Below are 144,179 nucleotides of genomic sequence, written 5' to 3'. Positions count from 1 at the left end.
ATCATAAACTGTTAGTTTTGAACAGTAAAGTTAAGATGAGGATTTTGAGTTTAAGTTTGTTTGCAATGCTGTGATAGCTGTATGATCACCCCTGTATGTACTCCCTGCCAGTAGTATTGCAACAACCACCAACAGATTCCAACAATGATTACAAATGAGAATGGTAAATATTGTCTTTAAACAATGTCAAATACTGGTGGCATATACATATTTGTTAACAAATAATTCTTGTAAAGCAAGATATTTTCACAGTTTGAAATTTTTGTGAACTGGAGCCAACAGCCTTTTTCGTGGCAAAAAGTTTTCAGGAATTGCCACTGGCTTTCAATGCACATAGTGTAGACAAAAACTTTCACATGCCTTTTAATTTCGTGAATCATGGCTCTTGCAAAATTCATGAAATTAAAATGCATGTGAACATTTCTGCTTTTACAGTATATTTTTTTATGTATGTGCTGAATAAGAAGTGAATGATATATCAATTTCGAAATAGTATGTCCAGCTCAAAATATTTCTCAAATTAGTTATCCACATAGTGTATTCTTAAAGCCATAAAATGTTGAAGTCATGTGGATATAAATTTTGTGTACCTGTACCTTGATTTTTATCTCCCTCCATGTCAAAGTAATGATGTACTGTATTTTTTTTTAGCTGCCTGTGATCCGCCATGCTACAACGGAGGCATCTGTGTGAACGGTGTCTGTGAGTGTGCCACGGATACTGGAGGCCAGTTTTGTCAACAGACAGGCAGTAAGACATACTCACAGAAAATATTTTGCTAATGTACACTATAGTAATGACAGGTAGTGTAACTGCATGCATTGCAGATTGATGCTTTCAAAAAGAAATAAAAAAGTTGAAACATATCATTCTTTACAGTGTATGGATTTATGTTAGAGTATTTGTTAGTATTTTTCTTCTGTTGTTACTGAAGAATAGCTTTTAGAAAATTTGCATTACCAGGGCTAAAAAAAATAGCTGCACTGAACTGAAGTGATGCTGGTATTCTTTTCATGAGCATAAGTGGAATACGTGTATTGTTGTTTTTTTAGCATAATGTTGTTGAAAATGAAATCAATAAATGATCTTAATTGAACAAACTTGATGAATTCTTTATTTCTCTACATCCTAGACTTGGAAGAGTTCACAATCCACATCTACCCCAGCCCCAACAATGATCACATGGTAGGGAAGACGGTCGGCTTTCTCTGTGAGACCAACTACACCCTGACCTCTGAGAGCCCCCAGTGGTACGACGCAGATGGCATTGCCATCCGTAGCAGGGAGGAAGGTTAGTGGTTCAAATCCTTGTGTGGTTCAACACCAGTTATGTTTCTCTCCTGAAAAGAAGTTGAAATCATTCAAGTTTAAATCACAATGAAAATATTTTCAGTAAAGCCTTGATGGTGTTGTAATGATGTGTTTGCTAAAATGTTGTGATATTCCAAAATTGAAATACTCTATAAAAAGTAATGAGTAGTACATTTTCACCTTCTTCACGACCACATTTTATTGAGTAAGTATCATTCATTCTATTTTACTAGGTTACATTGTAGGCTCTGTGGAGAAAACGTACCTCATGAGTTATTTTTAGAGGGGATCACACACTTTGTAGCAACAGGGTAATTCACCTGTCTTTCTTATTTCATAAAGCTACTATTACAGATGTCCCAAACAAAGAATCTAAATGTTTTCCATTATGATGTATGTTCATGTTATTGCATTCTTCACATGCCAACTTCTGGCACAGTTTTGGTATACTTTTGGAGCACATCCGGACGTAGTCCACTTTTGGCTTGGTACAGTTCAATACTATAAACCGTAGGAGCATTCAAGTGCTCCTCTGGGGCGGGTACGATACAATTCGGTACGCTTCAGGAGCACCCGAATGCACCCATAGACAGTAACAGTTGTACTGTATACGCTATAATTTTCGCGTACATAAATTTTCGCGAATTGCCGATGTCACACATTTTCGCGAGTGGTTAAATTCGCGATTGGGAGACCAGAGAAAATATGAAGTGGCAAAGAAAGTGTGAATTTTCAACTTACTAGCATATAAGAATGATACTAGTTATACACTGCATGAAAAAGACTTGCCAAACTCTGCGAACTAGTAAGTTAGAATTCAACATTTTTGAAGTGGTTAAGTCCATCGCGCTAAATTTCTGACGAGTGGTCCCCTTGCGATAATGGATTGGCTCTCCACAGTATTCGTAAGTAGACGTGGACGTGCGTAAACAAGCTTAGCCAGTATGGTCTGTTCCGTAAGCCGTGACATGGTATTCTAGTACTGAAATGTTCGTATCATCAAGGCAAGGGATTCATTTTGGAAGGTAATATTTTCGCGTGTTGTTAATTTCGCGAATAGCTCCTGACTCGCGAAATTCACGAAAATAAAACCCCCGCGAAATATATAGCGTATACAGTATTTTGGCATATCGGTATCTGCGCTGCAGTAGGTGATATGTGATTCATTTTGATGCATCATCTCCTTTTGTTTCAGCACCAGGAAGTCGGGTCTACTACTTGCCCACTTCCCAGAATGCATCATACCTGGTGGTCAATGAGCTCAATGAGAATGACAGAGGGCGCTATGTATGTGCTGCTGGACTCAGCTTGCGTGTGGCTATGATGCTCGTGGTGTACGGTAAGCAGACACAAGTCAAAATATTGAACGAAGAGGAAACCATGTGATCATTGAGAAAAAAATATTTCTTTGTTTCCAGCGTCTTGCTATATATCATGTATTGATGCAGTCTGATAATTGTTACTGTTTATGTAACTGTCACTTTTTTGTTTGATTGATTAGCTGAGGTTTTTGCAGTCTTGTCTGACGGATGAATGATAATCTCCAACATTGTATGAGTTTGTTCTCTGTAATCAATCTCGTGCTTGTACTCTAGTTTGGCTTTTCAGGGATTGCAAGATTATATGTAATTGAGATTCCAATTTTACATGTGTAAAGGTAATATGCAAGAAATAAATGTTGTGGGAATAGAATTGAACTTCACCTTTCTGGCCATATTTTTCCCCATTCAGTTCATCCTTATGAAAATTTTGGGAGAGTCTGCATATAGTAAGAAAACAGGATCTACCATGTGATTGCTTGTATAGTTACAGTGCATGATTGCCTTCATGTAGGGATGCTCATAAACACCTGCCCAGTCTCAGTGCTGCAAACTTTTAAGAAGAAACAGTGACTCATGATTTACTTAATTTTGCTTTTTATCTCGTAGTGCCTCAGTGTATGGAACCCTGTCTTAATGGAGGAACCTGTTTCAATGACATGTGCATGTGCCGTATGGGATTTGAGGGGCCGCGGTGTGAAATTGAGCGTAAGTCATCACCGTCCGTCTACATTGGATTGGTGCATGGGTTTTTCATTACTGTGATGATGCCAGATATGTTTCAAAGAAATTATCAATGATGATGTGTTTTCTCAGAATTTAGGTCATCATAAGTGGCTATTTTGCATGTTTTTTTTTTTCATTCTGTAAAATACTTTTAGATGGACTCGAGAGAGATACACTTGTAGATCAAGTTACAGGGGCGGATCCAGGAATTCTGTAAAGGGGGGGGGGGGGCGTGACTAATATTTCTGGTGGCACTTCCAGGTTTCATTTCATTGTTTTTCTTTTTATTTCTTTTGTTTTTTTACGAAAAATAAAGGGGGGGGGGGCGTGCGCCGGTTGCGCCCCCCTCTGGATCCGCCACTGAGTTACCATAGTATGCTCACTTTGTCACACGATTCTTGAGTGCTACGCTTGCCTTTGAAAACGAAAGACTTTTATGTCTCACTTCTCATTTTATTCCATAATTCAGCAGTGTAGGCATAACTGCTGGCTCTATTTTTAGAGCAGATTGTGAGCATAATGTCATAGATATCACAGTTCTTAATAGATGCACTTGGAATTGAAAACAAATACTCAGGTCAAGGATGAGAACAGAAATTTAAAATTTAAGTGTTTCAGGGTTGCTACAGTATATTTGCAAGGGAGATAGTTGATATTACATTGAGAGTAATACGTACAAGGATGATAACATTTTTCAATGTTTTTCCTTTGTCACTTCTAATGTAATATGTTTCAAGATATTGTATATTTTGAGTTTTACATGTATATGTTGACTTGATATACCTTTGAAAAGCTGTATTGTAACCATGAAGTTATTTTTGTTGATTATTTTGTGCATATTGAAGTGGTAAAATGAAAGCTGAATTTATTTAACATTTATACTCTCTTTGTTTCCAACCTAATTTCATTTATTACAGTGGATCGGTGCCCAATGTGTCTGAATGGAGGACAGTGTGTAGACTACAAGTGTGTGTGTCCTGAAGGATTCGTTGGGACCATGTGTCAAATAGCAGGTTTGTCTCTAGTCTATGTTAGACAATAGGGAGCTTTAGATTTTGACGTGCGGTTGTTTGAGACGACGAGTGCGCTGGACGTTATCCTCTCCCCTGCGTCGTGTTGAAAAATAGCTTTAGATTATGCTGGGACGCAATGTATAAAAAATAAAACTGCGCCCCCATATGATCGGTGCATGGAGTAGTCCTCTACGTTGGAAACTGTGCCGATGTAAAAATAGCCCAGTACGCGTAGTGAAAAACTCAGAGGACGCAAGCTAAAAATAGATCGACTTGACGCGCGCTTCTGCGCACGCTCAGAACATGTTTTTTCCCTCTGAACATCCACGCGTCTATAATCTAAAGCACCCTAATTTTGGGATTGAGTACTGCAAATGTTTTCTTCCATAGCAGACCCTGTCTTTTCTCTTTTTTCTTCCATTGTTGTCTTCATACTGTATCAAAGATGAGGATGTAAAATCCTTTGCATTCATTTGCATTGAAACAATGTTTGGTGTAATGTTTGCAAGCCACGTGATATTTATACATGACTGTACACCTGTTTTAGGTATAAAAATAAATGTTGGTGAACTACTCTACATAACTTTATGACAACAACCATCCGTGATGACCTTTTTGAAATGGCTCACAATGATATCATCCCTTGTCAGCATACAAATTATGAAAAGGATGAAAGAGTTATTGAAAGTAAAATATATACATTGTAAGGGTTGTTAACAGAGTAAAGTATGAAACTGAAGTGATGGAATGATGTATTATTTCTCACTGCCCATTGTGTGAACAGACAAAGCACTTTGTACCAGTGATGTAAAGAGACATTGTTTGGCCAAATTGTCGACATTGAGATGCTTATATATTTTAGACAAATGGATGAAGTTTTCTGCACAGACACCTTGTGTCTCTATAACATCACCACAAGTGAATTTCTAAGGATTTGTGATATCTTTGTCAGGGATCGACATTACAATGTAGCTTTTTTCCGTCATGTGCCCATTGGACCAGTAGAAATTATCAATTTTCAAATGTTTACTTGCCTCAAAGAAAAACTTGTCTGCCCAAAATTGGAGCCAATGTATTAATTGACTTAAGGAGTGTCTGATTTTCAATTTTAACTTGCTCTTACTGATTAGCAGTTTAATATTTTCATTTGCCTGTCATATAATTTTACTTGCCATGGGCAAGCACGCAAGTGCATATGTCAAGCACTGCTTATGTTCCTAAGATCATTTAATTCTGATGTTGACATGCTACTGCCAAGCTGACCATAAAAAGTCACCTTCATCACCTTCTGTTTGCACAAAGTTGGAGAAGACTACTACATCCGATTGACCGTACCCTCAGACCAGTCCCCAACGGTTGGCAGCATGGTGACCGTCATCTGCGAAGTGGTCGGCTGGTCAAGCTTTGGTGGCATCCCGACCCCATCGTGGATCCAACCCAGTGGGGCTACTGTAGTAAACGGGCTGGATGGTCAGTAGGAATTATCTCATGACATAATTCTGTATTGTGTAATCATGGGAGAAACAATTTAACCATGGGCCTGTTGCCTCAAAAGGTGCAATCAAAATAAGTCAGGTATCAGTCAATGAGAATTGAATTTTCAGAGACTTTATATATGATTTTCTTACTTAAGTTTAATCTCATTTTTTATGCAACAGAGTCCTGTCAACATAAACGTAAATTACGTATCAGGCCTATACAAATCTATGATATAGTACAGTGGACTTCCATTATAAGGAAGTCCTCGGGACTGGCAGTTTTCTTTCATTACATCGAAATTTTGTTATAACCGAACAATCAGGGGTAAAGATACACAGAACAGATAATGTTGCGGCCTGAATTTTTACTTCGTTGTAACTGGAATTTCATTATAACGTGTTTGTAATAACGGGAGTGCTCTGTAATGAAGTAGTAAAAAGTATAGTAGTAGTGATGTAATAATGAAACTTCTGCTACTTATCACTTATTCTTATTTTTTTATCAGTATCGATGTAATAGTTGCCACTCTTATTCTAAGGTAGTATTATCAACTTAGATTTATCATTATAAAGAAGAACAGTACTATTTCAGCATAAATATTTCAGATTTTGTGTTTTGAATTCTGCAGTTATTTAGAAGAGTTCATCAGAATATACAATACGGATTTTCCTGACATTTAAATGAATATACATGTAGGAAGTCACAGGATTGCATGCTAGCTGCACTTACGCATGTACAATGTTCAAATAATGCATTTCAGAACATTCTATACAGTCTCTATACTTTTAGGAACTTATAAAACATTTTCTTGTACAAAGACTTTATAACTCTTACGTTATATACAAATATATAGCATCTCATCTTTCTTTCTGTTTTAGTTTTAATAGTCAGGGAACAGAATTCATCTCTCATTAAGTCTGTCTCTTTATACAATAAATAAAAGAATTCAAATAATGGATATTAAAATGTATTTTCAACTTATCAAGATTGTGTCAACTTTGATATGAGAACACATTATGAGTTTCAGAAAGTTGGCAAAGAACTATTTGCATTGACAGCAATGAGGCTCATGTGTGAAATGCGTGGAAATATCATGGTAAATCCTTTTCCAGTTTGCTGTATTTTGCCATGGAACTTTCACATTGTTCCATTTCATATTTCATTCTTGTATGTGTATCTTCAATAGTACCATTTCTTTAATATATTTATATATATTCTTAACCCTCTGCTTGCCACATTGTGTTACCTGCCAATATGTTTGTATGTGAGAGTTGTGCACCCTTGACTTATCGACACAGAAAGAGTTAACATGCTTTCTCTTTCCTTCTCTAGACAAGGATGCTCTGATGCGAGGCCCAACTGTAGAGGTCCTGTCGTCTACTGCAGCCAGACTGACCGTGGTCAACTTCCAGCCATTCCTGTCTGGAAACTACAACTGCACTGTGGGTGACCAGGTGGCATCCATTTTGCTCAGTAAGCTGCATTTGATTTTGTAACACTGCGCTCTAGTGGTTATACACCCTACAGACATAGTACTTCAAAGTTCATCATATTCCATGACCTTGAGCCTGCTCTAACAAAGATGTTTGTGATCATCTTTTGTCGCAAGTTTTGCAATAGCTACCTATCACAAATGACTCATTGGTTGTTCAGCCAGTTGCTGCTTTTATAGTATCTGCAGTTATTGCAGCGTACAATGATCGTAAACTTCTTTATGAAACTCACCCCAGGAATACACAGTGCAGCTCTAACAGAGATTGGTAATGTAATGCGAGCCAGGCTCTCAAAAGTCCTTCCCTTAAGGAGGGATGAAAAAATTCTTACTACATTATTTACCAACCACGGCTAAATTTTCATTCATTCCCCTTTTCCATTATCACAACAATTTTGAACAATTAGTTTCATAATATATGCATTTTTTTTTGTAATACATTGTATATTTTGTTTTCTTTGAACCTTTATCAACAACAAACATGTGTAATTGGAAATAAAATTTAATTTGAATTGAATTGAATTGGATGAGGGGATGGCTTGCACATTGCACTTGTTCCATCAGATTGGATCTTATTCTAGAGGGATACCATTAAAACCCTGTGTGTGACAGAGATATTGGACAATGTTGAGGCCTACACTGCTTTGGGGTCTACTGTGCCAACCAGCACAAGGGTTAAGAGATGCATGAATGATTAACCATTTGTGTTCCAGAAACTTTGGACAGTATGTAAAATGCTATGGGGGTTTCTATGCAAGTCCGGACTCAAAGCACACAGAGGGATAAATGAATGATATAGTATTGGTTGAGGTGAGGATTCACCTTGTAACTTTTTGCAAGATACTTTATAGAAAACACTCTATGAAATGTTAAAGACCATACAACTCTAAGAAGAAATAAATGTTTATTTGATAGAAATTGATTTTGAAGTGGCTGAGATATCCATAACAAAGTAAAACAGAATGAATCTAATTTATTAGGATTGTTTTGTTTTGGATATCTCAGCCATTTCAAAACCAATTTTTATCAAATAAACGTTCATTTCCTCTTAGAATTGTATGGTCTTTAACATTTTTTAGAGTGCTTTCTCACTATCTTACAAAAATAGTTGGAAACCTAATACCCTATCTTGACCAAAACTGTACCATCCCTTTAAAATGTTTGCCACACCTTGTTCCTCAGCCCTGGAGTGTTGGCCTGAGTGTCTGAATGGAGGAACATGCTTCAATGGAAAGTGTTTGTGCACCAATGAGTTCAGGGGAGAGAGATGTGAGGTGCCTCTCAGCAGTCTGACCCGTAAGTCTCTCAGTGATTTCAGTGATTTCATCTATGCATAAGATTTTGTTTGTTTTTTCTGTAGTTTGTAGGGCTTCAACATTTTTTTAATAGGGAATTTGACTGTAATGGTAGATGGAAAATTGTAAGTCAATTGCACAATTCAATTGTCAACAAAATTTTGAACCTTGTAGAAAACAAAGTTTTTTTCCAGTTTGTGTGTATTGCTCTTTTGTCAAAATATAGAATGAACAAATTTGTCAGAAACTTAAAAATATATGTTAACATTGTTATGTAATTCATACAAATTGTAGGCAGTACAGTACACATCTACATGGTTTAAAGTATCTTGTTCATATTTAGGCTGATGAGGATAATACTAGAAATGTAATTGGTATGTGGTCCTTCACAAATCTAGACCCATGACATAGAATGAGGTAATTTGCTGCTTTACCAGTCCACCATATAAACTCTGAGTGGTCTTTGGAATGATCTATTTGATCACCAGAGTGTCTGATACCATGCACCAGTGGAGGAAGCTGTGTGGGAGGACAGTGCTTCTGTCCCGAGGGATTCCGTGGAGAGTTCTGCGAGATGGGAGGTTAGTTGCCTGATGATATTGTCCACTTTTTTTTCAGCCTCAGTCAATATTAATGCTCAAAGTGATGTTACTACCGTTGTCAGTCAGAGCATCATGATTATCTTCATTATCTTTATCATAACTATCATCTCCAGGAGATTCAGTTTCAATGTCATTATTATCTCTGCCAAGGTAGAAGGTTATCTTTCCATTACTTTTTGTCTGTTTGTTTGTCTGTGTGAAAAATAACTCAAAAATTGTAAACTGATTTGGATGAAACTTGTAGGAGAGGTTGAGAATGACGCAAGTAACAGTTGGTAAGGTTTTGGTAGTGATCCGGGAATTTTTATGGATTTTATGATGGATTTTCTGTATTTTAGGAGGTAGGGTCAATGAGCTCGGGAATTCAAACAGCACGTATTTGAGGTTTGCATTGAGTTGATGACGTAACAAAAGGCTTCTATATTGTGAGAGTGAGCTATTTTCCAGCATGCATATGAGTAGAAATTACTGATCTCTATGGAAGAACAAGCTGGTGGAAAAAAAACTGCTTGGCAGAGGTCTGCGCTCTCAGACTGCTTTTCTAGTTTGTAATGTTATCATGTTATTCATAAACATCATCGTTAGTCTTGTCAATCTTCTCAGTGTGATTTCTATACAGTTTTATGCAGGTACATTTGTCGCTAAATAGATCTTGATTTGAACAGTAAATCGCAATACTTGTCAGTACTTTGATTTTAAACATTATCCTACTATTTTCATAATCGCATTGCATCTAATTCTACGGTCCTAATAATCCAGTTGTGGTCCTCACATGATTTTTTGTCATCATCACCATTATCGCCGTCATAATATTGTCCTTTTCTTGACATCATATTCATTGTTTAAGTCGCCTTAATATGTCCATCATAGCCAAGAGACTCAAAACATCAGTGTATGATATAATTCTCTCATCCCATGTTGTAGAGCCCGAGAGGTCGTGTCAGCTGCCCTGTGTTAATGGAGGAACCTGTGTGGATGGAATTTGCCAGTGCCCTGATGGCTATGTGGGATACTCCTGTGAAATTCCAGGTACACACTGTCACATATGATCATGTGATCATTCAGTAAATTACAGCTGAACATGTAGACATTTCATTTCTTACCCATACCGGCTTTTCGATAAATCTTCATAGACTTCTTGTGTCTTAACTGGGCTTCATTCTGTTGTAGTTTTCTGCTGTGGGTATCTCAGGTTCTCAGGTTGGCATCGGGGGGGGGGGGGGGGGGGGGGGGTGGGGGGGGGGCTATGATGTATAATGTCTAACAACTGCCTTCCATGTGACCCTGTAAGCTTTTTTCTCTTTTTTTTTAACCCAATGCTATGGGGTTTTTCTGTGTCAGTCAGCACTTGAAGCACACAAAGTATTAACCCGTTGAAAACTAGGCCCGAGTAAACTTGGATAGGTATCTATGGGAAATGCTTGTTATAGCAAAATCAGCTCGTCCTCAATGGATTAACAATGTTTGTGACTTTCTCTGTGTATTTGTGCTCCAGTGTGTTACCCAGACTGCCTGAATGAGGGGGTGTGCTACGAGGGCCGTTGTCTCTGCCAACAAGGCTTCGAAGGAGACCGATGCGAGTTTGAAAGTGAGTACCGGTGTAACAACCAATAAGATGTGAACATCAATACTGACGATATGTTTGCTGTAAGGAGTTATTTACTGTTGTATTTCTTCACAGTGTGTTTTATTCCTTTCTAATCATCACCATCATTTTCATTGTCATTTTCTTCCTATTCTTTTATTTCTCTTTTGCTCATATCTCCTTTATTGCTTCCCCTTTGGATCTTTTTTTTTATTTCTTTCTTCTCAAACTTCATTCCATTTTCACAAATGATTTTTATCATCAATTGTTGGCTTCTTCTTCCTTCTATATTGTTCTGCACGTTGTCTGTCTGCTTCTTCATTCTATTCACTGATGTTTTGTATAGCCCTCTCCTCCCTCTTCCTTTTCATTTCTTCTTTCATTTCTTATCAGCCATCCAGGTCTTAACCCTAACTTACCTGGGCAATTTAGCAAGCTTGAATTCCTGGGGGGGGGGGGGGCATTATGGCCCCCCCTTCAGATCTCGGCCGTTGATCGTGCGATCGCCGCAAAATTTTGCGTGAATATAAAGCCGGATGTAATCTACAAGTCTGTTATGTTAAATTTTCAAAAAATGTGCATGTTCTATTTTAAATTAATTAATTATGCAAATATATGCAAAAAACGTCATTTTCATCTGTAATTGGCTTATAAAAGCTTATGGAATGCTGATTTTTTTGGTGTTATTATTCCTAGTGACATTCCAAACATTTGTGCATAAAAAAAGTTCAATATCAAAATTCATTTCTTATGTTTTTTATTATTTTATCATTTTTTTATGTATTTCTTTGTTTTTTCGAACTTTTGTTTTTGTTGTTTTTTTCAGCAGAATTTGTCATACACATCTTTAGAAGCATAATTCTACTAAAATAAATTTGTTTCAGCCATTAAAACTAAAAATATGAATCTTTATATGAATTAATTGAAAAAACACAATTTGTATTGACTTTGTACACAAAATCATGTTTTTGAGCAATTTTGGGGTTGACGAAAATTTTTTGAAGGGGCGTGGCTTCGGATCGGTATGCCCGGGCGCGACAAATTTGGTCTCAAAAGTTGCGCGAGACTTGAAAGTAAAAAGTCAGCGAGCGGCGCGGTCAAAAAAATTTGCGCGGCGGAACGGTCGCGGAATTCGTCGAGGGGGGGCCATTATTATTCCTTCTTTATGTTAATGATATCATAAATACATCCTCTCTTCTCTCTTTTGTTCTATTTGCTGATGATACGAATATATTTTATTCTCATAAAGATCTTAAGATTTTAAATGACACTTTAAATATTGAAATTAGTAAAGTATCAAATTGGTTTAAGTCTAATAAACTTTCTTTGAATATAAAAAAGACTCATTTTATTCATTTCAAACTTCATTCTCATAATGAAGATACGTTGATACATATTAACATTGATGATATCCCATTAGAAAAGAAAATGAATTCAAAATTTCTAGGAGTATATATAGATGAAAGTTTGACTTGGAATGAGCATTTACATTATGTTACAACGTGTATTTCTAGAAATATAGGGATAATTTCCAAGCTGAAGTTCTTTCTTCCTCGTTCAACTTTATTTCTATTATATAATTCCTTAATTCTCCCATATATAAGTTATTGCAATGTTGTATGGGGCACTTGCGGCTCTACCAAAATAAATTCTATATTTAAATTACAAAAGAAAGTTATACGTATTTGTACAGGATCGCATTTTCTGGCTCATACTGATTCTTTATTTCATGAGCTTAAAACATTGAAGGTTTTTGATTTGAATATTATTCAAGTAGCAGTAATTATGTTCAAATATATACATCATCAACTTCCATCATCGTTTGATAACATGTTTAGGTTCAATACTTCTGTCCATTCGTACCCTACTCGTATATGTAGAAATTTCCACCTTTTGAATCCCAAATTATTAGTGACACACAAATCTATAAGACATTCGGGTCCGGATATTTGGAATAATCTCCCGGATAATATAAAGTCTTGTTCAAGTATTTATTCTTTGAAAGCTTCACTTAAACGATATTTGATACAATTATATTCTCTAAACCAATTGAGCTAACAAATATTTATAGTATAGATTGTCATCTTATTGTCAATCTCAATTTTCTTCCTACAACTGCATCTTGCACTCTCACCTGCAACTGCACTGCACTCACCTGATCACCTTCCTCCAAGAGAGTTATGTCGTTGGATAGTCATTTTATGAGGCCTCCATCCATTTCAAGCTTAATCGCTTATGATGGTGGTCTCCTGCATTCAATTATCTCTGCTGTTTACTGAAAAATACTGTATATTTTATTTTATGTTTCTGTGTATCTACATTGCTCAATGCAATCACCTATGTGAATCTATTTATGTACTGTTATCGATTTATTTCACTGCACTTGTTATTCTTTGTCTTTGTACTTTTTGAAGTTTGCATTCAAATTGCATCTGATTGAATGCAGAAATAAAAGCAAACAAACAAACAAATTTTCTTTGCAGATACTTTTGTTATCAATTCAGATAGCAGTCATATCTCTGCCAGCAAAAATCATGTGAATTTGTGTCATGTTGAACATAAGTTTGGATTCAGAATCGCTTTTGAACTTCCATTCGTTTAATGGGTTTTTTTTTTCCTATTTTCATTGCAGCATGCTACATCCCCTGTGCCAATGGTGGCACATGTGTGAACAGGATCTGTGAGTGTTTGCAAGGCTTTGGTGGACCGTCCTGTGAAACTTCATGTGAGTGGCACTTTACCTTCTTGTTAATTGATCCTAATAAACAACCTGTAGTGGAACACTGTGGTACAGTGGATAAGACCCGAGACTCATAGATAAGAGATGAAGGGTTCAAATCCTATGTAGTATATAAAGCTTGGATGAAATGTTTTACCTATTCTGCTGCTCTTGATCAAGGTGCACTACTGAGTACCTGACAATACTAGAATAATGATCATGATAAAATTGTAGAGTCCCTTTGGGGAGCATGTCTAAAACTACCTTGCTTAAACTAGACCTTTGTTATCATCCTTGCTACACATGCTCATCTGTTTACAATATTATTGATATACCAAACAGTCTGTATCACTTTCAATATTCATGTTTATCAAATTAATCTGCAGAAAGTCATTTATACTTTTCTGAATTGCATTTGCCTACTTGCCAACTCTACCGCATTTGGCGATAGACTACCGCTTTTGAATGATTTCATTAGCATTCAAGCTAGCGCTGCTCGCATAGGCATCCTGGATTCTACCGCTTTCTCAAATGAAAATGTTGGCAAGTATGCATTTGGGATAGTCTTCACAAAGTGTTTTGACACAATTACAACATTGTGCTGTAGATGCAAAAGGTGTTCTTTCCAGAAACTCCTGAAGCACTTCAAAAGTTTGCCCACACTCAAACATCAATATCAGCTGCTCGTCTCAAGCCTGTACATTTGTGACCCTGCACCTCAAAACAAACAAAAAGTCGCCAGACATGAATTTTTAGTTAAGACCATATTCTGAAAAAGCAGACTTTAAGCTTTAAAATGATGTATAACTCAAATCAAATGGACTCTCCTAACCTATCTAAATATTGGAAAGGAAGCACAAACTCAGGAAAAGTGTGAACTGAGAAAAGAGGCTCTGAAGTACAGGGTCTATTCAAGCGCTTAATCTTTACCAAACCGTGCTGGCTGTGCGATGAATGGGACAAAAAACAGGAAGTAAACCACCAGAGTAACAACAATGAAGGGATTTTCAAATTAAACTGAACTTAAGCATGCCTCATTAACACATTCTGTCCATAATTATTGCCAACTTTCAAAGCAGTAGCACTATCCTTTCAAAAGTTATTAGAGTTGAAAGTGAAGAGTGTGGACAAGGTTTTTCAGAAATGAAAAGGGATTCTAAAGACACACCTAATCACACTATTCTACCAAACATGTTCGAGATAAACTGCTTAAAAAACACACTTTCCTGCCCGTTTTATGATACCAAATTTTAGCATAATTTAAAAGAAGACCCGCTCTTTCAAAAAATATGAAAAAGTCAAGTTCGGCTAGGTTGACCTATTTCACATATTTTCAGTCCTCACGCAAAATCAGTGTGTGCGACTTTATGTTCGTTTTGAGGTGCACGGTCACATATAGAGTGAAGTAATATGCAATTTTTTTAGGAGATGCCATGGTGCCAGTATTTGAGAAGAGTATCACGGAACAGACAGCTGGTGGTGATGAAACAATTAATCTGTGTCTGTATCACCAGTTATGGTGCAATGAGAAATTTTGAGCTTATAGGAGTATGCAAAGTCCAGATATCTTGATCTCCAAGAAACCTATTGCCCACACAGAGCTCATCTTTGTTAGAGGCTGAACTCAATACAGTGATATTTAGATTTTCTTTTTCTGAGCGCTCTATAGTGTGTAGCTTGTATACCAGTGATGCCCTCTTTTATGCCATCTTCTCATCTGCGTTTCCATAGTGATCATCATCCCAGGCCAGCAGGTGGTACAGCAAGGCACCCCTGCCACTTTTACATGCATCTATGAGCAGGACGGACAGGCCACACCCGTCTGGTATGGTCCGGATGGGAATGTAGTTCCTCTCGTTCAGGCCTGTAAGTAAACCATACACAACCAAAGCCTATTTCCACCCTCAGCATTCATGTAGATACAATATATATTGCTAGATATTCATGGTTTACTACATAGCTTTGAGTGCTTGAGTGTGTCTAGTTTTTTTTTTTTTTCCTTGATGAAAACTTACTTTGTATGTTGGCTGTAGAATGGGAATATTGGAAATGGGCAGCCAGAAATCCAACAATATTGAGATAGCAAAACCCCAAAGCACAGCCTCATTTAGTAAACATGGGTTTTGAAGACCACTTCTGTACATGAGGCATGTGTGCATAAGGAATTTATGTGTAGCTTGGGAGCATACAGGTGAGAAGTTACATGCTCCCAGTTAAACTTGCAAAAGCAGGTGTGTAATGTTTTTGACATTTATTAAAAGATCTTTGAATCAAGCTAAGTAGATGGAGACTTCTAAGGTAAAACCCATTGATATTAGTCTCAACTTCAGACAAAGTCATCACTGGAAGGAGACTTCTAAAGTTAAAGACTTTATGAGACTAGTCTCAATTTCAGACAACTACAGTACATCACTGAGTTGACCCTATTGTATGTTTGTCCTTCCAGCACGTGGTGATCTGGGCGCTGGTTACAATGTCTTTGTAGAGAGGCTATTTGGCCAGGGTGTCCGACTGACCATCAGCAACATGAGGAATGACCTCCAAGGGATCTATGTGTGTGAGTACGGCGGGATCATCAACACGGTCAACGTCACATTCACCATCAACAATGGAGGTAAGAAAAGGAAATCAGTTCTCCCATATTTTGTGAGAATAAGTGAAGAGTTTGTTCGCAAAAACCGATAAGTCCATTTTTGAAGATTTTGAAGTACGGTCTCTGTCATAAAGTACAAAATAATACCTTTTAAATGATATACTGTATTGGGCACTACATATAAAGGTACATTTCTGAAGTTATGGTCAAAAGAAGCAACAATTTTCTTATTATTCTCTTTATTTTTCTTGACCTTTAATCGCAAATATCTCCATTTGGCAAATATGGACTTATCGGTTTTTGCGAACAAACTCTTCAAGTGTTTGTGACAGTGGTAGTAGTTAAAGCATTGGGCAGTGAAGGGGATAAAAACTGAGCACTGGGAATCACCTAAGAGCAAAATTTTTTTGTCTTCTCTTGACAACCCCCATTCAGATTTTAACCAATTGAGAAAGAGTCCCGAGTATACTTGGGCAAGTGTCTATGGAAATGCACATATCTGTAGGGGTAGGAAAGGCTGAGGTATGTGTATGCAGAGTGTACACTATGTAGATTGCAGAGTGTAGACACTGTGCAATTAATGTTCTGCTTTAATATACACTCTATACTATGTTTATTTGATGGAAATGAAAATAGATTTGAACTTCAACTTGAACTAGATTGCTATTAGAACCAGGGACCTTGCTACTGAGGACCGAAACATTGCAAATTTTTATCACAAAGGTACCACGTCTCACTCATTCTTCAGGAGGCTTACTGGAAAAAAAAATAGACTCATCTCTACCTGTTCTGACAAGAAAGTAGGCAAATTCTCCTGATTTGGAAAACACAAATACATGTATCTCCGTGATTTTATTTGGTATTCTCTTCTCTGACCTTGATGTGTGAAAGTGAACAGCCCTACAATGGTACCTGTAGGCTTACAGGTGAAAAGTGATATTTTGTATGGCGCTTAAGAAGTTATTAGTGACATTGTACCATCTTGGGGAGTTAGAATGAGGTTGTATCAAATTTAGATTTTGTTTTTAACCCGTTGAGGACAAGTCCCGAGTGTACTAGGGCAAGTGTCCATTGGAAATGTATATTGTAGCAAAATCAGTCCGTCCTCAATGGGTTAAGCTCAGATGGACATCAAGCCCACTGCAGCGTCTCATTTTCCCCACGAAAGTTTTGGAAGAGAGCCCTTTACTCACACTTGACTCCTCTACCACTCAGAGTCAACGGTGTCACCGATAGAGAGAAATACCACCCCCCTGATCCTCATCACCACCGCCCCACCCATTGCTGCTCCTACCACGCCCGCTCTGGAGGTAACGCCCCAGCCAACCACACCCAGCCCAGCGTCCTGCTCACTGATTGAGAATGGCATGTGTGACGTCCTACCCTACCAGTACGCCTCCTTCCCAAATGCCTTTGCCAATGATGCCGACTTGGCGGGTTTGTTCACCACCACCCTCATCCCATTCATGTCAGGTGAGTAGAATTAAAAGAATTTCTTTCCATTGCAACTGATTAACAAATTGCCCTTCATCAATGTAAAAAAGCACCAATTATTCAGTCTACTATTAGTAGACACCACACACTCTAAAGAAAAAAAATCATTGGCATACATACTTTGGTTGGAAACACTGAATAATGGGTATTTATTTACGTTGGTGAAAGGTAATTTATCAGACGCTTTACAATAAAACTTGATGCAAGAATTTATTTATTTGAATTTACACACACACACATGCAGAAGCATACCATCTTGTTAAAAATCAACTTATGACTTGATTGTCTGTATTAACCGTTTTGAGGACGAGTCCCGAGTATACTCGGACAGGTGTCTATGGGAAATGCGTGTTGTAGCTAAAATCAGCCCATCCTCAATGGGTTAATTATATGGATGCTGTCTCCTTTCAGAGTGTTCGGCCAATGCGACCTTTGCCCTCTGTTACCTGTTCTACCAGCCGTGCGACCCGTCCTACGTGATGTGCGCTGACGTCTGCAGCATCGCCCAGAGCGACTGCCCACCCTTCCTCAGCCAGGTCCTGACCGTGCTTGGTTTCCCCGTCATGGAGAAGGTTCTTAGCCTGTGTGCCAGTCTGCCGGACACCAGCTGCATACAGCCAGACCGCAAGACCCCAACCGATATCAGTAAGTCTGAAGTCAGCCTTCTGTAATGACGACACAGAAATGAGTGCATAGGTGTCTGGTGTGTATATCATCATCTCCCTAACTTTGCTGGAGAATGACTATCTTTAGTTGCTAGATTTGGGTGGTGGATTATGTATAAAGCAGCCATTTCATTTGATAAGGATGAATGGCTCTAGAGATATTACATTGTAGCTGTTCCTCTTCATCTTGTTGATGAGCATAACTTTAAACATTTCCATGAAGTCTTTCAAAAGATTATGTATCATGTAAAATGTTGATATCAAATCCCCCTTTCTCTTTTTATCTCTTTTTCATTTGTATGTGAAATGAGACCTTTAGGTACAGCCACTGCAGTCCTTTATCTGGAAAATTGATCTACTCTCTTATACTGTATAAGCTGTGATTTTTGTGAGGGTTTAATTTTTCGTGAATTTCGCGAATCCTTGTTGGACAGTGAATTTAACAACACATACGTAAAAACGTCGCCCATGTGCAGGTGTAGTAGTGCACTTATGACAGCATTGTGTCAATTGGCAAAAACAACATCATGCGAAAATGTTCACAACCTCGTAATTCGTGAAAATAATTGTATGCGAAAATAATGGCTTATGCAGTACTAGTTTAGTTGTCAAAAGCAGTAAACATGTTTTCTGTTGTGAAGGAAATTGTTGGACTTATTACTCTCATGACCTTTGACCCTTCAGATGTTGGTTGTCAGGGAGAATGCTTGAATGGGGGTCACTGTGTCGCAGGGCGGTGCCTGTGTCCCACAGAATTCACGGGAGAATTCTGTGAAACACCAGGTAAGTTGGAATTATCACCTTTTCTTTCATTTCTACTCAGTTTAAACTTGGAAAATCATGGCCCAGAAAAAAAAAAGAGCGCAAATTTCTTGTCTTTCCTCTGATCATATAGCTTCCAAAACTCGGCAGGTGATAGGGAGAACATGGGACTACAAAATTATCCCCCAGAACAGAAAGTCGATGGTTTTAATCAGTTTTGATGATCTGACTTCTAACTTGATTTTCTGGCCTCAGCCGTTATCGACTTTCGGATTTTTGACATGGCGGGTCACATATGATGATCGTTTTTCATGTGGCCAGCACATGTTGATTCCCTTTCACCTCTTCTCTCACCCTGCCCACAGCTTACCTGACAGAGTTTGAGATATTGATCCTCCCAGACTACGAGGGCATCCCGTACGAGGGCACCAACCTGACGGTCATCTGCGAGGTCACCCCGCCCAACATGCTGCAGTACCCGATCTGGACCGGAACCAATGGCCAGCAGGTCCTACCCAAGCAACCAGGTAGGGTGCAGCATGTCAGACCTGGGCCCCAATTCATAAAACTTGTTATCAGTGACAATTTGTCATTTGTTGTTGCAAGCTACTGAAATCCTTGCATCTGATTGGCCGAGAGCAAATTTGTCATAGAAATGTTGCAGTTGTCACGTATGACAAGTTTTATGAAACGGAGCCCAGGCCCTCCTTATTGCTAGTTCTTGCTGACTTTATCAACCTACATACACTCACTGTGGGCACAAGATGCCTCTGATACCCTTTATTTTACGTACACATGGTCAAATTTTGGAGACAGATTTGCTTGAAAAGAAAGCTTTTGCTTGATTCTCAAATATTCCCTCTCTATTATGATCCCTACATATCTGTGAGAAAGTGGAAAGCTTGATTACAAAACAAGTCGACTCTGTTCTTATTAAGTTGAGATACATGTATGTGCAATCAAAGCTGCAAGAAAAAAACAATGAGAAATATGTAAGGTGTATTTAGCAGTTACAAGATAAAACGGTCTATTTGTATAAATTTTGTAATAACTCTGGACTAAAATAAGCATTTAAGATGAAATTTTCTAAAACATTTCTTTTATGTATATATATTTATAATACATAACATCACAAGCCATTCTCTTTACAAACACATGAGGCAGACATACAAATATACCAAACTGTAAACCCGTTTTTCTCCGAAGTAACATTTCTCAAGATAGACCCTTTTACTGTGTATTTGATAATGACCTGAAGAATATTATCCCTAATAACAATTCATTTTTTTTCTCACCAGGAGCGTCGGAACGTATCTATGTAGACCAGGTGTCAACCACCACTGCCCGGCTGGTCATCAAGAATGTCCAGGCAACGGATGAGGGAAGCTACTTCTGTAATGTCGGGGTCCGGTCAGCTCCCTACACCCTCTTTGTACTTGGTCAGTCTTACATCTTGCATCCTCCACTGATTACACCTTTAGGGTATATCTGTATCTGTGACAATATTACTTTTTTTTCATATTAGCAAAAGTTACACCTCATCCCAAAGTTAAAGATTGAATGTACAATGTAAGTCCATTCCCCAACAGTGATTGGTTGAATGCCAAGGAATAAATGATGTTAACCCGTTGAAGACAGGTCCCGAGTATAGTAGCTTGGCCAGGTGTCTATGGGAAATATGTGTTGTAGCAAAATCAATTCATCCTCAACTGGTTAAAGACCTGGTAGTGTAAAGGGGAGAGATGGATGGTTCAATTGCATCAATATTCATTGGCTGGCCACTAGGATACATTCTTTATAGAACATATAATTGAAAGATGCTTAGTTAATTACCGATTTACATACTTAGTTGTTCCAAGGAAATGTTGCCCCAGATTTGATCAGAACTTCTTGTTTTCTCACCTTAGTTCCTGACTGTTTGCTTGATCCATGCCTCAATGGTGGAAGCTGCCTTGAGGGGACTTGTCAGTGTCCCATTGGCTACCGAGGCCCTCGTTGTCAAGAACAAGGTAAGTTTGATAGCCCTGTCCATCCTTGTCATCCTCACAATACCATGAACATTCATACTTATAAATATTCATAACTATTTTCTGGTATCACTATGTGATCAGATAGATATACTAGTTTTGTATGTTATCACTAGTTCTTGTCTTAATACAGAGTAAATATTCTTATCAATAATCAAATTTTTATGTGTGTGGGTCTTGGTTGTTGGTTTTTTTTGCTTCTACAGGAGTGTATATTCTCTTTTTCCTGCGATAGTCTCAATTTTGATATTCATGCTATAAATCTCTTAGGGTATGGTTGTCCTCTCTGCACACAGGAACTACTAAATTAGCTCCCAACCAACAAGCAGAAATAACTGAATTCCTTTGAATTGATGTAAGCTAAACTGGATTAGATTAAAGTGAATCTATTTCATTCCAAGTTTACATAATATGATTAAACTTGACTAGAGTGTAAATTCAAGTAAATTTCAGTAATTTAGATTACTTAAATTTAGTCAAGCAATTGTTTGATCAAATGAAATGCGATGGGATAAACTACACCAAACTAAAATACACCCTTCTGTTGAATCTACAGTGATCACCAACTATACCATCACCATCATGCCCAAGCCCACCAGACCCTATGCCATCGGTACAGAGGTCAGCTTCCTGTGTCAAGTTGCCGGGGGGCGTGCCACACCTGTCTGGCTCCACCCCCTTGGTTACGCCATCCAGTCCCGCCTCTCAGGTAAGATGAGTTCAGTTTTCCTTTGTTCCTTTTTAGTGAACATAATGTATGCTGTTCATTTTGTCCTTGCAGGCATCTTACAGTTTATTAGAGAATAACAATCTCAAGCAGTTAATAGTGGCTTATCTTATGAACTCTTTTCAAGTCTACTATAATGTGTAATATGTATAATAGTGTACCAGTAAGACTGTAATTTATTAGCCAGGAGAAATCATTGATTTCCGTTAAGTTCATACTGGTACATAATCTTCACATCAATTTTGACATCAGTTTCATTGTCACAATACAGATATAGATAGTGGCATATGAGGCTTGTACTGTATGTGTGTAAATATACATTGTACAATGTAACCTAGAGTTTCATAAAGTGTACACAGAATCATGAAGCTTTATTCCCAGATCCTTTATCTGTCTACTTTTTCTTCTGGTTTTGTCTGACACCTGGGCCCTGTTTATGAAGAGCTATGATTGATTATATAGTTGATTTCTAACATAAGTCTCTGGCAGCCTGTGTGTTATGGAAATTTATAATCGATCATATCATTTGATAAAACGGGGCTCTGGCCTTATACACATGAATCAATGACAAGTGCCAGAGTGTGTAAAAGTTTTGACAACACTTGTCAATTGCGGCAGATGCCAAATGTTCCTAGCCGCATTCTCCCCCCCCCCCCCCCCCCTCGTGAAAAGGAAGAAAAACCATATAAAGAAAATATTTATGTCCAGACTTCACATCTTCTGTCATTCAAAGTCTGAGAATGTTTCAAACCTCACAGGTTCCAACAGCAGGAGTTTCATCGAAGTGACCAGTGACTCGACCGTCCGGCTGGTGATCACTGACCTTCAGCCAGAGGACAGTGGACTTTATCTCTGTCTGGTGGACACCAGCTTTGAGGAGCTCAACATTACAGTGGAAGGTGAGTGACTGGGTAGCCAAACATCCTCTCTTCATTTCATTGACATTTTATTTTACCAATGCCCAATCAGCAAAAGCTCTTTTTCAATGGGGCTGTGAATCAATGTACATGAATCATGTTAACATGACAAGAAATGATTTAGAGAAAAACAACAAAAACATCAAAATTTGTTGCATTACATCAACAAAGTGAAAAGTTAACATAATAATTTTCATAACACAAATCTACACAATTAATTACGGAGTGTGCACAAATATAAAAGAATATAAATTGTAGATATAAACTAATATCTGAAAATAAAATTCAATTAAAAATAATATACAAACCAATAGCAAGTTTTTTTCTGTTTTTTTTTTTTTTAGAACTGACCCAGAAAATATTGTCGGCCCACCCTCCCTTATCATCTACCCCCCTCCAAACATCCAAACATCCAATTTATTTATCATTTATGCCTAAAAATCCCTTGAAAAAATATAAATGTAAAATCATATTCAATGCTTCAAAAAGTATATCCATATGACTCTTGAAGAGCTTGATGGGGACAGTATCCCATAAGATTCACCCGTTAAGGATGAGTCCCAAGTATACTCGGGCAAGCTACTGTGGGAAGTGCGTGTTGTAGCAAATTCAACGGTCCTCAATGGGTTTAAAGAGAATGAAATCAAGGTGGATTGAGTAAATTTAGCAACATTAGAAGCAGTTACATGTCAGTGTAAAGACTGAGGAAAATCGGACAGTCAGTTCGAAAGTTTTGATTTGTTTTGAGTTTTAGTGCAGCCATCATAGGATAAGAAGACTACAACATTTTGTGAGGTTATGTTGTATGTACAACAATATGTGACCGTGCACCTCAAAACGAACATAATGTCGCACACACCAATTTTGCGTGAGGACTGAATATAAGTGAAATGGGTCAACCTAGCCGAACTTGATTTTTTCATATTTTCTGAAAGAGCGGGTCTTCTTTTACATTATGCTAAAATTTGGTATCATAAAACGGGCAGGAAAGTGTGTTTTTTGGCAGTTTATCTCGAACATTTTTGGTAGAATAGTGTGATTAGGTGTGTCTTTAGAATCCTTTTTTCATTTCTGAAAAACCTTGTCCACACTCTTCACCTTCAACTCTAATAACTTTTGAAAGGATAATGCTACTGCTTTGAAAGTTGGCATTAATTGTGGACAGAATGTGTTAATGAGGCATGCTCAATTTCAGTTTAATCTAATAATCCCTTCATTGTTGTTACTCTGGTGGTTTACTTCCTGTTTTTTGTCCCATTCATCGCACAGCCAGCACGGTTTGGTAAAGATTAAGCGCTTGAATAGACACTGTACCTCAGAGCCTCTTTTCTCAGTTCACTCTTTTCCTGAGTTTGTGCTTTCTTTCCAATATTTAGATAGGTTAGGAGAGTCCATTTGATTTGAGTTATACATCATTTTAAAGCTTAAAGTCTGCTCTTTCAGAATATGGTCTTAACTAAAAATTGAGTATATGAATATAAGAACGACCCAAGTCCAATTTTTGGCCAAATTCAGTTTGACATGGGAAATTGTAGCTTATGCATGGACTCATCTTGTGTGTAAATGATAAATCCTAATTACCCCCGGAAGTGCCTGAAATGAATGAGTTAAATCTTATATTAATGTAAGAATGAAGGACTTGGGTCATTCTTACATTCATATAATAGCGCCCTCTCTCATCCTTCTCCCATCTCTAAAGCAGAATATCATGTATATGAATCAAAGAACGACCAAAGTCCATATGAATCAAAGAACGACCCAAGTCCACCACACAAAATGGCCTCTCCACAATTAATGTAAATGTTAATTGTCACAATAATATATGTTCTAATTTGTATATACAATGTTGCCTTCCCATCACAGTTAAATAGAATATTATTGGACAAATAAAAAAGATATGAAGTTTTTTTTAGTTTACTCGAAATGATCTTCCATGGACTTGGGTCGTTCTTATATTTATATACTCAATTCATGTCTGGCGACTTTTTGTTTGTTTTGAGGTGCAGGGTCACATATAGAAGTGATGCAAAGAAAGAGCAACATATTTTCCCTTTTCAAGCATAATGAAAGAGCACTTGACTTTTTTAATATCTTTGTTTCTTTCTGAAAGCAGGAGGAATGATATTACTCTTAACACATAAGTTATTAGCAAGTCAAGGGAGTGCATACTTTAATCTTTTCTTTAAAAATGACATTTTGTGGAACTATCTATATGCTAATGTGTTTGATATGTGTTAGTGTGATCATTTTGAAACACTCCTGTGTGTATGAATTGCCCTATTCCCAGTCGGACCCAGCTTCAGTCTTGTCATCACTCCTGGTTTCCATGGCAACCCACAACCCGGAGCCAACCTGACATTCATCTGTGAAAAGTCTTGGCAAGATGGGGGAACATCCGTACCTCTGTGGTACAGTCCGCAGGGGAACCAGATTGCACCAAGACAAGTCGGTGAGTTACCTCTCCTTGATATAATACTAAGAAAAAAATTAATTTTCCATGGATGGAGAGAGCTGACCAGTGAAAGAGGAGAAAATTGCTAGAAGTGACTCGGGTTAGTGACCAACAGCATCAAAATATTTGGGAGAAAAATAATGCAGGGAGTTTTGACAAGCTGCAAGGAGATCTGAGTAGTCCAGACTTTGGAAACTGTTTGGTTTGCATAAATTGGTAGATAGATAGATAGATAGATAGATAGATAGATAGATAGATAGATAGATAGATAGATAGATAGATAGATAGATAGATAGATAGAGATAGACAGATGGATAGATAAATAGATCAATAGATAGATACGTAGATAGATGGTTAACTCTTTATGTGCCATGGTGGAAACCCCCTGTGTGCCACATTATTCTGAGATAGCAACATAGTCATGCTTTGGGAAAACATTCTGTTTTTCAAATATGTGTTAGTTCTATAGATTTTTGTTAGGGTGGTCATAATAGTGAGTAAAGTTGCAGAAAAAATGCCAAGCTTTGCTTTGATGAAAATTGTATGACAAATCCATGATTGGTTTTCTCTCAATTGACTTGGAAGTAAACTACTATAAAGGCATGACTTCTGCATGCAAAACAGTGACAGAAACTTGGAATTCACACGCAAATCTAGTAGGGAGTGCCGCTTGTTAGTCAATCACGACATAAAATGCAAGCTATATGTGAGAGGAACAGAAGGGTGAGAAACGCTTTCATTGTAAGGCGGTATTTGGTGATTTATCGATAGGATTGGGCGGGTTTGTGCGTTTGAGCAGAATATGCGAAGTTGGCACGCCATTGACTGAGTTGGACGTGCAAACGTGGCACATAAAGAATTAAGATGTAAGAGCTGAGGCAGAATGGAATGTGATGATTAAAGTACAGTTAGAAATTAGCCCTTTGTGTGCTGAAAAAATTGTTAATTTGCCAAACTTTTTCGTTATCATGCAATAATTTGTCCTTGACCTACATGTAGTTTTAGACTAGCAAGCCCACTCAGGTGTATCAATCAGTCAAACAGGAAGGCTATGGTGACGCAATAGGGATTAGGGGGATTAGGTAATCTCTATTCTTTGAGAAAGCACTTGTATTGTGCATGCAAATCGATGAGCAATGTGCAGTAAGGGTTTACGTCAATCAAACTTTGCTCACAATTTACCTTTTGTGATTTTTTGGGGAAATTTTGTGAAATAAATGGCCTAATAGCAATGAGAATTCCTAAAGCATAAATCTGTATTACTCCCATACATACATCTGTAGAACTGTAAAGCAAGAGTGAGTATTACCTACTGCAGGGCTGTAGCAGGTAATACTTGGTCTGACCTGTATGTCGGACTAGAAGGTACCTAGTTTTTCCAATTTTTTACTGGTTCATTCCTAAAGAAGTTACTGGTCTGAAAGTGATTTTTACTGATCAGCGACCGTCGGACCAGTGCCAGTGTGCAGCATTGCCTACTGGTTGTTCTGATGCTCCCGTGGATCTACAACTGGCCAGTGAATATCAATTATTGTTTTGATTGATGAACTTTCAGGAGGAGGAGGAGGCCGTGTCTTCACCCAGACCCTCTCCCTGTCGACTGTGATGCTCCACATCATCGACGTCGGAGAGAGCGATGAGGGGATATACACATGTCGCACCCCGCAGGCCACTGCTTCTCTGGATGTCACGCTCACTGGTGAGTCACTTACTGCTACCAAATCACAAGGCTCAAATCCTGATATATCTAACTGATCACTAATCTGAAATTATTCATCCAGGAATAACATTATGTTTCAGACTTCAATGACAGAAACATTGAATTTTCATCATTTTTTGTACACGATCAGTTGAAAGTTGTGAGAGTATGACATGGTTAGCTCACTCATTTGCATATTCATATCCACTGTAAAAGAAATATTTTCAGGAGAAACTAGCATAACGTCAAGATTTAATAATTTCCTTATTTTTCATACAATTTCAGTCAAATTTTTACTGTTAAACTCTTCAAATTTTACACTTTTTTATGAGACTAACTTATTTTTTGGACTGGAATATAAAGGTTTAAGCATTCTCTTGTTGAAAATTCTAACCTTATACAATGTTATACAATATGACTGCAGATTTATTCCTTGATTGAATTAATCTGTTCTCCCCCCTCCCCCCATTCTCAGTACCATCATGTCTGCCTGAATGTCTGAATGGCGGACACTGCCAAGCTGGTGTTTGTGTGTGTCCTTACGGCTTCCAAGGGGACTACTGCGAGAGAAGAGGTGTGAAATTATCTTTGATTATGTAACAAATATTGAACATAGTACTTAGAATTCACTGTGTGATCACATTATGCTAATCATACACTGTTTGTCTGTGATGAAATTTAATGTGTAAATGTTTGGAAAGCAGAAAAGGACAACTGCAACTGCAGAATTGAAAGTTAATGATTAACAGTTTGTATTTTGATATTTAGAAACACTTCTTCAGTATGAACAAAAGTGCGGCAAAGAATTTATTCTCAACTCATATTCATTGCCTTTCATGTTTGACACATGAGAGATTGACTGCATTTTGTGCAGAAGGATGCAGAGTTAAAGTGGCTGCAACTGTGCAGAATAAGTTTGGTCATTATTAGATGTCAGTTGGAAATGAATATCAATAGCTTTAATGTCAATACTGTGATTAAGTTGGATCAATTGTAAATTCTGTGGTTTGCTTTAGTATCAGACAATATAATCTGAAGACAAAACATGTATTACTCAGCAGTATGAAGGAGACATTAGTGTAATATATTCAAGATCAAAATTTTCCAGGCTAAGTCATGGTTTATAACCCATTGACGGCTACTCTTTAGCACACTCATGTAGGTGTCTACTCGAAATGTATGTTATAGCAAAATCAGCTTGTCCTCTATGGGTTAAGGTAACTGAAGAGTATAGATAAGGTAAGACTGCATGAAATTGAAATAATTACTCTTTGAATTCATTCTAAACCCAGATCCTGAGGCATTGTGTCTACGTGGATTCTGTCTGAATGGAGGAACATGTGACTATAACCAATGTCAGTGTCTCCCGGGTTTCTTTGGAGAAAACTGTGAAAGCAGAGGTGAGACTTAATCATCTTTCTGTCAGTAAAATAGCATGGACTGTTTTCAAGGATGTGATGAGCTTATTGCATATCATTGTAAAATATTGCTGTGACTGGCATACTAAAAGTCCTGTTTGCCTTTGGGAACAGTGATTTAAAAAATTTGTTCAAGATATCACAAATGATGAATATGTGTAGGTCTGTTGTATTACAAAACATCCTACCATATAAAATTTTCATACAAAAAAGTCTAGAATATAAGGAGATATCAGTATTTTTCTCAATAAACCATAACTGTAGATTTTTTTTCTGGAGACATTTCTGTTGTAACGATTGCTCACATTTTGTGTATTTATCGATTATGCAGATTCAAATCTTTACAGTGGTTGTTTCTATCTCTAACCCACATTTCAGAACTATTTTAAAGCACTAATGCTTTTTTTTTTTCATCTGTAAATGGTAAATTATGCCTTTAACCATGTCTGTGCTTGGGACCTTGGACAGTGTATATGATACTTTAGACTATGGAGTTTCTTGTGCCATTTGGCACTCAAAATACACACCATTTCTTTGCAATCCATGCTGTGTTCTTGTTTGAGACTGTGTTTCATTTGTATACCCATTTTGAGGGAAAATTCTTTCTAACATTTTCTTGAATGCTTATTTAGCTCTGGACAAAATTTTTACTTTGTAATTTGATTAGACACAGGGGAAAACTAGTTTATGTTCTGGTGTTCATATCACTTATTTATTCATGGAACATTAATCCTCAAACAAGTTATGTAATCCACAATTAGAAACCAAAAACATACATGACTGAGAAATATGAATGTAGGCCCTATTGTTAATATCTTCATCTATTCTGTGTTTGCTGTCCAACTTACAGTTGCAGCTGAGTACAACATTACCATCAGGCCAAACTTCATCAACCGGCCTCATCTTGGGCAGGAGGTGGTGGTGCTATGTCAGGTGCAGGCTGGTGGGCTGTCTTACCCCCAACCCGCCTGGCTCGGCCCCAACGGGAATGTCATTCCTTCTCTCAGACCAGGTATGGAGTCCTCATTTCTTACCACTTCCCTCTGATGTAGTCACTGTGCATTGTTCAATCACTGGCATTCCTACTGAGGGCACCTGCAGTATAGTAGATGTAACAGACTCTTGACTTTCATTCATTCATTCATTCATTCATTCATTCATTCATTCATTCATTCATTCATTCATTCATTTGTTCATTCGTTCATTTGTTCATTCATACATTCATTCATTCATTTATTCATTCGTTCATTCATTCATTCATTTACTTTTTCCATTTCCACCAGACACATAAAAATTTTGACCAAGTTGCATGCCTAAATTATGTTACAATGTACAAAAAAGTCCAGAATTTATGAGTTTGCAAAATATTTAAAGTATACAGAAATGCTGGATTTTCAAAAGATGGTCTCAACTTCAAAACCTGCTTACATCTTTGGATGAGTATTTTTTAGGGGTTTTTTTAATATCATTTCAAAAAGTTCCATCTTCTATCTAGAATATAAAGCAGTTTGACAGCATAATTGGTTTATTACAGTATACACTCTATGTGTAGGGTCAAATTAAGCATTATATTATAAGCCTTAACTTTAGAAATTCAATATTGATATGCACCTTACGTTTACAATTTACCTTGTAATAGTGTATGAGTGTTAACACTAAACACCCTGGTATGTCTCTCCACCTAAAGGCACAGCTAGCCGTGTCTACACCAGTATCCAGGGACCTAGCACCACTGCCCTACACTTCCAGGGCCTGCAGCCAGGGGATGTTGGTGTCTACACCTGTGAGGTGGATATGAACATGCAGACGATCTTAATCACCATAGATGGTGAGTTTTTCCCCAAGAGAAATCATGACAGGGACATTGTCTTAAAACCTCCAATTAGGATAAAGCAATGTGTTTTCATATTCTGTAGTGTATTGCTGTTTTTGTTATATTAGTTCTACTTTTCCATTGTCATGATTTCTGTTGTCAATATTCTTATATCAATGTATTGTCATGATATTATTGATATTGATACTGGTAGTACAAGTTTGGTTTGGTTTGGTTTAGTTCATTTGGTGTGTTCCTTCATATATTATTTTTCTTCAGCATACTTAAATCCTAAGTATGAGGGGAAAACACAATATAGGAAACTGCATTCATGAGTAGAGTGCTACTTGGACTGTGGCTTTAACAAATATGCTTATGTTGCTTTTACTCTGCCATACATACATTGTACTCATGAGAAAAAAAAAGGCAGAAAAAAGTCATAGCAGTGGTATCATTTCTATTTTTTTTTTCATTACAGGCATTGCTCTTTGCATTGTTTTCAGTTATGAAAAGAAGATATTAAGAACACTGGGATCTTGCAAGAAGAATTTATGAGTTGGTAAATAGAGATTTATTATTGATAAGTATTAACTTATGCAGGCACCATATGTGACATGTTCAAAATTAAATATGTTAGGCTATCCTACACAACAATGTTGATGTTGGCAGTTTTTTTGTGTGCATTTGTTTTTCTTTTTTTAATGGATATGTTACTCAGTGAATGTTGGTGCACTAAAGTGTGTCATCTCTGTTCTCAGCCTTCCCACCCAGTGAGTGTATCCCACCCTGTCTTAATGGAGGAACCTGTTTGGATGGAGTCTGTCACTGTCTGGACCAATTCCTAGGAACTCAGTGTGAGGAAGAAAGTAAGTACGCCAGGCATAAAGATGTGTGAAGAAAGTGTTAACACTTTACACAGTGTGTGGCAGGTTGTCAGTGTTTGGATCAATTCATAGGACATAGCAAGCACACCAGGCATGAAGCATTGTGTGAAGACACCAACTCTTTACAAACCTGTGTTGGTGTAGCTTGCTTTGCACGCAAGAGAAAGTAGCAGCCACATAATTTCAGATACAAAAGCAAACTGATGATGAATGTTCATGTGCTTCAGCTATACATCAGTTTTACTTCACTCTTTTGTGGGATTTTACATCAGATATTGTTAAGGTAAAGAAGAGGTTTAGTCTGCATGTTGTGCTGAAAAGCTTTCCACGGCAACTGAGTGGAGGTCAACTGCCAAGCTGATTGGGTGTGTGTGCATTGTGATGCTGATATTCTTATTCATCTTTTTTTCAGTCCCTCAGCCGTGCAACCTCCCGTGTCAGAATAATGGAATCTGCTACGATGGACGCTGCCACTGTGCGACATTCTTTACTGGACAGTACTGCCAGACCAGAGGTCAGTGTCTTTCTTCTCACAGGGGCATATTCAGGGATTCTGTAGAGGGGGGAGGGGGAGTGCAAAAAAAAAAATTCTGATGCAACTTCCGGGTTTAATCAGCTGACAAGCAAAAGAACAAAAAAAAAAGAGGTTCCTGTGCAATTTTTTTCGTTACTCATGCCACTTCTGGGTTTCATTGGCTGACCAGCAAAAAAAAGGGCTAGTTTCAAATTTTACCTATGTTTATATGCTGATTTCACTTGTATGGTAGCCATTTTGTGTTTAAAAAAGATTCTTCTCCTTGAATTGTATAACATGCTGAGTAGATAACATTTGTTGTTTATTGATATATGGTCTCCCGGGATGAGCCATGAGGGATATAGCACCCTTCCTTCTGTTGTGTGTATGTGTGGGTGTGTATGGGGAGACACTTCACTCTTCATTATATGAAGAGTGTGCAAAAAGGGGGTTGGTGGGTTGAACCTGCATTTAAGAGCAAGATATATTAACAGTTAGGTGTGCATTCACCGTTCATTCAAACCTGTCGTTTTGATTCTCTGTGCAGTGGGAGCCGACTTTGAGATCGTGATAAACCCAGTGACCTTTGACCCTCCCAGCGTCGGGGACAATGTGCGAGTGACCTGTACCTACATCGGAGGGTCAGGGAACACTCAGCCGACCTGGGTCAATCCGGAGGGAGAACTGATCAGGAGAATGGACCAAGGTGGGACAGAGACAAAGACCCAGCCATTTACAGTGGAGGGCTGGTCTCGGGTCCACCCGAGGCCCCCCTACATTATAATACTCGGCCCCGCATTTTCCTTTGTTTAATCTGCCTTGTCAAGCCGTACATGGGGAGTGAAGTTTCATTTTACATGTTCTTTTGTTCAGCATAGTGGCACTCTACATACATGTAAACATTTTAACGTTTTTAGTGATCTCTACAGTACAGCTGAGTGGGTTTGGCCACGCCTTTGGGTCTGCTTGCATTTACCTCAAGAAATTAGCTGTACATTCCCAAGCAAACTATTATCCGGCTAAAATTTGCAAATACAATAAAGCATGTATTATTCTTAGGTTCTTTTTTAGTGCTTCTTGCTATTGGCTGATTGAAGAAACCTCTCCTCCCTGCACTGTAGGTGGCAGCAGACATGTGTCTGTGGAAGAAGACTCTTCAATGTCAACCACCCTTGTCATCAATAACATCATTGAGACTGACTCGGGCATCTACACATGTTTTGTTGGGGAGGCAGAGAATGAGTTTGACATTACCATCAGGGGTAAGTGTTGTAATGCAGACTTTTCTGAAGATTTCTCACAGACCTAGAAGAGTGACAGTCTCCTGTAGGTAACCTGTTACACAATCCTTTGAACAATTATTTCTCTTGTAACTATAGATCCTCTTGAAAAATAATTTTACTTGTAATTTATCTGCAGAACAAAACCTGTTTGATGCTCAGTGGTTGTAAAACCATGAGAAGTACAAGCAATATTTTGATGCTCAGTGGTTGTAAAACCATGAGAAGTACAAGCAATATTTTTTGGCAAAATCTGTGCAAAAAGAGACATCATAATACCATGATCTGTTATTCCTAAAGTAAATCAGTACTTTATAGAGCAGCGAAGTTTTCTCCATCACTTTCTTTTTTCCTCATTTATAACATGATGGGTGATGAACCATCAGGCATAGCTTTGTAGACTATAGAGTGTGTTTTTCAAACATTCTTGTACAAATTGTACTCAAGGGAAGTATAAACAGATGGAGGAGCAGAGACTGTGAAGCTTCAAAAAGGCAAAAGCAGCTCTTAGATTGCATTATCAGTTCCTTAGTTCTGAAATAGCGCATATATTGTTGTCATTAAGACAGACTCAGAATTTGCCCATGTTTCAGTGTGCATTGCTCTGAGAGCGAAATGCTGAATGTACAAATGATTTGCCTCCTGAGGGGCAAAGGAATACATGTAGAAACATATAGACACATTATGCAGAATATATGAGAGCAGAATAAATAAGTACATAAGGATAGAACATTTAGAGACATGAAAGAAGGATCAGACAGTGTACAGTCAAACCTGTCTATAGCAGCCACCCGAGGGAAACAACAAAAGTGGCCGCTATAGACAGGTGGCCGCTATAGACAGGTTTGACTGTATGTGGAGTATAAGTGCCTTTGAACTTGTGAACATATGAATATTTGCCACTATAGGGTAGTGAATGTATGAAGAAACATTGAATGATCATCTTCAACCTTTTGTGATATAGGATTAGAGGTTTGATGTCCATAAAACTGTATGAATGTTTGATTTACAGAGGCAGAGTGTGTTCCACAGTGTCAGAACAATGGACTGTGTAGCATGGGGATGTGTATGTGTCCTGAGGCCTATGGAGGCATCGCCTGTGAATACCAGAGTAAGAACTCTTCTTTATTTCCACCTCATTATATCCACATTTATTTACATAGAATGTACTCATGTACTAACCTAGGATAGACATGTGTATTCATAGATAGTGTATATTTGTAAATTGTGAATATGAACAGAGATTCTCATTAACTTGTTTGTGCCAAAGGACTGTAAAAGTTTTATATGATCACAGCAATGCAACTTTTAAAGCATTTTCATTTGCTATCATGGGATAAGTATGTTACAATGATATTCTCACTTTGAATTCTGATCAAATATCACATTACATACTTGTATCTCAAAGATAAATATGTATTTGACATGTATGGGCTGCTGGTTTGATACACTTTGTATGTCTCAAATGCTAATAGCGAATAATGATAATATGTCAATTTATGAAGGGCAAAACCTATAGACATATATTCTTCTGCGCTGCAAGAGCTTCTGACGCACTTAATAATGATAATAGACAATTTGTAGAATAATGAATAGATGTGTTTTGAGTTGTGATTTAAAGCATTGAATGAAACTGTATCTACAAATGTATCATATACATAATGCAAGTTAGATTGTCATTGAGATGTTCACTCCCAAGAGTCATGTGTGTCAAGTATTACTATACTGTTCATGTTCCTTTTCAGTCACAGACTGTGACTACCCCTGTGCTAATGGAGGCACCTGTGACAGTGGTCGCTGCATATGTCCACCGGGCTTCCAGGGTTCTTTCTGCCAGATCAGAAGTGAGTATGTGGGTTTGCTGATGGGTGTATTATATCTATATGTTTATATGCTTATATGTTTATATATTTATATGTTCATATGTTTATATGTTTATATATTATATGTTTACATAGTTATATGTTTTTATGTTTATGTGTTTATATGTTTATATGTTTATATGTGTGTATGTTTATATGTTGTTATCAGTATTGGCATGTTGGTAGAAGTTATGGCTGGTTGTGTGCATGTTTAATTGTGTTTTAATGTACTTTTGTTCTCTTGTGCAAATGATATATTATGTGTGCATAGATGTGTAATAAGACAACTACTCAGCTCCAGATGTAGGCCAGTTTTGAGATGGGTCTACAGTACATATGTAAGATCCAAGAAGCATGTTTTGGTTTGTTTGTTATTTTGTATGTTTGTTTTTGTTTATTTATTTGTTTGGTGTGTAAAGTAGGTGTTGTAAAACATGCATGTCAGTATGGTTGAAACAGGCAGTTTATCTCAATATCCACTCTTATCGTATGCTATAACCCTTGGTCCAGGGTTTATATTATGCTCTGTTATGTTCTGTTCTTGTGTCTGTCCACAGTCTATGAGAGTGAAGGAGTACGGATCGTCATCAGACCACAGCCACCTGTTCTACCACCGGTGGGGAGAGACCTGCAGCTTGTGTGTGAGGTGGAGAACCCTGGACCTTTCCAGAGACCAATATGGCTGAGTCCAAATGGACAACCAGTGGATCAGGGTGAGAGAAACGAATGAATTCTTTTAATTTAATTCCTGTTATAGTGTTCATTGAAATTTAGAAGACAAAGAATTATAACAGCATCTTTGCAGCCTGATGTTGTCATGCTTACTTGATATACCTAATTGACCTAATATAAACCTGTTTTATATGGCTGAAGTGGAAAACATGTAACTTACAATTGTATGATATGCATTTCGTGAATTAATTGTTGTTATGCGTAGTAAATTTGACTGGATGTTTAGGGTTACCTGGGATGGCTTGGGACAGAGAAGGGTACATCTTACTTTAAAACATTAAATAGTTTAAATAGATTAGTCTTTCCATTTTTAAGTCATTTTTTAAATTAATGTTGATAGGAAATGATGATACTCATTCTAGTGCAGCTTCTGTATTGTATGAAAATACATGGTTAATGTGGTTTGTACATACATGTAATATGTCGGCCGTTGATCGCGCAGTCGCCATGAAATTTGGCACGTGCATTACCTGTGGCATAATCTACCGAGCTATACAAAAAGAAATGGAAATTTTTGTCATAATAATTAATTATGCTAATATATGCATAAAATCATACATTTTGCTCTAAATCAGAAATTAAAGCTCCTAGAATCCTAATTTTTGGTGAAAACATTCTTTGTAGCATTCTTAACAATGTACTTGAAAAAAAGATTTGGTATCACAATCAATTTCTTATGTTTTTTATTGTTTTATGAATTTCTTATGTATTTCTTTGTTTTTTCGACCTTTTGTTTTATCATTTTTTTTCCGCAAAATTTATGACAGAACCTATTTCAAGCATAATTATGCTAAAATTAATTAGTTTCAGCTTATGAAAGTGAAAATAATCATATCTTTATGAATAAGAAGAGAAAACTCCATTTGCATAGACTTTATACACAAAATCACGTTTTTGAGCCATTTTCGGTCTGACAGGCATGTATAAAACATTATGCAGCGTCGTAACGGTATGTGCAATTTTCGCGAAAATGGTGTCAAAAGATGTGCGAGACTTGGAAGTAAAAAGTCAGCCAACGGCGCGGTCAAAAAATTTCGCACGGCGGAGTAGTCGCGAAAAATGTCGAGGGGGGGGTTGATTCAACCCCCCCCGGCCTTTTTAGGGTTAAATGATATATTGGTCACTACATATAAAGGTACATTTTTGAAGTTATGGTCAAAAGAAGTTAAAATTTTTATGCCTCCGCCAACGAAGTGGCCGGAGGCATTATGTTTTCGGGTCGTCCGTCCGTCCGTCCGTACGTCCGTCCGTCCCGTTTTGTTTTTGTCGATATCTCAAGAACCGTGTGGTGGTTTTACATCAAACTTGGTATGAGGGTATATCCTTGGGGGATGATACTTTGTGTGGATTTTAGGGTCACAGGGTCAAAGGTCAAAGGTCACAGGTTATTTTGTGAAAAAAAATTGACATTTCATGTTTTTCTCCATATCTCGCAAATGGTTCAAGGTATCTTCATGGAACTTAGTATATATGCTTGTACCGATGGGCAGTGATTATCTAGGGAAGTTGGGGGTCATGGGTCAAAGGTCAGGGGGTCAAAGGTCAAGGTCAACTCCTCAAAATACAGTGCCGACCGCGGGAAACGTCACGCTTTTCCGAGATCTGGACGAGGCCACTGACGCGTATCCCCGCGGGTACCCGCGGGTATACGCGTTCAGTGGACGAGTCCATCCGCCCGCACGGATAATCCATCCTCGGGAATTTGCGTCTCGATTGACGCGGGTTGGACGAGGGTGGACGAGGGTGGACGAGGGTATTCAAGGGCACATTCCCGTTAAGCTTTATTTTGACCGCTCAATCAAAATACATTTCATGGAGTTCCGACTTTGCCCATTTTCATCAAATTCCGGTTTCAGGGGCTTCTTTTCGATTTAATCACACTCTGATGTCCACTGCCTTGATTGTTCGCTACTTTCTAAAGAAGTACACCTGCGGAAGTTGTGCACATGCGTTCATCACTCAAGTATCAATAATTATTAGAACATATCGACATCGGTTACGATCATCTCGCTATTCACGACTTTTAACGACCTGCGCCACCAAAATTTCATTGCTGAAAATTCGGTGGCCCAATCGGGCTACAAAAAAAGTCGGATGTTTGCCTTTACTTTTGAAAATGAACAGCGGTAACAGTCGGCTCCGTAAGACGCAAAAATGAATGTCGCATGTTTACTTTTGATTTTAGAAATGAATCACGGTGACATTTGACTCCGTATGATACTGGAATAAATACCGAATGTTTGCTGTGGCGTTCGGAAGTGAATGATAATATTCAACTCCGTAAGACGATAAGATAAATGCCGGATGTTTGCTCTTACGTTCGAAAGTAAATAGCAATAACATTCAGCTCCGGAAGATGCTTGAGTAGGCTATATGTCGAATGATCCCTTTGACGTTCGGAAATGAATAACAAAAATATTCAACTCCGTACGATGATAAAATAAAAGACGGATATTTGCTTTTACTTTCGAAAATAAATAGCAATAACATTCGGCTTCGGAAAATGCTAACATAAATGTCAGATGATTGCTTTTACGTTCGGAAGTGAATAGCAGTAATATTCTGCTCCATACGATGCTAAAATAACTGTTGGATGTTTGCTTTTAGATTTCGAAATGAATAACAGTAACATTCAGGTGCGTTCGGTGGTAAAATTAATGTTCAATGATTGCTTTGATGTTCGGAAATGAATAACAATGACATTCAACTCCGTATATACGTTTATAAAATATACAATGTATATCTGATGTTTGCTTTTACGTTCGGAAGTAAATAGCAATAACATTCAGCTCCCGAAGATGCTAAAGTAAATGTCGAATGATCCCTTTGACGTTCGGAAATAAATAACAAAAATATTCAACTTCTTACGATAATAAAATGAATGACGGATGATTGCCTGTACTTTCGAAAGTAAATAGCAATAGCATTCGGCTCCGGAAGATGACAAAATAGATGTCAGATGATTGCTTTTACGTTCGGAAGTGAATAGCAGTAATATTCTGCTCCATACGATGCTAAAATAACTGTCGGATGTTCGCTTTTAAATTTCGAAATGAATAACAGTAACATTCACCTGCGTTCGATGGTTCGGAAATGAACACAATAATATTCAACTCCGTATATACGATGATAACATAAATGTCTGATGTTTGCCTTTATGTTCAAGAGTAAATGGCAATAACATTCAGCTCCGGAAGATGCTAAAATAAATGTCGAATGTTTGCTGTGACGTTCGGAAATTAATAACAAAAATATTCAACTCCGTATATACGATTTTGCGTTCGGAAGTGAATAGCAGTAATGTTCTGCTCCATACGATGCTAAAATAACTGTCGGATGTTCGCTTTTAAATTTCGAAATGAATAACAGTATACATTCAGCTGCGTTCGATGGTTCGGAAATGAACACAATGATATTCAACTCCGTGTATATGATAACATAAATGTCATATGTTCAAGAGTAAATAGCAATAACATTCAGCTCCGGAAGATGCTAAAATAAATAACGCATGTTTGTTGTGACGTTCGGAAATGAATAACCAAAATAACTCCGTATATACGATGATAAAATAAATGTCTGATATTCGGTTTTACGTTCGAAATATAACAATAACAATCAGCTCCCTTCGACTTTCGGAAATGAATGATAATAATATTCAACTCCGTACGATGTTTAAATAAATGTCGGATGCTTGCTTATAATTTATATTGCTATGTACTTTCGCAAATAAATAGCAATAACATTCGGCTCCGGAAGATGCCAAAATGATTAATGTCACATGATTGCTTTTACGTTTGGAAGTGAATAGCAGTTACATTCTGTTCCGTACTATGCTAAAATAAATGTCGGATATTTGCTACATGTGTATTACATTTCGAAATGAATAGTAACATTTGGCTGCGTTTGATGGTAAAAAACAAAACAAAAACAAAACAAAACACACACACACACACAAAACTGTCTGATGTCTGCCTTGACGTTCAAAATTCGGCCCCGTACGATATGATGAAATAATTGTCAGATGACTCATTTCACTTTCGCAAGTGGACAACAGTGACATTCGGCTCCGTACGATGATAAAATAGATGTCGGATGTTTGCTTTTATATTTGGAAATGACTAACTGTTAAATTCTGCTCCGTATACGACAGAGCTGCCAACCTTTCGAAGCACAAATTAGTACTCAGCAGCTCCAAAATTCGTATTTTCCACCAGAATTCGTATTTTTTTCAATCTCCCTCTTTTTGCTATGAGGCCTACAGGCTCTAAACATAACGTTATGACACATGCCGAAGCATCCAGCTGGTCACCAGCACGATAAAGATTCTAAACTACGCAATGTTCAGCGTTGATTGATTGCTTTCTCGCAATGTGTACAAGTGCAAGTTTGTACCTCCAAAATCTTTCTGGGCTGATTATGGAAGCTTCCATTTTCTAGCAGGGGACGGGGAATGCTTGATCTTCTCAAGAGAGCTTCTGTGTGAGCGGATGCAAAACTCTGTTCTGTGTTTCCAATTATGTACTATCAAAACATAATCATGCGTTGTTTTCAGGCTTTTTTCATTTTATTGGATTTTAAACATCAGTATTTTTCGAAGTATTCCAATTCCTTTTCCCCTGACTGGAATCGGAAAGTCTGCTATAACGATGATCGCAAAATGCCGCGCTGTGTGTGGAAGCGCCGATGTGGTGCAAACACGTGGCTTCATTTTCAAGTTTAAATGAATGCGCCATGTGCTCCTGTCTATAAGAGGTTACTGCAAGTTCGATGGATCGAATGCGCCATAGCTGAGCTGAGCTGAATGGCTTGTTTACGGTAAACATGCAATTTACGTTCGATATGAAGAAATCATTACGTCTTTCACGAGGGAAAAACACACAAAACAAACAAACAAACAAACAAAATACACCCACGAACGAATGTTGATAGCCAAAACTTTGAAAAGTAATAAGCAGTTTTGATGCGCGTGAACTGAAATTAATTGTCATTACACGTTGTATTTTGCTGTCTAACCAGGTGATGACTGCATCTCATTGGACCTTCTCGTAGTGAATTTGTCTGGGCATACGAGACCTTTCATGTATTTCTGTGATTGCATTTTTAATTGACTAAATAATCAATCCTTTTGTTATTGTTCAGGGAACATTAGATATTCGATCAAGTACACTATAATCGACTCTTCGATGTTCCCTATTATGCGCCAAAAGAAAGGCTATAGACATAGAACCATGATATCTTTGGAATTTTTCCTTTAATTCAACTAATGAGCTGGTTCTTCGATCGATATTTCCAGGATACTTACACGCTGTTTATTCCAATGCGCGCATTCTTTCGTCTGGCACGCACCTGGGTGTGGCACCTGCTTTTGTGGAAATTTCCACAAGGGAGAGGGGTGGGGTGTCAAGTTTCTTCGAGCCGAAGAGACTGCATACACAATCTCTTCGCTTTTATTTATTGTCATTCGTGTTTTCGCCTTATTCTTTGCTGATATTGAACATTTAGATTTAACTTTACGAAAGTTGCTATAGCACATGGTTCGTTTTGTTGTGAGGTGTACGTAATTTCTTTTTTTTTAATCATTCTTGAGAGGGGAAAGAAGAGTAAGGGGGAAAGAAGACTAGAGGGAAAGGGAAATAAAACAAACGTCACGTACGCTGAGCATTCACAGGAAGCCGTCTTTTTACACCAGTCACCAGCATAGTTATCATCACTATCAGACATCACTCAAGATCATTTTAGCCTTTTCCTATGATCAACATTAAGAAACACGCATAATCCCTCGAGATAAATACCTGGGAAACTCAATAATAAATACAAAGTATCAACACCTCCCAACAACACAAACATTTAGAAAAGACAGCAAATAGCACATCGAAGCGACTGGGATCAAACTCCGTCGCTTCGATTGTGCACAGCGAAGCGGAGAAATCGCCGTTACGAAAATAACAGTGCGAGACACTAAGAGAATTACGTTTAAATACTTCAAAGTATAAAGGGAACAGATAAAGTGATATAAAATGTAAGAAATCGTACTAAACGAGGTGTGAGAAACGACGGAAATAAAACGAAGTTTAGTAGACTAGTAAGCTTAGGCCCTAGCAAAAGTTTTGCAGCACCGAAAGCTACGCGAAAATAAACACACATATAAAACTCGGTATTGCGACGAGATCCTATGGGATCAAGTCAATAAACGATACAAAACAAAGGAAATTGATTCATTTTGACGGGAAAATAGTTTGTTATAAGTATTCTGTTATATGAGATCTCCTTTAATAGGCCTAGAAATAATCGAGTTTCCACGATACTCTGGAAAGAAAGTTCGAACGCTTTTCACCTGCACATATACTGCAGAGGGCAGTGCACATCAGTCATCAATACACGAACAGAAACTCACCTCTACAACTTCCTCGCAGAAAATGATGCAATAGCGTTATAAAAAAAAACAGACAACACTCTAAAAATCATTTCGTACTTGGGAGGCAAGGGACAAGAGGATGAAAAGAAGAGAAAAAGAAGCAGACATTGCACAACGGGACGCTTTCACCCCGCCTCATACGGTACTGTAGTGGCAGCTGGCTAATTGGGATACCACGGCGATCCATGTAAACATCCAGGGTCCGTGGGCGACAGGGATTCACGCGCGCGAAGTTCTGTTCGGTGTACACAGTACGCAAGCAGCGATATGCGTGTGCGCACATTTTTCTATTCAGCGCTTTCCACATACGGTGCGTACGCGTTGCATCGATATCCCAGCTGAATACAGATAACATGGCACATGCGACGTGCGTTTGCTATATTTTTACCCATTATTTTGCCCCACTGTGAATTCGTACTTTCTAAGGACGTTTTCATATTGTCGTATTCCCTTCGATTTTTCGTATACGAATTTTTCGGAACGGTTGGCAGCTCTGGTACAATGCTAACATAAATAACAGATTATTGCTTTCACATTTGAAAATGATTAATGGTATACATAGGCTCAGTATGATGCTTAAATAAATAGAGGATGTTTGCTTCACATTCGGAAATCAATAAGGGTAACATTCAGCTCCATAAGATGCTAAAATGAATGTCGGTTGTTTGCTTTTATACAGTGTATTTGAAAATGATTAACGGTAATATTCGGCTCCGTAAGGTTCTAACATACTATAGTAAATGTTGGATGATTGCTTTTACAATCAGAAATGAATAGCGGTAACTTTCGGCTCTTTACAATGCTAAAACAAACAATCTGGAAATGCTCCCACTTTCTCATCCCAAAAGTAAGCTATGACCACCTAATAGCATAGGCATCAACTTTTATAATTATCTATAAGCCTATTTGCTAAATCTTAGAATTCAGAATAATGGTGATTGAGATGATCTACTTTTGTATTCATTTATTTTAGACATGGGTACCTGTCACGTCAGTAATGCTTAATAATTGTTTTTAGTAGGACCGATTTAGTTTTTCCTATGTTTTTCTTGATTTTTTTGGCCACCAAAAAAAAAAATAGAAATCAATGATTTTGGTGGTCAAAAATAAAAATTAGTTTGGAGCCCTGCGATATCATTGGGCTCATCATTACTTAATCTTTCCCATGATACGCTAATATTTATATCATCAATCTGCCGACGTCATCCGACAATTCATGATTCAAACCTTTTTTTTTTTTCATCGTCCGTAACCCAACTTTGAACACAGACAGGGTATTCTTTCTCATTCTAGAGTAATGAAGGAGCGCACTTTCGGCTGTGATCTAAGTCCTATTATCATCATGAGTTCATGTCGCCGTTTAGTGATCTAAACTTCAGCTTTGCTGAACTGTCTTGAGCAGGAAGCGAAAACAATGGCTGGACTAAGGAACCTTCGTTTTTAAAAGGGGGAAATAAACAACACTGAAACCGAACAAGCCGGCCGAGCATTGTTTAGGTTAACCACGCGTGGTGATAATCGCGCCCATTGATCGCTCTGTCCAGCTGGCTTAACCCTATTCTAACTGGGAGGAGTTTTTACTGGGGGTGACCCCCCCCCCCCCCCCCCCTTCAGATCTCGGCCACCGATCGCGCGATCGCTGCGAAATTTTTCCTGAAGATAGAGCTGGATGTCAACTACAAGATTACATGGTCATACAATAGAAAAATATTGCCTTTCTATTTTTAATAAATTGATTATGCAAAGTTGTGCATGAAATCATATTTTCACCTATAACTCCATAAAAAAGACTGAAGTATTGCTAAATTTTTGTGTCAAAATTCCTCAAGACATATAAACCAATTTTCATTTAAAAATAAAGCACAGTCAAAACCAATTTCTTTTGTTTTTTTTATTGTTTTGTTAATTTCTTATGTATTTTATTGATTGTTCGACCTTGTGTTTTCTGTTGTTTTTCAAAATTTGTTGCAGGCACTTTTTCAGGCTTATCTACACTATATAGAATTGATTAATTTCAATGGTTCAAAGATGAAATACTATAATTTATATCAATTTAACCCCAAAAACACAATTTACATTCAATTTGCACACGATATCATGAATTTGAGCTGTTTTCCGGTTGACATGCATTTGCATAACATTACGTAACTTCAGAACGGTGTACTCAGACGTCGCAAATTTGGTCTCAAAATATGCGGAAGACTTCAATGAAAAAAGTTGTGAAACGACGCGGCAAAATCTTTGCGCGTTGCAGAATCGTGACGCGAAACGTGGGGGGGGGGGTCAATTTGACCCATTTGACCCCCCCCCCACCCAGTTAGAATAGGGTTAAGAGTATGCATATTGACCAAAAATAGTCAGAGGGATGCTAATTTACTCTTACAAGCTATCGCTACTATTTAAGTTGAAAACTGGAACTTTCTGAAAGGTTAAAGATGATCGTAAAATCAGTTCTGGCTACAGGATTTTATAATAATTATAATAGCATACAACATGTACCAAGTTTTCATCGTTTACCTGTCTTATCACTCCAAAGCAGTTCAGCTTAACTGTTGGCTTATAGAAGTGATCATCAATCGGTAAGGATTAGTCAGATGAATTCATGAATTCACTTTATGCATCACGGCTAATCGAACTATTCAACATCGTTGAAGTAACCATACTTTTTTATTTTCATAGTTCAAACTATTTCTTAACATTTATATGCAAAACGAAAGTACTGTACACGTTTTTCAAAATGCTCAGATGTAATGAGTCAATTCCACAAAGATTGCATTACAGCAACCTTTACTGACCTAAACAAGTTTTTCTATAGAGCTATCAGTTCTATTATAATGGCATTCTGATAACTTCGACTGCGTTTTGAACTCGTACCGAGCACAGCATTCAAAACAACGGGTTCCTCAGGTCCTCTTTAGGTACTGGTATACTTGCTAAAAGCATTCTCTTTAGCTTCCATTGACAACAACATGCCATGGGAGGAGAATGGAAGCGATCAACTTTCTCGGTAAATGAGGCTTTTCGTATATAGCACACATTGCGTGCCTCTTTCTTTTTTTCTGTTTCTGTTGTTTCAAACTACACTGCAGCCGACACACAACACAAACACACCAAAGTTTACATTCAGGCAACCGTATTTTGGTATTGGTTAGAATCGAATTATATCTGTCTTGTGATTGGCTAATTATCTGTAGCAAAAACAAAACAAAACAAAACAAAACAAAAACAAAACAAACAAACACAAAAATGCTGAAAACTGCTTATCGAATATCAGTGGCGTGCCAAAGGAGTAAAATGGAGTCTATACTCTAAAGGGGCCTGAGCTTTTGATTCCAGAAGAATCTTCGTCAGAGGCAAAATGATAATCAGGCAGGGAAAGCAATCACATTATAAAGAAGTTCACACAACACGAACAGTCAGGGACAGGCTAGGGACACGGAACAAAGAAAACAAAAGGAGAGGATGGGAGGTCATGGGCAAGGAGGCCAACAGGTGAAGGGAGGGGGATTAAAGCAGGAGGGTGGATAGACAAAAGGCATAGGAGGGTCAGTGATAATCCTGAGTGCCATGGGGGTGCATCCATTTAAGAATGAATTTTCTCACACACCCAAGCTGTCGCCATTTATGTGTGTGCGATGAAGCGTTAACGCCGTCGCTAAGCAGGACTGTTGCATCATGGGGGGGGGGGGGGGGAACGGGTTGTGAGCTTGAACATAACCTGAACTTTAAGGGCGATTTTCTTTTTTTTTTCTTTTATGACTTCTAGGGATGCGGAAAGGGGTTGTTTTATATATTATTGTAAAGATAAAACTATACAATGTATGTAGAATTCAAGTATTTATATATACATGTGTAGACATGCCTAAAATTTCGTTTACTGCGACATACGCATTTCGACCGAGCGCATCACGACCTGTATGGACTACGCACATGTATTCTTTTATCTTGCGCTCTGCTTTTGTGGGAATTTCTTCAAGCATAGGTGTCAGGTTTTCCTACGTTACGCCTGCGGTCATTAATTCCATATTTGTTAGTTTGTCTGCTTTCTTATTCTGTGTTTTATGCATTTTACTTGAACTTAAAGGTCTAGACATTTCGTTTGCTAAATGCACGCGAGTCACGTTGCATTGTATGATGTATTTTGTTTCGTTGACCATTCATGAGAAGCATTTCTTTGAGCAAACTCTCTTTTCACACCAAAATCACTTATAGAAGGTAGTCATCCACATTGGTTATCAAAATAATAATTCCGTCATTTTCCTTTCGTTCAGAAACAGGAATCAGAATTCTCAACGCGTCATCCACATTGGTTATCAAAACAATTCCGTCATTTTCCTTTCGTTCAGAAACAAAAATCTGTTATTCTCAACACGTTATTACAAAAATTACATCTCACAGCGATAATAGGGCCTACTAGAACCAACTCATCGCAGCAAAATGACACATTACGGTTACGAGGACATACACAATGCTTGAACAAATTACTTTGCTTCAAAATGTAGAAACAGATGAAGTGACATAACAAGAGAAAGGGCGCACCGAAAGAGGTACACTGTATCAAGATCAACTAAGATAAACTCTAACAAAAAAGAAGAAGAAGGAGGAAACTATTCCCCCCCCCCACACACACACACGCGTACACACATACACACAAACGAGTAGATACACAAAGGTCATATGTTTACCTTTGGGAGCAGTGATTTAAAAGATGTTTTAGATATCACATGTGATGCATAATAGGTCCGTTGTGCAAAGCATCCTACATAATTTTTTGTAATAAAGCCTAGAATATAAGGAGATATCAGTATTTCTCTTATAGATTGTAAAGAACCTTCGGAATTAGGACCTTTGTTTCATTTTCGGATTAACGAACCTTCGGCATAACGAACCTTATTTCATTTTTTGATAAATGAACCTTTGGAATAACAAGTTACAAACCTCATATTTTCGGATTAACGAACCTTCGGAATAGCAAACTGTAACCGTTCACATAGTGTACTGTATTTTCGATCATACGGATTCAATTTTTTTTTTCTAGCGGTTGTTTCTATCCCTATAACTCACATTTCAGAACTATGGGGGTTTTGTTTCATGTACGTGGTGAATTAATACGCCTTTAACGCAAGAGCAAAAACATGGGAAAGTTTGAATGCTTTTCACGTGCACATCGTCACATAAAGAGAATCAGGTGCTGACGGACCATAGAAGTGTCTCAAAATCAATACTGCCATGCAGCTTGCACCAAAATCACAATTCTGATAGGTATTATCCCGTAACAGGGGCGGATCCAGGAATTCCGTAAAGTGGGGGCGCGTTTACAAAATTAAAGGGGGGCGCACGCACCCCTCCCCCATTTTTTTTTTTTTTTTACATTTCTTTTGTTTCAACAACAACAACAACAAAAATAAATAAAGGGGGGGGGGGGGGGCGGGCGCCGGTTGCGGTCCTCCCTGGATCCGCCCCTGCGTAACCAAGTAAGTTTGAGAGAGAAAAGTTTGAGCCAAAAACACAGCGTTGACAAGTACTACCCCTTCTGTTCACTGCATGGTACACATAAACAAGAACAAAAGCGTTTTCTTCTTTTGCATGTTAGCATGGGGACGATAGTGAATTAAGTTCACCAAGATTCAATGTTTGTAAACAAGAAAGCAGCGCGTAGCAAAGACCTCAGATCGTTGTTATAGCACACGTGCATCTATTGTGGTAACATTTTAATCAACGCACTAACACCATCTGAACATACTGAACGATCATGACACACAATCACTGTGAAGGGGAAATGTTCAGCAACAACAAGAGCACGAGTATGTAGCCTACCATATACTGTACGCGCATTCATTCCGTGAGTGCCAAATACAAGCTAGAAACACACGCAATAAAGAAACATTGCAAGTTCATGAACTGAGGGACCTTTTTTTTTTTTGTCTTATATCTTAACAAGATAAAGACGTTGTGATTTCGGGTGCTGTTCGTTATTCCGAAGGTTCGTTATTCCGAAGGTTCGTTTATCCGAAACACATAAATTCCCTAAACCATAGAGGTTCGTTAATCCAAAAATGACATAGGGTTCGTCATTCCGAAGGTTCGTTAATCCGAAAATGAAATAGGGTTCGTTATCTCGAAGGTTCGTTGATCCGAAATGATATAGGATCCGAAATGATATAGGGTCCGTAACGAACCTTCGAAGTAAGTCGAGCTTTGTTTCATTTTCGGATTAACGAACCTTCGGAATAACGAACCTTATTTCATTTTCGGATTAACAAACCTTCGGACTAAAGAACCTTACTAACGAACCTTCGGAATAACGAGCTGTAACCGTGATTTCATATCCAATTTGTTTAATTGGACCTTTTAAAAGCTATGATTGTATCGAATCATTGAAATGAAATTTAACGGCCTTCTGTCCGCCGTATCAAAAGTGTGATGATAAAGGGGATGTGCGCATTGTCATTCGAAATACATGTAACTACATGTAACTCTACATTTAAGTAATTAGTCTGATTATTATATAGCAACTAATTTTGGGATTGATAGTCACTACTGACAGTTTTTATTCTCGTAAACGGCACCTGTCAATCTCACAGGCGTCAAGTCGAAGCACTCACACGTCATGAATTGACCATAACGTAAAAACGACAGAACTCTACACACAAGAGTTCTGTGATAAAAACACGCTGGGCACACAAGATGAGTATGTTAGAACCACATGGCGCACTCACTGCTGGCAGGGCAAGCACGTGCTTTGCTCATCGAACTGATCGTTTTTATAGCGATCATAATATCGCTGCACAGCAGAGATTCGTATTCCAATGCACAGTAGGCCTACTCTCTCTCTCTCTCTCTTTCTCTAAAAAAAAAAAAATGAAAACATTCACACTTGAAGGGGTGGATACATTTAAAACGGAGTCAATTTAGAGTGAAATTGGAGTGAATTTTGAGTGAAAATGTTCATTTTCACTCGGAGTGACCTCCGGGATCACTCGAAGATTTTGGAGTGCTATTGATGTAGCGCGATTCCGCTGCTTAAATGCATTCAGTTTTGCTCATAATCATTAATTTCATCCTTCTTTTTTTTTCTTGGAAAGCAAGCACTCCTTAAAGAGGGAAAACCCCGATTGGACAAATTGCGACGTAAACATGCATTGACATAGTTATGTGATACGTATAAACAATTTATCATGAAATGAGAGAAGGGTACCTACAGTACATGTATCCAAGATAAACATTATGCATGCACGTGTAGTACCACTTCTCGGGGACTCGAGTGAAGTTAAACGCAGCTTTGTTGATTACATAATGCCACTCTGGTGGTTTCGCCATACCCTTCTCTCTCTCCTACGTTTTCTTTGTTTTCTCCCTCTCTTTGTCTTTTTTTTCCCCCTACAAATCGTGTACTTTAAGAATAGACAGACGGTGTTAAACTTCAACTCAAGTGGCTTCTTAAGATCTGCGCCTCTTTCATCCATCTTAGGGACCGTGACACTATTGTGAATGACACAATTAAAAGCATCACACAAGGACTTTCACGCCTCGTTAGACCTTTAAGACTCAGATCTTTTTCTTTCTTTTTATGTGTGTGTGTGTAGACGTGGACGCCATTGGGAAATATCAAGCTCGAGACAATAAGTGGCCACTTACAATATAATGACCGACCGATGTTGAAGGTAGATTAAATCAGTAACTAAGTCAGAAATTGGGGAACCAGTAAATAAATAGGCAGCGATCGACACTTCGACGGTTTGCCAATCTAATGTGCAGCGATCGACGTCGAAAGTGTCAATCAAATACGTTATTTACGGTCGACGTCGAAGGTTGATAAAATCAGTAAGCAGCGATCGATGTCGAAGGTTGATAATCGGATGGGTGCTGTTCGTAATATTCCGAAGGTTCGTAATTCCGAAGGGTCGTTAAATTCGAAACACACAAATTCCCTAAACCTACAGGTTCGTTAATTCGAACGTTTGTGGCGTTATTCCGAAGGTTCGTTATTCTGAAGATTCATGAATCCGAAAATGAAATTAACGGAACAATATACCTTCTGAATAACGAATCTTCGGACTAGAGAGCCTTCGGAATAACGAACATCGGAATAATAGCTACCGATGTGTAAGGTTGATGAAATTATTAAATAGCGACCAATGTCCAAAGTTGATTAGGTCATACCGTCCGACGTTAGTGATCGAGAAAACTATAAAGTAGCGGCTGATGTCGAAAGTTGATAAAATAAGGACAATTAAATCAAATAGGTATAGCGTCCATAATGTCGAGATCAAATAAAATTGAGCAGCAACGAAGTGTCGAAGGTTTATGCAATCAACTTGGTATCGCACGACGTCGAATGTTAAGCAAAATTATCTGATTTATCCGACATTTGTTTTAGCATTGTAAAGAGGCTAAAGTTACCGTTATTCATTTCTGATCGCAAAAGCAATCATCCAACATTTACTAGTATTTTGACACCTTACGGAGCCGAATGTTACCGTTAATCATTTTCAAATGTTAAAGCAAACAACCGACATTCATTTTAGCATCTTACGGAGCTGAATGTTATCCTTTTTCATTTCCAAACGTGAAAGCAAACATCCGCTATTTATTTTAGCATCTAACTGAGCCGATTGATACCGTTAATCAGTTCCAAATGTAAAAGCAACAATCTGTTATTTATTTTAGCATCGTTCGGAGCAGAACATTACCGTTATTCATTTCCAAATTTAAAAGCAAACATCCGACAATCATTTTAGCATCGTACGGAGCCGAATGTTACTGTTTTTTCATTTTGAACGTCAAGGCAGACATCAGACATTTACTTTACCATCAAACGCAGCTGAATGTTACTGTTCTTCATTTCGAAATGTAATAGCAAATATCCGACATTTATTTTATTATATGGAGCAGACTGTTACTGCTATTCACCTCCAAACGTAAAAAGCAATCATCTGCCATTTTCTGGGCATCTTCCGGAGCCAAATGTTATTGCTATTTACTTTCGAAAGTAAAAGCAAACACCCGACATCTGTTTAATCTTCATACGGAGTTGAATATTAGTGTTATTAATTTCCGAACATCAAAGGGATCATTCGACATTTATTTTAGCATCTTCCGGAGCTGAATGTTATTGTTATTTACTTTTGAACGTAAAAGCAAACATCCGGCATTTATTTTTATCATCGTACAGAGTTGAATATTATTGTTATTCATTTCCGAACGTCAAAGCAAAGATCCGACATTTATTTTAGCATCTTCCGGAGCTGAATGTTATTGTTATTTACTTTTGAACGTAAAAGCAAACATCCGGCATTTATTTTTATCATCGTACAGAGTTGAATATTATTGTTATTCATTTCCGAACGTCAAAGCAAAGATCCGACATTTATTTTAGCATCTTCCGGAGCTGAATGTTATTGTTATTTACTTTTGAACGTAAAAGCAAACATCCGGCATTTATTTTTATCATCGTACAGAGTTGAATATTATTGTTATTCATTTCCGAACGTCAAAGCAAAGATCCGACATTTATTTTAGCATCTTCCGGAGCTGAATGTTATTGTTATTTACTTTTGAACGTAAAAGCAAACATCCGGCATTTATTTTTATCATCGTACAGAGTTGAATATTATTGTTATTCATTTCCGAACGTCAAAGCAAAGATCCGACATTTATTTTAGCATCTTCCGGAGATGAATGTTATTGTTATTTACTTTTGAACGTAAAAGCAAACATCCGGCATTTATTTTTATCATCGTACAGAGTTGAATATTATTGTTATTCATTTCCGAACGTCAAAGCAAAGATCCGACATTTATTTTAGCATCTTCCGGAGATGAATGTTATTGCTATTTACTTCCGAAAGTAAAAGCAAACATCCGACATTTATTTAATCATCGTACGGAGTATTATTGTTATTCATTTCCAAACGTCAAAGGGATCATTCGACATTTGCTTTAGCATATTCGGGAGCTGAATGTTATGGTTACTATTTTACTTTCGAACGTAAAAGCAAACATCCGGCAAATTACTGATACTTTTCAAAAGGTTTTCGCGGATCGATTTCAGCTAATTTCCTTCATGTAGCCGATGGTTGACGGGAGAGTTTGATTTTCATATCATTAATTCCGCGCTGGAGCGCTCGGGCAAATGCGGGTGTTTAGACGAGCGTGAAAGTGCGGGCGACTTCCCTCGTCTGTACGCGTCCAAACGCCCGCGTATTACCTAGTACGCCCGGACGAAAGGGCTTCCCGCATTTGCCCTAGGGGTTTTCGTGACGTTTCCCGCGGTCGGCACTGTATCACTACTTTCCTTATATTTATGCAATGCCTAAAGGTTTTTTTTTTTAACTTGATGTATACATGTATTACCCAATATATATTCTGTGGGAAGTTTCTTGCCCAAAGGTCAAAAGGTCAAAAGGTCAAAGGTCAAGTGAAAGTGCTGAATTGCACTTTTTCCTCCATATCTCAAAAGTAACTCAGGTATAATCATGAAACTTACATATTTATGCATGTTCAACCTAACAGTGATTCTCTTTGGAACTGTGAGGTCAAAGGTCAAAGGCCAGGTTTAGATAATGCTATTTTCCCATTTGATACTGAAATTATATTTTTTCTCAATACCTTGAAACTAAATGCATTTAAACTTATAAAAGGGCCAAAAGTCAAGTAAAAATCATCAGTTCCCCAAATACCTGCACTCTGACATTTTAATCATTCATCCAATTGAACCTAGTTCTAGGAAAGTGAACATTCAGCACATTAAATGTGTCAAACCGGTCATTTTGATATTTTGCCAATTGTGTGAAACTGTCATCACACATTGTCAAGACATTGTACTATAGACCTATTAGGAGAATCATGAATTATTGCGGAGGCATATCAGTCGCCATAGCGATATATCTAGTCTTATTATTCTCTTTATTTTTCTTGACCTTTAATCGCAAATATCTCCATTTGGCTAATATGGACTTATCGGTTTTTGCGAACAAACTCTTCAAATATTTAAATGTCAGATGGTGGAGGTACATAGCTATTGTCTTGGTTTCTTTGTCCCTAGGAGAAGCGGCACATATCAGCAGCCAGCACCTGTCGCCCACGGCAACCCAGCTCAGCATCCGCATGGTGGAGAGAGGAGATTCAGGCATCTACACGTGTGTCATTGGTTCCTACACCAGCTCCTTCACTGTCATCATTTACAGTATGTATCAAGTCTGATTGATAGTCCCATGTACCACTTTTTTTTTTGTGAGGCTAGTAGGACATGAATGTTAGATGTACTGTAGGTACCTATGTATGATATATAGTGCTTAGACATCTTATCAGAATGAACAGTGACAAGTAGATATTTAAATAGTGCTATTGTTGTTGTTGTTTTGTTTCGTTTTGTGGTTTGTTTGTTGGTTTGTTGTTGGTTTTGGTTTTTTTTTGGTTTTTTTTTGGTTTTTTTTTTGTTTGTTTGTTTGTTTTTTTTTGGGGGGGGGGGTAATGTAAAGGTAAGGACTGGCCAGAGTGCAGTATGTTCACCTCGATGAATCAATGTTTCATGTTCTCCAGTAGGCCCTAATCGAGACTCCTTTCTCATGTACTAATACTGTATAATTTCAAATGATTTAAACAATGTATATTCACATGAATTGAATTGTACACTTAAAAGTGTGGTTTCTTTGCATTGATGCAGAGTCACACCAACATTTTTCTTAGCCGAGAAGAAATTCTAGTCAACTCAAAATCAGAGGACAACACTAACATACAATATGAGCGCTTGATGTGCATTTCTTTTTTTACCTTTCTTACTGTAACATCACAAATCATGAATTTGTATCATTTTGTGCTTTACCCTAGAAATGCCTTGTGTGCCAGACTGTCAGAATGGAGGAACGTGTTCAGATGGGATATGCCTCTGTCCACCAGGCTACTCTGGGCCCCAGTGTGAATACAGAGGTATGGTGACATGCAGTGGTGCTGTGGCAGTGTCGATTAAGCCAATCTAGTCTTGGGCGAATATCATTGGAGAAGTATGAAAGCGGTAATCTGAATTTTAATGTATCATTTAACTGGGTAGAGATTAGTTGGAAGTAGTAAAATTCAGTCAATCTGCCCAAATTAGGAAGGAATTTTACACTGATATACCATTCTGAATAGGAAACATATACTTGAGTCTTTGTCAGTATGTTACCAAATTTGAGAGCAGCGATAGAGTTAGAAATTCAGATGGTTTTGAAAAGTTTTAAACTGCAAAGATTGCTATGAACAAAAAAGTTTCAAATTGAACAAAATATTTTACCTTGTAAAACATAAATTATAGAGAGTAACAGTGTTATTTTGGTGAGGGGAAATAAAGGAATACATCTCTGAATATAAACAGAATAGGAAGCAGGCAGATGAACAAGCAGAAGGGTCTGGAGATTAAATTCATCTAATGTTATTTTTATGTCCCATGCTTCTCTCCCAAACATGACAAAACTTCAGAATGCATACCTGCTTGTATCAATGGAGGTTCCTGCCTGAATGGAGTCTGCCAGTGTGATATGGACCATGAAGGACAGTTCTGTGAAAGTAAGCATCCTGTTTTCAGGAAATCATCCATTCACTAGTATTTATGTTGCTTCCGAGATTACTAGAATTCCTATTGGTTCAAAACAGGAGCCAACCAGTTCCCGTAGACACCGGGTTGATTTCTCTTCCATTGTTTTCATTACCCATTCCTCTTTTGAGGTAAATCCTCTACCAATACATTAACCAGTAACTATTCTATTATTGGAGCCCTCTGTCAACTGGACTAAATTTTCATCTTGCTGAACATTACATGAGCTTTCTTTAACTCTGTATGTTTCAGGCACTTGCCATGCTTCCTCAACAGCATTCAGTACCATGTAATCCATTCAAACTATACCAAGCTATAAAGTTAGCAAGCCCATTAACCCGTTGACGACGGTTTGATTTTGCTACAACATGCATTTCTCGTAGATGCTTGCCCAAGTATACTCGGGACTCGTCCTTAACGGGTTAAGGTGTAGCAATGTGCCTCAGTCCAACAGGAAGGCCATGTTGAAACAATATGGATTAGAGGAATAATAGGTAATCTGAATTCATTGATATTTAGTTTGCAGACATCTGTGCCAATGTATGGCAAACAAAGCACTTTCAGGGTAAAAAAAATCATAGCATGCTTACCTGTGCCCATTCTTATGATCATGATTGGTTTGATTGTACTTAGCAATATGTTATGTTGCTTTCTCCATTCAGATGTAAAGAAACCAGTGACCATTCGGTTCACACCCAGCAACCGTGACCTCCCCCTTGTCGGTGACGACCTGACCGTTGTGTGTGAGATCATTGGAATGACCGATCTGACCATCCCTCGCTGGGTTGACCCCTTCGGGAATCCCGTGGCTGAAATCAATCAAGGTATCAACTTCAAATCAGCTTCAGTAGCACAGTGATTCAGAGTGATACGATAGCTGAAGCAATGTCTAGCTTCAGATTTTAATTTCTGTTATTACCCTGTAAACTTCCATAAAATTTATTTCATTACCATAAGCTCAATTTTAACATACGTTCATATTGTACATGTAATTCAGGTAAGAAATCCCCTTATAAAAGTTATGTACAGCACTGTACAAATCCTCATTATTTTTATTACTCATTATTACTAAGACTATATTATGTTTAATTATATTGTAAATGAAAGGAATTGTCAGTGATGCCATAAAGAAAATTAATAAATCTAATTAGATCAAATCAAATCAATCAATCTGATCAATTACTACTGAGTGCATTGAATGTCCCCTATGATTAATGCAGGCAATCAGAGAGTGGGAGTGCGGTACTTATCACCAACATCGACTGTCCTGGTTCTGAACAACATCCAGACTTTGGATACCGGTATCTACACCTGCTCCCTGGGCCCCCTCACCAGCTACTTCACCATCTCCATCTCCTCTCAAGGTGAGGTCAAGGGTCAAGGTCAGGTCAAGGGTCAAGGGTTGAGTTGATGTGGCCTGAGACTCGCAGACATTCAGTCATAAGGTCACTGGTTCAAGTCTGCTGGAAGCAGTGGATTATGCTTGTAGCCAAGGCATCTTTACCTCATTACCTGGTCCTTTAGAGGGAACTTGAAACCACTCTTCCCACGGTAGCTTGCTTTACAAATGTGGTTTCCTCAGTGGTCACATGAAATAGACACAAACACACAATCACATGCAAAACTTTATCAGGTCTCAGCCATCAATCTGATGTCTTGTTTATGATGTACCACCAAATGAGATGATATGAACCTTTGGAAAATAAAGAGATTTAATATCTAATGAAAACTTTTGCTTTAAAAAAAACATTGATTTGCTGACCTTGAACTAAAACTCAAACTTTCTCTTGTTAATAGCACAAATACCATAATATGAATGATGCAAGTGGATGAATAGTAAGAAATAAACTGGATACTTTAGGTGTTGTTTATATTTGCATGGAAATTAAAAGCTAAAATCAAACATGAAGACATGTGACCTTCCTTGATCTTATTAAAGAATTAATGACAATGTACAGTTGTACACCATCATTCTTGCATGTAAACTTTACATTGAAGGAAAACATGTCAGCACCCATTCTACATGCACCTTTCAACTAAGGAGACAAAGTCATTGCTCAGTTCCTTTACTTTGCTGGAAAAAAGAAATCATGTATTCAGTTCAGATGTGAAGGTATCGAGGTTGTTGCAATTCTAAAGTGGGATTGGTAGAGAGTTCCACAGACATGGTGCAACCAAAGAGAAGGCTCTATCCCCATGTGTTTTTATGCCTCCGCCACGAAGTGGTGCCGGAGGCATTATGTTTTCGGGTTGTCCGTCCGTCCGTCCGTCCGTCCGTCCGTCCGTCCGTCTTTCGGTCCGTCCGTAATGAATTTTGTGGACAAGGTAACTATCAAAACCTGTTGAGGTATCCTAATGAAACTTGGCATGTATGTGTATTAGGGGGTGAAGTTGTGCCTATCAACTTTTGGGTGCACGTGCTCGAGGTCAAAGGTCAAAAGGTCAAGGTCAAATACATAAAATTTCACTATTTCCACCATATCTATGCAATGCCTGAAGATATTTTCTTGAAACTTAGTGTATACATGTATTACCCAATTTAGATTCTCTGGTGAAAGTTTGGGTCATGAGGTCAAAGGTCAAAGGTCAAAAGGTCGAGTAAAAGTATTAAAACGTCTTTTTTTTTCTGTAAATTTGAAAATTGTTCAAGGTATCTTCATGGAACATAGTATATACATGTACTGACTGGCAGTGATTATCTAGAGAATGTAGGGGGTTCATGGGGGTCAAAGGTCAAGTGCAACACTTCAAAATTTTACTATTTCACTCATGTTCATGCAATGCCAGCAGGATTATTTTTTTTTTTTTAACACTTGGTGTATGCATGTGTAACCTAATAGAAATTCTCTGGAGAGTTTTTTTTTTTTCTTTTTCCTTTTCTTTTTTTGCCTCAAAGGTCAAAAGGTCAAAGATCAAGTGAAAGTGCTGAACTAACTTTTTCCTCCATATCTCGGAATTGGCTCAATTTATCGTGAAACTTACTGCATATTTATGCATGTTCTACCTGAAAGTGATTGTCTTATGAATTTTAGGGTCAAAGGCCAGATGAACATGGTAACAATTTACTATTCAGTACAGAAATTGCACTTTTTCTCCAAAGCGGTACCATGAAAATTACTCAATGTATAAATGTATGTATGGGTCAAAGTCAAGTTAAAGTCCTTAAATCCCCAAAATACATGCTCTCCTATTCATCCAATTAAACCAAGGTCAAGGAAGGTGAACATTCAACACATTTGTGACAAACCTGTCATTTCAATATTTTGCCAGTTTTGTGAAAATGTAATCACACATTGTCCACATGTACTATCTAGACCTATTAGGAGAATCATGCATTATGGCGGAGGCGTACCAGTCGCCATAGCGACATTTCTAGTTAATTTTCTTGACACGTTTATATTTCTTATGTGAAGTGGACTGCCAGTATCCTTGTAATAATGGAGGAAGCTGTGTGGGCGGCCAGTGTGTGTGTCCTGAAGGCTTCGAGGGGCTGCGATGTGAACGCAGAGGTATGTACTCTTCCTTTAACTTGGCATAATCAGGGGCTAGAATGCAAAAGTCATCTGTATTCAAATGTGCCTCTTTTGATGAAGAGCTGTGTTATATTCAGTATTTTTTGGTATACGTGTTACAATCCTCTCGTCTGTGTTTCCAGTACCCCTGTTTGCATGCAAGGTAAATATTAGCTTCATGTTCCCATCAATAGTCATGTTTAGCTACTCATATTCCCATCAAAAGTTGGTTTTTCTTTGGAGTTAGGATAGTAGTTTTTTAGTGAAATCAAGTTAATTCGATGTTTTGCAATCTGTTGATAATTGTTATCAAACATATTCTTCATCATAACCTCATGTGTATTGTCTGAGGTTTACTGCAATTGTGTGCATTTGATTTCTGACTTTTTGCAGTCGGTCCAGATTACGTCATCACTGTGATTCCCCCACCCAACCAAGTTCCTCTCATTGGTAATGACGTCAGCTACGTATGTCAGATCTCCACGTCCAGCAACTATCCTCGCCCCACCTGGACCTCCCCAGGGGGTGTGGCAGTCCTACCCATCGGACAAGGTAGGCTTTACCCCATTGCTTCCCAGAACTGGGTATGCTATGTGTTAAGGCTACCAGGATTATCACATCATAGAGACTATGGGTTAATAAAGGAGTCAGAGATTGAATGTATAATTGATGATTGGAGCTCTACCGGCATATATGTTGTTTCCCTCCCTCATGTGCAACTGAGGTGGAGTAATCCTTCTCAAACACCCTCAGTGGCTTTGAACAAAAAAAATGCAAATCTTCACTTAATTTCACAGTACAGCAACTTTAACAGTTTTATAATTATTCACTGAGCTAATTATTTATCATAACCAAAATGCAGTAGGACTGTCTATTACTAGCACCACATACTTGTATCAAATCCACATTTAATTTTTCCAAACCACATGAACCACTGCAAGTTTGGATTTGAACAATTGACCAATTGAAATGATTGAGTGATTGTTGTTATCTCTGTGTGTGAAATGTTGTATGGGATGCATTTTCAGAGAGAGAACATAGGCCTGTAACCAAGACCGACAATTATATCTGTCAGTGAAGTTAACCCATTGAAGACTAGTCCCAAGAATACTGAGGCAGATATCTGTGGGAGATGTGTGTAATAGCAAAATAAGTCCGTCCTGAAAGTGTTAATCCTCTGTGCTGAATTCATTTCATACACATAGGCGGTAATGACCACATCAATGTCCAGTACCTTAATGACCACACCAGCCGCCTCATGATCCAAGACTTGACCCCCAATGATAACGGCATCTACACTTGCTACATCGGAACTCTGACCAACTCAGTGGTCATCTCTGTGGAGGGTAAGCTCCTGCATCCCTTTGCCTATTGTTCGACTACCAGTATGATTATTGTTAACATGGTGGTTTTATTCATTATCAGCTCTGGGTCCAGGAGGAGTTGAAACTACTCAAATTTCAAGATTGCTTAGTTAAGAATTGAAGTTCAGCATATGATAGTGAAGAATTGAAGTTCTGTATATGACATATTAGTTTTGTTTGAATTACTGCATCAAATGTTAAACATCAGAAGTTAAAGGGAAACCCCCCCCCCCCCCAAAAAAAAAAGCTTTATCTTTTATTGGATGCATTATAATTCTCCTTCCATATCTTTTGATATACAAGCAGGAAAGTATAAAAATTGCAGTTGTTCAATGGCTTATGTTCGGAAATCAAAACATCAATCAGAACTTAAACAAACTAATTTGTTTCCATGGCAAGATTTCTACCCAAAGAAAGCTATGTTTAGTTTGTTTGTTTGAGCAACTCTGTCATATAGGAATCAGAGAAATACTTAAAATGAAACAAACAAACAAGTTGATTTAATTGTCTTCAATTGCCTGTTTGTTAACACCATTCATTGAAGAGAGGAAAATGGCAAACTGCAAACTATGATGAGAACACTAGAAAATTTTGAATGGAATAAACACATTGTATGTAGGTTTGTCCTTCCAGACTTCATGTAGTCAATGAGAATAGCAAACATGTTCTTTGATACCAGTGCCAGACTGTCCAGGCCCATGTCAGAATGGAGGAACCTGTTTGGGAGGAAGCTGTGTGTGTCCCAGCGGCTTCTCTGGACCTCTCTGTGAGAGACCAGGTCAGTGGCAATTTGTCTCTGTCTCTCTTTTTGTCTGTTTGTCTGTCTCTCTGTCTGTCTGTTTGTCCTTTTATCTCTGTGTGTCTGTGCGTGTGTGGCTTACTGTATATGCCACATACAGTACATGTACTTCAATAGCGGGTCTATTTTTTTAGCAAATCAGGACTTCCTAACACTTTCATGAGTGGTTAAATTTGCAATCGTGGGGTATACTAACGGACGGAGAAATGTACGCTTACACATCACATTCATGAAAAGATAGAAGATAATACTTTCTTGTATAATGAAATTTGCAAATAGAGCCAGACTATTTTAATGAACCACAAAAGAAGAAGCAAGCCAAATCCATTTAGATTATAGAGACAGCGTGATGTCAATGTAAAATTTTGCAGAATAAATAATGAAGAGTGGAAATGTGTCAAGCTCTACAGCAAAAGTCAACCTTGCTGCTGTTCAGTGAACACAGTTAAGTATAAAACACTGTGACTGTTTTGTTGTCTCTAATTTGCCCTTTTTTTATCCCCATCTGTCTTCCTCTGTCGTGCCTTGTTGCAGACTTCACCGTCGAGCTGCGTCCAGTCGGTCAGATTCGACCGGTGGTTGGCGGCACCATTAGGATGTCCTGTGAGATCCAGGGGGTCATTCCAGCGTACCTCCAGCCAAGATGGACGGCACCAGATTCCATGGCTGTTCCTCTTGGTAACATCATGCCATTCAGATATCAATCATTCCTTTAAGACAATAGGAAGTTCTTTAGCTTCTTGTTTCTCACAGATTTACCACAATGTGTACCAGAAAAGAAATGAAACTGCAGATTTGTTTGTTCAGGGGTAATTTTACACCCAGACCATGTGCAGTAAAGTATTAGAGAAGGTAGCATTTTTTATGTGCAAAAGGCTAGTTCTTATAGTATGGCAAGGTTCAAATGATAGCATTTTAAACAGAAAAGCTATCCTACTTTTGTTATCCTACAAACTGCTAATGATATGAAGAATTTTATTGCAAAGCGGGCTAAATCCATTCTTGTTAAATTGAGATACTTGTTATTAAAGCTGCTTAAAAGCAAAGAAAATAGTAAAAAAAATACAGCATATTTTTAATCATAACTTCTAGAATATTCCTTGTTATGTTACGAGTGAGGTATTACTGGAAAGGTTTAATTTTGCTCTATCTAATGATGGATTTGCTTTGAAATGATTAAAAATGGTGCTTAGACCATTTTGTAATAAATCTATTCTTACGTTATGCTGCCCTCATTGCTCAGATCCCACACAGCGGGTGTTCAGCATCGCTACGTCCACATTGGCCAATGAGCTGGTCATCTCACGTCTCCAGGCCACTGACCAGGGCACCTACACCTGTACAGTTGGCCCCATGGTTTCCTCATTCTCCATCGTGGTGGAAGGTATGCACTGGGACCCATGTTCATGGGTGTATGCAAGGGGGGGTCGGGAGGGTCGTACGACCCCCCCAAATTTTCAAACGTGGACAAAAGGTCCACTTTTTGTGAAAGACATCATTGTTTTTCGAGGGCTTTTTACCCTAATACAACAGGGGGAAAAATGTGATCAGGTGGTGTTCCAGCAAATTGTCAAAACCTCGTAAATTTCGTAACTTGGTTTTAATCTGCCATACCTTCTCACTGCCATGTTTATCGATTTTCCTGTCTCCCATCAGCAACCCATCCAACTTGACTAAAATACAACTGTACGTACACTCAGCTGGCCTACTACTAATACTCGCGCCTCACCCTTGGCCCTATCTATCCGCATACATCCGCCGGCGCCCGTGCGTGTCATACCGGCCGGCCGGCCAGCCTGGCGGCGCAGCAACGCACGGTTGCTTGTGCGCGCCTGCTCCATATACTTGCTTCTAGGTCACTGCCTAGTGCAAGCATAGATCGTACACTGAATAAATCTTTGGTGCTCGCTCGCGCTACGTGACGTGACCACTAACTGTGCCACGCACTGCAATGAATTTACAGCAGCTAGCAGCAACGCGCAGGCTGTATGCGTGCGCTAGCTAGGTAGGTCTACTGTAGCGTGTACAGTAGCCATAGAGTTGAGCTCTATGACAGCACTCACACGAGCAGCCATCGGTACATTCGTCGTGTGAGGGCTCACTTCAACCGTCAAAAAATACTTCGATCATGTTGCTACGTTCGTATCTACCGACGCTAACTGAGCAGTTGTAGTTGGGAAATCCCAGACTGGTTACCAAACATATCTTAACGAAAGATACCAGTTACACAAACATACAAACACTCAAAAAATATTAGAACATTCATAACAAGACATTCAAATCATAACGCGCTATGCATTAATTATATCATCACGAACAGATTACCTGCACACTGTTCCAGCCATCAACAGCTGCCAGTCAATTAAATACAATTTATTGTACTCGCATTTGAACATAAGGTAGGCTATCGTGACCCTACAGCTCGATTATAGGTCTCAGTGATTTACAAACTTGTAAAAAAAACCACAACAAATCGTGAAATAGGCCCCACCACTGTCTGCCTTCTCGTCTACTCGTGAGTTCGGCGTTCAACGGTACATTATGTAGGCTATAGACCTATTGGTTAGACCCTAAATTAAGCGCAGGACCCTACTACTACTAGTATGAGTAGTAAAATACTCGTGAATTTCAGCGGCCCCACCAAATGACGTTTGAAACTCTTCCGCATTGCGGCAGCACAGGTTTTATACCACGCATGTAGGTACTCTTTATAGACACCTATTCTATAGCTGACTATGGTCTATAGCATCTTTTGTCCTACATTCGTCCTTCTTTTTCTTTTCTTTCCTTTCCTTTACCGTCAGAAAGACTTCCTGTTGTCCCTCGACTTATCTAATCATAGCTAGGGCCACAAGGAATCTTATCCTTACTTATTGCTCGCTAACGCACGGATGCACCCCCTGCGTTGGGGCCTATTTCACGATTTTTGCCACGAACTTTATTACTGACTTCAAAGATCGAGTTACAGAAATAATCTAATGCTTTTATCACATGGTTTACGTCCAAAATTAGTGAGTCAAATGACTAAAATACTCTTACTTTTTATGCATATTATGTACAGGATAAACCCAACCTACACTGTAGCCTACGCTTTCAGGGGCGCTGTAACAATTAACGTTGGGGTCGCAGGTCACAGTAGGTTGACCTTCCAAAAAACTGACCTATCGACAACATTATGTACTTTGTACAAAGGCCTTACCTTTATAAAAATGATAAGCATGTTACCATGTTCTCTGATCGACTACTTGGGGTTATAAAAATGTTACATAATCATCCTCATGCTCGATGAACATAGAGATCTTGTGTTGTAGCCGGGCAACGATGGGTAATCCACTTTGTCTTTGATGACACCAACAGACCCGGGGTATACCAGTACAATTAATTGTTGCAACGTAGCGCCCCAGGTTAAGGGTGAACTAAGCGGGGATGTGGGACTCTTTTCATTATTATTTGGGTCATTGATTCTCGTTAAGAAAGTGTCAATTTGGCATAATTTTGTGTCCCGCGACCCCTGACGCTTTATGACACTGACAATAATTTCATAAATATTTTTTTTTTTTTTTGGGGGGGGGGGAGATAGAAAATCATGAATATAACCCTTCCCCTTCATGTTATCTGGAAAAAAAAAACAAATACGAGAGTGCACCCCCGTTACAACGAGCACTGCTATAAAGAAATTTCGTAGGTTTGTTAACCCCAACCTCCCTTGAAACAAAACAAGACAAAACAAAAGAAAACTCACCAAAAAGAAAAGGTGAGTCCACAAACCTTATAATCGTCTTGAGATGTGAAGGAACATTCGAGATAAAGAACCTTTGTATTATTTTTGATTAACAAGCTTTCGGGAAAAAAAGAACTCGCTTACTTCGTTTTCGGATCAACGAACCTTCGGAACAACGTTCGGAGGAATAGCGAGTCTTTCTTATTTTTAATTAACAAATCTTCGGATAAATGAACCTTTATTTTCAAATCAACGAGCCTTTGGAAAACGAACTTGATCGCTTCCAAATTTAAGAATTTTCATAATAACGAATCTTAGGGAGATTGAAGCTTAAGAACAATACATTTATTTCATTTTAGGATAAACAAACTTTCGGGATCCCGAGATTTGCGAACCTTCGGAATAAGAAGGTCCCGGAATAACGAACTTAAGTAAATAATGACCTGCGAATAACGAATTGTAACCAGATCTTAAACCATCATTCTCTTTGCAAGTGTTTTACAACTTGGCATAATAAAAGTACAAAAAAGTTTATGCACGCTCTCTTAGATGCAATTTATCAATGAAATTAATAAGATACACGTAGCATCTCATTTGAAATAGATTTCGAGTGTATGATCAGTGTTGTCATCATATATTTACTGTTGTTTAGTTATACCGAGATTTCGTTATAACAAAAGAGAACTAATTTGTTTCGAGAAATTCGTTATGACGGGAGTGCACTGAATCACAAGAAAATTACATTTATGGGAAAATATATTGCCACCGAATATAAGACTAGCATGTAATCAATGGCTTATGGAAAAAAAATACACGTATCTTCAGCTTGTTCTTCGGATCGGTCGGATGCCTTTCTTAAGAGATATTTCGATAATTCCTTTGTTAAATACGCTTTGCGTAATTAGTCCGTCTTCGTTTTCTGATGAGACATGATTTCATTTAACGTAAGCATTCAGTAATAATCGGGTCAGTGATAATAAAGGTCAGAATATAACTGCTAGCTTATCCCACTTTCAGCATGCCAGGCCGAAGAAATGAGGAGAAAAGAAAGAATAAGCGAGCTGCGGAAACCTGCCAAAGTATCACTAAATTTTTCAAATCTTCGGCATCATCTACAACAAGCAGCAGCAGCGGGACAGATGGAAGTGGTGCTGTCATCCAGAGTGACCTGTCATCTACAACAGGCAGCAGCACTAGCAGCGGGACAGATGGAAGTGGTGCTGTCATCCAAAGTGACCTGTCATCTCCAACAGACAGCAGCAGCGGGACAGATGGAAGTGGTGCTGTCATCCAGAGTGACCAGTCAGACGAAAGAAATGTAATGGAAACGGGCGTCCAAGTCCAGTTAGCTGCTGCCGAGTCTCGAACAAAATCTGTGGGAGAGAATCTCAAACATGACCTTGGGGAAATCTTGTCAGCAACAATGTCTGTATCAGACATCAAGACTAAGCTGAGTGCCATGTCAGATGATCAAAAGTACACTCTGTTAAAGCATCATTCAAAGCCATGTGATGGATTCATCTTCCCATCTCAGTACGAAGGTGGATGTAATCGCTCTTTCCAAAGAAGCTGGCTTGACAGCTACCCTTGGTTGATCTACAGCAAGTGTCTAGATGGTGCATTCTGTATATACTGTGCGTTGTTCGCCTCGCCAAGGGACAACCTTGGGATCTTGGTCAACAAGCCATTCACGAAGTGGCGAAAGAAGTCGGAGTACATTGGGCCGCATGCCATGAAAGGTCACCATATAGAAGCACAGAATGCTGCTATGGATTTCATCGCAAAGATTGACCATCCCGAGAAGACGGTAGAGGCCTACTCAAAGTCACTTTCTGGTCAAAACTATCAGAACAACCTTCACATTCTACGATATTGTGTAGAAGCTGTGCTCTTCTGTGGTCGGCAATGTATAGCCCTTAGAACAAGAAACGAATCTGGTTCATGTAGCGATGGCAGCAACCCTGGCAATTTCATTGCCCTGTTGAGAGGCTTTGCGCAGCATGATGATGCTCTTCTGAAGCATTTAACTGAGCCTGCACAGAAAAATGCTACCTACACATCTTCTGTCACACAAAACCAGATAATCGAGATTATCGGAAAGGATATTATCCAGAGAAGAGTCGTAGAGGAAATAGAGAAGGCCAAGTTCTTCTCGATTCTCGCAGATGAAGTAGACAGCCATAATAGGGAAGTTTGCTCGCTTTGTATCAGGTTTGTTGATGCTGAGCGGAATATCAGAGAGGAGTTCGTGGACTTTGTAGGACTTGTGAGAACAACGGGAGAGCACATTGCATCAGCGATCAAGAAAACCATCGAAAACGTGGGACTGGATATTCAACATGTCAGAGGGCAAGGGTATGATGGATGCAGTGCTATGTCTAGTGAGGCAGTTGGTGTTCAGGCAATTATAAAGAGATCCTCACCCAAAGCGCAGTATGTGCACTGCTACGGTCACTGCCTGAACTTAGTGATCGCTCATAGTTGCAGACTTACTAATGTAAGAAACGTGCTTGACATTCTGAAGGAAACCTGCTTGTTTTTCCTTCATAGCCCCAAGAGAACGGCTCTTTTGGAGAGCATAGTTCAGAATGAAGTTGCGCAAACGTCGAAAAGAAAAGCCATCCTGAACTTATGCAAAACTCGCTGGGCAATGCGCCACATCGCATATAGTCACTTTTACTCAAGCTTCGTATTCATTGTGAAGACTCTGGAAGTGATTGCCTACTCCCTCCATCAGGACAGCATCCCTACCGAATTCACCTCAGGCTGGGACACTGATTCCAGGGCAAAGGCATCCTCACTGCTACGTGCTCTTTGTTCCTTCGACTTCATTGTAACATTTCTTGTTGTGTACAAGATGTTGTCTCATCTGAGCGGCATTACTGTGAAGCTCCAAGGCAAGTCTAGGGACATACTGCAGGCATTTTCGGACGTTGAAGAGATTAAGCACGTCTATTCCGAACTGAGAGCGAATGTTGACCAAGAATTCCAGCAGATCTATGACCATGCCAAGAGAATGGCCTCAGCTGTGGAGGTAGAACCATCTCGACCACGGATCACAGGACGTCAAACACACAGAAGCAACATTCCAATTGATGCAGCGAAGGATGACGTAGAAAGTTACTACTTGAGAAATCTTGTCATTCCCTTCCTCGATAACATTGTAATGCAGCTTTCAGAGAGATTTTCTGATGTTGCCCGTCAATGCGCTGGCCTGCTTGCTCTAGTGCCAACAAATAGGGAATCCTCTACAGCAGATGCAACAAAGTCTCTCAAAGAGGCTGTGACAACTTTCCAGGATGACCTACCAAACCCTGAACTTGTCGATGGAGAGCTACTCCACTGGAAAGTGCACTGGGAGAAAGTGCCGGATGACAAATTGCCGAAGTCAGCTGCTCAGTGCTTAAAGAAATGTGACGCTACCTTGTTTCCAAACATATTCACTGTCTTGAAACTTCTGTGCACACTTCCTACAACGTCGTGTGAGTGTGAGCGAACCTTCAGTGCTCTACGCCGACTCAATACCTACAACCGCTGTTCCATGACGCAGGAAAGAATGTCTAGTTTAGCCCTCATTCATATTCACTATGACAAGAAAGTTGACGTAGAAGAAGTGGTTCGTGCTTTCTGTCAAAAGCAACCCCGACGAATGCACTTCGGACATATCCTAAAGGACTCTGATTAGGAGAAAACTGAATGATTGATTTTGTGTGACAGAGCAAGCGCACATGGTTTACGTGGCGTCCCTCAGGTGTTGCGGTCTCTGGTGAGTAGGCAGAAATATACATATATATATCTCTCTCTCTCTCTCTCGCTTTTCAATAAGATTTAATTCGTTGACATTTTAATCTCATCTTGATGCGACTTCATTGTAGAAAGGCACAGTGCTGTCAACTCTCACGGAATGACCGTGAGACTAACGCATTTTGACCAAATCTCACGTTCTCACGCTGATCTAGGAGATCTCTCGCACATGTCATGCAAAAAAAGATAATAATAATACATACAAAAATAACGGACCTTGATACATCCGTATGTACAAAACCCCACCTCTGCATCGATCTTCTCCGTTGTTGAATGTCGTCTGCTGAACCGATCTCCGCCGTTTGTGTTGGCGATTAACGTGCTTTTCCCTCATTGGCTAACACTAGCTCCTATAGGGGATTATCGTTTTCGTCACTTCAAGTTCGGTGCTGGTGTTAGCGTTGCCGTGCGAGACTCATCATAATTATATTCACGTCCATAATAGATGCACGTTCTACGTGCAAATTAAGTCTATGCCAATGCAGTGGTCGCCCACGTAACGAACACGAACACTCACGACACGGGCTTCATAAATCTGAGCCTAAGAGTAAAAATTAGGATTTTTACAGTGTAATTGTGTTTTAAGGAAGGTTTCATGTATTGCTGCATTTTAATCAGTCTCCCTCGTTGTGTCTAATACAAAGCAGTCATGGCTACATCTTTTTATATATGACTTTAACTATACTTTTTTTTTCGCGGAGGTGCGATTCCAACACCTAGTGGGGATCGATAATTTCGATCGGTATCGCTTCGTTCGCGTGCAACTCTCCCCAATAGAATATTATAGGACTCAACAAAATGTACATGAGAAATTCCCTAAATCTTGATAGAAGTAATGAATAATCTGCTGCTGTTATTCATCAACATACTTGCCAATAAAGTCTTGAATTGCCGTATGAGTAACTGAGTCATGAGTTATCGGTAATGAATTGTTCGAATTAGGGCCTAACTATTGTCCTGTTGATGGTGGAATGTTAAATGCTCTCTTTTTTTTTTCAACTCCTGTCCTTTTGGATTGAGATTGAAGTGCACATTCTACTTTCTTACTACATTCGGAGGCAACGTTAGGCAGGATTGACTAGCCCTGGAAGTATCGTCAACTCTGAAATACTTGTATTTAAAGGTCCGCAAAACTTGTTACTATGTAGGGCCTACTTTTAGGAAGGTGTAACCAGTCAGCAACTGTTTTTATAATGCAGTTTTCAACTTACCGATTCACGAACTTGTAAGTGACCAACACAGATTTTATCACCAATTTCAACATAATAAAAGTCCCCTTTGAATGCACCAAATGGCCCCAATTTAAGACATAAAATTAAAAAACTCCCTACCGCGGGAGGGGGGACACCCCCCTCCCACACCCTCCCCCCGCTCGGTCGCTCCGCTCCCTCGCAAAGGTAGTACTAAAGGTCCAAAAATTGTGATCACGACCCCCCCAGAAAAAATCCTGGATACACCCCTGATGTTACGGAGACATGTATGATTCTAGTATCTATTATTTTCTCCATGTTTCTAATAAATTTTCAATAACTTTTATCATCTGGTATTTTAATGTATGCATTGCAATACACTTATGAATGATTCATTTCTAGTTATTGAACTTGGTACATTCTAGCTTTAAAACCAGGCCACTGGCTTTCGTGTAATTGTACCCGTTCAAATTTGTAATCATTTTGGACTGTGTTTTCAAATTATTATCAGTGAGTTAATGTATGGAATCAGTTAAATTAAAATGTACAATATTTTTGTAAGTTGAAACATGGGTGTATGCTCGTTTGTCGTCAAGAGATCTAAGCTGATTGACTGGTAGTATTGAAAAAAAAAAGGATCAATAAGAAAAAGAATATGCCAGAAATGGAAGTTGCAATTGTTGTAAATTGCTCTTTGGACATGGGCCAAGTCTTATCTATAGTGTTGATGCTTTGCTGCTCTAATAAGTACATAAGTGCGTATGCTGAATTTTCTTTTCATTGAGGATGAGTCCCGAGTATACTCGAGCAGGTGTCAATGGGAAATGCGTGTTGTAGCAAAACCAGTCCGTCCTCAACGGGTTAAATTGATAGAAACCAGTGAGCATTCAGCATCTAGTGGACCAGAGTGATTCAAAATAATTGCTCTAAAGTACACTATGCTTTCTTGTATGTTTTATAGTTGCTCCATTCACAATATGATGATGTTTTATGCGTCATCTGTTTGGAATCTCAACTAGGATGCATTGTATATCACATCAATTTATTACTCCAACCAAAGTTAGTGCTCTTTTTCTGTCTTCCATGTTCACTGATTATTCTAGTAGTGTAATGGAGTGGTGTGTGTACTGTATTTTTGATAATGAATCAAGTGCATCTCATTTCTGCTTGACCCTCTTAGAGCCGAGCTGCCCCCGCCCGTGTATGAATGGAGGGTCCTGTGTGAGGGGTGTCTGTAATTGCCCTCCAGGGTTCAGTGGCTCTGCTTGTGAGAACAGAGGTAAGTTATTATCTACACTTCACAGGCAATCATTCTGTATGCTCTTGGAATGAGGTTGCACTTCTTCACAGGGTACATGAGGTGCACATTTAACAGTTTTTGTCAGAATCTGCAGAAAAGTTTTGTCATTTATAACTGTGACAGCATCTTCTCTCCTTTCTGTATAAAATGACACATTAAATGAATATTGATAAATCATGGATACTTAATAGAATATTGGAAAGATGCATTTTGCTCACACATATTGGACCAGGTCCTACTATCAGATTTTCATCAAAAATATTTGTATGGTCAACTTCCACCTATTGTTTAACCTGTTGAAGACTAGTCCAGAGAACACTTGGGCAGGTGTCTATGGGAAATGCATGCCATAGCAAAATCAGTCTGTCCTCAACTTGTTTAGTGAGCACTTCATTTGCATCTTTTTAGAACCACTACACTGTAAAAACATCGGTGTTAGATTTAACACCATGGGTGTTAAATCTAACACCGATCAAACTTCAATAGAGGACCACACCCACAGGTGTTGAAAATGTATTGTGACGGTGTTAAAAAGTGTTCGCCTGGCACTTTGTGGTGTTAATTTGACACTGTGGCTAGTGATATTTTTGACACTGTGCTAGAGTTAATTCAATAATGACACCGCATAGTGTTGATTTGATATTGGTGGTGTTAATTTCAATGGTATAACACCCGTCCAGCTTCAAAAGGGGACCACACCAACTGGTGTTACTGTGGTGTAAATGTGTTTACACATTTTTTCAAAAATCAAGTACTTTATCGGAAAATTCTTTATTGTCTTGTTGAAGTTCAAAATTAACAAGAAGTGTAGTAACTAAGAAACTATTCAAAAAAACAATTTTACATTTTGAAATGACACCCAAAGGTGTTAATCTAACACCATGAATGAGCACCGGAAATTTAACACCAGCTCGGTGTTTCATATTTAACACCGGACTTTTTGCAGTGTAGGCATCTATGATAGGATTATACTTCCGACAATTGGGGACAAATCGAGACAGATGTTTCTCTCTCTCAAGTGACAAGATGAGATAACATTTTGATGTTGATGTAGAACACCTTACCTGATGCCACAGCTGTTGTGGCTGAAATTTGATGAAATCTGAGAATGCTTACACAGATGGTATGAACCCTTTTTGTACCAGGGGCTTTGGACAGTGTGTACAATGCTATGTGATTTGTGTGCCAGTTGGCACTCAAAGCATACGAAGGGTGAACTACCGGTGATAGGAAAGAAAGAGATAGTAATTCTTTGTATTGTTTGCAACCAACTCTGATCCAGATCCCCAGGATGTTCAGATCCGCATCACCCCCAGCCGGACGGGCGTGCCCCAAGTGGGCCAGGACCTGGAGATACTTTGTGAGATCCTCGGGACCACCATCTACCGGAACCCCATGTGGAAGGGACCCAGTGGGCAGCTGGTCCCTGGAGCTACCGGTAGGCAACCACCATTCTATGCTATTCCCAATGTTGTGATTCTATGCTATTCCCAATGTTGTGATTCTATGCTATTCCCAATGTTGTGATTCTATGCTATTCCCAATGTTGTGATTCTATGCTATTCCCAATGTTGTGATATGCTATTCCCAATGTTGTGATTCTATGCTATTCCCAATGTTGCGATTCTATGGTATTCCCATGTTGTGATCCTCTGTGGAGGAAGATTTGGGATATTAAACTGCAGCATTGCAGTCTGCTTCTTTGTGGAAGTAGATATCAGTGGTGGTGGATCTGTGAGGCAGCTGGTCAAATGATTTGGAAAACGACAGTATGATAGATATATACCCAAAATATGCACAATAATTTCACTATTTAAGAGGTGATATATCAAATCTATGTAGGGCCTACTTGTCAAATGGGTGTAAATGTGTGTTTTAAAATTTTAATTTATATCTATTTTTATTGATTGATCTGTATTCATCTGTTTTTAGATTCGTAGTCTGTTCATTCATATCTGATATGAAAGATACAATTTGTAATGGTAGTTGCAGTATAGAAATATGCAGTAATAGAACTTATTGTGCCTCATGTCATTTTTTCTTTACTGTTCATCATCTATTGGAAACAATACATCATTTAAACTGAATATCTAATTTCATTACTGTTCATGGCTGTGAAAGCAATTTTGACTTCCGTAGGAGGGGATAAAACAATGTAGCTTGATTTGACTTTGCTTGTATCTACAGACTTAAAGTGCAAAGCTTTAAGGATTGTCAAACAATCAATTTAATCACTCTTTCTTTAATATCAATGAATACTTTCATATGATTATCTAAACAGTCTTGTATGCGATTAATCGGCAATGTCTTTAATAGCATTTAGACAGACTTTCACTCTTCAGTTGAGGATATCCTGTCAAAAATAATAGTGGTGACAACTCGGCCGTAATCTGGCAGAACTGCGTATCTCCTTTAACACATTACGCCAGAAATCGGGTTTAAAGATTCAATGTTACACCTTTCTAAACTGAGATACGATGAGTTGCATTTTTCCTCTTTTCTCGGTCATAATTGGTCTAAAGAATTTATTTCCAGCAAAAAAATGACAATTTGACCTTTTTAAGTAGTAAAAATTACCAATTTTAAAAACTTACGCAGTTCTGCCAGATTAATCGTCGCCAAATTTTTGCGATCGTAATCTGGCATAACTGCGTATCTCTGGTCACGTGCCCGGGTTGATCAGCCAGAACTGCGTAAGTTTTTGGCCATGCGGGGGGTTTTTCAGGCAGAACTGCGTATCTCTAGGAGATACGCAGTTCTGCCTGATAAGCACGTGTTTCATCAGGCAGAACTACGTATCTCTTTTTGTCGTCAACCACGTGCTTATCAGCCAGAACTGCGTATCTCCTAGAGATACGCAGTTCTGGCTGATAAACACGTGGTTTATCAACCAGAACTACGTATCTCGGTCTATTTTCTGCGGGTTGTCTATCGTATTTTACCATCCACCCTCTTACTATTCAGCGGATGCAGTGTCAAAACAATGAATATTTTAAATCGAGTACAATTTTTTTGAAATATTTGTATTGTATAAAGTCATCATTATTGATTCACATTTAATTTCATTTTATCCATTCATTTGTATATGGAAAATAACTTGCTTTCCCCAAATGTTGTCAGTCTGTGTTCATGTTTCAGTATTATTTAGCGGCACAAGAAGTACTGCTACATCAAAAGCCTGGCTGCTGCTTGGGTTATTGTCGATCTCATGAAGCATTACATTTGGACTAAGAATAATATTAGACTAGGTTCTAGATGTTAAGCTATATTGTTCATCAAGACTACAGGTATATACTACACTGTAGACCGTCTAGACCGTAGTCTATTCAGGCCTAACGATACACTAGACATCTAGAGACTAGTGCGGTACGTAGGAATCTGCATACGATAGGCCTACTGATCTCATCATTATCCTAGTATTCCTACTCTATGCCCAAAGTAAGAGTAAGCCTAGACCCTTTTGGCTGAAGGCCTAAACTCTATTTAAACTAAAGAATACGAGGAGCTAGGCCTGACTAAAAGTTTATTCACAGCTTTATTAGAAAATAAAAAAATAGACCCTAGTTCTCGTTTGTGTCGACTCCTAGTCCTACTGTAGGCCTTATTGTCACTAACTACTTACAGTACTAACGTTAGGGTAGTAGTGTTCTAACCGTTACTATCTATTTCTACGCAGGCCTATTAAAAACGTACGAGAACTCTCGAACTCTGTCTACTCGATTGTCTAGGTCTATGTAACATCCAGACGTCTATTTTGGGGCGTCATTATAACAGACTAGTAGATCAATGAAAATTAGTTTCTAGATTTTCTAGTCTAGACTCTAGATCTAACGCTAGACTCTAGATATCCAGGTAGGGGCTAAATCTAGCGTTACAGCTAGACTGTTTATTGGGGATCTAGGCCTAGAAGGTACTAATGTTGTAGATCTAAGAACAACATAAAGCCTAACATGCCTATCTACAATGACTAACGGTAAGTCTATAAAGTCTATAGCCTATAATGTCTAGTAGTAGGCCCCTAGTACTAGTAGTAATGTATAGAACACAGATCTAAATCTAAGTTTCAGATCTATTTCTAGGGCTAAATGTTTATAATTTAGCGTTTAACCTGTAGATTCTAGATTCTTCATATTACAGACTTCAAGAATGTCTGGCCGAATCAAATCTAGAAAAATAGAAAACTGAGTAAAGACAGAATAACCGGCGATTCAGCCTAAGTTAAGTAACGGTAGGCCCCAGTAGTCTACTAGTAGTAGGCCCCTACTGCACAATTTACTGGGAGTACCGGTACGGTACCGGTATTAAAAAGTAAACTGTAAAAGTGTTAGTATTGGTCAATTTCTGACGTCTGTAGGATTGGATCGAAAATGCCATCGTTATAGACGGTATCCTAGATATTCATTAAACTTCTCGAGATCAATCCCATAGATCCAAGCCCACTAACCGCTTATTACAATGAAAAATAAAATAAGAAGCTATGGTCAATGGATTACAGATATTGTTGTTCGCGTGACCTACGCTACCGCACAGTACATTGATTTCACGTACACTAACAATGGACAAGTGCTGCAGCAGTACCAAGTAGGCCTAAAGTTGACTGGAGCGTGATGTCAGACAAGATGCAAACTATAACGTTTGTTAGATCTAGAAATGCTCTAGGCTTAAAAAACACTAGATTGTAGCAAAACTTAATAGTAAGGCATACCGCATATTGACCTGTTTTGAAGCCTGCCAGTCTATGAAGGGAAAGAAAGTGGCAATTTCCCCCAAGAGCAACGAGGGTTATTGCTTTAGCGTGACTGTCGTCGTGTACAATACACGTAGCCGCACGACGTGTCTAGCTAGCTAGCTAGCTAGCTAGGCACTGCTAACCTGAACGCGCAGCGCGTTCGTCACTACCAAGGTCGCGCACGCGCGTGTTAAGATATACCATGTCCGTGCGGGATGCAGGAACACCTTGGTCCAAGCGTTGTCGTAAGTCGACTTACGCAGTTCTGCCTGATTAACATCGGAAAATTCATTTCGAATCTCGACTTACGCAGTTCTGCCAGATTAATCGCCCTCTCTCCTCAGGAATTTTGCCAAAATCACTTTCTAAAAATAACTTTCTGTACCGATTCACAACTTATTTTTTGGCCCACTTGAAAGAGCATGAGAAAAAACACACAAAACACTCAAAACCTGAAAATCGACCAAAATCGACTTAGGGAGTTCTGCCAGATTACGGCCGAACTCTCTGTATTCCCATACTTTCCATAATCATTTCATTTAAAATGGAGCGATATAACTGTGAATCTCAACCATGAATAATGATAAAGTGTGATCATGTCAACTGGCAGTGATGTAGCATTTTCAATGAATACCAAATATTAAAGAAAAATGTATGGCCAGATAAATTTCTGTAACTGAATATTCCTACCATTCCATTGTTATCATCTTTCAAATTAGACATGAATGAATAGAAAACAGATGGAAAAATATAGATGAGCATTGAAAATTAAGGGTTTCTGGGATGAACACTCTACTAGGGCTATCTATAGCTCAGTTGGTAGAGCACCTGGCTAGCAATGTGGAGGTCTTGAGTTTGAATCCTGATGGAATCCAATTTTCTTTGCTCAGTTTTTCACTGAAGAAATAACACAATGTAAACGTTTTTCCTCTTTTCTTTGTAATGTTCAGCACAACGCAACCTGAGAGTGCAGGAGGTGTACGAGAGTCCCATGGCCACAAGACTTTACATCAACGGCCTGACGGCAGCAGACAAGGGCCAGTACATCTGCATGGTTGGACCGGTCATGGCCCGCTTTACCCTCATGGTAACTGGTAAGCTGAAAGAGGACCTGTGGGGATGCTTGAGTTGATTTTGATGATGATGGTGATAAAAGATTGTGATTACTGTGGCAACAAAGGAGCAATAGTGATGGAAATGACAGTTGTGCTAATAGTAATGATAATTAATACATTGTATGTGATAAGATTTCTATTCATGAGTGATGAAGACAAAATGAAAAACAATATAATATGTCTGCATTTGATATGCATATATTTTTTATTTGATTTCCACTATGTAGATATACATATGTATTATGTTTGAAAAATGAGCAAGATTTATAAACACGCATTTTATATACCTGCCAACTGTTCAGTTTTAATCTGAAAATTCATATTTTTTACTGAAAGAACATGCATTAATTTCAGTGTGTTCTGATTTGTTGGATATATTTGTTAATAGTAAAGTATATGAAATTGGTGAAAGTTCAGATTTTTAAATAAATTTTCTTTGTTTGTTGAGATTTATTAAGTCTCAAGGTTGACAGGTATGATTATATTATGTTAATATTTTTATATCTGGTTTGTTTTTTTCAATATCTTACACATCTACATAAGCCTTGTTGGTGCTGAATGAAATAGATGTACATGGTGAACAATTTATCATGGAATTAAAAAGTACTGTTTTGCTTTGCAGCCCCTCAGTGCAACCCCCCGTGCCAGAATGGAGGAGTCTGCAGCAATGGTCTCTGCTTCTGTCTGCAGGGATTCTCAGGCAGTCAATGTCAAAACCAGGGTGAGTCAAGTCTTTTGCTCTCAGTCTGTACAACATCACAGTTTGTCTTTTATCACTTTACATCCAGACACACTTGACAATGTGTAGGAATGTGTAGGACTTGGTTTTGATTGTTGAGTCTCACTGAGCAATGTTGTGTGTAAACATACTGTCCCCTCTAGCAAGAGGCAAAACACTCTGTCCCTCGGATAGGACATAAAATGGAGGTCCCATGTGTGAGAGAGTCACAGCTCATCCACGTAAAAGATCCCACTTCATTCATTCATTGCAAAGAGCAGGATGTTTAACCCAGTGAAGTGGTCCTGCCTCACTTTTAACTGGACCCCATGGAAGACCAGCTTAGTGTAGCTGAATATGGGCTATGCAGCTATCTTCTTACCACAGATTGATATAATTCTTAGATTTGACTGTATATGAAAGGTCGATATGCCATACCTAATTTGTATGTGCATTGTTTATATTGATTTTTCTTCTTTCTTGTTTGTTGTGATATTATTGCCTCTTTTCTTTCTCTGTGCTAGTTCCTAATGGAGGTGTGCTGCAGGTGCGCCAGGTTGGCAGCACACAGCTGACAGAGGGCGCTAATGTCCGCTTCACCTGCCAGACGTCTGGTAGTGGCAGCCTGCAGCAGAACCCTGTCTGGCAGAACCCACTGGGGCAGAGGGTTCCACCCTACACCCAAGGTAAGGGAGTGACCAGTGACTGGGTGTGGCCTGTGACTGGGTGTGGTGTGTGGCTGGGTGTGGTGTGTGGCTGGGTGTGGCCTGTTGCTGGGTGTGGCCTGTTGCTGGGTGTGACCTGTGGGTGGGTGTGGCCCATGGCTGGATGTGGCCAGTGACTGGATGTGGCCTGTGGCTTGGTGTAGCCCGTGGTCAGGTGTGGTCTGTGGCTGAGTGAGGACTTCAGTAGGGTGAGGCCTGTGATTGGTTGTGGCCTTTTGCTGGGCATGGTCCATGGCTGAGTGTGGCCTTTGGTTGTGTGTGACCTGTGGGTGGGTGTGGTCCAAGTCTGAGTGTGGCTTCCAGTTGGGTGTGACCTATGGGTGGGTGTGGTCCATGGCTGAGTGTGGCCTTTGATGGGTGTAGTCCAAGTCTGAGTGTGGCCTTTAGTTTGGTGTGGCCTGTGGTGGGTGTGGTCCAAGTCTGAGTGTGGCCTTTGGTTGGGTGTGGCTTATGGCTGGGTGTGGTCCATGGCTGAGTGTGGCCTTTGGTTGGATGTGACATGTGGGTGGGTGTGGTCCAAGTCTGAGTGTGGCTTTTAGTTGGGTGTGGCCTGTGGCTGGGTGTGGCCCATGGCCGAGTGTGGCCTTTAGTTGTGTGACCTGTGGTGGGTGTGGTCCAAGTCTGAGTGTGGCCTTCAGTTGGGTGTGGCCTGTGGGTGGGTGTGGACCATGTCTGAGTGTAGCCTTTAGTTGGGTACAGTGGCTTGTAGGTGGGTGTGGTCCATGGCTGAGTGTGGCCTGTGGGTGGGTGTGGGCCATGGCTGAATGTGACATTTGTTAGTTGGAAGTGGCCATTGGTTGAGCGTGGCTAGCCCTCACAAATGCCGTGCTGACAATCAGCCCCACACCAACTCTTTTTATGCCTCCGCCACGAAGTGGTGCCGGAGGCATTATGTTTTCGGGTTGTCCGTCCGTCCGTCCGTCCGTCCGTCCGTCCGTCCGTCCGTCCTTCCGTCCGTCCGTCCGTCCTTCCGTCCGTCCGTAATGAATTTTGTGGACAGGGTAACTACCAAATCCTTTTGAGGTATCCTAATGAAACTTGGCATGTATGTGTATTAGGGGGTGAAGTTGTGCCTATCAACTTTTGGGTGCACATGCTCAAGGTCAAAGGTCAAAAGGTCAAGGTCAAATGCTTAAAATTTTACTATTTCCCCCATATCTATGCAATGCCTGAAGATATTTTCTTGAAACTTAGTGTATACATGTACTACCCAATTAAGATTCTCTGGTGAAAGTTTGGGGTCATGAGGTCAAAAGGTCAAAGGTCAAAAGGTCAAGTAAAATGTTAAAATTTTACTTTTTTCTCTGTATCTTGGAAATTGTTCAAGGTGTCTTCATGGAACATAGTATATATGCATCTACTGACTGGCAGTGGTTATCTAGGGAAATTAGGGTTCATGGGGTCAAAGGTCAGGGGTCAAAGGTCAAGGGTAATACTTCAAAATTTTATTATTTTCCTTATATTTATGCAATGCCAGCAGGATTTTTTGTTTTAAAACTTGATGTATCCATGTATAACCCAATAGAGATTCTCTGGGATTTTTTTTTGCCAAGAAGGTCAAAGGTCAAAAGGTCAAAGATCAAGTGAAAGTGCTGAACTTACTTCTTTCTCCATATCTCGGAAGTGGCTCAAGTTATCTTGAAACTTAGTACATGCTGAATTTATGTATGTTCTGCCTGACAGTGATTCTCTTATGAATCAAAGGCCAGATGAAAATGATAACAATTTACTGTTCAATACAGAAATTGCGCTTTTTCTCCATACCTTGAAAATTACTCAGTGCATAAACTTATGAAATGGTCAAAGTCAAGTTAAAGTTCTTAAATCCCCAAATACATGCTCTCTTATTCATCCAATTAAACATAGGTCAAGGAAGGTAAACATTCAATACATTTGTGACAAACATGTCATTTTAATATTTTGCCAATTTTGTGGAAATGTAATCACACATTGTCCACATGTACTATAGACCTATTAGGAGAACCATGCATTATGGCGGAGGCATACCAGTCGCCATAGCGACATTTCTAGTTTAGACTACAGTTGAACCTCTATTATCCGGCCTCCCTTTATCCGGATCTCTCTATTATCTGGACGCAATCTCGCCGTGATTTTTTTTAAAATACATAATTACAGGAAGAAAGGGGGATTCCCAACTCCTTGAGAACTCCTACCCAAACACACATGAATTACATATTACTTCCAATATGATTAACATACATTGCATCAAATTTCCTTCCAAATTGCTTACCTTCAGACATTTCAACATCCCGAAACATCCCCAAATGTAACAATGAAAAGGGTGCAGTATACACATTACTACATGTGGTACTACAATGGGCTACATCAGTACATGTGTATGTATATGTACATGTATAAAGCATTGAGTCTCCCGTATCCGGCCAAATCCCTTATCCGGATGAGCCCCGGTCCCGACTTGTCCGGATACGAGAGGTTCAACTGTATATGGAAATAAATAACAACAACTTGAGGCACAAAAAAGTAAGGTGTGGAAGTCCTTCAACCTAGTGCCTAGTTATTTTGCATTTACACTGTATAGATAACTATATCTATATGTTCTCTTCCTTGATTTCTGCAGGAGCCTCAAATCACATGTACGTGGAGAGAATCTCGCCATCGACGACCACGCTGGTGATCAACGGTCTCTCCGCCGCCGACGCTGGAAGCTACACCTGTGTGCTTGGGACTCTGCGCTCTGTGCTCTCCATCAATGTTGCATGTATGTCTTTATGAAAGTCTCCATTTATGTCTCTTGATTAACCCTTTCTGTGCTAGAGACTTCAGATAGTGTGTTCTATGCTGTGAGATTTTCTAAGCCAATCAGCACTCAGTGCACACAAAGGATTAAGGAATTTACCAGTCCTGGTATTATCTCAACACCAAGCTTTGGAAATGATCCCAAATTGGAAGGTTAATGTTAGCAGGTTGACCTCAAAATTTGGCATTATTACAATATAGCTTCTGTCATGTCTTGTTTTGAATGTTGATGCTGAACAAAGCTCTACTTTAGAGTATTTAGTGTTGATGATTTGTGTACTTCCAATGACAATTGGCTAACATCAGTTCTGAGAGATGGTGTAATTTGTCATTTCAATTTTGCTGTGCTATTTTTTGAGACCCACATCAAGTGCAAGCATAGCCAGCATTATGCAATATTATGGCTGCATGCAGTAAATCTGGGCAAAATCAAGATCATTTGCTGAGGAGAGTTTCAAAAATTAGAGCCATTTCAACCCTTCTTCTTATTCTTTATTCTAAATCAAAGTATTCATTGTTGCAGCTTATTTTAATTTGACATAAACCAAATCTAGTCATTTTCTTGTTGTGCAATTCCAGTGCAATTTGGCAATTTTTGCAGCAGTCATGTGAAGATTTTGCACATAGATACTTAGAGTTCTACTGTCGAGATTTAAGGGGACTATATTTCTTTTCCATTTGTCCCTCAGCTGTGAATCGTTGCAACCCCCCTTGCCAGAATGGAGGCACCTGTGTGGGAGGTATCTGTGTCTGTCATCCTGGATTCTCGGGTGTGGCCTGCGAGAGGTCAGGTGAGTCCCACACTCCAGTCACTATCTGAATAGTCCTCAACTCTAGAGCTGTTGTGTTGTTGTTTTTTCATGGAAAAGTCTGTCCTTCAGAGACTACCTAAAGAGGGTCCTCTGTGTGAAAAACACAACTCACATTTGTAAAAGATACTAGTTTTCTCCTCAAAAGGTGCATTGAGTTGAACAACCTGGTGAGTGCATACATGTAATAATGATATACATAACCCCATGGAAATGTTTCACAAAGAATTTAAGTTGATCTTGAAATTTAAGATTGACTGAAAATTATGGTATGGCCACCTGTGCCCTGTTCAGGTTTTTTTTGTAATATTTTCAGAATCCACTTCAAATTGTTATCAGAAGTTATAGACAAATTCATTTGTCACTTGTTATATGTTGTCTATTGTTGGCTGCATGAAAAAGTTTCCAAAGTGTTCATTGTCTTTTAGGAAGTTAACCCGTTGAGGACGGTTTGATTTTGCTACAACACGCATTCCCCATAGACACCTGCCCGAGTATACTCGGGACTAGTCCTCAACGGGTTAAAATATCATTAACCCATTGAGGACAAATCCAGAGTACAATCGGGCAAGTGTCTGCAGGAAATGTGTGTTGTAGGAAAATCAGCAGATCCTCAATGGGTTATAGACACACACAAAGACACACATAATGCACCATAATTCTAAGTTGATCTTAACTCTAAAGATAGGCTCTTTGTGAAACACTGGCTCTGAAACTAGACAAATTATGCTTCCCCATTTTGGTACACCCCCGTCAGCAAGCAGTGTGAACCCTCTTGCCATAAGAATCAATTAATGTTACCTTTCAAAGCCAATATCTCCAACTTGAGTATACAAAATAGGTATGTTACCCGTTCCGCATTGAATTCTGAAATGCCCATAGACTTAATACGCAGGCCACCAAGTTCTTGTACGCAACGGGTTAAATATATACATTGATGGTCACTCTTCTCTTTTGCTCCTTTTGTCACATGATCTGTGGTCAGTCTTGACCCCTACCAACCCGACGCTTCAGATCATTCCATCCAGAGAGCGTCCTCCTACGATCGGAGACAACCTCAACTTCCTCTGCCAAGTGGCTGGTAACAGCCCCAGCGAGCAGCCTGTATGGTACAACCCCAATGGTCAACAGATTCTCAGCCAGATCCCAGGTTTGTTGTAGAGTGGTATCCTTGTAAACTTGTACATTTTTTATTTGAATCTTTGTAATTGTTTTTGTGTGTGGTTTTTTTTTTGCATTATATACTTTCACTGCTTTTCAATAAATGATTTTGTTCAGTGATTGGTTACTATTTTGTGAAGCCTTGTTTTCTGTTCCGACAGTATATACCTCTCATGTATTCAATAAGATTTGATTATGTTTTTTTTTTTTTCAGTAGATGGAAGTAGATGGAAGGTCATGGCAAATGCAACTGAAGTGCCTTTATTTTCTTTAACTATATTACACTACTTTACGTAGTTTTACATGAGAATATGTTGTCACTCAGGATATCTTGCACTTTTTTGTGAATGTAGCTCTAAAAAGTGGTGGTAGATATCATAATACTTTGTTTCTTGTTCTGCTTATTTTTAGTTTATACAATGTATGTCCATGTATTCCCTATGCACAGGGCTTCCTTTAGAAACAGGTGTGCTGCATGGATATGTGCAGAAGTGAATTGAATGTTCCTGTTCTGTGAATAAATATATGAATAAACAAACAAATAAATAGATAGATAGATAGATAGATAGATAGATAGATAGATAGATAGATAGATAGATAGATATTAGATAGATAGATAGATAGATAGATAAATAAATAAATAAATAGATGCATGAGTGAATGAATGAATGTGTGAATGAATCAGTAAATGAATGAATAAAGAAATGCATACACACAAAAAATAGTTAATCCAAGCAGTTGATCAAGTGACCAGTCAATCAATCAATTAAGAATGCATGCTAGTGAGGCAATCAACTGCTATTTAAGCTACTTAGTCATGTAAAGTGGAACCAGGAAGGATCATCTCTGATGTTTTCTTCATCCCGTGCACAGGTGGCCAGGATCGAGTCTACGTGGAGCAGAGGGGTGGCGGAGGGTCCAACCTGGTGATCAGAAACATCCAGGCTGCGGATACTGGCCGGTATGTGTGCCAGGTGGGCACCTACCAGGCTCATGTGACCATCACCATCTCGGGTAAGCAGGGACGGATCCAGGAATTCTGTTAAGAGGGGCGCAACTAATATTTCTGGTGTCACTTCCACATTTCATTTCATTTCCTTTGTTTTTAACGAATAATAAAGGGGGCGTGTGCCAGTTGCACCGGTTGCGCCCCCCTCTGGATCCGCCACTGGTAAGTGACAAATGTTAGCTGATCTGTAGGCTGCAGGCATTCTTTGGAATATATTTGCCTTTGTCAGTTCGTAATTATTTCTGATCTACGCTGTAGATACTGATGCTGAGAACTTAATTTCTGTAGAAACATATATAATTCTTAAAGATTCTAGCTCTTCATAGCTTTCATTCACTTCTCTCTCTTTCTCTTCTCTTATGTCAACATTAAATTTGAATTTGATTGTTTGCAACATTTATTGCATATTTCTGTTGTGAGTTTTGGTAATTTTGCCTTTTTGAGCATATGAAAATAAAAATATATGTATTTTGTATTAGCACAAAGTTTTGCTTGTTGTTGAGAAATGTGGAAATAAACTGAACGGATAATGCCCAAAAGACATATATGATAAACAGTAATATTATCTCCCTCTGTTCTCTACATCCTATCCAGCACCATCTTGCCGCAGACCCTGCCTTAATGGAGGATCCTGTGTGAATGGAATCTGTGAGTGCCCCCCGGGCTTCTCTGGAGCCTCGTGCGAAAGAGCAGGTAAGGAGTGATTGGGAGCTTGCAGCTGCTGTCCCCTCAGGGGTGGGGATCAGGAGTTGAGTGATAATTTTTTATTTTAATGATTGTTAAATTCTATTAGGGGCAACATGTGTGGGTTCACATGCCTACTGGCAATAGTAAATGTCTTTTGTGTGCCCTGACCCTCATGTTGTCTCCATTTATTTCATTTTCATTTTGTATAACGTGTACCGTACAGTGTATTCCTTTGTAATGTTCATTCAGGTTTTTGTTTCATGTTTGTAATGTTTATGATATGTATCCTATTTTCTTTACCTGGTCGAATAAGTCATAATGATGATGATGATAATAATAATAATAATAATAGTAATAATAATAATATAGCTATTTTCTTGAAAAAAAATGACAAACCACAGCAGGTCTACATTTAAGTGCCTCTCTAAATCTATTGATATTGTACATGCACATCTTGAAGTCTGCCTTCAGATCTTCAAAATGTATACATCTCAGGATCATGTGATCTGTCTGTCTCAACTCTAGCACACTCTGTCAAGAAAATAATAATAACAATAATGATGATGATTATGATAATAATAATAATAATAATAATAATAATAATAATAATTATTATTATTATTATTATTATTATTATTATTATTATTATTATTATTATTATTATTATTATTATTATTATTATTATTATTATTATTATTATTATTATTATTATTATTATTATTATTATAATGATAATGATAATAACAATAATTATTATTATTATAATAATAATAATAATAACATAGCTATTTTCTTGACATGTAATTTCCATGTCAGAGAGACAGAGACACAGAGTGTGCCAGAGTTGAGACAGAGAGATCACAAGATCCTGAGATGTATACATTTTATAATTCTGAAGGCAGACTTCAAGATGTGCTTTGTACAATACCAATAGATTTAGAGAGGCACTAAAATGACCGATGTAGACTTGCTGTGGTTTGTCATTATTTTTCCCTGTAACATTTCATCCTTCTTACTCTCTCATGGCAAAAGTAGAAATATGATATACATGTATAAACTTTTTATTGCAGTGTGAGGTTTATCAAAAAACAAATTTGAAATATTAAACTGGGTGTGGTTTATATTCGAGTATACTCGGGCAAGCGTCTATGGGAAATGCGTGTTGTAGCAAAATCAAACTGTCCTCAACAGTCAGTCCGCAGCGTGAGCGAAAACGCACGTATTTATTCAAGTCGTATGCACGGCTGAGTGGTGCTTGCATACGTAATGAGCAGATGCATGGTCATGAATAAATCCGTGTAGAACGAGTATTTCTTGTCAGTTTTTGACATTTGTAGTATCGACTGAAAGAGAAAGCATTAGCAAATATGCTCATGATCAAAATAAAACGGAAAAGAAGAATATAGAATATCAAAATCTCTCTCGAAGTTCAGTATTGTATCAAAAAATATTCCTTCACGTTTGACGCCAAAAAACTAACCTGAAATCTTTCATGCCCCTCTAAAATATGGTGAAGACTATGTCCGCGAAAGTATATAGTATCACAATAAGGGCACGTTTTCTCATCTTTATTTCAATACGGGTCAGGAACTAGCAAAATTCAGAGACATGTCTAGCGTCGAGTTTAAAAAGATTATCCTCGCGTTCGCACCGGAATTCCGGGTCTGTGATTGGTCGAAATCTGTCGCAAGACGCGGCGTGTCGCATTGCGTAGTATCCATTGGCTGCTGACTCAATGCTGTGAGTTCAAAAACTATGTATCAGATAAAAGTGTCATTGATATGAGTAATAGCTGAATACTGTACAATTGAGTTGGAGGTAATTTGAAAATGAAAGCCTATATTAGTTTCATGAAATCCATGATTTTTTTAAATGTTAGGTTCCAGATTGTGATCGAATTTTCACTCTCTATACAAAACTTGAACTTTACACAGGAACCAATGATGTGTATGTGAGTGTGCACTTACAATGACCCTGAACAATGGACCTGGCTACCACCTGTCCCAAGCTCTGCTGCAAGGCACATGAATGCTTTATCAATTATTCATGTGGATTGCCCTGAGCACCGCTAGTCTGAATTCTTGACATAGGGTGAAATGCATGCACATGAAAGAAGTAAGCACATGTTTCCATGTGCTTGCACACACCACATTTCAGAATGAACAAAGACTAGCTGCGATAGTGGAATTCCTCATGAAGCATTCCAATCCTGGTCATTGTCCACGACCATTGTCTGGGTATCAACAACACACTCCACGCGTGTTCATTCACTACCCCACTTCGGGTAAGAAAACATAATTTGCCTTGTTTTCAACAGGAAAATTCACAACCTTAAAAATGGTGCCCCTCTTCGTTTTTTAATTGATCATACTCGCTCAAGTTTCACGATTGTGAAATCGAAGAAATTACGGAGATCTATTTTCAATACCAGTCAGGAACTAGCAAAACATCAAACTATGATCTAAAAGCTTCTTGAACACTGGCAAAATAATCATTTACTTTGATGCTAAAATGGATTACTATATTGAGATCAAAAATAGGGAAATTAGGTATCAAATTAATGAGCCTAATCAGCTCTATAACTTACCCAACCATCCTGGGTCAAACAATGCACTGCGAAAGCTATGAAAGCTGTTGTTGCGACCTCTGCAAAAACTCTCGCAAAGTATCGCGAAATCTCGTCAGTCTGAAGGGCACAAACTGCGCAAACGTGATTCTGAATAAAATTGTCGTTCGTGCCTCATTATCGCACGCACTGCGGACTGACTGTCAACGGGTTAATGATCCATGTGTTGTCAACCATCACCTTCAGGAAGCTGGTGAATTCTTGTAGAAAGTCTATGTGAATTTTGAAATCGCAGTTATATTTATGTTTTGGACACATGGCAGAGATAATTATGCTTTGAAGAAATTCCAGTCATTTATCATTGCTTATCTGTAATTGGCACATATATTTTACTTTCGTTTCAGATATCAGGATTATTGCTCCATCTCCAACCGTGACCCTTGGACAGAACGTCACCTATGTGTGTGAGATTTCTGACCAGCTGGGATACCTTAACCCACTCTGGCTCAATCCCAGTGGCACTCTCATCAATGTTGACTCAGGTAATATGTACTCCAGGGGCCCATTGCATAAAAGTTACAATTATGGTAACTATGCCATCCAATGGTAACTACCATGGCAACCATACTCAACAGCCAATCAGAATCAAGAATTCCATGGAAGTTACCATTGGATGGCAAAGTTACCATAATTGTAATTTCTATGCAACGGGCCCCAGATTGGCAGGGACATTACAGGTTCATATTTACTGCTTTGTATGTGCTCACTCAGATGTGCAGGTCAAGGTGTGCATGAAGGTAGTACACAAGTCGTAATGGTTTAACCCTAACTGCACTGGGGGGGGGGGGGGGGGGGCCTGGGAGGCCCCCCTCCATACTTTTGGCAATTGCATCGCGACCGCTGGGAATTTTGGATTCTAGCATCATGGCTTTTTCCCCTGAAGTCTTGCGCACATTTTGATACCACATTTGTCCATATCGGACCTACCTAGGGGATGTTATGGGCCAATTAGTATGCGCATGTCATTAAAATGGCTAATCGCTGCATATATTTGTGTACAGTTACATACTGTCAATAGACCATCGCTTGCATTACTTTATAAATTTTGCTCAGGAATTGGTTTTCCACTTGGTTCATGCTTCTATATTGTTCTGAAATAAATTGGGCAAAGTTTAGAAGCAATGATATACATAAGGAATAGAAAACAATAGAAAACATAAGAAAAAAGTTGTTTTTTTCTGTTTTTTTCTCTCTCTGATTTATTTCACATTTGGGAAACATTATTCTTCATTATTACAGTTTTCATGTAATTTTGTACTTGTTTAGGCTGAAATTATGAAAATATCCCTCAAATGCATAAAATACGCATTATGAATAATTAATTAGCTAATTATGGTTTCAGGTTCAGCACGTGAAGATCTATCAGCATGCAAATTTTCAAGTTCATCGGACATTGCGTTTCCGAGAGCCCCCCTCCCCCAGTATTTTCATGGAGCCAAATAGCCCAGTACAGTAAGGGTTAATAGACAATTGATGTCACATGCCAAGTAGCCTTATGTCCTTCCTTTGTGTTTTGCCATCGGGAATCTTGGCTTCTCACAAATTCTCAAGTCTTGTGCACTTGAAATGTTCAGGTTTTAGAGTATCCGTAGACTTACGTGATAATTCTTGTCATTTCAGATGGACGGTTTGTGGTGGAGCCCATGTCTGACCATGCATCACGTCTCCACGTGCTCCGTGTGCAACAGGTTGATGAAGGAGTGTACGTCTGTACTGTTGGAATGCTACGAACAACTTTTACTCTAACTGTTGAAAGTAAGCTACTGTCTGTTAATAGCTAATGATATGTAGATCTTTTGTATACCATTTTATGTGAGTGTGTGTGTTTGAGTGTGTGTATTGTTAATGTATATATCATGAACTGCTGATATTTTCGATATGACTTTGAAGAGCCACATCTTGCCTCAATATTATATAAGTGTTTAGAGGATATTTCCACTTCAAACCCATGCAAATGGTGGAAACATCAGGAAAAAAAATTATCTTTCAACTCTACAACAAAGTTGAAATGCAGCCACTTCAATAACAATAGAAAACTACTAGCCAGAGATTTTACTTTTACATGCAACTGCGGCTGAAAATTATGTGTGTTTTTGTCTCATTTTGAGAGAATATTTGTGAGTCATCCTATGTTTTATTGTAGTAATGTGGATAATTAAGTGAAGTGGGGTTGAAGATTCTTTCAGTTTCAAACAAAGTTGAAAATACTTTATTTTCCTTTGGTTTTGTTTGTTATGGTATTAAAAAATGCATACAAGGAAATTATATGTCATAAATTCATCGGTTTTAGATTTACCAGATGATATGTATTCATTAGTTAGCTCACTTCCTACTATATTCTGAAATCTCTCTAGTCTTTGTACAATAAGCCCAAGTTTCTTTAAGAAGTGGGGCAACTGTTGCCTCATAATTCATTCAGGATGTGCATTCATCTATTTTGTTTTGTCTTCTTCCCTGCTCATTGCAGGACCAGAATGTCCCCTACCCTGCCTTAATGGAGGAACCTGTAACAGTGGTCAGTGTCAGTGTCATGCTGGCTACACTGGCATACAGTGTCAGAATAGAGGTGAGTGTGACAATTATAAGTAATATCTTGCCTAGCTGGTGATACAAGTTTACCTTGCACTTTCCAAAGGAGTACCTTGTGTAAAATCCACACATTGTTAGCAGATGCAGATAACATCTGTTTAATTGACCCATATTTACTTGTAAATAAAAAAATGTGTCTGTTGTAACATGAATAAATTCAATGTTTTTAGTGTGTGTGTAAATGTGACGATTAACTTTTAATAGAAAAGTTGCTCCGCTTGCTTAAATGGTGAATATTCATTATGGATGATTCTGGTCTGATAGTCAAGCTTTTTTAGTGTTTGGTATCATATATTACATTTTGATATGATATGATAAGATATGATACAATGTAATATGATACAATGTAGGGCCTATGATTTGAAATAGGATGCACACTGGCTGAAGTGATATAGTCTGTTGCCTGAAATACAGAAATAGAAAATAGAAACATAGAAATACAGGTGGTGAACATGACCAAAAGGCTATTACATCTGCAATATGTACTCAATCTATACATTGATCATCAAACATTTCTCCCTGACTATTGTGCAGTGTTTTAAATTCATCTCTCTTCTACTCTCCGTAGGGCCACCATTCCAAGTTAGGATCCTTCCCCCAGATTCCAACCAATTCCTGGTGGGCCAAGACCTGACGTTCCTGTGTGAAGTGCCCCTGGGTAGCCCCACTGGCCGACCCCAGTGGAGGGGACCTGATGGTATGCCCATATTTGGTATCACCCAAGGTAAGATTTAGGTCCCAGAAGTGAATAATGTAAAGCAAGAAATTTTCGCGGCATGAAATTTCCACAAATTGCGATTGGCATTCAATGAATATAACGTAGACAAGAACTTTCATGCGCATTTTAATTTCGTGAATTTTGGCTGTTGTGAAATTTGCAAAATCATAATTTACACACAACAATTTCTGGTTTTACAGTAGTTATGACTCTATTATGATATGCTGTCATTGTCCTATACTTGGTGATTTTTTTTGACAATAGTTGAAATATACACTATCTAGTATCTAGTATATTGTGTATACTGAAAAAAATGCAGCATGAGTGATTTTATTTTCAACAATTCTCTTCACCAAATACATTCTCTTGAGTCATAATGTGCAAATATGGCTAAGCTTGGGTGAATATTGGAAATTATATAAATATAGTAACAACACCAATAAAAACACAAATTGATAAGTCTTGAAGTCATTATTCTGTATCAACACAAGTTTTGTACCACTGGAAAGCCAAAATGATCTTTAAAAGTTATATCTTACAATGTATGTTTTAGAAGACATCCTTGAGTATGTCAGTGCAAAAAACACATTGCATTGGTCATTGTATTCAGATACCCTACCCTTAACATATTTTTAAACTTTTAATGTGTTGCTCGGCTACTTTTTGTCTCTTTCAATGCTTCTCTTACTTGCTGGAAATCTCTCTGCACCTTAACCTGTTGAGGAGGAGTCTGGAGTATACTCAGGCAGGGGTCTATGGGAAATGCATGCTGTAGCAAAATCAGCCAGTCCTCAACGGGTAAATCTCTCATTGTTCTTCCTTGCAGGAGCCCTGCCTCACATGAGTACCCAGGAGGTGGGATCCTACATGACTCGCCTCGTCATCAGGGGCCTGAGGAGAGAGGACGCAGGGACCTACACATGTTACACTGGGCCCCACACGGCCACCTTCACCATCACTCTACAAGGTATCATGATGCAGAAATCACTGTTTATAGAGTCATCGTATCAGTGCACGTCAAGATGACTATTCATTCATTTTTGTTATTGTGGTGGTAGTGATTACATATAAACAAAAATTGCCATATTTTTACTGATAGTCAATCATACAACCTAGTGGATTATTGTTCATCAGCATGTTTCATTTGAAGACCAGCAAAGATTGCCGGTCATCTCCTTCAACTCAAAATATGTGACATGACACTAAATCTCAGAATAGCATGAGAAAGTATTAAACATTCAGCAAAGTATGATTGTTTGAATGATTTTACCATCGAAGATGATGAATAAAAAAAATCTTATGATCTTGGGCTAGGCACAATTGTGAAATTGTATTCAATGTGTACTTCTTGATTAGGGAAGTACGTAGGCCAATGTTATTCATACCCAATACCTTGAAGATTTTTTCAAAAAGGTCTGCATGATGTTAGTCTATAGTAACATATGGACAAGTTGTGCGCATCTGCTCCGCATGCCCCACGCGAACTCGTTTAACACGGGAAGTGAACATCAAAATTAGCGCTTTTTGATGAATTGACTGTAATTATGCGAAGCAAGTCACTTTTTTCGAAAACCTTCAGGCGCATTTTGAAACTTTAAAATGTTTTGCGTACAATGATGCTAGATTTGCAGTTATTCTATGAGAGGAAAGGGTAGACTTTTTGGCATTTAAATATCCATGTTTTCATCTTCCCTATGGAGATTTCGCTAAATTTCCCGATTTTGAGGGCTCGATCGGTGTACAATCAAAGGCTTGTCAAATTTTACTGGAGTATGGTATAAATTTTCTTCGGGCGGATTCTGAAACTAGAAGACTTTAGCTTGAGATTCATGTTATGATGGTTCCTACTCGTCAATAGGAAACGGTAGACTTTTTTGATCTTTCCAGATATAGTTTTATCAAAAGTTGCGGTTTGCTAAGATATTACAGCGCTGGGTCTGTACGTACTCTGCACAAAGTGCATATCTTCCTATCCCTGTTAACACCGCAGAGCGCCAGTGCTCGCAGTGCGCTGCATGGTTGCGTGCTGAGCTACAATCCACCGATTCCGCGAGAGGGAATTCAACGACAGGCCAACTGGAGGGAGCTCATCAAATTAGATAGCTTGAATGTGTATTTGTTTCATCAGTATGAATAAGATAGATGTATGAATAACGAAATGCATATAGTATCAAAACGTTCAGTGTTAGAGTACCTACTAATTATCAACAAAGCCTGTTTTTCCAAGCAGTCATCACGTAGCCGTCTGGGCGTCTGCTGCGTTGCTACCATACATACTGTGTACTAGCTATGTAGGCACATACAGCCGGCCGTAGCCTAGCCCAGCCTAGTCGCTGTCGCACGGCGTCTGGTCGGGCTAGTGGTACTGTAGACGTGACGTACCCTAGGTGCAACGCTGCCTGTGTGTGTAGCGTATGGATGGATCGCGGAAAATGTATCATTTTGATCTGTGCGCGCACGAATGCACTTAGCCCACGCGTAAAATTTTCTGCACGTTTTAGGGTGAAACTTTTTCATACGTATGCATAAATCATTGTGTTGCTAGGTGGGGGTGGAGGTGGAAGTGCTACATGTCCCATCCCCTGTCTTAACGGAGGAACCTGTATGGATGGCACCTGTGTCTGTCCACAGGAATTCACTGGCCAGATCTGTGAGAGAATGGGTAAGAATCATGGCCTTAATTTAATTCTTTGAAAAACAACAACAACAACATATATACATAGCATAGGAACATATAATTGATTGCAATGTTTGTTTGTCTAAGGGTGTGTTTTGTATGTGTGTCTGTGTGTGTCTGTATTGTAGTGTTTGGTTGATTGTTATATTATGTTTCTGTGAATGTTTTCTCTCATGGACTAGTTACAACAAGGTATGCCAATTGTACATTTATATCAGTGATATTATACAACCAGCGAGAGATGTTTTCTGTGCTGTGTAACCTTGAAAATCAGGTGAAGTCTGTTAGAATCATATGTATTGAAAGACGAATAATATGATCATGGCATTTGTGGATTGTAATGGAAAGCATATGTAGTACTTAAGTGAATATGAAATGATGCTGTCCATATATGGTAGTAAAACCATGTTCCTCCAAATCTTGTCAACTGTATCTTTGACTAAAATACTGTACAAAAATTAGCATATGTTTTTTGATGGCATAAACAAGATCAGTGTTTAACTAATTCAACATGTGCATGTATGGGAATATATTTGTATCTCTACGGGTATACACACACATGCATACCGTTGGTGGGGTGACAAAACCTCGTATCTCACTATTTGGTGAAAATGAGTTTTCTTCATTATATTGAAGCTAGGAACCATTACTATGTAATTCCCAATCCTTATATGCCCATCTGCAAAAATAAGGTCACAAATGATAACTAAAAGTTGGCTGTTTCCATTGAGTCTACTTATATGTTATGGCAGCCATGTTTTTTAGCTCTCCTGAACATTTGACATTTTTGAGATAGGAGGTTTTGTCACCCCACCAACGATACATTGTATGTTACCATTTGAGGTCATTTAGGATACCATTGCTGATCTCTAGTATGAAGCATTTTGTCTTCCCTTCATTTTTTTTCTTGATGTAGTCACACCATTCGCCATCCGCATCGTTCCACCATCGGACACCACACCCACCCTCGGCCAGATGGTCAGCTTCAACTGTGAGCTTCGGACCGGTGGTCAGTACACCAGTCCAGTCTGGCGATCTCCCAACGGTCTTCCCATCAGCCCCAGGGGTGTGGGTGAGTTTGACCGGTTGGTGGTAGTAACCACTTTCCCTTTTCTTACATCAAGTGTAGGCAAGACATAATGCATCAAATTCATTTACAACAATTGTCACAATTGTCATTAGTCATTATGGGAGATCTTAACCCGTTGAGGACGAGTCCCCAGTATATTCGGGCAAGGGTTTATGGGAAATGCCTTTTGTTACAAAATTAGCCTGTCCCCAATGGGTTAAAATGAGAGAGCTGAATAACACAGACCCTTTGTGTAACTCGAACTCTGCTTCGTTAGGAGTTATATTCATTCCGAATATTATTGCTTTTCACCTCTGTAGAAAAAAAAAAATAGAGAATTTAAATAAAATATTTACGTGTTAATATGACAGCCATCTTCCATCTTCTGACTGATTGTCACTCAAAATAGTTCTTTTGACCAATATGCAGTCCAACCTGCCTATAGTGGCCAACTGTCTGCAGTGGCCATGGTTTTGCTCTCCCTTGGGTGGCCTGTAGGGACAGGTTTGACTGCACATGCAGTTAGAAGTTAGTAAGAAGCAGAGGAAGCAGTGGAAGATATCATAGGTGTATAAACAGTTTGTTAACCCGTTGAGGATGAGTACCAAGTATACTCGAGCAGTTGCCTATGGGAAATGTTGTAGCAAAATCAGTCCATCCTCAGTGGGTTAATGGATGACTTGAGTGTTAAACCTATCCTGTCTTCCCCATTGCTAGGCAACCAACGGATGTTCACCCAGGCCACATCACCTTACAACACGGCTCTGGTTATTGAGAATCTCCAAGTCTCAGATTCAGGAACATACACCTGCTCAGCTGGACCTCTGACCACCTCTTTCACCATCAGTATACCAGGTATATTTCCTGTACTATTCTGTATTCTTTATAGGTTTTAGGAGCATCATGTTTGTTGTTCAAATGGTAGCCATGTTTCTTCACCAAGGTTAGCACCACAGGAAAGAAGAAGTGACTCATGTGATTTGTACCATGCAGTGTGTAAGCATGAATCAAAGACTGGGTTTTAGACAGTCAGCATGTATAGTGCACATGTTTTTATAGATTGAAGTACTTTTCACTCATTAGGCTGCGAAATAATGTCTCTTAAACTATGAAGTGTCATTCTTTTTGAAAGGGAAATAGATATTTGTGTTTCAGTCTCGTATATGCTATATTTTGGTTCTTTTAGGCATTAATTTCCTGTTAGAAAGGATATCTTATGCATGTACATCATTTTGATATATTCCTAGATTGCATTAAAGGGGCATTCCAGACAATTTTCATAATTCCACATAATGTAGTACATAAATCGACAACTGATGAAATAGGAGGTTCACATATTTCAGAAATGTAATTCCATTACAATACCGGTTGCTTTTGAGTTCACCTGTGTATAATATATGCATGCCTGAGCCCCAACTCATGCATTTTTATGGTGACTCTGCCATGTCATCATCTTTGTTCATTCCAGTTTGTTCTAAATTTTGAAAATATTCTTATTCTTCATCCCAGTTATCATATATTTTGAAACTATCCTCAGTATAGCTAATTTATAGTTGTTCAAATGTAAAAATCTGAAAATCATCCAGAGGTCTCCTTTAATCAAGTTGTATTACTACTGAATCACATATATTCAGATGAAACTATTTCTTCTCGAGACACTCTTTACTGCTGAACACCAGACCCACTGGAGGAATTGTAGGTTCTTTGACAAAGTAGTTATTTGTGATTCTTACACCCTACTCTAGATGCCAGGCCCTGCCTGAGACCTTGTCAGAATGGAGGTTCATGTGTCAATGGCAACTGTGCGTGTCCTCCCAACTATGCAGGCGATCAGTGCCAGATTCCAAGTAAGTCCTGGATCCAAGTGTGATTGTAGATGCCTTGTGTTTTTCATCCTGTGCATATCATGGTTTATGCTGTCAGATGTTATGTAATATGTTACTTTTCTGGTATAGATATGTAACAAATCACAGAATGATACTAGAACCAAGTTTTGTGTTCAGATACTGTACATGTACAGCTGTGTATGCACAAGCAGCAGTTGATGACACATTTCCATAAGTTGTTCATTTCAAGCTTTGTGTTCTTTTCACCATTTTAATGGTAATTGGGAAAGAAATAGTTCGGAAGAGCGTGACTTCTCAAACAAACCTTTTTATATAAACATTGCACGAAATGAGATGAAATTGCTTGTAAAAAAAGTACATGTACCTGGTATTCCAAGGATTTGAGCAAGAGGACAAATGACAGCTAGTATTCACTTGATGTTGCAACACTTGTGTGCCGGCCTGGGACAGTGCCTGCAGGGCAAACTTTTGTTTTCATTTTTATAGATATTATTTTCATGCAGCCAGTGGGTTAAGTGAAAGGGGTGGGTTAGACAGAACAGGTTGGAGGAGGATCCAGGCAAACTGCACAGATGAACAATCACATAGCAGTTGCAGAAGCTGTGAGGTTAAGACTGACATATGCCAAAAAGTTGAGCTCTCATCATCAATATTTTTTATTGTCCAACAGCCATTGGTCCTGGTGGTACCTACCGCATCACCATCACTCCATCCTCTAACCAGGTTCCCAGGATTGGGGGCAACATTGACTTTGACTGCCGAGTGTCAGACAACAGCGTCTACCTCAACCCAGTGTGGAGGGATGCTAACAACCAGATCATACCATCTTTCTCCCAGGGTAACTTTTAGTGATATCTATCACATATTTTGTACAATGAATGTGAATCAGTGATTGTGATTTGTGAATTCTCATGTGTTTAACGCAATATGATTTTGACATGAAAATAAACATTTTAAGCTGTGATTATCATGTATGCCTGCATGAATTCATGCTGCAACAGTTAAGTCAATGCTGTAAAGACATGTGAAAATTCATAAACATACCCAAGTCGAAGTATTTTAGCCTTTTTTAAAGCGTGCTGGTGTTGATTTCATCAGTGTAATGCTCATGGTCCCATTAAAGTAGAATTCTATGTGCATGATATAACTGTTGTTTGTAAAGCAGATTGTGAGAGGAAATAAAGTGTAAATGAAGAGAAAGAGATATTGGTGTTTACGTGCCCCCAAACAGTGTCAAGTCATTCATATTTATCTCAATCTCAGGTGTAAATGGGCGGTTGTTCACCATTCCGACAAGCAGCCGGTCATCCACACTGTACATCAACAACCTGATGACCAGCGATGCTGGACGATACACCTGTACCACAGGACCACTGACGGCTAGAGTGGACATCCAGACCAGTGGAGGGACAGGTAAAAATGTGATTTAATGCTGTCTTTCACTAAAGAGGTAGTATTATGACACATGTTGGATCAGAGTCAAGTTATTTGAAAGTATCTTGTCATTTCCTTTGTGTGAAATACATGCTTACCAAATTCTGAACCATATTCTCTTGCATTATAGAAAAAAATGATTGCAAAGGGTAAGATGATATTTTGAATTAACTTTTTTGTTCATGACCATACTTGAGACATGTCACATACAGGGGCGTCACCAGCTTTTTTTCAAGGAGGGTGCGTTTTGACAGTAAATGTAAACTGTGAGATTTTTTTTAATTTGATTTATTGGCTCCTGTGTCATCATGTACATTTACACACACTCTATTATATTGTACATGTTATACTTGTGATTGTATACATACACGAATCTTTATGAAGGACTATACGGGGGTACATTATGTGACGGTGTGAGATCCTCGGCGATGATCCGTTCCGCTCCTTCAATGCGGAGGGTGTGGGAGGGGGATACCCCCTCCCACGGTAAGAACTTTTTGTAAAAACAAGAGTGTAAAAGTCGCGTTTACAGAGCATAGTGAAAATAAACATTCCATGACTATTACGGGGGTACATTATGTAACGGTGTGAGATCCTCGGCGAGGGAGCGAAGCAACCGAGCGGGAGAGGGTGTAGGAGGGGGATATACCCCTTCCACGGAGGGACTTTTTGTAAAAAGAAAAAAAAGAGGAGAATTGTATAACAATTAAATGCAAGCGAGCGGAGCGAGCGAGCTTGAAAATTTTTATATTTTACAATCCCAAACTGCGGTTTGTACCGGTAGCTATAATTTTTCGCTTTGAAGGGGGGCGCACCGGGCGCAACTGCTGGCAATTACTGGCAGCAACATGAGGATGGCATAACGATTAAATGCGAGCGAGCGGAGCGAGCGAGCTTGAAAATTTTGACATTTTACAGTCCAAAAACTGCCGTTTTTAGCTCTATCTTTTCGCTTTAGAGATTAAAGGGGGGGGGGTGGCGCACCGGGCGCAACTGCTGGCAATTACTGGCAGCAACGTCAGGAGAATGGCACAGCGATTAAATGCGAGCGAGCGAAGCGAGCGAGTTCGAAAATTTTGGCATTTCACATATTAAAAAATGCAGTTTTTAGCTACATCTTTTCGCTTTGAAAATTAAGGGAGGGGGGGGGCGCACCGGGTGCAACTGTGGCAATTACTGGCAGTAACATCAGGAGAATGGCAAAGCGATTAAATGCGAGCGAGCTTGAAAATGTTGACATTTTACAGTCAAAATATTACCGTTTGTAGCTATATTTTTTCGCTTTGGAAATTAAGCAGGGTGCACCGGGAGCAACTGCTGGCAATTACTGCCAATAGCATCAGGAGGATGGGATAACAATTATATCATCTGTATCACTTCAGTCAATCAATTTTCCTTCCAACGTTTTTGTTACCCCATGGTTCCACAATTATGTTTTCTCAATTTACTTTGTTTTGATTATGCAACCTTATTCTATATGTTACCAAAGAAAGTGAAATGTTTATGTTCTTTTCGAAAATTGAAATAAAGTTTTAATTGAATTGATTTCAATTGATTAAAATGCGAGCGAGCTTGAAAATTTCGACATTTTACAGTCTAAAAACTGCCGTTTGTAGCTATTCCTTTTCGCTTTGGAAATTAAGGAGGGGGCACACCGGGTGCAACGGCGGCTGGCAATTTCATACTGGCAGCAACATCAGGAGAATGGCATAGCGATTAAATACGAGCGAGCGGAGCGAGCGAGAGTGAAAATTTTGACATTAAAATTTTACAGTCCCAAAACTGACGTTTGTAGCTATGTTTTTTTTTTCGCTTTGGAAATTAAGGGGGGCGGTGCGCCACTGGTAGTCAAGGATGTCGGTTTATGTTCATGATTGGGGGAGGTATGACCAGCGAGGGGGCGTCGAAGTGACCAAGCGGGGGAAGGATGTCCAAAATCTGCACTTTAGAGCATCCCCTAATTGTTTATGTTTGTGTGTGTGTGTTTTATACATAGAAAAGTTGGGAAGTAGCCCAGGTCAAGGCTTATCATAGGCAATGCAAGGCATTTTGATATAGACTATAGTATGTAAAGCAACACTCTGATCTAGCTTTGATATAACGAAGTGTAAGGTACAGAGGTGTACATTCTACATCACATTGCGCAACATTGCAGCGACTCTTTGCCGTTCGGATGTTAATAATAATAATAATAATAAGGTCTTATTTACCCAGGGGTAGCCTCTTCAGTGTTGCCACTGCTCTACCAGAGGGCCCTGCTATTATTATTACCCTAGCGTTGCCAGGTACCCATTTATACACCTGGGTTGAGAGGAACAAAGTGGGTAAAAACATCTTGTCCAAGGATGTAAGCACTGGGCGGGATTCGAACTCGCGGTCCTCCGTTCGGGAGTCGGGAGTCTTATCCACTATGCCACAGCGCATAGTACACTGCTCCATCCTGCTTATCATTCAGAATGCCAACCAGGAATCACACTGAATCACAATCTTTTGTCGGCTCCGGGCTTTTTTAGCAATGTTTCACACTCTTGATGCCTCTTTAATTATGGTTAAAAGAAATCGTAGAGAAAAAAAAAATAATTTCTTCCTCACCCTTTCATGTCAATTTCAAAAGCAGTTTACCAACCCTTGAATTACTATTTTGATTTTTTTTTTCAACCAGCGGATTGAGGGGGGGGAGGTGCCCCCCCCCCCAGTTACGCCACTGATTGGAGACCTATAACGGGGGAGGGTGTGGGAGGGGTATCTCCCTCCCATGCGACGGAGCTTTTGCATTTTCTCAATTGATAATCCGTTGCACAATGAATGAAATATACGGGCGATAGATAGTAAACACGTGATGTATATATAGCATCAGTGCTGCCAGAGCCGGGGTGCGATTGTTTTTGTTTTTTGTTTTTGTTTTTGTTTTGTTTTTGTTTTGTTTTGTTTTTTTGTTTTTTTTTCCTCCTGGTGCAAAATTTAAAAAAAAAATAAGAAGAAAAATAAAAAAAAGAACAATTATTTAGCGTCCGGCGTTGAGGTCGCTCGCAGACTGAAGCGTTTTTCCTTTTCTTTTTTTTTTTTAGGTTCTGAAGGGGGGGGGTGCGTTCGCACCCAGCGCACCCCCTCTGGTGACGCCCATGCACATAGTATTCAAACAGTAGTGCCATACATTTTTGTAATGGAATGGGATTTTTCTGTCCCTCAGTGCCAACAGACCGCTGCTTCCCCCCATGCTCAAATGGAGGATCTTGTGTCTTGGGCAGATGTGTATGTCTACCAGGCTTCAGTGGAAATGCATGTGAGAGTCCAGGTAAGTCCAGCATGCACTTAATAGAGGGACCACTATCATGTAAATGTATTCAGTGTTTCTACAGAGTGCATTTAGTATGAAATATTCAGTGCTAGTGTTGGTCATACAAATTCCCCTCTTAAGGGCAGATGTTGTGTGATTGTATTATTTCACTGATCATTCAATTTAGTTTGTCTCCAAAATTCCAGTCAAAAGTCATAATGTGAGAGCTAAATTCGAGCTTGTGCTGCAGAATGGGAGAGAATGTTAAAATGATTTTTATTTACCAGTTCGAACTATGGTGTCAAATTCAAAATTTTGCCTTTACCCTAATGATCAAAATATGTTCAATGGAGCTCAATTAACTTTATTTTTTACCAGTGACTACACTCAAGTATCCATGGTGTATATGATGCATAATAATATGTTTGTATACTTTTAGTGTTGTATTTATATGATTCTTATTTATATCTTCTGAGATGCCTCCAACTTCTTGGTTTTATCTCATCAGTATTTGCTGATCAGAGGTTTGTGGTTTTTTTTTACTAGTGGTACATGTACTTGATAAAGACTGAATAGCATTGAAAAGAAGAAATTCATTGTTTTTGCCTCGTCTCAACCAGAAACCACCCATGTGCTGACTGTGATGCCTGTCACCTCGGAGCAGCCTCGACTTGGAGACACCCTCATCCTGCTGTGCCAGTCACCTGGCAACAATCCCTATGGCAACCCAGTCTGGCTGGATTCTCAACAGCAGCCAATCCTGCCTCGTCTGTCAGGTGTGTTTACATCCATGGTAATATCTCCAAATCCTTCCAGTTGATCTGTGTTTTAGTTTGCTATGTCTAAACTTTCTGTCATACACAGCAGTCATTGATATTCTTTTTTTCATAATTCTGTAATGTCTTTTTCTGCCTTGATTTTCATTTTTGGGGGGATCAAATTTCATGGATCATTACTGTATGCCCATTGGAAAGATTAAAGGGATAGTACAGTTTTGGTTGAGACCTAATTTCAGGTTTCTAATGTTTTTTGGTGAGATAATGATAAACTTCTAATGAAATATGAAAGAGGATGTAATTCCATGAGGAATTCACATTTGATGAAATTTGGTTTTGAAATGGCTGAGATATCCAAAACAGAGTTATTTTAATAAAGTGTGGGACCCACAATTTTTTTAGGATCGCTTTGTTTTACTTTAATTGTTTTTGGATGTTTCAGTCATTCCAAATCTGATTTTCATCAAATAAACTTTGAATTCCTCTTAAAATGGTATGCTCTGTACTATTTCATAAGTGTTTTTTGGTATCTCGCAAGAAGTTAAAAGCCCAATTCTCATCTCCACCAATGCTATATCATCCCTTTAAGCCTCGGAAAGTGGTTGGGAAGTCCAGCTCCCCCAAAAATTAGACTTGCTAAATATAAATATGCCATATACATTACTCTGTATAGCAGATTAATGAAAATCTTCCTTTTCTTGCTCCCGTATGAAGGTACTCAGAGAGTGTACGTGGACACACCCATCCCTGGTACCACCAGACTGAACATCAACGCCCTGAGCCCACAGGATGCGGGTACCTACACCTGTCAGGCTGGTCCACTGAGGACAATCTATGACATCGCAATGGAAGGTGAGTTTTGTATCTTCTTCCTTTCACCTTTTTAACCCATTGAGGATGGGCTAATTTTGCTACAACACGCATTTCCCTTAGACATCTGCCCGAGTATACTCAGGACTCGTCCTCAATGGGTTAAGATTAGTCCTGACTATACTCAGACAGTTGCCTATGGGAAATGCAAGTTGTAACAAAATCAGCTTGTTCTCAACGGGTTAACACAGGTATGCAACTACAGGATTACATTTTTAAGTATTTTGTACTGTTTATTTCTTTGTTCTCGTTTTTTTCTTTTCCATAGACACTGCAAGTTTCATAAAAAAATGCTGTTTTTTCTAATATCGTATTGCTGCACTTGTCTGTTGCAGGAAAGATATCCTGGTTTTGTTTTTTCCAAAAAAAAAAATGCCTTTCCAACCTCAGGATACTGCAGTGCTGTCTCTGCTTGTGTCTTGCCTGTTTTCATGTCAAACAACGCAGACAGATGCCTTGGGTTAGGTGATACCCAACAATTCCACAGGTGTCTTCAGTATTTTTCAGAATGTGAGAAAGATAAAGCTGTTGACATATCATTTAATTCCAGATAGGAAAGATGGAACAAATTTCCATCAACATTGGAATGACAAATTCTGCCTGAGTTATTGCACCTTTTAGATCTGCCAAAAGGTGCCTCTTTTTAGTGCCCATACTTATTCTTATCCTCAAGTTTCAAAATGTTTACTGTATTTTCTAATACTTGTGCAAGCTAAGGATATACTGTGCCAGAGAAAACAAGACTGATAATGTCTTTTTGTGGTAGTGAATACAAAACCTTGTACACCAATGGTGTAAAACTAGTGCAAAGCCCATTTCATAAAACTTGTTATCAATGACAAGTTGTCATAGTTGTTACAAGCTACTGAAATCCTTTTTCAATTCAATTCAATTGTGACCCGCTGCAACAAAAGCATCCGAAAGTCGGGGTGGACAATTTCCTGAAAATGACATGACATTATTCCCTTACTCTTCCACTTTAATGTCATATATAACATGATTCATATAAGTACTCGGTTGCAGAGATATGGATGATTTTATTAGCGCATGTCGAGTGGTTTAAGAAATCAGCGTTTCGAGAAAACCGCCTTCAAAGTTTTCCTTCCGACGCTATCATGATCAAGGGGAAGCAAGGCAGTTTTCACCGTTTAACAATAGAGGGTACGCTCCTAGCAACCTCCGCGATGTTCATTCAAGCTTAGCGCCAGTGGTCTACGCAGGACCAATCAGTATCCCGGATGCCACGTACTGACCAATGAGATCACTCCCTCGTTGCTAGGGGCGGAGTCTAGCTGTGGCGCTAAATCCAAATCTTCGGACACGTTTCTGTTCCGTTGAAAGTCGGAAAATCATGGCCCAGAAAAATGCTATTTTCTTGCCTTACCTTTGATCATTTAGCTTCAAAATTTCTGCAGATGATAGAAGATATATTAGACTACAAAATTATGTCAAAAACAGAAATCCGAATGTTTTGACGGATTTTGATGATCTGACTTCAAACTCGATTTTCTCGGCTCACCCATCAGCGACTTTAGGATCCTTTTGTTGTAGCGGGTCACAATTCAATTCAAAATCCTTGCATTTGATTGGCTAAGAGCAAATTTGTCATAGAAATGTGGCAGTTGTCACAGATAACAAGTTTTATTAAATGGGCCCCAGGGCTTATAGGCACATCATAAATCTTTTTTTTTTAATGTCAGTGCGAGACTGTGTGGAACCCTGTCAGAATGGAGGCTCCTGTACCAGCGGTCAGTGCCTCTGTCCAAATGGCTTTAGAGGACCACAGTGCCAGTTTCCTGGTAAGAAATAGCTTTGTTGTTGAGTGGGGTTTTTTTCAGTTTTCACAGATGTATGCTCTGCTATGAAGTAAAAGCATTATTTAATAATTTCTGTTAACAGTGTGAGTAGAGTGCGTGCATTTATTGCTATGTTTTGAAAGTGATTACCTTAAATACTGTTGTATTTATTTTGTGTTGTTCTGTTACTTCTTGCAGTATTTCATATTGTTTTGTGATCAAGATTCTTCAGGTTTCATAGAAAATACTGTTTTCTTAAATAATATTACTGCACATGTCTATTTCAGGAAAGGTAAAAATACTGTTTTTCTCTAAAAATGTGCCTTCTCAGCCCTTAGAATACTGCAATGCTGTTTACAAGGTTGGAAATCCTTGGTCTGGTATATTACCTTTCATCCATTAGCAACTTACATTCATTCCTTTCTTCCCCTGTCTCCCTCCCTCCCCCCCCCCCCCAACACACACACACACAGATCCCACAGCCTATGTGATTCGTGTCGTCCCCCACAACAACTCCATCCCCGCCCTAGGGGAGGAGTTGAGGGTGGTATGTGAGGTGGCATCCAACACCCCCTACGGTCCCCCCAAGTGGATGGACCCCCAGGGAGAGGAGGTGCTCAGCTTCGTGCCAGGTTTGTCACAATCTTCTCCTTTTTTATTTCTTAGCTTGAAGAAGAAATGTTTAGAGTCAGTGAGATGCTGCTGATTATTTGAATGAATATTGAAATAATCCAATACTGGTGTATGATATATATGTATCACAAAATCCCATATTACAAGTTTTGATAGAACATCCAGATGTACTTTACGCATAGGGAAGGTTTCATTCTACTTCATGAATATGTTTAAGCAAGCAAGCAAGCACATGCTACAGGTATATTCTTTCTTTTCTGCATAACTGTAGTCAGGGCATATATACTTCATGTCGTAATTTTGCAAAATCTAATCTTTGAGATATGTCTTCCATATCACCTGTAGCTCACAAGAGAAATTAGTGGAAACATAAGAAGCTCTGGCTATTCATTATGTCAAGTTCCATTCAAGAGTTGAAAAATAAGAAGATTTGTAATATATGAATTGTGTGTACCCTTGCAATTCAATGTATGCATACCTAACAACCTGTGGAGTTATTTGAAGAGTAAAAACCATATTTCACCAGGTCCCCTAGGCACAGTGTACACTGAGACACCCACCTCATTGTCCAGAGAACTGGTCTTTACCAGTCTGACTGAGACAGATGAAGGGAACTATACATGTGTGGCTGGACCCCTGCAGTACACCTACAACATGGTTGTCCATGGTAAGTGAATATCACACAGGTTTGATTATGCTTGTGTTTGCAAATGGTGAGCATTGATGATGCTTTTGTCAAGTGAACATAAAATGCTTGCAGCTTGTAAATGGGTATTACAATCTTGGCACAAATGTGTATTTCAGAAAATGGGTGCTAATTCTTGATTCACAGAGTTCGACTTCCCTATTACACCAAAATCAATTCTATATTCTTACTGTGATAAATGGTGCAGCAAGGCTTGGGACTTAACCTGTTGAGGACATGTCCCAAATATACTTCCCATTGGCAGGCGTCTATGGGAAATGTGTGTTGTAGCAAAATCAAACCATCCTCAACAAGTTAAGTTCAAGCTTGTACACCCGCTATTGGGGGGGGGGGGGGGGGGGGGGTGTTCGACTTCTTGTACTTTTTGCTTCAAAACTCAGGCCTGCATTGTCACTCATAAGTTTTGGGAAATCCACTTGTTTCGAATGCTTTGCTTTTGATTTCTTAGCTTTGTCTTTATGCTTTAGAATGCTTTGGAGTGGTTCAAGGCTTCTATTTTGTTTCTCATTGCTGCTTGTAAGATAGCTGTGTTTGTGTTAAAAAAAGGTCTACACATACATTTATCGCTCCATACGTCCTGACAGCTCATCTAAGTTGCAGACCGTAAGAGACAAAAAGTAGTATTAATCATCAAGTGACTGAGATGATATTTCAAGAACTCAGGATGGAGAGACATCATTGTTTCAAGTGGAATTTGTAAATGAAAAAGTGATCATATACCACTCTTTCCCCAGGTCCTCACATGATTGACATCCAGCAACCCGAGGACCCTGTCTACCACGTTGGGAGGAACCTCAGCTTCATCTGTCAGATCGCATCCAACAGTCGCTATAGCAACCCCATCTGGATCAACCCCAGAGGAGAGAGGGTCCGCTCTTTACAGGAAGGTCTGTATCGAGAAGAGAAATTTTTTATGTTGCTCCCATCCTCCGGGTTCTCATGTTTGTGGTAGAAAATATGTGGCACATAGTGTCATGTGACACAGTTTGTATGTATGTGTGTTAGTGTGTATGTGTGTGTGTGTTTGACCTGTTCCTAGAGATTCTGTAAATGTTGCAATTTTTGTCTCGCCCACCGGAGGTGAAGGCGAGACTAAGGGATCCAAATGGCGTCCATCCGTCGTCCGTCCGTCGTCCGTCCATCGTCCGTCGTCCGTCCGTCGTCCGTCCGTCGTCCGTCGTCCGTCCGTCGTCCGTCCGTCGTCCGTCGTCCGTCACAAATGTTAAAGTTTACCTGCAAGACTCTCTTATGATGCATAACTTGGCAACTGTTACAGCAATGGCAGCCACACTTGGGTGATAGAAGCACTAGGGGTATCTTCATGTTATGGTGTTGTCAGAGGTCATGTGATGAGGTCAAAGGTCATTTGAGGTCATATATTAAAGGGTATGTGCAAGACCCTCTTTTCTATGTTAAAGTTTACCTGCAAGACTCTCTTTTGACAAATAACTTCACATAAGTTGCTTGGATTACAACCTAACTTGGGTCATAGATGCACTGGGGGCACCTTCATGTTATGTTGCCGTTGGAGGTCACATGATAAGGTCAAAGGTCATTTGAGGTCATACATTAAAGTTTACATGCAAGACTCTCTTATCACTCGTAACTCGACACATGTTGCTACAATAGCAATCAAACTTGGGTGATGGATGCACTGGGGGTACCTTCATGTTATGGTGCCGTAAGAGATCACATGATAAGGTCAAAGGTCATTTGAGGTCATATGTTAAAGTTTACTTGCAAGACTCTTATCACACATAACTCAGCACATGTTGCTACAATGGCAATGAAACTTGGGTGATGGTAGATGTCTCTTGGAAAGTTGAAGGTAACCACAAGGTCAAAGGTTACAGACAGGGGTCAACGAACTTTTAGGGCCCAATGTTAAGTTTTTAGGGTGCATTTCATTTATGGCTCATAACTTTTGACCCCTTTGTCCGTTTGTGACCAAACTTGGATGGAACATGTCCCTTGGGGAGGTGAAGGTCGTCACAAGGTCAAAGGTCACAGACAGGGGTCAACAAACTTTTAGGGCCCAATGTTATGTTTTAGGGCGCGTTTTGATTGTGGCTCATAACTTTTGATCCCTATGTCCGTTTGTGACCAAACTTGGACGGTGGATGTCCCTTGGGGAATTAAAGGTCATCACAAGGTCAAAGGTCACAAAGGGGTCAACAAATTTTTAGGGCCCAATGTTAATTTTTTATGGCGCGTTTCGATTATGGCTCATTACTTTTGATCCCTTTGTCCGTTTGTGACCAAACTTGGATGGTAAATGTCCCTTAGGTATTGAAGGTCACCACAAGGTCAAAGGTCATAAGCAGGTCAATTAACTTCTGGGAGTTATAAAAGATATTAATTCCTTGTACGCGAATGGGCGAGACACAATTTGGCGATTGCCTTGTCTTTATGTTCCACCATGATTTCAATAAAATATGGTGGATGGTTAATACTAAAGGAGAAAACAACTTCAAATTTGTCTAAAAAATTAGGAAAATCATCACTTTTTTGGTTCCTGTCCTTTTTTCAACATAGGTGGCAGCACTCGCGTACACACTGTTGACCAATCGCCATCCTCCTCTGAGCTGCTTATCACTGGCCTGAGAACGTCTGATGCTGGCACATACAAGTGTGTCGTGGGTGACTTCCAGTCAACCGTTCCCATCATTGTCAATGGTCAGTTTTCACCCAGGCCACACCTTGTCAAATAGTTTCAAGATTCAAGATAATTTGTTGTTATGTAAAGATATACATAGAATTCCTTTTCCTACATTGAACAATTTAAAAGTGCATAAAAGCTCCCACTAGTAGCCTACAGCGAAATGTAACATACATGTGTAACATCTTTCACTACTATCTAGGGCTTGAAGTACACTGTACACCAGGCACCTGCTAGTTTAGATCGTTTCCTGGTTTGGATGTTGCTGCATTGAAAACATAGTTCAAAATTTAGAATAACTTCAAATTTTAGGAGCCTATATATGGTGTAGAATATGTAGGCCTACAAGACATTGTATTGATTACTCTACTACTTTTTTGTAGGCCCTTATGATATGTGATTGATAAGTGTAAATCTAAATTGCTATCATATGAAATATATTGCTCGTTTGAGAAGTATTTGCAATGGCTTTTGATTCAAACTGCAGGACTCATGCATATTGTGAATATCAGTTTTGTTTGGTACAATTGAGAGTCCTGAATTATATACTGTACTCTGTAGATGTACATATCCCTTCATATTTATTCCTGTGATTAAAAATGTACATTTGCGTTTTGATTATATTCTATGTCTCATAACACAATTAGTGGAGGAGTGTGAGCCACCGTGTCTCAATGGAGGGGAGTGTGTAAACCAGGAGTGTGACTGCCCCTTGCCATTCACTGGTCCCATGTGTGCACAGCTCAGTAAGTTTCAGTGGTTTTCACTCATTTTTTGTTAACCCATTGAAGACTAGCTCTGAGTATACTTGGGCAGGTGTCTATGGGAAATGTGTGTTATAGCAAAATCAGCTCGTCCTCAATGGGTTAAGGTAACTTTTGTATGGCATAAATGGTTACCAGATGCAGATGAAATGAATATTCTGATTTTATTATTTTGGGGGTAGTTTTGTTTTAGTTTTTCCATTCAAGAATGATGCAGTTGTAGGATAATGAAATTGCTTTTAACCCGTTGAGGATGAGTCTTGAGTATACTGGGGCAGGTATCTATGGGAAATTGTGTTGTAGCAAAATCAAACCGTCCTCAACGGGTTAAGATTGCCGTACATGATTTGATTTTATCTTCGTAATAAGTAAAGAAGAGTGAGTGACTACATTGTATATTCCAAGAGTCATTCCATTGTATAAATTCAAGCTGATTTTTTTGTTAGCTTATTTGCTGGTCCCATATTAATTTTATCTTCGAAATACAATGTGTGTATGGAAGAGAGAGTAACTGTATTCCAAGTCACTCCTTGTACTTTATGGAAGAGATACTGTGTGTCTAATAGTCCGTGCAGATTTCCAGCATTAAAACTGCAGGTGAACTTGAAAGTTGATCTCTCACAATGTTTCTCTCTGCTGTACAGTGACTATGAAGAGATGTCTGGCACCGTGCTTGAATGGAGCTGAATGTGTGGAAGGGGTGTGTGTGTGCCCCTATGGTTTCACTGGTCCTCAGTGTGGAGATGTCGGTAAGTGATATTGTTCTCTCTTAGCTGCAGTCTTCCTCTTTTTTGAAAATTGAATCCACCGAAAAGATAAATTAACTCTAAACAAAAGTGAAAAAAATTCCCTACAGAACATTCCAAAAATGACAAAAATCAGGTAAGAAACAGAAAAGATATGACATTGTGAAATTTAACACCTTTTTCAGAAACATTTCTTGACCAGTCCTTTTATAAATATTCAAATGAGCAAGTTGATTGTGTCATTCCCTGACATTTTTTTGTGTATGTTATATATGAAATATGAAAAGAAAATGTTACTTTCAGCTAATTCCAATAAAAGCATATTCCCTATACCAATGAAAATGTTTCTAGACTAGATTGTCTACAGTAATGGTTTATTGAAGAAAAAAAATCCTTATGTTTTAGTCTTTATTGCAAAATTTTTAAATGTTAGGATGTCATTTGATAAAACTGACCTACACATATGCATCAAATGTGATATCTTAAACATTTCATAAATCACTGCTCCCAATGGTAAACAGTACCTCTAAACTGAAGCTAAGACATAGAATCATAATGAAGTAGAGAAAATCTTGCTTTCATGTATAAAATTATAATCCTTAATATTGTTGTTAATGTCATAAGTTATGGTTTAATACTCACCGAGTACAGGAGAAGTTGTGGGTATCATATTCACTAAATTTGTAAGAAGACTTTCATTTCATCTCTTGATGTTATGCCATGAAATGTGCTCACTTCATGACTTCATCAATTGACTTTGTGCTGCACATGTAGATGATGCAATTGTACGTGTGAGAATACCGGATCAAGCTAATCCCACCATTGGTGCTGATGTGAGCTACATCTGTGAGGTGCCCAGAGATAATCCCTACGGATCACCGATTTGGATCAACCCACAAGGGGAGCAGATACAACCAGTAGGATCAGGTAAAGATGGATTGAATTATCCTTTGGATTCCCTTGGTGATATAGCAGTGTTATATATCATACTGAATTATGTAAGCATTGGCAACAACACAGTCATATGATTATACACATTTTTTCCTGTATTTAAGAGGAAATGTTTTGTGAAAACTGAATGATATTCAAACATGAAATGGAATAAAACTTTGAAACTCTTCAAATTGAAGGGTTTCTGATGACAGACAATTATATCTACCTGCATGGTATATATTGTCAGAAGTAACAATGATTATCAATGATTGCATTCAGTATTCTTGATTTCATTTGAACAGAAGAGAAGTTTCAATTGTTGCTAGACACTTGACTCCATGGTCTACATTATTTCTCATTGTATGCAACATTTGAAAAAGTGGTTGTATTTTTCATGTGCACATAGAGAATGCACAGCTGCAAATACATGTAGGATGCTTTTTCAAATAAGTACTTATCGTCAGGTGCCCGTGCATTGGCCGCTAACGCAATACAATTTGTATTGCGTTAGCGGCCAATGCACGGGCACCCGACGTTATGAAAGAGAATGCATTGATCTGAAATGTGTGTGTTTTTTTTTCATGCTGCATATTTTGTCATACCATTTTTTCCATTGTCTTTTTAGCAAAACATGATATTTGCCTTCAGAATATGTTTTCATGGGGCATCAGTATGTTTCATGTCTCAAGGGATTGGCAGGTCTGCATATCATGCTAGACACTTATAAGCCAGTTCACAGTTAGTGCATGGGCACATTGGTACAAATGACCTTTCTTTTTTTCTTAGTTGGTTAGGCACTTCACTCGTTTGTAAAGCAGCATGATACATAATAAGCATGCCCACAATTTATGGAATTAACGTTCAAACAAGTAATGAACTTACGCAGAGCAGGTGACAAGAATGGTCTGTCAAGTGACACTTCAGCAGGCATTCATTTCATTGTTTGTGTTAAATGCATTTTCTACCAACATTGCTAAATACCAGGCTTGCTGTCAGGTGGATGTGCTGGTAAGCACTATTTATAAGGGTTGCATGAATAATCATTACATCAGGGATGCTTATTTCAGTGAATTAGAAAAACCAACATGCTGATTGTACAAATGACGTTTTTTCTGTTTATGTGCAAAGTGGAACTGTAAACTGGCTTATTCCTTGCTTTCCACACTTAAACTTACATTTACACCAACATGAATAATCTTTATTGATATAGTACACATATCACTTACGCTATTGGATTCACTGTTGCCATGGAGACAGGAATGCATCACTTTCACAGTCTCACTCTTATACCCCCATCTTCTCCCAAGCTGGTGCCACACATGTTAAGGTAGAGCAGCTGTCACCCTACGCCACCAGACTCTTCATCATGGGGATCCAGCGGGAGGACGAGGGGCTCTACACGTGTGCCGTCGGTCCTCTCAGAAGACTCTTTGACATCATGGTGGAAGGTGAGGTGTCCTCGAGATCGCATCCCGGCTTCGCTTCATGAAGAAGAGAGAGAGAGAAATGTGGCCCTATACAAATAATTTGCCCCAGACAGCACTTATAACATAAAATAAACATTATAGATCTTAAAGAGATATAAACAAGAATATTAAATGTATACCAAGTCTCCTCGAGGGAGCTCATAATTATCGTCTCCACGAGGGAGCTCATATTGTCTCCACAAAGGAGCTCATAAAGTCTCCACGAGGGAGCTCATATTGTCTCCATAAAGGAGCTCATTACGCTTCATGAGTAGATGGGCAAATGATTCACAATCTGTGCTCTCAACTTACTAAGAGATGAAGTGCTAGGGGCCGATTGCTTGTTGCTCTAGCTGCTACCCTAACAATTACAACCATTTTATGGTCCAGTCGTTTTAGCATAAATGGTATAAATGTAGGAGAACTCATAGGAATGTTAGGATAGCAGGTTGCAAGGGGATAGGCTGAAGGATTGTGGGAATGTTATGTGTATATTCTGTAATCTGTTGTAATCTGGATGTCAATTGTGTGTTATACTTGTGAAAGGCATGCATAAGCTTCATACTGTTTGCTATATATTTCTCTCCAAAGATGTGGACTGCATACCAATGTGTCTGAATGGTGGTACCTGTTTAATGGGGGTATGCTACTGTCAAGATGGATTCCGTGGTCCAGCGTGTCTGCAGAGAGGTAATAGTGTTACCATTATGTAAAACTTGTAGGCCTACTGCTATTAGTCAAATTGACTTTGAAGTCAGCCCTTTGCTTTAATTAAGGAACTTTCATAACTAAAAGAGATCAGAAATATGGTCATCTGTGCACTGCCTAAACTGAAAGGCATGAGCTAAGTACACCGTAATTTGCACTCATTCGAATATTATCAACGTATGATTACTGTGAATTTTACCCTTTTCACAGTTTGTTTCAGATTTACATACAAACAATAATACATATCTCCTTGAAGGGTTTGTGTGATATATGAATGTTTTCTGAAATTGAATTGAATTGAATCGAATCGAACCGAACCGAATCGAATCGAACTGAATTGAATTGACATGATGTGATGTGTGTATAGCCTACATGTTGGACTACATTATCACATAGTACTACCCGACATGTAAATGATGTACTACATTCTGTCATTGAGATTCATATCACCAAATCTGATTTCTCTTGTTATACTTGAAGAAGTGCTACCACTGCAGTGTGAACCAGAGTGTATGAATGGAGGTCAGTGTGTGCTGGGAGTCTGCACCTGTCCAGAGGGATTCAGTGGAGATATCTGCCAAGTTTCTGGTAAGGATCGAAGGTCAAAGGTTAACCAATCGTATCCCATATTCTTTTTATGTTTAATCTATTTATTGCTCTATTTTCATCAATCAGTGCTAGTATTGCTTAAGGGTATATGTGACCATGCATCACAAAACAAACAGAAAGTCGCCAGACATGAAATTTTAGTTAAGAGCATATTCTGAAAGAGCAGACTCTAAGCTTTAAAATGATATATAACTCAATTCAAATGGACTTCCCTAACCAATCTAAGTACTGAAAAGAAAGCACACACTCTGGAAAAGTGTGAACTGAGAAAAGAGTCTCTGAAGTACAGTGTCTATTCAAGTGCTTTAATCTTCACCAAGCCGTGCTGGTTGTGCGATGAATGGGACAAAAAACAGAATGTAAACCATCGGAGTAGAAACAATGAAGGGATTATCAGATTGAACTGAAATTGAGCTTATCAACACATTCTGTCCATAATCAATGCCAACTTTCAAAGCAGTAGCACCATCCTTTCAAAAGTTATTAAAGTTGAAAGTGAATAATGTGCAAAAGATTTTCCAGAGATTAAGGGGCCTCGAAGACATACATGATTTCACTACTGTACAAAAAAGAGGTTGTAGAAAAATTGCTCAAAACACACTTTCCCATTCATTTTATGATCCCCAAGTCGGGTATAATGTAGAAGAAGAATAGCTCTTTCAGAATAAATGAAAAACCCAAAATTGACTCGGTTGACCCATTTCACCTTTTTTGAATCGACATGTAAAATTAAGGGGTGCGACTTTTTGTTCGTTTTGTGATGCACGGTTACATATACATGTATTAAAGAACTCTTATTTGAATTACACATTTTTATTTGAGTCAAAGAGGTATCAGAAGCTATCCTATTTCTGTTGTTGTACTTGAAGAAGCGCTACCACTGCAGTGTGAACCAGAGTGTATGAATGGAGGTCAGTGTGTGCTTGGAGTCTGCACCTGTCCAGAGGGATTCAGTGGAGATATCTGCCAAATTCCTGGTAAGGATCAAAGGTCAAAGGTTAACCAATCGCATCCCATATTCTCGTTATGTTTAATCTGTTTATTGTCATTTTTACCAATCAGTGATAGTATTTCTTAAGGATATAGCATAAGAACTCCTCTTTCATATGAATTACACACTTTCTTTTGTTGAAGAATTATCAAAAAGGCCCTAAATGGGTCAATTCAGTATTGATCCTTAAATTGGCAATGCATTACAAAAAATCTAGATTAATATTGTGTATCAGATTGGTATTATTTTGTAAGGGCCCCGTTGTATCAAAAGATAAAATTGATTTTAAATTTCCTTGCCACAAAGGCTGCCATAGACTTACAGTTGAAATCAACTTTATAATCAATTTTAACTCTTCATAAAAGAGGGCCCTGATGTATTTATCAAGTTCCATGTAATCTTTTTCAACATGAGATACCTGTAGCAGTGCAATGGAGGGTTGCCATTTAGATGATGATGAGACAACAATTTTCACAGCTAAATTCCTTCAAGACTTGGTGTGTCAAGTGAAGAGTTTGTTTGCAAAAACCGATAAGTCCATTTTTGAAGATTTTGAAATACGGTCTCTGTCATAAAGCACAAAATAATACCTTTTAAATGATATGTGACCCTGCACCTCAAAACAAACAAAAAGTCGCCAGACATGAATTTTGGGTTAAGACCATATTCTAAAAGAGCAGACTTTAAGCTTTAAAATGATGTATAACTCAAGTCAAATGGACTCTCCTAACCTATCTAAATATTGGAAAGAAAGCACAAACTCAGGAAAAGTGTGAACTGAGAAAAGAGGCTCTGAAGTACAGTGTCTATTCAAGCGCTTAATCTTTACAAAACCGTGCTGGCTGTGCGATGAATGGGACAAAAAACAGGAAGTAAACAACCAGGGTAACAACAATGAAGGGATTATCAGATTAAACTGAAATTAAGCGTGCCTCATTAACACATTCTGTCCATAATTAATGCCAACTCTCAAAGCAGTAGCACTATCCTTCCAAAAGTTATTAGAGTTGAAAGTGAAGAGTGTGGACAAGGTTTTTCAGAAATGAAAAGGGGATTCTAAAGGCACATCTAATCACACTATTCTACCAAAAAAGTTGAGATAAACTGCTAAAAAAAAATACTTTCCTGCCCGTTTTATGATACCAAATTTTAGTATAATGTAAAAGAAGACCCGCTCTTTCAGAAAATATGAAAAAGTCAAGTTCGGCTAGGTTGACCCATTTCACTTATTTTCAGTCCTCACGCAAAATCAGTGCGTGCGACTTTATGTTCGTTTTGAGGTGCACTGTCACATATATTGGTCACTTCATATAAAGGTACATTTTTTAAGTTACACTGTATGGTCACAGGAAGCTAAAATTTTCTTATTATTCTCTTTGTTTTTCTTGACCTTTAATCGCAAATATCTCCATTTGGCAAATATGGACTTATCGGTTTTTGCGAACAAACTCTTCAAGTGTATGTACTGTATAAGATGTTATTTTTGCAAATTTCGTGAATCACTGTTGGACCACAAATTTAACAACATGCGAAAATGTCGCCATATGCTGGACTAATAGTGCATGCTCTTTACGATAAGGCTCAGAATCAAATCGCTAAAACAGAGTCTCACAAAAAAGTCCATGACCTCCCCATTTGCGAAAATATCTGTACGCGAAATAACAGCTGCTGCTGTTTATACAGTAGTTCTTGTATATTAAGGTTTATATGGTAGACATAAAAAAATGCAAGATATGCAACGAAATCCCCGCCCCCTCGGACTATCTGTATGTGCATGTAGAAATAAAATCTAACATAACACAAAGGAAATATTCATAAAAAACATCATGCATTCAAAGAAATGGGAACCTCAAACCATTTTCCTTTAATCCCTGTGTGTTCTCTCCTCTAGCGGTCAGTCTGACCATCGGTGGTCCGGACAGCGTCATCCTAATGGCCGGCGATGACCTTCACTTGACCTGCAATGCCAGTGATGAAACATACGGGATCCCAGTCTGGATGGATAATACTGGGAATAGAGTCTCACTGGGTATGAAAGTCACTTGTCATTATATTGTTTTTCCCTTTGATCATAATTTTGCCACAATTTTGTGATATGTTTTATGGAAAACAAAGGAAAGTATCTTGTCAGTTATGTACACCACATGATGTGTGCAAAATGGTTATGTTATATAATCATTTGATTTTTTTTTTCTCTCTGAGTATCTGCTGATATGTCTTTCCTGAATGTCTTAAGAGTAAATGTCTGTCTATTATATATCCTTTTCTCTCTTTTAAAAGTTTTCTTGCTGTACACTTATGTGTGAGTAAATTTCTGTCTATTATTTGTCTCTCTATTTCTGTGCAATGTTTTGTTTTGTTTTTTTGTATACATACATCTTTGTACAAGAACATTTCTGTCTAAGGTTTCTCACAATCTCTGTTCACCAGTTCTTTCCACTGTATGTATGAGAACATTTCTGTCTATTATATAGTTATCTCTCACTTTCTGTTGATGAGGGCACTGTTTCATGAAAGTTGTCAGCCCTGACAAGTTGTCAGTCTCTGAAAATTTCAGGAAAATCCTTGGTTTTGATTGGCTGAGAAGCTTTGGTCACTGACTGTTAATATGGTGATTGTCAGAGACAGACAACTTGTCGGGGCTGACAACTTTCATGACATGGTGCCCAGGTCTTTCCTTCGTTTGTACCAGAAGGTATCTGTCTATTATTTATCTCTTGTTGTCTGTTTGAAACCTCATCCTCTCTATCTCCATAGGAACCTTGGATGAAGCAGTGGGCACCAGACGCCCCTCCCTGCTGACCACCGAACTGGTCATGTTCAATGTCCAGCCATATAACTCTGGAATGTTCACCTGTATGGTTGGGCCTGTCCAGACCACTGTCATGGTGCTTGTTGCAGGAGAAGGTAAAATTAGATTAAAACCAAACATACATGGCCATCATTTCCGATATCAGACCTACTCTTCGAATATCGTTAGAAATAGGGTAGGGCAGGGGGAGGGGTGTTTACACAGTCATGCTTTTGTCTGCATTGTACATAATGATATTATAGTATATGGATAATTAGATTTTTATATTGCAGATACTACAATAGTAATATACTCTACTCCACATTAAAAAATATTTCATTTCATTTCATTAATTTTCACAGTAAAAAGGTAACCCCTTTCAACTTGACAAGCATGCAGGAAAGTTATTCATTGTGAAGGACCAATAAGTACTTGGTAGGCTTAATGGAAAAAGGCCAAAAATCTGGTTTTATTTTGATATTAGAAAGAGATGTAAACATACCCATACAGCTGCAGAGTGCTGCATTGATTCATGGAGCATAATACATGTTATTGCCGTATGCTGTAATGGCAAGCATTGATCCAGACTGAAATATTTTTGATGTCTGTATGGTAATCATAATTATGCAGAAGTTTTTTCATTGAAAGGACATTTATATCCAGAAAAGAGATCAATTTTCCCCTTTTTTCCATGCCTATCTATTCCACACAGAACCAGACTGTGTACCAGTTTGTCGAAACAATGGAACCTGTGTGAACGGAGAGTGCCAGTGTACGGCGGACTGGGTCGGGTCAGAGTGCAAAGTTCCAGGTCAGATTTCTTGTGGATCCGCAACTACTGATTAATTACAATGGCAACAACGTATTATCTTCATTCAGAACTAACTGTCTATGGCAATGATTAGATGAAATCAATATCATGTCTGCTATGCTATCGGATAGTCTCAGATTCTAGACCCATTGAAAGGAGCTGGGCAATAAAGTTATTATACCATCCCCTCTGTAATAGGCAAAATGTGTAGATAGGATATATGTCACTTTTTCTGTGTAGACATCACTTTTTCTTTGCTATCTGTGGTTATCTATCCTATAGAAATGAGCTCCTGTCCCATTCCATCTGTGAGAGAAACATAACTTATTAATTCCTATGTCATTAGAGACTCAACCTCAGGAAAAGCTGAGTGCAAGCCTGATGAGTTGGTGCATTGTGGCTTGCTGCAGCCGACTAGAAGTACTAGACTAGCTGACTGTCTGTTGCTTATAGCTGTGGCTAAAGTTTCTTGAAATGATTGCAAGTAACAATTGTTATAGAGTAAAGGAACCTAGAAGACCTAGGACCTTGAAGATTTTTATCGCAAAATGGTCTAAGCGCCATTTTTAAACATTTCAAAGTAAGTCCATCATCAGATAGCGCAAAATTTTACCTTTCCAGTAATACCTCACTTGTAACATAACAAGGAATGTTCTTGAAGTTATTATTAGATATATCTTGTATTTTCTTATTGTTTTCCTTGTTTTTTTGCAGCTTTAATCACAAATATCTCAACTTAAGAAGAATTCATTTAGCTCAGTTTGCGATAAAACTTTATTTATGACATCACTTTTTCTGTGTTATCTGTATTCCAGCTGATGGCTATGTGTCAATTAGTACCGACTTGGGCCAGCTTCCCAACCCTGGGACCACGGTCAGGTATCGCTGCAACGTCAAGCAAGGAGACCACTTTGTGCAGCGCCCTCAATGGTTCCGCAATGGCCAGCTCATCGATCCTGCCCAACAAGGAGGTATGTATATCAGACTTTGAATTTTCGAAGTTAACAGTACTTTCATTAGGGATTGTCTGCAAAAGATGGAACATAGTGCTACACTTTGTAATTTGTATGAACATAGTGCATGATGTTGGTATACGTGGTAATCTGGCATCAGGAACCACTTTTGTTGAAATAGATTTTATTTTTGAATTTACATTGTGTATTCCTTTCCTTTTTTCCCAGTGTCATTCTTTAGTTGGTACGTAATCTCATTGTTGTTGTACTTATTATTTCTGTTATTATTTCTGTTATTATGACATTATGATAACAATTTATTATCATCATTGAGCTCTTAGCTAAAGTGACAAGTACTCCATTTTGAATCATGATATAACTACAATGTATGATTATTATCAACAGTCAATGTTAAACCATGATCACCACAACATAGGGCATAATACAGTGCAGATGTGACTCAAAAAGTTGATACTCTCTTGTGGAGTTATGGCTGGTGGGCAAAATGTTTTACCCCCCATATTCTCTTTGATCCTGGTATAAATTGGTAGAGTTGCAGTACAGCTGTCATACCAATGGCTCTAGAATGGTAGTGCTGCCAGGGGAAAAGTTACAGTTAAAAAGAAAGATGTTATTGTCATTACTAATGATAATAACTCCCCATTCATAATCCATTTTTAATCTCCCAAGGCATGTACGTCGATGTAGTGAATGACATGAGCTCCGAGCTGGTGATCACCGATCTGCAGAGCGACGACCTCGGAATCTACTACTGCACCGGAGGTCCCGACGTGGAGTACATCAATGTTGAGTTCGCAGGTAAGAAACATATTAACCATTCTCCCGCCCTTTGCTCACTGCCACAGATATGGAAGTAAAACACATACAAAAATATGTTTTATTTAGTGCTATGAGGTATTCTATTCATGTTGAATAATACAGGAGACTCCCACTAGCAAAGTCTTTGGGACTGGTAGTTTTCTTTCGCCATATTGAAACTTTATTGTAACCAAAGGGAATGATGCACCATCGATTTAAATAACAGTATTTCGAGACATGAATTTTTACTGTTGTAGAAACAAAATTTCTCTGTAATCTTTTATCCCTTATGAGTCAGAGTGTGCTACAGATGGCGAGCACATTCTGTTGTTGTACATTGAAAGAAGTACATGTACAAAATGTACAGTTTAAGCATGGCTGTAAAGTGTGTTTGGAAGAGAATCAACAAGTTAGTATAATGAGCTAGTTTAACATCTGTGCCTGTCCCTCCTTCAGAGTTGGAGTGCACCCCCGCCTGTGAGAATGGAGGAACCTGCATTGAGGGAGAATGTCTGTGCAATGAAGGCTACACAGGAGAGACATGCTCAGAACAAGGTAATCTTTATTATGACAAATGTGCAAGATATTTGCCGTGCGTGATACAATATTGGAAATATGAGCATATGATTAAAAAACAAATACTGCAATGACTTTGTAACATTCTACATCTTGTACTTCAACCCAGAGTGTGTGGATACATGCTGCTATACAGTGGTAATTCATGCTATTCTTGCAAAAACTTTGCACTGTAACTTGATGTCGAAGAGGTACAGATACAATAATTTTCTAGTAATCGGGATTTCATTAAATTGCTTTGTCTTTTCTATCCTCTGTGATATTATTTAAAGGATCATCTGTCTCTTCATGGTGTAGCAATTACATGAGTTCGTTGTGGCTTCAGATTCATGTTTTACACCATTTCCTGTAGACAAACCATCACACTTTTACATGACGTTCTCTATTGCTTTGCTCTCACAGCGTCAGATTTCATTGTCATCGGAGAGCCGATTGGACAAGTCCCTGAAGTCATGGGTAATGCCACCTTCCTGTGTGAGGTCCCAGAGAGCAGCTCCTATGGGTCACCCCGCTGGCTGGACCCTGCTGGACAGGAGATCTCAGCTGTCAATCTAGGTGGGGACATATACTGTATACGCCAAATATATCGCGAGGTTTTTATTTTCGCGAATTTCGAGAGTCAGGTGCTGTTCGCGAAATTAAAGACACGCCAAAATAATGACTCTGATCCCGATATGAATGTGACGCACATGTACATTTCTCTGTTCAGTACAGTACTCCACGATCGCAAATTTTACCACTCGCGAAATCGTCGAGAAGTCCCTATTCGCTAAATATATGGCGTTTACAGTAGTTTAGAGTAGTACATTGTAGCTTTATTGAAGTTTTTGCAAACAACAGAGGAAAACATTGAAGAACAGAACAACACTATGAAAGTAACAATATTAGTGCAGCCTTACATTGCCAAGAACAAGACCTTTGAATTAATCTACCTGTGCCTACAAGTATACTTTGTGATATAAAGTTGTATTTGGATACAAACTTACAATAGCAAAAGAAGAAAGATAGCATGAATGCCAGCTCTAAATTAAAATGTAATATCACAGTCTCATCATGAAAGTTGTTAAATTGTTAATGAATAAACCAAGTATTTATTATAAGCATAATGCATTAATTAAAGGAGAAATGAACAAAAAAACTTGGATTAAACAGGAGTGGGTGTACAAATTGTACTACATTTGTATGTATGTTGAATACAACTCTTACTAGTGAAATTCATTACAGTATTCTTGGGATGAAAAAGAATATTCCTCTCTCTGTCGATCCGTCTTTATATTTCTCTATGTCTATATGTGAATATATGTTTATCTTTTCTTCTGGATTTGATATTCATGTTGCCTGCATAATTAAATGGAAAAAATCTATGTAGCATGTATTTACATTGCTAGGTATAAAGATATCTTTATTTCTCTGTGTCTCTTTCTCTCTCCTACTCAATTTATCTCTCTTTCCATCTCTATCTCTCTCCTACTTCCTCCATCTCTCCCATTCCCAACCCAGGAAGAAGAAGTAGTCCCTTCACTGAGGACATCACACCCTTTGCTACCCAGCTCCACTTTGTTGATGCCCATTTCCATGACACCGGCACCTACACCTGCAGAGTGGGACCGTTCTCCAAGCTCTTCAACATCACCTTTGCAGGTCTGTCAAACTCCCATGTTTGTATCAAACTTAGGATTTTGAGAAGTTTAAATGTCCTTCTGGCTATGTGTTGGCTCAGTGAGTAGAGCGGCTGCCCTCACAATCGGGAGGTTGTGGGTTCAAACCCCGGCCGCGTCATACCAAAAGACGTTAAAAGATGGGAGTTGCTGCTACCTTGTTTGCCGTTCAACAGTTGAAAAGGTTAGAGCAACGTCGATCTGGCGCTGCTCAGTGGCTGCTGGGCCCACGATCAATTGGGCAAAAAGAATTTCCATTCTTGGACAATAAAATTTGGAGTTTATATCCAAAACAATTATTATTATTATCAGCCTATGATGCATTTCTTGGTCTGTTTACTTTTTCCTTCATCCCTAGTTCCATAGAACACATCTTTTAATGTCTGTAAAGGGATTTTCTTATTTGCAAATTCACATATTCCTTTATTTCTACTTCTTTGCCAAGCCCTTTCTTGTGTTTTTTCTTTTGCAGGGAATTTACTTTGCTTCTCCATGTCATTCATTCCTTTCTTTGGCTTTACCTGTTTCTCCAATTCATTTGGTCATAAGTGAAGAGGTTGTTTGCAAAAACCGATAAGTCCATATTTGCCAAATGGAGATACTTGCGATTAAAGGTCAAGAAAAATAAAGAGAATAATAAGATTTTTTTTTTCGCTTCTTTAGACCATAACTTCAAAAATGTACCTCTATATGTAGTGACCAAAATATCATTTTAAAGGTATTATTTTGTACTTTATGACAGAGATCTTACTTCAAAATCTTCAAAAATGGACTTATCGGTTTTTGCAAACCAGCTCTTCAAGTGATTAAGAGATGCATTTGGTTATTTCTAATAGGTTTCCAAAATATTTATTTTTTGGATTATGCAGTTTTTAACTTGAGGACAAACTGATTTTGCTGTAACACACATTTCCCATAGACAACTGTCCAAGTATTCTCAGGACTTGTCTTCAATGTGTTAAAGTAGAAACCATTCAAACGTTTGGTGAAGCCATGTGTGCTTGCTCTGTTTTATGCAAGAATTGTTGTCTTCTGATATGATACAAATGCACATTAGACTAATATCAATTTTTCTTTCTGTCGTCCTGTCTTTATGTCCATCTCTCTTTCTCTCAGCTCCAGCATGTTATCCACCATGCATCAATGGAGTGTGTACTGACGGTCGGTGTGAGTGTCCTGTAGGTCTGACAGGGATCCAGTGCAACATGCCAGGTATCATACTCTATTCTTACTTTTAACCAATTTCATCACGATATAATTGATGAACATTTATCAATTTCTGTTAATCAGGATATCTGTAAGTCTAGTTGCTGAACAGGCTTTGATGAGAAGCACTGTAGAAGTAGAAGTAGATGTAGACGTAGACGTAGACGTAGACGTAGACGTAGACGTAGACGTAGAAGTAGAAGTAAACTGCAATAAAGATAAATGTTTTTAAACCATCTATTTTCCGAGTTCTAGTGAAGTAGATAGATATATATTCCAGGTATTCATTCATTAATGACCACATAATTTGTACCAGTGGAGCGCTCTCAGTGCCAAAAATTCAACAAAGTTGCTTTGACCGAAGACAACACTGAGTCTGAAAAGGAAATCAAAGTTCGCTTTCAGAGGTATGCCATTTATAAGATTTTTATATTGTATGTTGCTCAGTGGGAGAGATCTAACCCTTCACTCCCATTTCTTGATGCTTTGAAACCAGCATTAGTTGCCATGGTTTCTGATTTTAACGTGTATGAATTTCATTTTCTAATAAAACTATCGAAGACCTTCAGGCAAAGAGAGATACTGAAACTCATTAAAGATTCACAAGATCCATACGCATCAAAAGTGAAATTCAGTACAAATTCAGATATCAGATTTAAGAAGCTTTGTAATTCCCAGGAGAAAATCAGTCAATAAAAAAACATCAAAATACAAATCACACATTCAACACAATTCTATTCATTTGAATTGAATTGGATGTGTGATTTGCATTTTGAGTTTTTGATGCCTCCTAAAACATGTGTCACCAAATACATTATATGTGGGGTTGTTTATTTTATTTTTTGTCCTCATTTTGCAGACAACAGTTTCATCTTGGTGACAGAGCCAGAGGGCCAGGTTCCCATTGTTGGTCAGAACCAGTCCTTTGTCTGTGAGGTGTCCCGTGAGAATCCCTATGGCATCCCAGTCTGGCTCGACAGAGAGGGCGCTATCATAGAGTCACTAAATGAAGGTGGGTAGCAGAGCCATTTTTCTTCCTCTTGTTCAGAATAGATCTCTTTTGTACAGATTCCTGCTTATCTCATGGTAATCAAGTCTTTGGATCATTTCTTTTGTTCTATCACCTCTATGAATCTCAACGTGAATATAAAATGCATCTGTGTTGAAAATTATTTGCTATTGTAACCCTTCTATATCATTGTACAGTTACATTTCATATGGATAAAATACTCTATCATCTATAATGATTATCATCATTTTTTTTTCAGTGAACATATCGGGTGCATACACTCACCACAGCTTACAGAAATGAAAAGACAGTAGTAACTTTTTTTTTTGTCAAACAAAAACATCAAGAGTTAAGTCATTTCCATTATGTTTTCCGATAAACCATGGAGTAAAATAGTAGCATTTCCACACTATAGTAACGAGAATCAGATATCAAATCACGATCAAAATTTTTCATAGACATTTACCTTTGATGGCATTTGTCGTTTGTGTTTCCATGACAACCACCAGGAGGTAACTCCCACGTGCACATGGAACCTCTCACTCCATACGCCACCCGTCTCTTTATCAATGATCTGAGGCTCACTGACGCTGGGATGTACGTCTGTAAGGTTGGTCCTGTGGAGAAGAGATTCACGGTCCTGGCTGAACGTGAGTGAAAAGACTTCTAAGAATATCCTGGTTTGATCTTTTCTTTTTTTTTAACCCGATAACCCATTGAGGACGGTTTGATTTTGCTACAATGCGCATTTCCCATAGACGCTTGCCCGAGTATACTCGGGACTCATCCTCAACTGGTTAAAGTCCAGTCCCGAGTATGGGAAACGCATGTTATAGCAAAATCAGCTCATCCTCAATGGGTTAACTTCTTGGTACCAGTGATATTTTGTTGAGAATAGGGTAGTATTCCCTTGTTTCTTTCTATGTTCTTTGTATCCGTAGTTGTAGTATATTTTAATCTATATGTACCCCCGTGATTTTTGTCATGGCCATTCCTAAGAAATACTGAATAATCAAATGTACTTACATCAATGAATGATTTGTCTTGTATCTGCTAAACATGTAAAATGATTTCCAAAAAGAAGAACTTGGAAGTATTTTTGTTTCTACTCATCTTCCAGCCATCCCATGCGAGAGGCCGTGTTTCTATGGCGGCCGCTGTGTGAACGGTGCCTGTGAATGTCAGGAGGGTTTCGTAGGTGAACAGTGTGAAACGCCAAGTGAGTAGCGTCCTCTTCATTCCTTCAGCTTTGTGTTCAGATGACGTAAATTCAAGTTCGATATCATACATGATCCCCACATGCTGTCTGTGAATGTGTGAGTGTGGATTTACCAGCATTAACAACAGTCAACATGTGAGGTCCCAATATGCTGTTTCTGTTGCATATAATGACTTCAAAATTTGAAAGCTACACATGTTGAATTCTACTCTGCTGCTATACTGCTCATATGTTTTGAATAGTCAATCTGATGCAGCAATTGTAAGTTTGTAGTGTTTTTATCTTTTTTCCCAAAATATCCTTGTTCCACATTTATGACAGGCTGACAATATTTTTCTTGAAAAGACTGTACTGTTATCACTTATACACATTTCAGAAAGTGATTGTCAAATCAAGACAAAACAGATATGATAGGGTATTATCACAAAAAAAGTGTGCATGCAAATATATGTTCTCTGTGTGATTAGTTAATATACTTTTAGCACAATCGGTAGTGCATCTGCCCCACAATCCAAAGGACCCCGGTTCAATTCTCAGGTCCCGCTAAGATATGTTGTGTGTAATCATACCGTCCCCTCTGTTAAGAGGCAAAACGCTCTGTCCCTAGGATAGGACATTAACTGGAGGTCCTGTGTGTGAGAGAGCCACAACTCATGCACATAAAAGATCCTGCTTCATTCATTCATTGCAAAGAGCAGTGTTTAACCCAGTGAAGCGGTCCCGCCTCATACCCACCTGGATCCCATGGAAGACGTAGCCATTGCAACTGAATATGGGCTATCCAGATCTTCTCAGATGGAAATGAAACAAAATGTATACAGTGATATGATTCTACGTATGTGATGAAGCAATTATCTTTTCTTGTCTGCAGACTTTGTGGTGTCCATCAACCAGACCTTGCCATCGTTGCCAAGGACCGGTGACAGTGTGAGCTTCATCTGTGAGGTGGATCCGTCCTCTCCATACGACAATCCCATCTGGTACGACCCCTACGGTGTCCCCGTCTCCCAAAGTAAGATTCAACTCTTCTTTTTATCTGTTCATCACATTTGTGCTACTGTACAGTATGTCCCCAAAATAATTACAACCAGATTTCTGCACTGACAACTTCCAATATGATTAAACTGTCTAAATGCTACTTCAGGGTCTTAAAATATAACATCTTAGCTCTATTTTGCAGAAAACCCCATTCAATTTGGTTAAGTATTCACAGAGAAATGTGGATCGTTGTAAAGCCTTAGTGTGTAAACCATGTGTGAAGATGTGAGTAATCTCTGCAGTATTACTTCAAGTTTTGTAATTTGAGGATTGTAAATACCACATTCATTGTACATTCCTGGAGTTCTTTAAAGAGGTTGCTAAGGAAGAAAGTGAAAAGGAATAGAGTTCACATTCTTTATCCGCTAATCTAAGGGCAATGGTCTTGTGTTGCATTCTACGCCAGGACATTGGAAACATTAATCTTGTGCAGCAGCCATATTCAACCACAAGATCATAAATAGTTTATAAAGTTTAGAGATGAGCATTTATGTTTGTATGTTCTATGACCACTTATCACATTTTAGTTGGCACAAGTCACTTCACATCGGAGGTCATTGACCGCAAGGCGACCCGGCTGGTCATTAATGACCTTCAGGTCATGGACTCAGGCCCCTATGTCTGCAACGTGGGCCCTGTCACAACCCAGTTTGACATCCAGGTCCAACGTAAGTAATTGAGCTCACAATGTACACACGCAAAGATAGTGTAAAAGATATGTACATGCATGTGATGTAGGGCTGGTATGTGTATTGTAGAAACTCAAGAGCAAGTTCTTTAGGAGATTAAGCAGAGATCTCTCACAGATTCAGCCACTACGTCCCTATCAACACTTGAATTGTGCTGCTATACATTGTAGTGTAGTAGATGCTGATTGGGATATTTTGTTTGACTACATTTCCATACACTTGTCCACCATTTACACCAAGCAAATGTATGGTTATAAATCTGATCCACAAAGTTTTTTTTTTTCCATGTCTAGTTTTTCTTTCAAACCCTGAAATAATCAATATTTTCTTTTCACTCTGAAATGAATGTTTGTTGTAGGATATACTCACATTCAGCATAAGAGATATCTATTTTGATAGTATTGAAAAAAAAATGCACCTTTTGCTCCTAAAGCTAGGTCAACATTATCAACATATTTGTATTTCATTTCGTAATATCATTTTATACTACAAACATTGATGACCTGTGGTGCTCCATTAACACACTGCTTACTGAATCATTGTCAGCTCTGTGCAAAGTCTATAAAGATATCAAACTCTTGTATGGAAGGGGTTAGTAGATGGGTAAAAGGTGAAGTAAAGTCTGATCGGATTTGATTTTTGAAATGAATATTTATGTGCCAAAGGAACTTCCCAAAGTATCAAACATTTCTTACCCTCCCTTTTTACCCCCCACTGGAATCCCTAGCGGCCCAGTGCAGTCAACCCTGTATTAATGGAGGCACCTGTGTGAGGGGGATGTGTGAGTGTCCAGAGGGCTACATGGGCAGCTTCTGCCAGGTTGGAGGTAAGTATAGTGGTCAGCCAGCTTACAACCAAATCGGATATCCATTCCAGTGACTTAATTAGTGAATATTCATCAGGACAAGTACCAGTGGTACCACCAGAATGTTACAGCTCCTTTGCAAAGAGAAGAGAGTCAAAACAAAGTATAGCTTATTGTAAAGATTGTTTAACTCTTAACGTGCCATGGTCGCCAAACGGCGACCTTAGTCCTGACGTGCCATGGTCGCCGATCGGCGACTAAAAACAGCGTGAAAAGCATTGATCATTTAAGTTCTTGTGGTACCGTAATGTGTTACACCAAGCAACTGCCAATGATATGTACTGGTAGCTGATTAGCATAGCCATCGTTTCCACTAAAAATATGAGCATGCTTACATAGGAAAATTTTGAGTAAATACACGATTTTTCAGCTAGATGTATTTTTTTCACATCGGGAAAATCCGCAGCGGGCGCACCCTCTGCGAGATGTGTATGGATCAAATGTCTCATAGGTAAACCACGCGTGTGTATGCTACTGACTCTGCGTGTATTGTCTATGCGGTTCCACTCGCATTGTTCTGCTTGGACGCTGTCCTGCGGGAAGCTGCTTTGATTTTGTCCTTCAAAGAGGGTCAGCTTTCGTTCGTCGGTCAAGTCTTTCATCCTTTTGTTTTGGTGAACGTCACTAATCGTCCCCACGCTAGCATAGGAATTGCGCGTGGACAAAGGCCTGCCGATTTCAATAGAGTACGCCCGCCCGCAGTCCGCGTAGACAAAAGGAGGATTAGCAGGTTCTTCCTTCTCAGGTGGACAAAAGACACTATTCCAGGGCCCGGGACAATTACTTTAGTTTCAAATACAGGATCTGGGAGTAAAGGACTCAGATTTGGGAATGAATTACTGAGGCAGAAAGAGAAATTGCTAAGACAAAATAAACTGCTAGTATCTTTGGAATCATACAATTCTAGAAGGCAATTTTGTTATCATTTGAAAGAGGAAATGTTGCTCTAAAACTTTCTCACAGAGTCAAGGGAGCGTTCCATTGAAGAAAAAACAAGACTGACTCTTTTTTTTCCATACTACACACAAATTTCTAATAATTTTTTTGATGTATCAAATATTTTTGCAGTATTTCAGATTCAGATAGATATTGTGGCAAACTGACTGCATGACACGAAAGAGCAAACATTTCTTGATATATGTTGTGTAGAACTCAATTCAAAACAGTCAATAGTTTCAGAAATATGGCGGTTTTAAATTTCATTGTCAGTCCAGTTTCGAAACGTTCTGGCGTTAGGTAAAAACCTCTGGCACGTTAGGGGTTTTGGGCCTGGCACATTAAGAGTTAAGTTGTAGATCCTGTCTAGATTATACCTTCTTACTCTCATGTGTCTATTGTATCTATAATTTCACTCTATTCTCATGTACTGTCATGAGAGATTGTAACAGATAAAGAAAATTTGAAAGTTAATGATTGAATCATCATAATTGGACTGGTATTAGAGTGGAACTTGTAGTGTAAAAAGGCAGAACCTGTTCTCTATATGAGTACATTCCCTCAAGAACTAAGTGCTACTGGTGTGACTGTTGTTTGTTTTATAAACATACACATTCTATTGTCTAAGATCAATCAATGTAAACTCACCAGGGGACTGTGCATTGTACTTGGTAAACAGATGAGATATGTGTAATCTTTACACAGTTACCTGGTATTCACGAATAGGTGCAGCATTCACCTGTTTTCTGGTTTCATATCCGGGCTTTCTTGACACTAGTTAGCCAAGTGTACAGAAGTACAAACATCAAGTTGATAGCATGAAATGGCAGAGTTGCCCTCCTCATGTTTGCTTTTGTCTTTTGTAAAAACAATATATATAAACTGTTTTTGTACAGCACATATCACAAGAATATATTTCCTTCTATGCACACTAAAAGAGGGAAAATATGGAGATAAAAAAGAATTAGACATAGGGAAAAGAAAGAGACACAGGGCAAAGAAGGACGGAAATTGACAAAACTTAGACAAACAGCATAAAATCTTGTGCTTGAAATGATTTTTTCCCCACTAAAGTTGCAATTGTTATCATTTGTAGCATTTCTTCCATTTTATGGTGCGCCCTCTAGTGAGGAGGCCATTCTCCATAGAGATCCAGGGCCCACCGAGAGAGACTCCTGAAATTGGCGACGATCTGACCCTCATCTGCCGAGTGTCAAGGAGCGGGGAGGGCATCCCAACTTGGCTTGGTCCTGACAATCAACCCATTGCTGGTATTCAGAGTAAGTGGGATACAGACAGTGTTGATATGAGATATGAAACACTAGGTGTAATATGCATACTGAGTAAATATTTGAGGTACGATACATGATACTCATATAAAGTTGGAGATCATAAATGAAAGAAAAATGCTGATATATGCATCCATAACAGTAAACTTTTAATTGTTTTTTATGTACATATATTTTTTGTAGTCTTGAAGGGCAAATCATAAATCATTTTATTGCTTAGTGTCTAATGAATTCAGATCTGCTAAAGATTCTTTTTTCTTGGCATGATATGGCTTTCATGATAAGATATAATATGTATTCTTTATTTCAAGGATATGTATCTTAAAATAGCAATGGTAGAGTTTGTGCATCTAATGAAATGTCTTTGTCACATTCTCATAATATTCCCCTGTGTTTTTGTGTATTTTTGATTTTTGAAAGACTCATGAATAGTAATTGCATGCATGCTGTCAATTATATTTGAGGTCACATACCATGTACCGTTTGTGCAGGTATTATATCATTCCTTTCCTTCTACTAGTGGCATGTAGATGATATATTCTAATTGTTTAAAATGTTGCTGTACAGCTGACTGAGACTACTCAAAACATTTTGTTCTTATTTTCAAATCTGTCTGCATTCATGATTTTCAATTTCTTTTGATGGCTGAGCCTATTGGGGTAAAACACACACCTATATGGATTTGTGATCACTCTGCTTAACCCTTTTAGGACGAGTCCCGAGTATACTCGGGCAAGTGTCTATGGGAAATGCGTGTAGTAGCAAAATTAGTCCATCCTCAATGGGTTAATGCATGCCTATGTAGCCCATTATCATCTCATTTAGGGCTCAACTTCTGTTTACTTTCCAGCTGGTCAGCGTATCTTCTCTGATGTCCAGTCCAACACCGAGACTGCACTGACCATCACCTCGGCCGAGTCGGGCGATGCTGGCCGCTACAGCTGTGTGGTTGGCATGAACAGGGCAGACTATCTCCTGTCAGTCTCAGGTATGAGGGAAAGAAGAAGCAGTCCAACTTTGAATCCTCTGATTATTCCTCTCTCTCTCTTCAGCTTTCTCTCAGCGGCCTGATCGGGACACCAAAACGTATCTTTTCGTAAAAGTGGTGGCCCAACATTTATTTCTGGTTGCCTCAGGCTATCGTGCCTCTGCTTATGTTAAGCCTTGCATGTAAGCATAGTCTGGTTAGCAACTTTCTGCCTATTCTTCATTGTCATATAGCAGTCCTTTTTACTTGCTACTTCTATGTGCAATTGACATATGCATAGAATGGAATGGGATGTATCATGACACCTTTTCTTTAGTTTCTCTCTAAAGGACAATATGTTACTTTGTATGAGAATTACTGTCATTCATTTGTGTGACCATGCAGTGTAATGATTAGCCTTATAGGCCCACATGATCCCTTACAATGCGGAACAGAATTGTATAAGTCTGTTCCAAAAATTACTGCAAGTTTGATATATTTGCCTGTGCTCTGTTAGCAATTGTAATAGAAAGAAATTATATTTCATATTTTGCCTTGGACCTTCAGGGCAAGAGTGCACGGTACCCTGTGCTAATGGAGGCACCTGTGTGGAGGGAACCTGCCAGTGTGTTGGAGACTTCGTGGGAGGATTCTGTCAAAACATCCGTAAGACAAACTACAAAAGTGGACCAAGATGTAATGTTTGATGGTTTCGAGTGAGCTTTTCATCCATGTGCTCGCTGAATCTCCATGCTTCAGCAGTACAGATGTCCATGTAGAGTATGGAATGCCACATATGTTACAATATGAAAGACAAGGAAATTCTGATGGCTTCTAGCAGTGGTGTAAAGTGACAATGAATGCCCCACAGGCATACAACATGAATTCATGGATGTTTTACACATTTGTATGCATACAGAAAGTTGACATTCCTGACAGAAACATTAGTATTTTTTCTGTCCCCCACTTTGTGTAAAGTTTGTTTGTTTGTTTGTTTATACAAAAAGTCAGTGAAAAATGGTACAAATTATCCACCCTCACACAATCCTTTACATCTGACCACTGTCTGGTGCTTGGCTAAGCCATATTATGATGGTACATTACCTGTACACATCTTGGAATACCTTCAATCCAATTTAACTTTCACATTTTGTGTGTATGACCTCTCAGTCACTGAAAACTACCAGCTGCGCATCAGAGTTCAGCGGAATCCAGAGTTCCTGCTGGACGAGGTCACAAAGATTCTCTGCGAGATCCGTGGCAATAATAATCAGGAGAACCCAGTATGGCGTGGACCAAATGGACAGGTCATCCGACCAGCTGGACGGGGTCAGTTTTATAACCATCACTCAAAGCTACTATTTGATATTCATATAATTTTTTTTTAATTCTATGTTACATATTTATTTTTGTTTAACACGTCCCTGATCTGAATACAAGTTGTATTTTGTTTTTGATATGTTGAGAAATAGCTATTGATATAAACAACACTTCTGCTACAGTGTAACTGAGATAGCTATCTACACTATGTCAACCACAGTACACACGCAAAGTACCATGATAAATTATAAGGAACTACCGAAAACAGCAAATTACACTTTGTTATTTTTTACAATAGGTGCCATCATACTGGTGCATTGTAGAAATGTCAGTTCAAAAGAACATGAGTGTTTGTGACATTCAAAGGATAGTGATAATAATACAGACATTCATAACATGGACTGTATCCACTCATAGGTGGTCAAGGTGGTCACAATTAATGTTTATAACCCAATACACAATCTAACGGTATATTACATAAGTTCCTACAGCTGCAGCATGTTCATTCTCTAAGAAAGCTAGTAATCCAAATGTGCATTTTTCATTTTCCTCTTGAAGTCATCAACAGTGTCACAATACTTATCACAAGTGTAGTATTATTTTTTCTGTAAAGAATAAGAGTTATCTGCCTAATCAACTCTTCAAGAAATAATTTTTGGTAGTATAGCCCACTTTCGTCATAACAAACTCCTTGTGACCTGCAATTGTCTTTTTTTTAAAGCTGAACAAATAAGGGAACATAAAGATATACAGAAAATGATTTGGAGACCTGAAGTTTTCCTTTTTTGTGGAAAAATTTTGTTATGATTCTGTATGTTATGACAATCAATGCATATAGTAGACAAGAACTTCCACATGCATTTTAATTTCTCAAATCTTAGCTCTCACAAAATTCGCAAAATTAAAATGTACTCAAAATTTGTGGTTTTACAGTAGATTAGGGATAAAAAGTCTTGATCTTCATGTGACAATAACATGCAGTTACCTTTTGTATTTCCGCAAAATATGTGAATGTTCATGTAATTTGGAAACTCAAACAGATATTTGAGCAGAGGTTTGAACAAATCATGGACATTTCCTTTCTATCTCTCAATATCCTTTACCCTTCCAAGGTGGTACAAGACACCTGAACACTCGGGTCACTCGCCGGACCAACCGACTGACCATCTCCAAACTGACCGTGGAAGATGCTGGACAGTACACCTGCCAGGTCGGACCCATCATCTCCTCCTTCGACATCATCCCAAGGAGTGAGTGGATTGCCATCTTTTATCCCTTAACAGATTGCTTGTAGGAATTTGGTTTACCATACATTAAGTCAGAAGGAAATCTGATACGTCAATCAGAATCTATGGGTTAATTGACCTTCAAGATAGGAACTGTGGGAAAGATGGAGATGAGATACAAATTATGCTTTCTACTTTTTAAGGCAGAGTATTGTTGTGTCTGTGAACTTTACATTGTGCTGTAAGGGTGTGAATCAAGACTATGTTACACATGTGGCAAGCAAGGCAGCTCGGATGTGATGATTGAGCTGGAACGTGTGACACTGGATAAAAAATTACACCATGGTACTGTACTTCGGTCTCAGTATATTCTTCATTGTGTCTGCGTTCGGGAGTAGGTACAACTTTCATCTTCATTGTATTTTCAGGAGGTTTTTGGCTCATAGATATCGTACAACTTGTCCAGAAGTTTATTTTTGTAAATGTATAAATTGCCGACCTTACCATTGTGATTCTTGTGTCATAAAATGCTGTGTTATACACCATCTATTTCAAGCGTGGTTTTCAATAACTATGACATTGTAGCAGCTTGATGATCGGAAGAGAGTTTTTCTTAACCCGTTGACGACGAGTCCCGATTATACTTGGGCAGGTGTCTCTGGGAAATGCTTGTTGTAGTAAAATCAGCCCATCCTCAGCGGGTTAAACATCTGATCTATGGGGATTCAATTCCGGCAGGGTAGACCCAGTTCTGAAGACATTCATACAGGCATGATTTATATCATCTATCCATAACTATCTAGAATTTTTTTTTTTGCCTATTCCTACACATCTGTTTTTTTGTTACCCATGCACTGTAAGGTGGAGAATGTGAGAACCCCTGCACTAATGGAGGAACCTGTGATAACGGAGCCTGCCTTTGTCCGCTTGGCTTTGCCGGCCGCACTTGCGAGGTGCCCGTCGGTCCGGACGGTATCCTGGTCAACATCACCATCACGTCGTCGCTTGACCACGACCCGCAGATTGGGGAGGGGGTCAGTTTCCTGTGTGAGCTCAGTCCCAACCCGCTGTACACCAACCCACAATGGCACGGCCCCACTGGACAGGTCGTACCCGTCGTCGATGCTCTAGGTGAGATTGGAAACCGATTGCATGTTATCCTCATTCACCTGGGCCCCATTTCATAAAAGATGTTACAATTGTAGGATAGCAACTCTTTGTGGAATGGCAACTTCCCACAGCAGCAGCCAATCAGGAAGCCGGATTCTTCTCATTACCATGAAAATTGCCATTCCAGCAAGAGTTGCTATCATATCAACTTTTTATGAAATGGATCCCTGATCAGATGATGAAACCATCTACTTCCATCTTCAACAAGTTAGCTTGAGAGCTTTTTTGTTCCAACATGTACGTGCAAAATTTTGGAATAATTGATGCTCTAGGTGAGATTGGAAACAGAATGCATGTTATCCTCGTGAATCTGATCAGATGATTAAACTGTCTACTTCCATCTTCAACAAGTTTGTAGTTTAAGAGCTTTTTTGTTCCAAAATATACTTGCAAAACTTTGGAATGCTAGAATTTAAAAAATTCTGTATGCATGTATGACTCAGTTTAGCTTATAGGATATGTTATGCTAGCTCATTTTACCAACAGAATCATTTCAAAAAGAAGATACTGTGGTTAGTATCCGTGATTCTTGATCTATGCACTGCCATGATTTCATCTCAACTTATCTCCTCTCCCTCCCCTTCAGATCCGTCCCCACCCCCAGTACATGCTGTCAGTGTCTCACCCCTGGTCACCCGGCTGGTCATTGACAGTGTGAGCCAAGATCTGGCCGGAGACCTGGCCTGCACGGCTGGCCCACTGACCAGTCTCTACACACTCAACATCCCACGTAAGTCTTGGACAATGGATGTTTGGTCACTTTCTAAATGGTGGTCACTTGCAAATTCAGTCTTGTTTTGTTGTTGATATTCATCACCAATGAATGACATTTGTGCTGAACCATTGTGATTGACACAAGGTAGTAAATGGTAAGACTTGAATTGTAGAGCTTCCCCCATTGTACAGTGTGTAGAAGAAGATTTCCAAAATTTCTTGGCATATTCAAACTTATCAAACTCATCATCATAAGAATTGTTTATAAGTGTAGATTGACTGAAGAATTTTAAATTGTGAAAGATAGTCTTTCTTGAAGTGATTCCATAATTCCCTGCAATATTGTTGCAATGATGGACATAAAACTTGTTCTTTTTGAATGAACTTGAAATGTGGTCATGTAGGTAATGACATTTAGCTCAATATCTTTGTCCAAAAAATTAAAAGAGTATGTTGTGTTTCCTGTTGTTTGTATAACCATGAAAAATAACAGTTAACAATACAGATGTTTCTTCCAAAAGGCTTGTTGTGTTTGTAATTTTCAAGCAGAAGGGACGTAATGTGTTGAGCAGCTTACTGTTCAATATTTGAAGAGTTTGTTTGCAAAAACCGATAAGTCCATTTTTAAAGATTTTGAAGTGCTGTCTCTGTCAAAAAGTACAAAATAATACCTTTTAGATGATATATTGGTCACTACATATAAAGATACATTTTTGAAGTTATGGTCAAAATAAGCAAAATTTTTCTTATTGTTCTCCTTATTTTTCTTGACCTTTGATCGCAAATATCTCCATTTGCCGAATATGGACTTATCGGTTTTTGCGAACAAACTCTTCATTTATTCATTCAAAAGAGATTATGCCAAATCTCAATTGGCATTGTGCAGTGCAGACACACATTTCAGATTATTCTATTCTTCAGGATATTGTGTAGTTACGTGTACATTTGAATATTTGCTTTTCATTAACCATACAAACTTGATAAACTCACTTTCCATGTCTACAGCACCAACTTGTGCACAGCCTTGTCAAAATGGCGGTAACTGTGTCCGCAGCCAGTGTGTGTGCACAAAGGGCTTCCAGGGAGATTTCTGTGAAGTAGAAGGTGAGACATGAATTTCTGTTCATCCTTCATTCTGTAACCTTACCAGTGTGGGGAAAAGAAGACATTAGTAGGGGTTTATATACCCAAGTCTAGTTTTATTGGTGTATTCTGTTGTAGATTAGAATTTATTTTTTTATCACAGCTATGAAACAGTCACCACTCTTATCTCTTTGCACGTCCGGCTCAGTCGACGGCGTGCCAACTTCGCATATTCTGCTCAGCAAACAAAGCCGCCATAACCGATCGATAAATCGCTAATCCCGCGGTACAATCAAAGCGTTTCTCGCGCTTTTGTTCCTCTCACATACGGCTTGCATTCTATGTGGTGATTGACTATCAAGCGGTGTTCCCAACTAGATATGCGTGTACATTCTAAATTTCTGTCACTCTTCTATGTGCAAATGTCATGCCTTTATAGTAATATAGCAACTGGTAAATCAAAAGAAAAATTGGAAATAGAATAGTTATACATTGTATATGGAAGCAAAGTTTGGCATTCCTCTAACTTTGCTCATTATTATGTCCAGCTTAACAGAAATTTGTAGAAGTTATACAAATTGGAAAAACAGAATTCTTTCTCAAAGCATGACTACCTTCGTGTCTCAGAATAACGTGGCACACAGGGGGTTTCCACCATGGCACATAAAGAGTTATGGGTGGAATTGATTTGATAGCCGGACTATTATTCACTAAAGATAGAAGCAAGCACCACAATTGATATCTCTAGTAACCCATTGTTAATGTGAATTCACATTAAAGTTTCTTGTCAGAATGTTGAGGTGGAGTTCATGATATAACGAAGTATGTTTCTCCTTGAGTGAAGTTAGCAATGTGAATATATGGAATTACTAACAAGTGGCAATTTGTTTCATTAATACTGATCATACCAATAAAGTGAAACACACGGGACCATAAACAGTATGTGGTCTTGTCATGCTAAATATTTTATAATGTGATTGATGCAGAATTTATTGCATCTGTTTGAAGAGTAATTTGTCAATCAGACACAGTAAAAACAACTCGATGCAAGAATCTTTCATTTGATTGTTGTAGATTTCTTGATGATTATTCAAGGCTTTAACATTTGCTTGTTAACCCGTTGAGGACGGGCTGATTTTGCTACAACACACATTTCCCATAAACACTTGCTTGAGTTTACTAGGGACCCGTCCTCAATGGGTTAACATGCAACTTTTTGGAAAGCTGAAATGCATTTGATTTTCTCATGATTTTCTTCAGAGTTCATCCCATACAACGTCACCATCACACCTGACCAAGAGCTGACGCCCTCTGTTGGTGACAGCGTGAGTTTCCTATGTGAGAGCACCGGCCCAGAGGCACCGACTCCAGTCTGGTACGACCCCAACGGGCGGGTCATCTCCCCCAGTCGAGCTGGTGAGTGGTGAAAACATTCCAACCCAGCATTCATTCCATCTTATTTCCTTTTTGTCTGAATTTGATTGAAGATATGTGACTTATAACTATCTGAAATCATTTTACAATCACAATGTTTTCCATTTCTCCACAGTAGGCCTACCATCTTTGACTATTAAAGATCCTTCCAAAAAATTCAAGATATCCATTGTTTTCACACCCAAGCCACACTCTTTTGCTCAATCCATGCACATATTCACTTTTTGTATTATTATTTCCTTGCTGTGATGTAGCCAGTAGAAACCATTCAGTTTCCCTTCTGCGTGTATTTCTATGATTTTGCTAACTTTCTTCCTTTTGCAGTAGTGTCTCTGGTCAAATTTTTGAATTACATCAGCTTTCCTTATGGGCTAAACACTTTTTTTTACCTTTCCCAAAGAGGAAAAGTGGTTCTTCTTTTTGTGTTACTGCACAAAGAGGAATGTACAGGGTACCTCTTTAGCTGACATGTAGATAATCAATTTCTCACAAATTGCAATCAGTACTATGTTCTTGTTTCTCGAGATTTCCTGCAAACAAGAAGTGAACATCCCAAGCAAATGAGAAACTCAGCAAAGTGCATCATCATAAAATGCTGTTCTACCCTGAAATTAAACCCTGCAGCTTTTCCCAATTTCTGCCCACGTATTCATCTTCCAAACTGGGCAGTATTCATGAGCTATCAGTCTCCCTTCCAGAAAGCATTTACACACCTGTAGCCACCCTCAAAATAAATGAAAGCATTCTTATTTCTAATCATTTTGCCATTATTCTTTTCTGTTTCATATGTATATGTATTCTTTTATTTCCTTTTTGTTTCCTTTCCAATTTGTTTTGCATAATATCTATTTATCATTCGGTGTGCTTGGGATGACTGTTGGCATGCAATGTTCAGATTATTTTGGATTAAATTTTGCTGTCAACTGAAAAATTTTTAAACAACTTTTAAACTCCAAAAGTGTCCCTAGAAATTGTCATACATACCAATCAAATGACAAACCAAAAAAGCGTCCTGAGTCAAAGGACAATGTCCCTAAACCTTGTGATTGCCAATTTTCTGTCCGTCCTTTAATATCAATATTGTTATCCTTGCAGTTGACATGCATGTTTTGAAAGTGCAGCAAAGCCAATGGCTTTTTTCCTGTAGAATATTTTGATATTTAAGCAGGTTTTTGTATCAATAAAAAGAAGAAAGATTTGAACATCATTGACAAAGCCAACATCCCTCAGACACAAGCTACTGTTTGCATATTACATTGTCTATAATTTCTTGGTTATTATTTTACTCTTTGTGTCTTATCTTGTGTGCAGAAGCTGCTGTTTTCTCTAAAATAAGAATTTTGCAAACACTTTGATGTTGAAAGAAAGAAAAAAAGATGATTTACAGATCAGCAGTTGCGATCTTAACAAATTTAATTTGTAGAGGGAGACAAAGTGAAGAAACTCGCATCTCTCACTTTGATGTTCATGAAAGTTTGGTTTGTAAAGTTTTGGCAGACAAGTTCCAAAGATCATGAGAAAACAAAGGCTTAACAAAAAGCACACTCCCATACCGTACTGCTCACGGTATGATGCATGAGTTTTCTTCAGTTAAAGTTAATATTGTTTTCTATCATTAATTTTATTATGTTTTTACCCTTTTACCTTCTATTGATTTATTTTCACATATATCGTGTATCTTACCCTTTTAAATGCACTTTTATTTCTTTACTCTGTTTTTATATCTATGATTTTTTTTGGCAAACTTCTGTTCATCATTTGGCTCCATACTACTCCCTTCACTTCCCCCTTTGACCTTCTACATTGACCTTTGACCCACCATGTGTGACCCTTGATCTGATCCCTGCGCATCATCAATCCATTATCATAGACTCAGAGCTGGCGAATTCATTTAGCTCCTCAGGTAATTACAAATCGTCGCTGGGGCGACAAGACCTCGTATCTACAAAATGTCAAATGTTCAGGAGAGCACAAAAACATGGCAGCCAAAGCACTATATCAAGTGGGATAGCCTTTCCTTTGACGTGCTGTGGTGGCTTCATTTTGGGGGTATTACAGCTAGGATTTGGACAGGACATCACTTAACTGATTATCTGACCATTAATCCAAAAAAGTCACTTTCACCAAAATTTCAGATACGAGGTCTTGTCACCCCAGCTACTAAATGTACATCAGTCTTTAGCCCTATTGCTTTTCACTGGTGAATGAAAGTTTGATCTTTCAAACCCAATGCCTCGTAAAGTGCCACTGTATTACCATATTGTGCCATCTTCATGTCTGCTGTTTCCAATTTTTTAAAGATGCTCAGTTAGGTATCAAGGTGTATTTGTGGATCTTACTCATTTTTAGAGACAATACTATACAATCACACAGATTTTAGTTTTACACTTGATAATATGAAATGCTCTATGAGCAGTGTGTGTGTGATTGTAAAATAACTTCAAACATACATTTCATACAACCAAGACCCTGAAAGATAAATTTGACAGTCTGTATGTCATTTAGTATTTTGTTTTGAATCAGTTTAGCCTTCAATCAAATTGCTAAATTACTCTTTGTACAATTGCATATCATTTAGATAGATTTTCCATTGCAAATGTAAAATGCAGATATAAGGCTAACATTGGCATATCAGAAATTATTCATCAAACTGCTTCATGCATATTCATGATTATCAAAGATGACATGTAGACAGTGAAGCTCATTACATGTGCAAACCTTTCATGTTCTCCTGCCATTTTGTAGTCCAGATTTCCTTAGTCCCACCCATGCCTTTTTCATGATGTTTTTACCATCTCTCTGCTCCATCTTATTTCTCCTTCCATCATACAATCCTGTAGAAGACCCCTTTGTGGAAGAATTCTCATTCTCAGGTAACAAGAACAATTGTTCTTTGCAACAGAGTCAAGTGAAATTATTTAACATGTGTAACTGGTACATTTTCTTTCCAATGTATATTTCATACTTGTGCACAAGCTTGCATTGAAAATGCGCTTTGCAATATTCCCGGGCCCTGTTTCATAAAGCTGTTCGTAAAGTTACGAACGACTTACGAGCGACTGGTGATCAGTTCTGTTGTGCTATACTTATCAGAATTTCCATAATTCAGCACAAGAACTGATCACCAGTCGCTCGTAAGTTGTTCGTAACTTTACGAACAGCTTTATGAAACACCCCCCAGGTTGAGATGGTGTTCGTCCATTTCGTATTTGTTTGTTTGTATATATTTGTTGTGTTTTGTTTCTTAATCCCAGCTAATAGTTCAGTTTTTATTTCTGTTAACATATTGTGGCATGTGATGCGAAGCTATTAATGCTGTTGACTACTGACTGTTACAGACATCCTTGTCAGGTTCATGTGCATACAGGGTTTATATTATTGTGTTTACGTGTTTGTGTGTTAATTTTGACAATGTGGTATTAAATTGATATAATTATGGCACATATTATTTGTACATATACATGTATGGATAGAAATAACTTTCTTGCACACTATAAAGAGCATGCTGTTTTGCCCCTCCAGCAGTGTATGTACTTTTACTTCATTTCTTTTGGCATATTCTGTGAAATTCTACATGTCGCACAAGTAGATGTATATGTACCTCTGAGATACATATACTTGTGCAAAGTTCTTTAATTCCATCCAAAGTAATGTGTGCATTTCCTTGGATTTTTTTAATTAATTTCTATGTTATATTTAAGGACTTGTGTAAGAGGCTTGCATTGCCAAAGGGTGCATGTTTGAAATCACATCGCAATGTTGAATAGGATCTTGCTGGTTCTGTGTTGCACACCATGCTTGTGCTGCAAAATTTCTTGTGAAATATCTTTAAACTTTGGAAATAAACTCTACCCGAGCTGGAATTTCATATCAAAACTGGCAAGGTTTCACAAAAGTTGTGATTGTCATTGACACTTTATCAGTCATTGGATCTCATACATGTTTATTTTTAAAGGCAATTGTTTGTCACATTCTTAAGACCCCATAAAGCCCTCAGAATAATTCAATGATTCTTGTGCACTTCAACATGGATAATTTTTTTAGAAAAGCAGTTGAAAGATATACCTTTGAGATAAACTTCCAACCAGTATTTCTCTACATAAGGCTGTATCTTCTTTTTCTCAAAGGTTGTGTGTACTAATAGTGTGTTGAAGTCAATTTTACTTTGAAAGACAGACTCGTTTGATTCATAGCAAGAGGCAGGCTGATTTTTCCATGTCAGGTTCAGAATTCACAAAACCTTTTTTTTTTTTGATTGACCAGAGTGATATTATTGTCCGCATTAATAGGGTATATATCTACTTCCACTGCACATGCACTTTTTGTTGCTTTGAGCTTCTTAATATACACTTGTACATGATTTGCATGTATGCTTAATTTTAAGAATTCTTATAATTTTATTTTAGATGACTCCAAATAGCTTCAATAAACAATTGTTGTTCTTTTGTGTGAGTGAACATACAAAAGCCGATTCGGAATTATTATCCAGAAAATAATCAAAAGCTTTCAGATATTGCATGTACGATATGTGACCGTGCACCTCAAAACGAACATAAAGTCGCACACACTGATTTCGCATGAGGACTGAAAATAAGTGAAATGGGTCAACCTAGCCGAACTTGACTTTTCATATTTTCTGAAAGAACGGGTCTTCTTTTACATTATGCTAAAATTTGGTATCATAAATCGGGCAGGAAAGTGTGTTTTTTTTAGCAGTTTATCTCAAACATTTTTGGTAGAATAGTGTGATTAGGCGTGTCTTTAGAATCCCTTTTTCATTTCTGAAAAACCTTGTCCTCACTCTTCACTTTCAACTCTGATAACTTTTGACAAGATAGTGCTATTGCTTTGAAAGTTGGCATTAATTATGGACAGAATGTGTTAATGAGGCATGCTTAATTTCAGTTTAATCTGATAATCCCTTTATTGTTGTTACTCTGGTGGTTAACTTCCTGTTTTTTGTCCCATTCATCGCACAGCCAGCACGGTTTGGTAAAGATTGAGCGCTTGAATAGACACTGTACTTCAGAGCCTCTTTTCTCAGTTCACACTTTTCCTGAGTTTGTGCTTTCTTTCCAATATTTAGATAGGTTAGGAGAGTCCATTTGATTTGAGTTATACATCATTTTAAAGCTCAAAGTCTGCTCTTCCAGAATATGGCCTTAACTAGAAATTCATGTCTGGCGACTTTTTGTTTGTTTTGAGGTGCAGGGTCACATATGTACAATTATGCATGAGCATGCAGATATTGTCAATTCAGTGAGTTGATCCTAAGGTCTACAGTTATTTGTTCTATTGAATCTTAGAAGTCTATTGAGAATTTAATTGGAAGGATTTTTTTTTTAGACAAAGTAGCAGAGACACGTGTTTCACAGTGTCATGTACATATTGATGTGAACTCAATTAGGATACAATTTTGCATAACTTGAGATATTTTATGGGGTATGCTATAAAAATCCAGATAGAAATCATGCTCAATTTATTCGTTAATCTGTCAATAATCAATCAGTAGGGCCTATCCAACCTCGACAATTTTTTTTCATTAATTTCGTGAGATGCAAGGTAAATTTGAGATCAGGTTTGAGCTCAAAAGATATGTATTTGTTTCAATATTTAATCAACATCAAATCAAACACCATTAATTTACTTGGGTTACAGAACATTAGTTGATAGTTAACCATTTACAAATTGAAGCCAATCCTAATCTGTACTTCATGGATAAATTTCCAGGTGTTTATCCTTTCCTAAGTGTCAACAAAGAAATATTTAGGTCCCACATGTTAAGCATGAGTGTTTAAATGTTCATCATAAAAGTCTCAAACTAGTGAAGGATTTGTGTGGGGTTTCTTTTTTTTTTTCAGTATTATTTTGTTGGTGTTATTAACAGAATTCCACGTCAACTAATTACCTGTACTTTATGTGAAACTGGAGAACACTTACAAAACACATTTTTGTCTTATGTAACTGTAACGTAACATTAATATTTAACCAGTCATATATCATCTAAGTATTTACTTCACACTCTCTTGTGGTGTTAATCATGACGGTTTTGATGACTTAAGTTGCGATGAGTACAACTTTTATACTTTATTAACATTTGGTTTGCAAGTTTTATTGTCGCATTTGTTGACATTTCTGTGATTGTGAGGTGGTATATAATTAAACAATAATTTGCGGTGACCCATGCTTGTTATTCAGGATCTACGTTTGCAGTTTCTGGAATACCCGTCTATACCTGATATTCAGTGCTTGCCACTTATTTGCATATTGTACCAGTGAATTAACATTGCCATTTATATGCATCTCACTTTGGTAACCATCTTCTGTCCAAACTTAAATACCCCTAGGTGTTTAAAGAATGGCACACTTTTAATCTTGAATAATTCAGAAAGTACACATCAGGTCATATTGAGATTGATGTTATGGTTTATTGCTAAAAGATACAAGTTTGTTTGCGGTGGTTTGCAAACAATATCATAAATCAGTTTTATGAAGTTCATGTTTATTTTTGCAAGTTTTGGCTATCAAATCTTGAGCCAAATTGTTGTGTGTCCATTACAAATGAGTTTGCAGTGAGCATCAACAGTGATGTATAGTGTTCTGTCTCTGTGTATTCTTGTGTATTAATCGGTGTCATTATGTTATGTATAGTGTTCTGTCTCTGTGTATTCTTGTGTATTAATCGGTGTCATTATGTTATGTATAGTGTTCTGTCTCTGTGTA

General features: G+C 38.5%; 5 protein-coding genes and 4 long non-coding RNA genes across 9 annotated transcripts in view; all 9 read left to right on the top strand.

The window, feature by feature from the left end:
- The window catches only part of LOC139729329 (uncharacterized), a 12,801-nt gene extending 12,643 nt beyond the window's left edge, over positions 1 to 158 (top strand). The window contains exon 7 of the mRNA XM_071640258.1: positions 115 to 158. Coding sequence (XP_071496359.1) covers positions 115 to 158 — 44 coding nt within the window. The remainder of the gene's footprint in view (positions 1 to 114) is intronic.
- Positions 159 to 640: 482 nt separating this feature from the next.
- LOC139728814 (uncharacterized) lies at positions 641 to 2,591 on the top strand. The gene is made up of 3 exons (XR_011710833.1): positions 641 to 750; positions 1,133 to 1,291; positions 2,507 to 2,591. It is a non-coding gene; the product is annotated as an uncharacterized lncRNA (long non-coding RNA).
- Positions 2,592 to 2,634: 43 nt separating this feature from the next.
- Positions 2,635 to 53,775, top strand: LOC139729317 (uncharacterized). The gene is made up of 34 exons (XM_071640247.1): positions 2,635 to 2,650; positions 3,240 to 3,338; positions 5,672 to 5,839; positions 7,181 to 7,321; positions 8,523 to 8,636; positions 9,124 to 9,216; positions 10,162 to 10,266; positions 10,733 to 10,825; positions 13,455 to 13,547; positions 15,273 to 15,407; positions 15,988 to 16,155; positions 17,350 to 17,607; positions 18,040 to 18,273; positions 18,978 to 19,076; positions 19,421 to 19,582; positions 20,354 to 20,494; positions 20,963 to 21,064; positions 21,639 to 21,791; positions 22,568 to 22,708; positions 25,014 to 25,175; positions 26,734 to 26,877; positions 27,353 to 27,451; positions 28,170 to 28,277; positions 29,146 to 29,307; positions 29,983 to 30,123; positions 30,867 to 30,974; positions 31,405 to 31,506; positions 32,054 to 32,212; positions 32,628 to 32,768; positions 33,799 to 33,897; positions 34,532 to 34,630; positions 35,206 to 35,361; positions 52,842 to 52,982; positions 53,627 to 53,775. The coding sequence occupies exons 1-34, from the start codon at positions 2,635 to 2,637 to the stop codon at positions 53,773 to 53,775; spliced, it is 4,485 nt and encodes a 1,494-aa protein (XP_071496348.1).
- A 6,427-nt stretch (positions 53,776 to 60,202) lies between these two features.
- On the top strand, positions 60,203 to 83,806 carry LOC139729306 (basement membrane-specific heparan sulfate proteoglycan core protein-like). Its single transcript, XM_071640237.1, has 13 exons — positions 60,203 to 60,209; positions 60,578 to 60,721; positions 61,287 to 61,427; positions 69,939 to 70,037; positions 71,341 to 71,496; positions 75,738 to 75,881; positions 76,525 to 76,623; positions 77,145 to 77,306; positions 79,945 to 80,085; positions 80,813 to 80,914; positions 81,918 to 82,082; positions 82,967 to 83,107; positions 83,697 to 83,806. Exons 1-13 carry the CDS (start codon positions 60,203 to 60,205, stop codon positions 83,804 to 83,806), a joined length of 1,611 nt encoding a protein of 536 aa, XP_071496338.1.
- Positions 83,807 to 86,794: 2,988 nt separating this feature from the next.
- Positions 86,795 to 88,981, top strand: LOC139728808 (uncharacterized). The gene is made up of 3 exons (XR_011710832.1): positions 86,795 to 86,897; positions 88,036 to 88,170; positions 88,883 to 88,981. It is a non-coding gene; the product is annotated as an uncharacterized lncRNA (long non-coding RNA).
- Positions 88,982 to 89,246: 265 nt separating this feature from the next.
- Positions 89,247 to 102,924, top strand: LOC139729296 (uncharacterized). Its single transcript, XM_071640227.1, has 13 exons — positions 89,247 to 89,259; positions 89,573 to 89,728; positions 90,549 to 90,689; positions 92,268 to 92,384; positions 93,316 to 93,471; positions 94,186 to 94,323; positions 95,214 to 95,315; positions 95,986 to 96,153; positions 96,579 to 96,728; positions 99,940 to 100,044; positions 100,647 to 100,802; positions 101,517 to 101,654; positions 102,875 to 102,924. The coding sequence occupies exons 1-13, from the start codon at positions 89,247 to 89,249 to the stop codon at positions 102,922 to 102,924; spliced, it is 1,590 nt and encodes a 529-aa protein (XP_071496328.1).
- A 441-nt stretch (positions 102,925 to 103,365) lies between these two features.
- LOC139729287 (uncharacterized) lies at positions 103,366 to 119,194 on the top strand. Its single transcript, XM_071640217.1, has 17 exons — positions 103,366 to 103,471; positions 103,942 to 104,100; positions 104,628 to 104,768; positions 105,542 to 105,694; positions 107,343 to 107,483; positions 108,114 to 108,212; positions 108,875 to 108,979; positions 109,751 to 109,903; positions 111,217 to 111,357; positions 112,564 to 112,671; positions 113,562 to 113,669; positions 115,575 to 115,712; positions 116,441 to 116,590; positions 117,187 to 117,285; positions 118,101 to 118,256; positions 118,929 to 119,057; positions 119,181 to 119,194. The coding sequence occupies exons 1-17, from the start codon at positions 103,366 to 103,368 to the stop codon at positions 119,192 to 119,194; spliced, it is 2,100 nt and encodes a 699-aa protein (XP_071496318.1).
- Positions 119,195 to 123,448: 4,254 nt separating this feature from the next.
- LOC139728800 (uncharacterized) lies at positions 123,449 to 124,707 on the top strand. The gene is made up of 3 exons (XR_011710831.1): positions 123,449 to 123,509; positions 124,016 to 124,156; positions 124,627 to 124,707. It is a non-coding gene; the product is annotated as an uncharacterized lncRNA (long non-coding RNA).
- Positions 124,708 to 132,952: 8,245 nt separating this feature from the next.
- LOC139728793 (uncharacterized) lies at positions 132,953 to 134,949 on the top strand. The gene is made up of 3 exons (XR_011710830.1): positions 132,953 to 133,079; positions 133,917 to 134,186; positions 134,812 to 134,949. It is a non-coding gene; the product is annotated as an uncharacterized lncRNA (long non-coding RNA).
- The last annotated feature ends 9,230 nt before the right edge of the window (positions 134,950 to 144,179 follow it).

Source organism: Diadema antillarum, unplaced genomic scaffold (genome assembly GCF_040938485.1).
Source record: "Diadema antillarum isolate AM-2024a unplaced genomic scaffold, OU_Dant_1.0 scf00000020, whole genome shotgun sequence".
Lineage (NCBI taxonomy): Eukaryota > Metazoa > Echinodermata > Echinoidea > Diadematoida > Diadematidae > Diadema > Diadema antillarum.
The sequence above is the reverse complement of the archived record's forward strand: the minus strand, read 5'-3'. Positions and strand labels throughout refer to the sequence as shown.

Excerpts from the sequence above, each read along its gene's own strand:
- LOC139729317 (XM_071640247.1), top strand. Across the intron at positions 8,637-9,123 it reads GCCTCTCAGCAGTCTGACCC|AGTGTCTGATACCATGCACC; the intron begins GTAAGTCTCTCA and ends TTTGATCACCAG. Across the intron at positions 26,878-27,352 it reads TCTGGATGTCACGCTCACTG|TACCATCATGTCTGCCTGAA; the intron begins GTGAGTCACTTA and ends CCCCATTCTCAG.
- LOC139729306 (XM_071640237.1), top strand. Across the intron at positions 70,038-71,340 it reads CTCTGCTTGTGAGAACAGAG|ATCCCCAGGATGTTCAGATC; the intron begins GTAAGTTATTAT and ends ACTCTGATCCAG. Across the intron at positions 83,108-83,696 it reads TGTGACCATCACCATCTCGG|CACCATCTTGCCGCAGACCC; the intron begins GTAAGCAGGGAC and ends CATCCTATCCAG.
- LOC139729296 (XM_071640227.1), top strand. Across the intron at positions 89,729-90,548 it reads CATATTTGGTATCACCCAAG|GAGCCCTGCCTCACATGAGT; the intron begins GTAAGATTTAGG and ends TCTTCCTTGCAG. Across the intron at positions 93,472-94,185 it reads CATCAGCCCCAGGGGTGTGG|GCAACCAACGGATGTTCACC; the intron begins GTGAGTTTGACC and ends CCCCATTGCTAG.
- LOC139729287 (XM_071640217.1), top strand. The coding sequence starts at position 103,366 with ATGTCAGTGCGAGACTGTGTGGAACCCTGTCAGAATGGAGGCTCCTGT. Across the intron at positions 108,980-109,750 it reads TCCTCAGTGTGGAGATGTCG|ATGATGCAATTGTACGTGTG; the intron begins GTAAGTGATATT and ends CTGCACATGTAG. Across the intron at positions 117,286-118,100 it reads GTCAGAGTGCAAAGTTCCAG|CTGATGGCTATGTGTCAATT; the intron begins GTCAGATTTCTT and ends TCTGTATTCCAG.